The following is a 144,179-nucleotide window of genomic DNA, read 5'->3' as shown; positions in this document are numbered from 1 at the left end:
ACTAAGTCCCACTCGTGAGTGTATGGTCATTCTGGTGGACAGGAGTGCTAAAGGCAGGGCGTCAGGCCATTTAAGACCGGTGCTCGCCTGGATTTTGGCCAGCTTGAGCTTTAAGGCTCCATTGTAGCGCTCTACTAGTCCAGCCGATTGGGGGTGATTTGCAGCGTGGAACTTCTGCTTTATCCCTAGCCCTTCACATACATTCTTCATCACTTTACCCACAAACTCACTTCCGTTATCACACCACACCATTCTTGGCATCCCAAACCTGGGGAAAAACTCCTTCACAAGGGCTTTGGCTGTGGATAGGGCAGTGTTATCTTTCAGAGGATAAGCCTCTATCCATTTTGAGAAAGCACAAACAACCACCAGTACATATTTCAGGTTGTTGCATCTTTCCATGTGAATAAAGTCCAGCTGCAAAACTTCAAATGGACATGATGGGGGTGCAAAGTGACCAGCCGGAGTTGGGGTTCCCCTACCAGGGTTGTACTTCAAGCATACTATGCAATTCTTGACCACGTTCTCTGCACACTTGGGAATCCCAGCATTCTGCCATACTGGAGCCAACAACTTGCATATACCTTTCGTACTGATATGTGCCATTCCATGTGCCATAGTAACCACTGGAAGCACATATGCATCAGGCAACAACCATCGCCTATGTTCTGTCAGATCAATCCAACAACCATTCTCATCCAACTTACCCATACTTTCTCTCCACTTGCTTAACTCTTCCTCTGTGGCTTCAGCTTGAAGCGACCTCACACTCTCTATTGTGTTCTCACACATTCCCACATCATTAACCCATCTTGCGGGACCTGCAACATACATTCTAGTCTTCACATTCTGTGCTGTTTCTTTCGCGGTCTCATCAGCAAACGCATTCCCACGTCCAACATCATCTGTAACTTTCCTGTGCGCACTGCATTTCATGATCGCAACTTGCAACGGTAGGGTCAGTGACTCAAGGAGATCATTCACCAACTTGCCATTCTGAATTTTAGCTCCATGTGACGTCAGGAACCCACGCTCTTTCCACAGTCGTCCAAAATTATGAGCCACGCCAAAGGCGTACTGGCTATCTGTGTATATATTAACTCTCATTCCTTCAGACAACACGCATGCTCTCGTGAGGGCAATTAATTCTGCTGCTTGGGCCGAATTATGTGGCACTCGTGCAGTTTCCACGACCGTGTGTAAAGTCGTGATAGCATATGCAGCAGTCGTGTCACCATTAGGGAGTTTGAAACATGAACCATCTACCCATAAAGTACCATCACACTCAGTCAGGGGAGTATCTTTTAAATCTACTCTCCCTTTCGTCTCTTCTTCTGTTCTGAACAGACAATCATGTTGCTCAATCTCATCTGAGTCTGCTGGAATTGGCAATAACGTAGCTGGATTCAGCGTATTACATCTTTTTATGTGTATATGATTCGCTAACAGTGTGAGTTCATACCCTGATAATCGCGCACTAGTCAAGTGTTGTGTCTTGGTCCTATTTAATAATGTGTCTACAGCGTGTGGGACCATAACGATCAATGTGTTGTCCATTACCAGACCAGCAGATTGTCGGATAGACATTGCTGCAGCAGCTGTCGCTCTCAGACAGCTTGGCAATGCCCTCGCTACAGGGTCCAAGGTGGATGAAAAATACGCGCATGGGCGCGGTCTGTCGCCAAAAGGCTGTGTTAACACTGACAACGCACATCCATCTTTCTCGTGAACATACAATGTAAAAGGCTTGCTATAGTCAGGAGTGCCCAACACAGGTGCTGAACACAATGCATTGCGCAATTCCACAAAACTTTTCTGGCACTCTTCAGACCATGGGATAGGATTCGGTGTGTCTTTGCATGTTAATGCTAATAAAGGTTTTGCCAACAAAGAAAAACTAGGAATCCAATGCCTACAGTATGAAGTAATGCCCAAGAAAGCACGCACTTCTCTCTGTGTTTTTGGCACACTCAACTGTGCAATGGCTTGAATTCTTTCTGGGGTCAGTTTCCTTCCCTCCTTCGATAAGAGATGACCTAAGTAGGTCACTTCTTGTCGACAATATTGCAGCTTAGAGAGAGACACTTTGTGATGAAAAGCGGATAAATGGCGCAACAATGACAATGTGGCTTCTTTACAGATCTTCTCAGTATCCGCGGCGATTAGTAGATCGTCCACGTACTGAATCAGGATAGCGCCACTAGGTAAGACAAGTGCATCAAGCTGCGCTTTCAAAGCTTGACTGTATATGGATGGACTCTCGCAGTAGCCCTGGGGAGCGCGTTTGAAGCGGAAGCTTCGGCCTCCCAGACTAAAACCAAAAATGTCTCTGCTCTCTTCTGCAATTGGGATACTAAAGAAAGCATTTTTTAAATCAATCACTGAAAACCATGCAGCAGAGGCTGGAATCATCGTTAACAAGGCAGTTATATCAGGGACAACCGGAAACTGTGGCACAACAATCTTATTAACCTCTCTAAGATCAATCACAAATCTGTAAACAGGTGGCTGTGAAGGGTCCGTTCGTTTTAAGACAGGTAAAATCGGACTATTGCAAACGTTGCCTCTTGTCTCTTCAATCACACCCTTATTAATCAAGTCGCCGACAATGTCTAACAATGCTTTCTGGCCTTCAATAGAGATTTTGTACTGGGGAATACGTGGCAGTCTGACATTAGTCTTTAAAGTCACCACGTATGGCGGTATCTCCAAGAGGCCCACGTCATTGGGACCAGTAGCCCAAAGGGCATCCGGAAGGGATGACAATTCAGGTGGCATTGTGTTCTTAGACAAGTATATTGGGGAAATCACTTTCTTGCCTAATGTAAGTTGTACTCCTGAAGGAGAACAGTACAGTGTAGCATGCAATCTTTTCAACAAATCTAATCCCAGCAAATTCTCACCACAACCTGTTGTCAGAATCAGGGGTGCTTTCAGCTCGCAAGGCCCAACAGAAAGTGACATGGGACTAGAAATCGGGTTCCTAACCGGGGCGCCAGAAAAACCTACTGAAACATTTATATCGCCAGACAAAGGTGCGCCAGGGAGTTTTGAATGCATGATTGAACTCTTTGCAGCACCAGTGTCTAGCAGAAAAGGCTCCGTTACATTTGCTGTAGTCACATCAACATACGGTCCACTCTGATCCACTGGCACTGAAACAACTCCCTCTCTCTGTCTATGGCTGTCCTAGTAATCACTACTTTCTGCATCACCGTCCTCCACATAATAATCATTATTGTAATACTGGGCCGTATTACCAGTCGCGTTAGCTTGCTGATCAAAGCTATTAATGGCGCTTTGGGGCGGAAGAGGACGCGCGTTCTGGGGAACACTTCCACGCCCTCTGCCTCTAGGAGCTTGCTGACCACCCCTACCTCTAGCGCCATACACATTACCGTTCCGTTGCATTAATTTAGGGCAACTATATTTATAATGACCTTCCTCTTTGCAGTATGAACATTGGTTGGGACCCACAGGGACACGTGGTTGATAATACCCATTCATTTGCTGATTGTTCTGAAATTGTTGGGGTTGGTGATAAACACCTTGGGGTTGCCTATAATTATTCTGACCTCCACGTGGTGGATAGGCCTGCTGTAAAAGGACCTTTGTCTTTAATTCCTTTGTTTTCTTCTCTGTCCTATCTTTCTCGTCTTTATCTCTATTTTCATAATACTGTGCAGTAGCCAGTATTTGCGCTGAGGAAGAAACAGCCCAAGAACTCTCTGAATCTTTCAACTTTTTACACAGGTCAGGAAGTAAATTCTGCACAAACTTATCCACAAATAACCGTTGGCCACCCTCAGTACTCATATCCTGCCCACTGTGGTCAATAAACGTTTCCTCAAACCTAGTAAAGAAGTCTGACACTGTCTCATCCTTCTTCTGTTTACATGCAGATAACTTGTCCCAATTTACGCGCATTGCAGGCATTAGTGTCTTCATATATGTGATGATTCTACCAGGCAGTTCAGCTACTAAAGGCTCAGGTTTCGCGCCACCAGTTTGTCTAGTATCAGCAGCAATAATGTTAGCCCATGTATCCCCTAGTTCTGCATCGTGATCTGCATTACGTATTGACCCCCATAGAGGCTGTGGAACAACATTACCAAACAACATGTCTATGTCTGCCAAATTCATAACGCATGATCCTGCTGTTTGTGACAACTCTTTATAATAACCTGCTGGGTTTTTACGGGGATCGGGTAATGTCTGCTTAAGCGCTAACACCTCAGAGCGCTTCCATGGAACATGCACCCAAACACGTTGGAAATGCGCTGGCACAGCGGGGTTATTACCGACAGCTGCAACTGCTTCCTTCCATACCGGGGGAACTTCTCTCATGGGGTATTGTCGCGCTTTTGCCTTTTTCCCCACAAGGACCTCTTGTTCAAACAATGACTGTTGGCAATCGTCATTCCTAAGTGACAATACAACCGCAACTGCTTTATCTACTTCGCGGTCCACAATTATACCAGTTCCAAAATCGAACCTCACTCTACACAACTCCTGCGGGTTTGGATTTCTACCACTATCCTCCAATTCTTCACAGAGAATTTCGCACATTTTCTCAAACACATATCTCTGTTTCGGGGCATCCCATTGATGGAAAGTGTTGACAACTGATTCCACATCATACAGTGAAGGAAAAACGATCCATCTACGCGCCATGCTGTCTATTACCTTTTTCTCATCAGGGTTAGGCAATTGGCTGCGCAACTGCTTACGCTGCAAACCAGGAGTCGCACCAGATGACTCAAAGAGGGGCGACATTAATGTAGTAACCACATTAGCTAAGCGCTGTCGCGCTGAAGGAGAAGCTGAAGCGGAAACAGGGGGAAAAACAGAGGGAAGAAAAGAGGATGTAGAAACGGGTACTGGAGTGGTGCAAGGAAGAGTGTTAGGGGAGGCAGCTGCTGAATTAGGCAAAGTCGCAGGAAGTGCGGGGGCAGTTGGAAACACAACTGGCAACCCTTGAGAGGGTTGCGCTACAGGGATAAGAGCCGGCTGCAAAGCAGCTGGCGGTTGCGGCAAAGCTTGCGGCATATTGACTGGAGGAGGCATATTCACAAGCTGGGGAGGCGCCGTGGCATTTTGCGCATACGGGGGTGGCGAACTCAACAAATGCGACATCAAGGGATCTTTCTCCTTTTCTTCTAACTCATTCTGCTTAGAATGTGGTAAAGCTGGGTAACATTTGTCAATCCCTAACTTGCGCTGCCTGTGTAATTGCTCGCTCATCTGCTCCTCCTCATTGTCTTTAAATTGTACAGCTGCTTGCATTACTGTCATACCTTTTTCTCTCTTATTCTTTTTCGCTAGCTTAATTTCCTTTTGTTTGGCTTCCTTTCGCCATAAGCGGAAAGAGTCAAACATCGCCGGCCGGGCTTTCTTCTTAAACAATTTAATTTCCAAATTATCTAAAATATCGGTATCAAAACTACCATTTTGGGGCCATTTTAAAACACCGTCTTTTCTGGTGTAGTGGATCCATACTTCGTTATATGCAATGGGGCCTACGCCATGTTTTACATAGAGCTCATAAGTTGGAGTTCCAACCGGAGGAACCGGGCATGATTCTTCCAGCTGGAAATCTCTTCCACAACCCAAACAAAATATTCTACCAAATATTCTAGAACCAGGCATCTTCGCTCACTAGTCTAGATCCAAACGTCAGAGGATTATCGATTACGATATTCTCGTGAATACACGAGGCCTCTGGCTTTGGGGTTTGCAAACACCAAATCACCTATTACCAAATCAAACCAAACGATCCCGAAGGATACCAAAACAAATGGGAGACGCTCCACGTATACTTAACTGAATATTGCTAATCGATGGCGTCACCAGAAGACTCTCTCGATTGTTTCGCTCTCTCAAACTCGTCAAGGGTCCAAAACAGGTCGATTAATCAGGGCAGCAGTCCTTCGTAGCCGTCGGGACGCGGAGAACCTCGCAGAAAAGACTTTCGGACCACGTCGACATGCAGGGGTCGATGAAGTGGCGGCCTTCCTCCAGAATTTCCACACGAAGCTCCTCACGAACCTCTGGCTTGGACTGGTACCGCTGAAATCGTCCCGAGTTGGGCGCCAAACTGAAGTACTGGGTAATTTAGACCCAGCGGTGCAGGGACACACACCCTATGACTTCTGGGTTCACCCTGTTCCGGACCTACAGAAACACAGAGTCTTCTGGGTGAAGTCAAAGAATCGTTTATTGGCTGCAGACCAATTACAGGTATCCTAGAAGTACACCAGCGTGTATGTTCTCAGGAGACTGCTGAAAATCATAGGAATGGACTTCATCTTAAATACCCTTTTTCCTGCCTCAAGCATACATTCCTAGGTTTTATGATACGGCAATATGCAAGTGTACATTACAAAGAAAAGGCAGAGTCATGATGACCATCCCACATTCCAGTTCGGCCAGCCCACAATGATTTACACAACAAGGTTCAGATCCCACATTACATGTAAACAGATCCCCCCAATAAACATGAGTATCTCCTGTTTTGGGAACCAAGTCATAAAGCAGGAACAGCCAGGTGCGAAAGAGATTAGCCAGGGGCTTGTGTAGAATGAAAGGGTTTTATGACGGGTCAAGCCCTGATGCTAATCACAGGTGGAGAGAGGAAGGGGAGCTCGTGAGACCAGTTTGACCCGGGGCAGCAGAGCCAGCTGCCCAGGTCACAGAGAAGTCAGAGAAGAAGCCCATGTACTGTGAGGCCCGTATTTGCTCCATTATAGCCTATGTGAGGGCAATGACAAGATGGCCACTGCTTCCAAAATGGAACCCGCGTAGTGCAGCAGAATAACGTGTACACAGTGCATTCATAGCTAGAACGATAAGTAAAGCACTCGTACATGCCGCATTTACCATTTGCGGTTCGCTAATACCAAGATAGACAGGGGTAGGGCCCTGTTCCCTACGTGGTCCCGAATATTAAAGTACGACACCCTTCTCCTGCCGGAACTGCAGCTTCACCAGCATCCAGCCCTCCAACCCACCCACCGAAGAACCCAACTTCCTCAGATGCATCCTGCTCAACACCCGCCCTGCCCGCAAACACGCCATCGAATTCTGGGACCTACTTGACACCAACGCCCCAGACGTCGCCTTCCTGACTGAGACCTAGCTGAACCCCTCCTCGGCACCCGACATAACCATAGCCATCCCGGAAGGCTACAAGATCGCCCGCAAGGCCCGCACCAACGGTGTAGGAGGAGGAATCGCCATCGTCCCCAGGAACACTCAACCAACACCGACGACACCCTCAGCACCGCCGAACACCTGCACTTCCAGATCCACACCGACCCCTACACCACCCTCAGAGGCACCCTCATCTACAGACCCCCCGGACCCCGACCGCAGTTCAGCGACTCCATCGCGGACTTCATCAGCACACACGCCCTCGCCTCCACGGACTACATCCTCCTCGGGGACCTGAACTTCCACCTCGAGAACAACAATGACCTCAATTGGAGCTGTGGCATTTGTGGAGCAGAAAGTGGAGCTCCTTCTTAAGTTAGTATCACCTTCATTATCACATGCTGGTTGATCTCCCAGGAGGGCGTGACTTCACAGTCCTTGGGACTCAAATCTCAACCCCTCCCGCTTCCACCTGTGGTCACAGGCCATGGAAATTGTGTTGTAAGCAACTCCTTGGATACCTCTCATGCCACGAGAGATCTTAGTGTGGTTGCTCCACAGGAAGCACCAGGCCATCAGACACCACAATTTTGAGGAGGGGATGTGGCTCTTCAACGAGTAAGCACGAAACACTACAATTTTTAAATTTACTGCCAGAATCATGCCCTTATGTGTGAATAATGGGGGAGGGGGTTGCCCCTTTGCAGGATAACCAGATGGAATCATGGAGGGAAACTCCGAAATAAGGTCAATAGCTGGCTTAGCACACATAGGTATTTTAATCCCGTGGATAGTTGTGTCATACGAATGGTGCGAAGAGTGAGCTGGATCGGTCAGTCCAGGAAAGATATAGATGGGAACAGTATTGTAGTCAACTTCAGCACCTGACCAGTGTGAGGAGGTTTTTGAGTGTTTCTTCATAGGAAACTGTGAAAGACTCCAAAATTGTCAAACTACCTTTAGGATATTTCCACAAACCGATTCCGCCAACATCTCACCGGCCCTTTTAGAGAAACTTCCAGCAGTGTGGTTGGGGCGTGACATGTCAAAATGGATACGCACCATTAATGGACTGTAATGAGGTGGAATGACTGGCCCTCGAACACTGGGGACCATGTGTGCTGTCTGGATTGGGAGACGCCTCATAAACATTACTTCTTGGAATCTGACTCCACCGTAGCAGTAATAACAACTGGTTTTGTTCAAAACGTTGATGGCACTGGCATTCCCAATTAAACAAACTGTTTAGATGATGTTCTTGCTGTTCTCCTTAACCAAGTGTCTGAATGTTTTGTTCCCACTCCTGCGGTATCAACTCTGAGAGTCCAGAATTGTGGGCTAAAAATATTGAGTTGGAATATTACTAGTCTTCATACTAAATTATTATTGCCTGATTGGCAAAGGTTTGTGAAATTTTACGATATTAGATTATTGCAGGAGATATGGGAAACCAATCCGATAAATTGCGATGGTTATAGGTGTTTTAGTCTCCCTGCTAAACCATCTGTTTGAGAGAGCTTGAGGGGAGCTATCTATATGGATTACACTCTTGATTGGTGGCCATATAGAGTCTGTGAATTCTCCTGGTTCAAACTTTTAAGCTCTGGTCTATAGGGGGCCTTTAACTCTATTTTTCACAAATGTTTATAAAAATGATAATGATGAACGTGCCCAATCAAAAATGTCCTTGCCTGTTTTCATATATTTCCACCCTAGCTGACGATAGATCTCAGCAGGCACAGCAGTGGTATTTTTGTTTAGGGGGTGATTTTAATCCTAGGGTTCCACACTAGGGGCAGGGGGTGAACCAGATACCATAACATGCGAGGCAAATAATTGCTGGCATGTGTTGCCTCTGCTGACATGTATAACGCTTTGGAGGAGATTGGTAATAATGGGCAGGGTTTAGCAACCTATAGAGGAAGGAATAGCTCTTCAATAATTGATTATATTTTTATTGCTCACTATCTGTGGGATATGTTGTTGCATGGTACAATTGTTATGTCCGATTATGAGGATCATAACCCGGTTGAAATAACTTTGAAGGTACCCCATTGGGGAGTCCTTAAACAAGTGCCTGGTCTTTAAACCTTTTCAGTAAATACAGATAAATTAAGACTATGCTGGAAGTTGCCCGAGCCGTCAAATGTTCTCAACAAGATGGTAGCTGGAAATCTGCAGACAGTTATGGATCAGTTAGAAGATAATTACATAAACGGTATGGTTGTGATCTCTTTTGTTGCCCTATGCCATAGGATCGTATTCTCTCTTTCAAAACCCATTAAACCTAAATCTGGGTGCCCTCGCTGGTTTGAATATGAATGTTCATGGGCTAATTGATCTTAACGTAAGGCTTTCAGGGCATGGCCCCTTATCCCTCTCTAGTGGCTTCCCAGTGTAAGCTTTATAAACTAGCTATAAATAAGCGAAGGAATTTGGTCATCTTGCAGCAGTGGTCCCTATAACTGACACCGCTTGCACGAAAGATAGCAAGACATTTTGGACGGGTGTCTCACGAATACGGTATTTTGATCATGGTGGCCCCTCAGTTAGCTGCCATATAAACGGGGAGGAATGGGTAGCATATTCTGTCAAATATGACTTGTTCACAGTTATGGACTGGGGGTGCTCCTTTCTTTGCATCTATTACTTTACAAGCTGACATCCAGGAGAGCACTGGAGGGAAAGCGCCTGGTCTTGATGGCGTCTCAATTGACATTATTAGGTGTAATATTAATCTTCGGGCTCCGTTACTGACCAGTGTTAACAATCGCATGAGCCCTTTGCAGATCCCTTGTTCATGGGCCTCATCAGTTTTTGGCCCAGTTTTTAAAAAGGGTAATAGGGTGGAACTCAAGTGTTACCACCCTAGTTCCCTGACAGATATCCCAGCTAAAATTCTAGTTAGGGTTCTGTAGAACAGAATAATAGAATGGGTAAATTACAATAATGTGCTTAATAAGTGTCAATATGGCTTCCGAATAGGCATTGGAACGAGTGATCACAAAGCCTTAATCTAAATTTGATCATAGGGAGATACACAGTGACCAAACAGTCCACATTATATCTAGCTTTTTTGGATCCGTCAATGGCCTTTGTCTGCGTCACTTGGGCAAAGCTGTGGCATTTACTCATCAACTTGCAAATGGACCCCTCCCATGTACATCTGCTGGTTTCTTTTCACACTGATACCAAGGCTTGAGTGAGGTTTGGGAATAAAGGAGAAGTCACAGATTAATTCTCCGTCTGCAGGGGGTGTGTGCCTGGGGTGTTTTTAGCTCCTCTTCTTTTTATTTTATATATTAATGATCTTAGCACAGAACTCAGTAAGTGCACACCAGATGTGCCAATGGTGAAAGGTGCCCACCTGACAGCACTACTATATGCAGATGATGCAGTGTTAATTGCCCGAACACCCAAAGCCTTACCTCTCTTAGTGCATTCTTTCACTAATTTCATGGCTAACCTTGATGTATTAACCAATTTTAGCAAGTCTTTTATTATGTCCTGTGATTCAAAGAGTATGCGTCCTTCTTTTTTGTTTTGCTGTCGGCAACAATTTTTTATCAAGCACTAGCACCTTTTCATACTTGGGGCTTACCTTCAATTCATCTGGGTCATGGTCAGCGCATTGCGCGCAAAACAGGATTGAGTTCCCAAGCACTGTTGGCTCTCTGCTTAGTCTCCAGTCACCATTGGTGAGAAGGTTCTTACACCCCTCTTACAAATCTATTCCACTCAGTGTATACCAATACCTATGTATGGTACAGGAATATGGGTTGTGGGTGACCCAATCACGCTCCAAAGAGAAGAGAATCGCTGTTGTTATAAAATTTTGTTAGCTCCCGTCTCAAAATCCAGCTTTAATTGTCACAAAGAATTAGGCCTAGAATTTGTGAGTGATCTTTTCCGTACTTGACTGGCTCATTTGTGGCAGTCTATTTTGAGTTGTGTTGAATATAGATATAATCCTGGATTGTTTGGCCTGTGACAGGTGTCTTTGTATCCCTTTGATAGCGTAAGTTAAAAAAGCCCTGGAATCAATTGGCCTAGCAGGCATCTTTCCAAAGAGAATGCTGCGGAAGGGTGCTGGCAGAAAGCAAGTGAAAGCTCAACTGTTACAACAAGCTAAAGAAGAGAGTTTCAGGGCTGAAGATCAGAAATGAAGTGTTAGGTTTTATTACCATCTTAATCATGGGATTATTACCCCTGATTATTTGCGGAACATCAGCGAAAGTTGGGTAGGATCCTTATTGTTCAGGTTTCGGGCTGGCACCGTGAAGTATTTACTTTGCTTTCCAGCTGGACATTAGCCAATACTCGAGTATGTCCACGTGGCAAATTGCAAAAACAAACAATGTTACATTTTCTCTTCATTTGTGAAAACTATACAATATATCCCAAAAATATTCCTGCACCATTTTTAAAGATCTAGGAATTTGCGGTTTTGTTTACAAGCCTATCACTGCTTATTAGCCTTGTCAGATGATGAAACGTTGCTATGTGATCCAATTTCTTCAAGCTGCGGTCTGGTCTAGGAGATCAATGCTTTTAGACTAATGTATTAGCTGCCTGAGCATCTTGATGTATTATGACGATTTTATGTATTTTATCGGCTATCTTTTATGTGACATTATATGTATTTATTGCTATTTTTCACTTGTTTGGTATTACTTTTATGGCTGGTTGCAGATGAATACAGATGATTCTGACATAGTTTTCCTTATCTTATACTTCCTCAAAAGGTGCAAGCAATAACATCACTCATCCTCTCAAAATTAGATTACACTACTGGATGCTACCACTGCATCCTACTCTTAATAATGAGAAGGTGGTAGAGAATTCAGCAACAAGATTACTTCTAAATGTAAACATAGAAACTTGCATATCTCCTGTCCTGAGCCTCCCAATTGGCTACATAAAAGGGACTGGGGGTCTACAAGGAAGCACAGTAAGTGATGTATATGCTGATGGATGGTCTTCTTTTATCCCTGGCAATCCGAGCTGAGCATGATTTCCATCAAATTGTATCATGTAATAGAGCTAAATTGTCAAGCCCTGTAGGTCATTATTATCACGTGGTAATCTGCCACATCCATGAGGGTGACCTTTAGATCATAAGGGTCCCCTCCGTGGCGAGCTCATACGCACAGTGTCACTCTAGGTTTGAATGATGACATTCCCTGGGTTAATCTTTAATTCGTAGGCAGGTCCTATTAAGTCTTAGAACGGAGCATATAGATATAAATTAACAATGTATATCTCGGTACTACAGAGCCTACTAGTGGCATGCCTTTTATAAGATACATATGGTGACATCATTTGCGTGAAGGCACACACCATGCGTAGGATGTTCATTTCACTTCTATTGGAGTGTTGATTAATTCAATAGGATTAATAGGGATGTGTGAACTATCACCATTACCCGTTGCTTGCTACATAAAAAACCTTTTTTCTTCACATCTAGTGATACGTGTAGATGAACACGTAATGCTATTCTGCCTGTTCCCTTAGACAAGATTTGAAGTTCGATCCTTTATTTTTGGGGGGATCTCTATTGAAAGGGCATCACAATGCAGGGTATGCTTCCTCCACCACCAGAGATGTACTTTTTCCAGCCCGGTTTAACACAATAAGATTAACAGGGGCGCTTTTAACACTAATTACTGCCCTATGATCACAAAAAAATATCCTTTTCCTCTATTCCAAGTGATATTTGGGAGTGAACATAGCATTATTCCCTTTCCAAAATAATTCATGGAGATGATATTGGTCTTGAACACCTAACTTTACTTATCCGCGCCTGACTTGGGTGCTATCCGATAGACTGAACTACAGGTCAGCGACGCGTGACGTCATTCTGTAGTCTAGCGGCGCCACGTTGGTTGATACTGAGCGCGCGCCTCTAGAAACTACAGAAGAGACGCGTGTGACGTCATTATGTAGTCCGGCGTTGCTATGCCGCCGCTAGCAGGAGCGCGCGCTTTTTCAAAACCGGATGTAGACCTACCACTACAAAGTGTATTTATATCCAAGATGGTTACGACTCCGGTGCCTCCTTCCCTGAACTCGGCGGGAGTCCAGAGGTACCGACGGACAGGTTAGTGCATGCCTGAATGAGTGGAAGCAACATTATCACGTAGCGCCACGGAAATTAATCCTCCAGTTAGGGTCCCTTCATGTAGCGGTGTCGGAGCCCAAGTCAGGTGAGAACATATATTTGCTCACTGACGCCGGGCTTCTAATTGATAATTTTCTGTGTTAGAATGAAGACGTTCTTCTCCTTCCTGTCCTGAAAAAGGGAATTATTCAGACTTAGGTTTAACAAATACCATGCTGAACTTGACTGATCGAATTTTTAATTGTGCTTTTGAGAACATTGAGCCACTAAATACTAACAGGTTAGCCATGAAGATTAAGAGACATATAGGAAGCACACAGCTAGTTGAGCCTGCGACTGTGTTTTTCTTCTCACAATAGCAGTTCCTACGATCTAAACGGGTCTTTGACATCTGGCAGGTCTTTTTGTTTTAAAGAGTTTAAGGGAGTGAAGTGTGATTGATATATAATCTGGTTGGACTCTATACTTTGGATAGGGTTTTCTATGGCTGTTGAAGTTTTGGTACTGGTTGAAGAGCCCTTCCCCCTTTGTTCTCCCCTCTTCCATTACAGAGCGGGGCCTCATCTATACCCGAGGAAGGTTCCAGGGAGGTGAGGTTTGGGCCTTGACCACTCAGGGTAAGCGAATACATTAGAGCCATCTGGGACATAATATTATGCCTGCTGGTCTCTATTTTTTTATAAGCACAAAGTATGATAATTGATTTATCTTCTTGTAGGTGATGATTGCATCCTGCAAATGAAGGCTTCGCACCAAGCGAGGTTGTATGGTTCTTCTTATTATAGTGTTTAGAAGTTGCTTGGTTAATATGCAGTAGCTGCGATTTGGTCCTGAAGAAAGCCTGGATCACTTCCGTTTAGGCTGAAACATGTTGACCATATATAAGGAGTTACAGTGTCTTCTACTATGAATCAATAGCGGGAGCTTGAGTTAACTCCTTCTGGTTTTACTAGGTGTGAGGAAAGAGATATTGTCAAAACATCTTTTCACATAACCTTTTTATATTTCACTGCACTGCATTACATAGTTTTTTTCACAGTTTTTTCTATGTTTTTTTGCACACATTGTGGCATTAATTGTTTGCCTCGGTGGGGAATGGCATCCACGCAGAGCGTATGAGCTGGCCACGGAGGGGACCCTTATGATCTAAAGGTCACCCTCATGGATGTGGCAGATTACCACGTGATAATAATGACCTACAGGGCTTGACAATTTAGCTCTATTACATGATACAATTTGATGGAAATCATGCTCAGCTCGGATTGCCAGGGATAAAAGAAGACCACCCATCAGCATATACATCACTTACTGTGCTTCCTTGTAGACCCCCAGTCCCTTTTGTGTAGTTGCTTTAGTTTGGAACAGGGGATTTGGACTTGGGCAGGTCTTTAAATTATTTTCCCTCAGACCCTCCTCTCACTTGTCGTATTGTTGTTCTTGAGCAGCTGCTCAGCTGCGGGTCTGTGTTCAGAACTACACTATTTGGTAGTTATATTCCACAACAGGTTAGTGGGATTTTCTATTATTTCTCTCACCACCTTACTTTCTCTTTGGACCTTTTCCTGTTCGGGTGTTTTAGGACTTGTTTGTTTGACTGACCAAGATGGCAGAATTTAGTGGCTTAGCATACGATGACACAGTATATCAGGCGATCTTGGACAATATGCCAAGTATTTTGGATATAGCTAGTACTTCCTTGCCGGATGCTAGTAATGACTGGGGCAAAGTTTTGTTTTTGAAAAAAATCTCATTCACGGGCCTCTATACATGGCGCAATAATGGCGGAATATTTACGGGCCAATTGTGCCCCTCCAGGCTTGATAGTAAATAATGCACCAAGACTCTTTCTAGAAGATAAGACCTTTCGAAAGGACTGGTCTTTAATAGTTTGGCGATGTACCAGAGATTGGTTAATTTTAATAATTAGTACCGCCAAACGAGTTGCAGACTCTATCCTTGTAGAGATACAAGTATTGGAGGCACAAATAAAAACCACTGTGACAGCAACCCTTTTAAAAAAAAACCTGGAGGAATCTAATAAGAGCAATAAAGAGTTCAAAGACTCTACATTAATGGCCAAAATTGAAAAGTTCAAAAAAGACTTAGCGAAATTCAAACATGAGAAAGTCTATCCTTATACAAGTGAAGATTACTCACCACCAGAATTCAGGAGTAATGGCAAAAGGTATGGATCAACTTATTCTGGATCCAGTTCTGATGACTTCTCGAGTGATACTGATGAACCCACCAATCAGCGTCCTAGATTTAGAGGTAGAGGGCGGGGGATGCGACCGTTTAACCAACGAGGTCCTTACAATCCACATTTTCAACAATGGTGGCAACCACCACCTCCTTGGGGTTTTCAAACACCTATGTTCCCTACCCCCATGACACCCTATCAAGCGACATACGATGACCAGTCTTTTTTAGGCTATGGCCCTCCAAGACCAAGAGGCAAAAGAAGAAACCAACAGGCTCAGGTTCATTGGGACCCAAGTACTGGCCCACACACAGGGACCAGGAGCAACACAAGGAAGAACTCAGCTCAGACAGGCCCATAACAGAACCTAATCTAGTAGTGAATTTGAGTAGACGGACCTTAACCGAAGATGAGGAACGGGTGCTAAATAGGGGTCTGGGTTTCGTCATAACATCTGAGGGCGACCCTTTCCAAATACAGTGTGAGCTTGCAAAGTTTTTTAGAAAAATCAGGCTGCACTACTTCTTCCAGGACAAAGACATGACTACAACAGAGGATATTGAACGGAACACGGGTTTGAGAACAAAATCCACGTTCAACCCTCCAAGCCATGCGGTTCCACCACAGGTTTTAGTCTTTGAAAACACAGTCAGAAGTGAGATCAGTGATCTATGCACTCGACGCCACAACAGTTACAAGAACTTACCACGTTCGGAACAGCTGGCTCTTCAAACCTTAGCCAAACACGAAGATATTGTTATTAAGCCGGTGGATAAGGGCGGGGCTATAGTCATCCTAAATGCTGATGACTATAGAACTGAATGCCTCCGCCAATTACACAACGTGAATTCCTACAGGCTTTTGCATGATGATCCTACCAATAGATTGAAGACCACCATTCTAGAATGTAGTGAAGAGGCGCTCAATGAGGGATGGATCACAGCACAGGAAGCTCAATTTTTAAGAACTCCATTTCCTGTCACTCCCTATTTTTACATCCTCCCGAAGATACATAAAGAGCAAAGACCTCCGCCCGGAAGACCTATCATCTCGGGCCAGGGCTCCATTCTAGAGCCTCTGTCCACTTTTGTGGATTTTTTCTTGAGACCAATTGTACAACAAATGCCGACGTATCTTCAGGACACCAAAGATGTATTGAGACTATTACCGACAATTGAATTCGATGAGGAGAGGGACTACTTGGTCTCTTTTGACGTAGAGTCCCTCTATACTTCGATTCCCCAGGACGAAACTTTGGAGACCATCATGTCTATTTTAGAGGTCAGTGATCTGCACTCCATAACCCCTGTCCATTTCATTATGACACTGGCACGCCTGGCCATGAAAGAAAACTTTTTTAGATACGAAGACTCCTTATACTTGCAGACTTCCGGCACAAGTATGGGAAGTGTCTTCGCGCCTAGTTTGGCGAATCTATATGTGCATGCATTCGAACAGGAACACGTCCTAGCTCCCACCAATCCATTTTTGGCATCCATTCGCTTGTGGAAGCGATATATTGACGATGTCCTGGTCGTTTGGCGTGGAGACCTTGATTCTATCTCTGAGTTCCACCAATGGTTAAATGCACAAAACGAATTCCTCAAATTTACAGTGGAAGCGAGTAAAACCAGATTGGCATTTCTTGACTTGTCCATTTTTGTAACATCTCTTGGCCTAGAGAGCGAAATCTATAGGAAGCCTATGGCGAGGAACTCGCTCCTCAGATATGACAGCCAGCACCCCAAGGCACTCAGAGACAACTTGCCTTACGGACAATTTCTTCGAGTGAGGAGAAATTGTTCCACTACGGAGGGTTTTAAAACTCATACCCAGTTGCTGACTACCAATCTTTTGGAAAGACATTACCCTCAGAGTCTGATAAGACGCGCCCGCAAGAGAGCTGCCAACAATCACCGTGAGTCCCTTTTAGAGCCACCGATGCAGAAGCCTCCTGTAGATAGACTCACTTTTGTACATACTTTTAGTACACTTTCAAACCAGGTACAGAAGTGTATCAGACACCACTGGCGTTTACTGAATTCGAGCAAAGAAAAGATCCCTCCTCCCTTGTTTGCATTCAAAAGAGGTAGTAATATCAAGGACAAATTGGTTCATACACGCCCCAAGACACCATTACCAAGACAACTGGGGACGCTCTGGGGTTTACCGGCGGCCACAGGCCACCATCCCTGCGGCGAATGCTCTATCTGTCCACAGACTTCCCATTCAACAACTATAGATATAGGAACCAGTAAACCTTGGGTTCAATATCATTTCACTAATTGTAACAGCAGCAATCTGATTTATTTGATCACTTGCCCGTGTAGAATTAACTATGTCGGGATGACCACTCGAAAAGTTAAAGCACGTATGTTAGAGCACAAAAGTACATTTAGATGTAAGAAGCTCACTACAAAGCTCATGAGACATTTCAATGAACATCATGGACCAGAAGAATTTAAATGGACTGTTCTTGAAAAACCCAGTATACCCTTATCTGTCAGTGACATATCTAGATATCTATTTGTTAAAGAGCAAAAATGGGTGTACAGACTACACAGTGATACTCTAGGTTTGAATGATGACATTCCCTGGGTTAATCTTTAATTCGTAGGCAGGTCCTATTAAGTCTTAGAACGGAGCATATAGATATAAATTAACAATGTATATCTCGGTACTACAGAGCCTACTAGTGGCATGCCTTTTATAAGATACATATGGTGACATCATTTGCGTGAAGGCACACACCATGCGTAGGATGTTCATTTCACTTCTATTGGAGTGTTGATTAATTCAATAGGATTAATAGGGATGTGTGAACTATCACCATTACCCGTTGCTTGCTACATAAAAAACCTTTTTTCTTCACATCTAGTGATACGTGTAGATGAACACGTAATGCTATTCTGCCTGTTCCCTTAGACAAGATTTGAAGTTCGATCCTTTATTTTTGGGGAGATCTCTATTGAAAGGGCATCACAATGCAGGGTATGCTTCCTCCACCACCAGAGATGTACTTTTTCCAGCCCGGTTTAACACAATAAGATTAACAGGGGCGCTTTTAACACTAATCACTGCCCTATGATCACAAAAAAATATCCTTTTCCTCTATTCCAAGTGATATTTGGGAGTGAACATAGCATTATTCCCTTTCCAAAATAATTCATGGAGATGATATTGGTCTTGAACACCTAACTTTACTTATCCGCGCCTGACTTGGGTGCTATCCGATAGACTGAACTACAGGTCAGCGACGCGTGACGTCATTCTGTAGTCTAGCGGCGCCACGTTGGTTGATACTGAGCGCGCGCCTCTAGAAACTACAGAAGAGACGCGTGTGACGTTATTATGTAGTCCGGCGTTGCTATGCCGCCGCTAGCAGGAGCGCGCGCTTTTTCAAAACCGGATGTAGACCTACCACTACAAAGTGTATTTATATCCAAGATGGTTACGACTCCGGTGCCTCCTTCCCTGAACTCGGCGGGAGTCCAGAGGTACCGACGGACAGGTTAGTGCATGCCTGAATGAGTGGAAGCAACATTATCACGTAGCGCCACGGAAATTAATCCTCCAGTTAGGGTCCCTTCATGTAGCGGTGTCGGAGCCCAAGTCAGGTGAGAACATATATTTGCTCACTGACGCCGGGCTTCTAATTGATAATTTTCTGTGTTAGAATGAAGACGTTCTTCTCCTTCCTGTCCTGAAAAAGGGAATTATTCAGACTTAGGTTTAACAAATACCATGCTGAACTTGACTGATCGAATTTTTAATTGTGCTTTTGAGAACATTGAGCCACTAAATACTAACAGGTTAGCCATGAAGATTAAGAGACATATAGGAAGCACACAGCTAGTTGAGCCTGCGACTGTGTTTTCTTCTCACAATAGCAGTTCCTACGATCTAAACGGGTCTTTGACATCTGGCAGGTCTTTTTGTTTTAAAGAGTTTAAGGGAGTGAAGTGTGATTGATATATAATCTGGTTGGACTCTATACTTTGGATAGGGTTTTCTATGGCTGTTGAAGTTTTGGTACTGGTTGAAGAGCCCTTCCCCTTTTGTTCTCCCCTCTTCCATTACAGAGCGGGGCCTCATCTATACCCGAGGAAGGTTCCAGGGAGGTGAGGTTTGGGCCTTGACCACTCAGGGTAAGCGAATACATTAGAGCCATCTGGGACATAATATTATGCCTGCTGGTCTCTATTTTTTTATAAGCACAAAGTATGATAATTGATTTATCTTCTTGTAGGTGATGATTGCATCCTGCAAATGAAGGCTTCGCACCAAGCGAGGTTGTATGGTTCTTCTTATTATAGTGTTTAGAAGTTGCTTGGTTAATATGCAGTAGCTGCGATTTGGTCCTGAAGAAAGCCTGGATCACTTCCGTTTAGGCTGAAACATGTTGGGCCTTGACCACTCAGGGTGATGATTGCATCCTGCAAATGAAGGCTTCGCACCAAGCGAGGTTGTATGGTTCTTCTTATTATAGTGTTTAGAAGTTGCTTGGTTAATATGCAGTAGCTGCGATTTGGTCCTGAAGAAAGGCTGGATCACTTCCGTTTAGGCTGAAACATGTTGACCATATATAAGGAGTTACAGTGTCTTCTACTATGAATCAATAGCGGGAGCTTGAGTTAACTCCTTCTGGTTTTACTAGGTGTGAGGAAAGAGATATTGTCAAAACATCTTTTCACATAACCTTTTTATATTTCACTGCACTGCATTACATAGTTTTTTTCACAGTTTTTTCTATTTTTTTTGCACACATTGTGGCATTAATTGTTTGCCTCGGTGGGGAATGGCATCCACGCAGAGCGTATGAGCTGGCCACGGAGGGGACCCTTATGATCTAAAGGTCACCCTCATGGATGTGGCAGATTACCACGTGATAATAATGACCTACAGGGCTTGACAATTTAGCTCTATTACATGATACAATTTGATGGAAATCATGCTCAGCTCGGATTGCCAGGGATAAAAGAAGACCATCCATCAGCATATACATCACTTACTGTGCTTCCTTGTAGACCCCCAGTCCCTTTTATGTAGTTGCTTTAGTTTGGAACAGGGGATTTGGACTTGGGCAGGTCTTTAAATTATTTTCCCTCAGACCCTCCTCTCACTTGTCGTATTGTTGTTCTTGAGCAGCTGCTCAGCTGCGGGTCTGTGTTCAGAACTACACTATTTGGTAGTTATATTCCACAACAGGTTAGTGGGATTTTCTATTATTTCTCTCACCACCTTACTTTCTCTTTGGACCTTTTCCTGTTCGGGTGTTTTAGGACTTGTTTGTTTGACTGACCAAGATGGCAGAATTTAGTGGCTTAGCATACGATGACACAGTATATCTGGCGATCTTGGACAATATGCCAAGTATTTTGGATATAGCTAGTACTTCCTTGCCGGATGCTAGTAATGACTGGGGCAAAGTTTTGTTTTTGAAAAAATCTCATTCACGGGCCTCTCTATACATGGCGCAATAATGGCGGAATATTTACGGGCCAATTGTGCCCCTCCAGGCTTGATAGTAAATAATGCACCAAGACTCTTTCTAGAAGATAAGACCTTTCGAAAGGACTGGTCTTTAATAGCTTGGCGATGTACCAGAGATTGGTTAATTTTAATAATTAGTACCGCCAAACGAGTTGCAGACTCTATCCTTGTAGAGATTCAAGTATTGGAGGCACAAATAAAAACCACTGTGACAGCAACCCTTTTCAAAAAAAACCTGGAGGAATCTAATAAGAGCAATAAAGAGTTCAAAGACTCTACATTAATGGCCAAAATTGAAAAGTTCAAAAAAGACTTAGCGAAATTCAAACATGAGAAAGTCTATCCTTATACAAGTGAAGATTACTCACCACCAGAATTCAGGAGTAATGGCAAAAGGTATGGATCAACTTATTCTGGATCCAGTTCTGATGACTTCTCGAGTGATACTGATGAACCCACCAATCAGCGTCCTAGATTTAGAGGTAGAGGGCGGGGGATGCGACCGTTTAACCAACGAGGTCCTTACAATCCACATTTTCAACAATGGTGGCAACCACCACCTCCTTGGGGTTTTCAAACACCTATGTTCCCTACCCCCATGACACCCTATCAAGCGACATACGATGACCAGTCTTTTTTAGGCTATGGCCCTCCAAGACCAAGAGGCAAAAGAAGAAACCAACAGGCTCAGGTTCATTGGGACCCAAGTACTGGCCCACACACAGGGACCAGGAGCAACACAAGGAAGAACTCAGCTCAGACAGGCCCATAACAGAACCTAATCTAGTAGTGAATTTGAGTAGACGGACCTTAACCGAAGATGAGGAACGGGTGCTAAATAGGGGTCTGGGTTTCGTCATAACATCTGAGGGCGACCCTTTCCAAATACAGTGTGAGCTTGCAAAGTTTTTTAGAAAAATCAGGCTGCACTACTTCTTCCAGGACAAAGACATGACTACAACAGAGGATATTGAACGGAACACGGGTTTGAGAACAAAATCCACGTTCAACCCTCCAAGCCATGCGGTTCCACCACAGGTTTTAGTCTTTGAAAACACAGTCAGAAGTGAGATCAGTGATCTATGCACTCGACGCCACAACAGTTACAAGAACTTACCACGTTCGGAACAGCTGGCTCTTCAAACCTTAGCCAAACACGAAGATATTGTTATTAAGCCGGTGGATAAGGGCGGGGCTATAGTCATCCTAAATGCTGATGACTATAGAACTGAATGCCTCCGCCAATTACACAACGTGAATTCCTACAGGCTTTTGCATGATGATCCTACCAATAGATTGAAGACCACCATTCTAGAATGTAGTGAAGAGGCGCTCAATGAGGGATGGATCACAGCACAGGAAGCTCAATTTTTAAGAACTCCATTTCCTGTCACTCCCTATTTTTACATCCTCCCGAAGATACATAAAGAGCAAAGACCTCCGCCCGGAAGACCTATCATCTCGGGCCAGGGCTCCATTCTAGAGCCTCTGTCCACTTTTGTGGATTTTTTCTTGAGACCAATTGTACAACAAATGCCGACGTATCTTCAGGTCACCAAAGATGTATTGAGACTATTACCGACAATTGAATTCGATGAGGAGAGGGACTACTTGGTCTCTTTTGACGTAGAGTCCCTCTATACTTCGATTCCCCAGGACGAAACTTTGGAGACCATCATGTCTATTTTAGAGGTCAGTGATCTGCACTCCATAACCCCTGTCCATTTCATTATGACACTGGCACGCCTGGCCATGAAAGAAAACTTTTTTAGATACGAAGACTCCTTATACTTGCAGACTTCCGGCACAAGTATGGGAAGTGTCTTCGCGCCTAGTTTGGCGAATCTATATGTGCATGCATTCGAACAGGAACACGTCCTAGCTCCCACCAATCCATTTTTGGCATCCATTCGCTTGTGGAAGCGATATATTGACGATGTCCTGGTCGTTTGGCGTGGAGACCTTGATTCTATCTCTGAGTTCCACCAATGGTTAAATGCACAAAACGAATTCCTCAAATTTACAGTGGAAGCGAGTAAAACCAGATTGGCATTTCTTGACTTGTCCATTTTTGTAACATCTCTTGGCCTAGAGAGCGAAATCTATAGGAAGCCTATGGCGAGGAACTCGCTCCTCAGATATGACAGCCAGCACCCCAAGGCACTCAGAGACAACTTGCCTTACGGACAATTTCTTCGAGTGAGGAGAAATTGTTCCACTACGGAGGGTTTTAAAACTCATACCCAGTTGCTGACTACCAATCTTTTGGAAAGACATTACCCTCAGAGTCTGATAAGACGCGCCCGCAAGAGAGCTGCCAACAATCACCGTGAGTCCCTTTTAGAGCCACCGATGCAGAAGCCTCCTGTAGATAGACTCACTTTTGTACATACTTTTAGTACACTTTCAAACCAGGTACAGAAGTGTATCAGACACCACTGGCGTTTACTGAATTCGAGCAAAGAAAAGATCCCTCCTCCCTTGTTTGCATTCAAAAGAGGTAGTAATATCAAGGACAAATTGGTTCATACACGCCCCAAGACACCATTACCAAGACAACTGGGGACGCTCTGGGGTTTACCGGCGGCCACAGGCCACCATCCCTGCGGCGAATGCTCTATCTGTCCACAGACTTCCCATTCAACAACTATAGATATAGGAACCAGTAAACCTTGGGTTCAATATCATTTCACTAATTGTAACAGCAGCAATCTGATTTATTTGATCACTTGCCCGTGTAGAATTAACTATGTCGGGATGACCACTCGAAAAGTTAAAGCACGTATGTTAGAGCACAAAAGTACATTTAGATGTAAGAAGCTCACTACAAAGCTCATGAGACATTTCAATGAACATCATGGACCAGAAGAATTTAAATGGACTGTTCTTGAAAAACCCAGTATACCCTTATCTGTCAGTGACATATCTAGATATCTATTTGTTAAAGAGCAAAAATGGGTGTACAGACTACACAGTGATACTCTAGGTTTGAATGATGACATTCCCTGGGTTAATCTTTAATTCGTAGGCAGGTCCTATTAAGTCTTAGAACGGAGCATATAGATATAAATTAACAATGTATATCTCGGTACTACAGAGCCTACTAGTGGCATGCCTTTTATAAGATACATATGGTGACATCATTTGCGTGAAGGCACACACCATGCGTAGGATGTTCATTTCACTTCTATTGGAGTGTTGATTAATTCAATAGGATTAATAGGGATGTGTGAACTATCACCATTACCCGTTGCTTGCTACATAAAAAACCTTTTTTCTTCACATCTAGTGATACGTGTAGATGAACACGTAATGCTATTCTGCCTGTTCCCTTAGACAAGATTTGAAGTTCGATCCTTTATTTTTGGGGAGATCTCTATTGAAAGGGCATCACAATGCAGGGTATGCTTCCTCCACCACCAGAGATGTACTTTTTCCAGCCCGGTTTAACACAATAAGATTAACAGGGGCGCTTTTAACACTAATCACTGCCCTATGATCACAAAAAAATATCCTTTTCCTCTATTCCAAGTGATATTTGGGAGTGAACATAGCATTATTCCCTTTCCAAAATAATTCATGGAGATGATATTGGTCTTGAACACCTAACTTTACTTATCCGCGCCTGACTTGGGTGCTATCCGATAGACTGAACTACAGGTCAGCGACGCGTGACGTCATTCTGTAGTCTAGCGGCGCCACGTTGGTTGATACTGAGCGCGCGCCTCTAGAAACTACAGAAGAGACGCGTGTGACGTTATTATGTAGTCCGGCGTTGCTATGCCGCCGCTAGCAGGAGCGCGCGCTTTTTCAAAACCGGATGTAGACCTACCACTACAAAGTGTATTTATATCCAAGATGGTTACGACTCCGGTGCCTCCTTCCCTGAACTCGGCGGGAGTCCAGAGGTACCGACGGACAGGTTAGTGCATGCCTGAATGAGTGGAAGCAACATTATCACGTAGCGCCACGGAAATTAATCCTCCAGTTAGGGTCCCTTCATGTAGCGGTGTCGGAGCCCAAGTCAGGTGAGAACATATATTTGCTCACTGACGCCGGGCTTCTAATTGATAATTTTCTGTGTTAGAATGAAGACGTTCTTCTCCTTCCTGTCCTGAAAAAGGGAATTATTCAGACTTAGGTTTAACAAATACCATGCTGAACTTGACTGATCGAATTTTTAATTGTGCTTTTGAGAACATTGAGCCACTAAATACTAACAGGTTAGCCATGAAGATTAAGAGACATATAGGAAGCACACAGCTAGTTGAGCCTGCGACTGTGTTTTCTTCTCACAATAGCAGTTCCTACGATCTAAACGGGTCTTTGACATCTGGCAGGTCTTTTTGTTTTAAAGAGTTTAAGGGAGTGAAGTGTGATTGATATATAATCTGGTTGGACTCTATACTTTGGATAGGGTTTTCTATGGCTGTTGAAGTTTTGGTACTGGTTGAAGAGCCCTTCCCCTTTTGTTCTCCCCTCTTCCATTACAGAGCGGGGCCTCATCTATACCCGAGGAAGGTTCCAGGGAGGTGAGGTTTGGGCCTTGACCACTCAGGGTAAGCGAATACATTAGAGCCATCTGGGACATAATATTATGCCTGCTGGTCTCTATTTTTTTATAAGCACAAAGTATGATAATTGATTTATCTTCTTGTAGGTGATGATTGCATCCTGCAAATGAAGGCTTCGCACCAAGCGAGGTTGTATGGTTCTTCTTATTATAGTGTTTAGAAGTTGCTTGGTTAATATGCAGTAGCTGCGATTTGGTCCTGAAGAAAGCCTGGATCACTTCCGTTTAGGCTGAAACATGTTGGGCCTTGACCACTCAGGGTGATGATTGCATCCTGCAAATGAAGGCTTCGCACCAAGCGAGGTTGTATGGTTCTTCTTATTATAGTGTTTAGAAGTTGCTTGGTTAATATGCAGTAGCTGCGATTTGGTCCTGAAGAAAGGCTGGATCACTTCCGTTTAGGCTGAAACATGTTGACCATATATAAGGAGTTACAGTGTCTTCTACTATGAATCAATAGCGGGAGCTTGAGTTAACTCCTTCTGGTTTTACTAGGTGTGAGGAAAGAGATATTGTCAAAACATCTTTTCACATAACCTTTTTATATTTCACTGCACTGCATTACATAGTTTTTTTCACAGTTTTTTCTATTTTTTTTGCACACATTGTGGCATTAATTGTTTGCCTCGGTGGGGAATGGCATCCACGCAGAGCGTATGAGCTGGCCACGGAGGGGACCCTTATGATCTAAAGGTCACCCTCATGGATGTGGCAGATTACCACGTGATAATAATGACCTACAGGGCTTGACAATTTAGCTCTATTACATGATACAATTTGATGGAAATCATGCTCAGCTCGGATTGCCAGAGATAAAAGAAGACCATCCATCAGCATATACATCACTTACTGTGCTTCCTTGTAGACCCCCAGTCCCTTTTATGTAGTTGCTTTAGTTTGGAACAGGGGATTTGGACTTGGGCAGGTCTTTAAATTATTTTCCCTCAGACCCTCCTCTCACTTGTCGTATTGTTGTTCTTGAGCAGCTGCTCAGCTGCGGGTCTGTGTTCAGAACTACACTATTTGGTAGTTATATTCCACAACAGGTTAGTGGGATTTTCTATTATTTCTCTCACCACCTTACTTTCTCTTTGGACCTTTTCCTGTTCGGGTGTTTTAGGACTTGTTTGTTTGACTGACCAAGATGGCAGAATTTAGTGGCTTAGCATACGATGACACAGTATATCTGGCGATCTTGGACAATATGCCAAGTATTTTGGATATAGCTAGTACTTCCTTGCCGGATGCTAGTAATGACTGGGGCAAAGTTTTGTTTTTGAAAAAATCTCATTCACGGGCCTCTCTATACATGGCGCAATAATGGCGGAATATTTACGGGCCAATTGTGCCCCTCCAGGCTTGATAGTAAATAATGCACCAAGACTCTTTCTAGAAGATAAGACCTTTCGAAAGGACTGGTCTTTAATAGCTTGGCGATGTACCAGAGATTGGTTAATTTTAATAATTAGTACCGCCAAACGAGTTGCAGACTCTATCCTTGTAGAGATTCAAGTATTGGAGGCACAAATAAAAACCACTGTGACAGCAACCCTTTTCAAAAAAAACCTGGAGGAATCTAATAAGAGCAATAAAGAGTTCAAAGACTCTACATTAATGGCCAAAATTGAAAAGTTCAAAAAAGACTTAGCGAAATTCAAACATGAGAAAGTCTATCCTTATACAAGTGAAGATTACTCACCACCAGAATTCAGGAGTAATGGCAAAAGGTATGGATCAACTTATTCTGGATCCAGTTCTGATGACTTCTCGAGTGATACTGATGAACCCACCAATCAGCGTCCTAGATTTAGAGGTAGAGGGCGGGGGATGCGACCGTTTAACCAACGAGGTCCTTACAATCCACATTTTCAACAATGGTGGCAACCACCACCTCCTTGGGGTTTTCAAACACCTATGTTCCCTACCCCCATGACACCCTATCAAGCGACATACGATGACCAGTCTTTTTTAGGCTATGGCCCTCCAAGACCAAGAGGCAAAAGAAGAAACCAACAGGCTCAGGTTCATTGGGACCCAAGTACTGGCCCACACACAGGGACCAGGAGCAACACAAGGAAGAACTCAGCTCAGACAGGCCCATAACAGAACCTAATCTAGTAGTGAATTTGAGTAGACGGACCTTAACCGAAGATGAGGAACGGGTGCTAAATAGGGGTCTGGGTTTCGTCATAACATCTGAGGGCGACCCTTTCCAAATACAGTGTGAGCTTGCAAAGTTTTTTAGAAAAATCAGGCTGCACTACTTCTTCCAGGACAAAGACATGACTACAACAGAGGATATTGAACGGAACACGGGTTTGAGAACAAAATCCACGTTCAACCCTCCAAGCCATGCGGTTCCACCACAGGTTTTAGTCTTTGAAAACACAGTCAGAAGTGAGATCAGTGATCTATGCACTCGACGCCACAACAGTTACAAGAACTTACCACGTTCGGAACAGCTGGCTCTTCAAACCTTAGCCAAACACGAAGATATTGTTATTAAGCCGGTGGATAAGGGCGGGGCTATAGTCATCCTAAATGCTGATGACTATAGAACTGAATGCCTCCGCCAATTACACAACGTGAATTCCTACAGGCTTTTGCATGATGATCCTACCAATAGATTGAAGACCACCATTCTAGAATGTAGTGAAGAGGCGCTCAATGAGGGATGGATCACAGCACAGGAAGCTCAATTTTTAAGAACTCCATTTCCTGTCACTCCCTATTTTTACATCCTCCCGAAGATACATAAAGAGCAAAGACCTCCGCCCGGAAGACCTATCATCTCGGGCCAGGGCTCCATTCTAGAGCCTCTGTCCACTTTTGTGGATTTCTTGAGACCAATTGTACAACAAATGCCGACGTATCTTCAGGACACCAAAGATGTATTGAGACTATTACCGACAATTGAATTCGATGAGGAGAGGGACTACTTGGTCTCTTTTGACGTAGAGTCCCTCTATACTTCGATTCCCCAGGATGAAACTTTGGAGACCATCATGTCTATTTTAGAGGTCAGTGATCTGCACTCCATAACCCCTGTCCATTTCATTATGACACTGGCACGCCTGGCCATGAAAGAAAACTTTTTTAGATACGAAGACTCCTTATACTTGCAGACTTCCGGCACAAGTATGGGAAGTGTCTTCACGCCTAGTTTGGCGAATCTATATGTGCATGCATTCGAACAGGAACACGTCCTAGCTCCCACCAATCCATTTTTGGCATCCATTCGCTTGTGGAAGCGATATATTGACGATGTCCTGGTCGTTTGGCGTGGAGACCTTGATTCTATCTCTGAGTTCCACCAATGGTTAAATGCACAAAACGAATTCCTCAAATTTACAGTGGAAGCGAGTAAAACCAGATTGGCATTTCTTGACTTGTCCATTTTTGTAACATCTCTTGGCCTAGAGAGCGAAATCTATAGGAAGCCTATGGCGAGGAACTCGCTCCTCAGATATGACAGCCAGCACCCCAAGGCACTCAGAGACAACTTGCCTTACGGACAATTTCTTCGAGTAAGGAGAAATTGTTCCACTACGGAGGGTTTTAAAACTCATACCCAGTTGCTGACTACCAATCTTTTGGAAAGACATTACCCTCAGAGTCTGATAAGACGCGCCCGCAAGAGAGCTGCCAACAATCACCGTGAGTCCCTTTTAGAGCCACCGATGCAGAAGCCTCCTGTAGATAGACTCACTTTTGTACATACTTTTAGTACACTTTCAAACCAGGTACAGAAGTGTATCAGACACCACTGGCGTTTACTGAATTCGAGCAAAGAAAAGATCCCTCCTCCCTTGTTTGCATTCAAAAGAGGTAGTAATATCAAGGACAAATTGGTTCATACACGCCCCAAGACACCATTACCAAGACAACTGGGGACGCTCTGGGGTTTACCGGCGGCCACAGGCCACCATCCCTGCGGCGAATGCTCTATCTGTCCACAGACTTCCCATTCAACAACTATAGATATAGGAACCAGTAAACCTTGGGTTCAATATCATTTCACTAATTGTAACAGCAGCAATCTGATTTATTTGATCACTTGCCCGTGTAGAATTAACTATGTCGGGATGACCACTCGAAAAGTTAAAGCACGTATGTTAGAGCACAAAAGTACATTTAGATGTAAGAAGCTCACTACAAAGCTCATGAGACATTTCAATGAACATCATGGACCAGAAGAATTTAAATGGACTGTTCTTGAAAAACCCAGTATACCCTTATCTGTCAGTGACATATCTAGATATCTATTTGTTAAAGAGCAAAAATGGGTGTACAGACTACACAGTGATACTCTAGGTTTGAATGATGACATTCCCTGGGTTAATCTTTAATTCGTAGGCAGGTCCTATTAAGTCTTAGAACGGAGCATATAGATATAAATTAACAATGTATATCTCGGTACTACAGAGCCTACTAGTGGCATGCCTTTTATAAGATACATATGGTGACATCATTTGCGTGAAGGCACACACCATGCGTAGGATGTTCATTTCACTTCTATTGGAGTGTTGATTAATTCAATAGGATTAATAGGGATGTGTGAACTATCACCATTACCCGTTGCTTGCTACATAAAAAACCTTTTTTCTTCACATCTAGTGATACGTGTAGATGAACACGTAATGCTATTCTGCCTGTTCCCTTAGACAAGATTTGAAGTTCGATCCTTTATTTTTGGGGAGATCTCTATTGAAAGGGCATCACAATGCAGGGTATGCTTCCTCCACCACCAGAGATGTACTTTTTCCAGCCCGGTTTAACACAATAAGATTAACAGGGGCGCTTTTAACACTAATCACTGCCCTATGATCACAAAAAAATATCCTTTTCCTCTATTCCAAGTGATATTTGGGAGTGAACATAGCATTATTCCCTTTCCAAAATAATTCATGGAGATGATATTGGTCTTGAACACCTAACTTTACTTATCCGCGCCTGACTTGGGTGCTATCCGATAGACTGAACTACAGGTCAGCGACGCGTGACGTCATTCTGTAGTCTAGCGGCGCCACGTTGGTTGATACTGAGCGCGCGCCTCTAGAAACTACAGAAGAGACGCGTGTGACGTTATTATGTAGTCCGGCGTTGCTATGCCGCCGCTAGCAGGAGCGCGCGCTTTTTCAAAACCGGATGTAGACCTACCACTACAAAGTGTATTTATATCCAAGATGGTTACGACTCCGGTGCCTCCTTCCCTGAACTCGGTGGGAGTCCAGAGGTACCGACGGACAGGTTAGTGCATGCCTGAATGAGTGGAAGCAACATTATCACGTAGCGCCACGGAAATTAATCCTCCAGTTAGGGTCCCTTCATGTAGCGGTGTCGGAGCCCAAGTCAGGTGAGAACATATATTTGCTCACTGACGCCGGGCTTCTAATTGATAATTTTCTGTGTTAGAATGAAGACGTTCTTCTCCTTCCTGTCCTGAAAAAGGGAATTATTCAGACTTAGGTTTAACAAATACCATGCTGAACTTGACTGATCGAATTTTTAATAGTGCTTTTGAGAACATTGAGCCACTAAATACTAACAGGTTAGCCATGAAGATTAAGAGACATATAGGAAGCACACAGCTAGTTGAGCCTGCGACTGTGTTTTCTTCTCACAATAGCAGTTCCTACGATCTAAACGGGTCTTTGACATCTGGCAGGTCTTTTTGTTTTAAAGAGTTTAAGGGAGTGAAGTGTGATTGATATATAATCTGGTTGGACTCTATACTTTGGATAGGGTTTTCTATGGCTGTTGAAGTTTTGGTACTGGTTGAAGAGCCCTTCCCCTTTTGTTCTCCCCTCTTCCATTACAGAGCGGGGCCTCATCTATACCCGAGGAAGGTTCCAGGGAGGTGAGGTTTGGGCCTTGACCACTCAGGGTAAGCGAATACATTAGAGCCATCTGGGACATAATATTATGCCTGCTGGTCTCTATTTTTTTATAAGCACAAAGTATGATAATTGATTTATCTTCTTGTAGGTGATGATTGCATCCTGCAAATGAAGGCTTCGCACCAAGCGAGGTTGTATGGTTCTTCTTATTATAGTGTTTAGAAGTTGCTTGGTTAATATGCAGTAGCTGCGATTTGGTCCTGAAGAAAGCCTGGATCACTTCCGTTTAGGCTGAAACATGTTGGGCCTTGACCACTCAGGGTGATGATTGCATCCTGCAAATGAAGGCTTCGCACCAAGCGAGGTTGTATGGTTCTTCTTATTATAGTGTTTAGAAGTTGCTTGGTTATTATGCAGTAGCTGCAATTTGGTCCTGAAGAAAGCCTGGATCACTTCCGTTTAGGCTGAAACATGTTGACCATATATAAGGAGTTACAGTGTCTTCTACTATGAATCAATAGCGGGAGCTAGAGTTAACTCCTTCTGGTTTTACTAGGTGTGAGGAAAGAGATATTGTCAAAACATCTTTTCACATAACCTTTTTATATTTCACTGCACTGCATTACATAGTTTTTTTCACAGTTTTTTCTATTTTTTTTGCACACATTGTGGCATTAATTGTTTGCCTCGGTGGGGAATGGCATCCACGCAGAGCGTATGAGCTCGCCACGGAGGGGACCCTTATGATCTAAAGGTCACCCTCATGGATGTGGCAGATTACCACGTGATAATAATGACCTACAGGGCTTGACAATTTAGCTCTATTACATGATACAATTTGATGGAAATCATGCTCAGCTCGGATTGCCAGGGATAAAAGAAGACCATCCATCAGCATATACATCACTTACTGTGCTTCCTTGTAGACCCCCAGTCCCTTTTATGTAGTTGCTTTAGTTTGGAACAGGGGATTTGGACTTGGGCAGGTCTTTAAATTATTTTCCCTCAGACCCTCCTCTCACTTGTCGTATTGTTGTTCTTGAGCAGCTGCTCAGCTGCGGGTCTGTGTTCAGAACTACACTATTTGGTAGTTATATTCCACAACAGGTTAGTGGGATTTTCTATTATTTCTCTCACCACCTTACTTTCTCTTTGGACCTTTTCCTGTTCGGGTGTTTTAGGACTTGTTTGTTTGACTGACCAAGATGGCAGAATTTAGTGGCTTAGCATACGATGACACAGTATATCAGGCGATCTTGGACAATATGCCAAGTATTTTGGATATAGCTAGTACTTCCTTGCCGGATGCTAGTAATGACTGGGGCAAAGTTTTGTTTTTGAAAAAATCTCATTCACGGGCCTCTCTATACATGGCGCAATAATGGCGGAATATTTACGGGCCAATTGTGCCCCTCCAGGCTTGATAGTAAATAATGCACCAAGACTCTTTCTAGAAGATAAGACCTTTCGAAAGGACTGGTCTTTAATAGCTTGGCGATGTACCAGAGATTGGTTAATTTTAATAATTAGTACCGCCAAACGAGTTGCAGACTCTATCCTTGAAGAGATTCAAGTATTGGAGGCACAAATAAAAACCACTGTGACAGCAACCCTTTTCAAAAAAAACCTGGAGGAATCTAATAAGAGCAATAAAGAGTTCAAAGACTCTACATTAATGGCCAAAATTGAAAAGTTCAAAAAAGACTTAGCGAAATTCAAACATGAGAAAGTCTATCCTTATACAAGTGAAGATTACTCACCACCAGAATTCAGGAGTAATGGCAAAAGGTATGGATCAACTTATTCTGGATCCAGTTCTGATGACTTCTCGAGTGATACTGATGAACCCACCAATCAGCGTCCTAGATTTAGAGGTAGAGGGCGGGGGATGCGACCGTTTAACCAACGAGGTCCTTACAATCCACATTTTCAACAATGGTGGCAACCACCACCTCCTTGGGGTTTTCAAACACCTATGTTCCCTACCCCCATGACACCCTATCAAGCGACATACGATGACCAGTCTTTTTTAGGCTATGGCCCTCCAAGAACAAGAGGCAAAAGAAGAAACCAACAGGCTCAGGTTCATTGGGACCCAAGTACTGGCCCACACACAGGGACCAGGAGCAACACAAGGAAGAACTCAGCTCAGACAGGCCCATAACAGAACCTAATCTAGTAGTGAATTTGAGTAGACGGACCTTAACCGAAGATGAGGAACGGGTGCTAAATAGGGGTCTGGGTTTCGTCATAACATCTGAGGGCGACCCTTTCCAAATACAGTGTGAGCTTGCAAAGTTTTTTAGAAAAATCAGGCTGCACTACTTCTTCCAGGACAAAGACATGACTACAACAGAGGATATTGAACGGAACACGGGTTTGAGAACAAAATCCACGTTCAACCCTCCAAGCCATGCGGTTCCACCACAGGTTTTAGTCTTTGAAAACACAGTCAGAAGTGAGATCAGTGATCTATGCACTCGACGCCACAACAGTTACAAGAACTTACCACGTTCGGAACAGCTGGCTCTTCAAACCTTAGCCAAACACGAAGATATTGTTATTAAGCCGGTGGATAAGGGCGGGGCTATAGTCATCCTAAATGCTGATGACTATAGAACTGAATGCCTCCGCCAATTACACAACGTGAATTCCTACAGGCTTTTGCATGATGATCCTACCAATAGATTGAAGACCACCATTCTAGAATGTAGTGAAGAGGCGCTCAATGAGGGATGGATCACAGCACAGGAAGCTCAATTTTTAAGAACTCCATTTCCTGTCACTCCCTATTTTTACATCCTCCCGAAGATACATAAAGAGCAAAGACCTCCGCCCGGAAGACCTATCATCTCGGGCCAGGGCTCCATTCTAGAGCCTCTGTCCACTTTTGTGGATTTTTTCTTGAGACCAATTGTACAACAAATGCCGACGTATCTTCAGGACATCAAAGATGTATTGAGACTATTACCGACAATTGAATTCGATGAGGAGAGGGACTACTTGGTCTCTTTTGACGTAGAGTCCCTCTATACTTCGATTCCCCAGGATGAAACTTTGGAGACCATCATGTCTATTTTAGAGGTCAGTGATCTGCACTCCATAACCCCTGTCCATTTCATTATGACACTGGCACGCCTGGCCATGAAAGAAAACTTTTTTAGATACGAAGACTCCTTATACTTGCAGACTTCCGGCACAAGTATGGGAAGTGTCTTCGCGCCTAGTTTGGCGAATCTATATGTGCATGCATTCGAACAGGAACACGTCCTAGCTCCCACCAATCCATTTTTGGCATCCATTCGCTTGTGGAAGCGATATATTGACGATGTCCTGGTCGTTTGGCGTGGAGACCTTGATTCTATCTCTGAGTTCCACCAATGGTTAAATGCACAAAACGAATTCCTCAAATTTACAGTGGAAGCGAGTAAAACCAGATTGGCATTTCTTGACTTGTCCATTTTTGTAACATCTCTTGGCCTAGAGAGCGAAATCTATAGGAAGCCTATGGCGAGGAACTCGCTCCTCAGATATGACAGCCAGCACCCCAAGGCACTCAGAGACAACTTGCCTTACGGACAATTTCTTCGAGTGAGGAGAAATTGTTCCACTACGGAGGGTTTTAAAACTCATACCCAGTTGCTGACTACCAATCTTTTGGAAAGACATTACCCTCAGAGTCTGATAAGACGCGCCCGCAAGAGAGCTGCCAACAATCACCGTGAGTCCCTTTTAGAGCCACCGATGCAGAAGCCTCCTGTAGATAGACTCACTTTTGTACATACTTTTAGTACACTTTCAAACCAGGTACAGAAGTGTATCAGACACCACTGGCGTTTACTGAATTCGAGCAAAGTAAAGATCCCTCCTCCCTTGTTTGCATTCAAAAGAGGTAGTAATATCAAGGACAAATTGGTTCATACACGCCCCAAGACACCATTACCAAGACAACTGGGGACGCTCTGGGGTTTACCGGCGGCCACAGGCCACCATCCCTGCGGCGAATGCTCTATCTGTCCACAGACTTCCCATTCAACAACTATAGATATAGGAACCAGTAAACCTTGGGTTCAATATCATTTCACTAATTGTAACAGCAGCAATCTGATTTATTTGATCACTTGCCCGTGTAGAATTAACTATGTCGGGATGACCACTCGAAAAGTTAAAGCACGTATGTTAGAGCACAAAAGTACATTTAGATGTAAGAAGCTCACTACAAAGCTCATGAGACATTTCAATGAACATCATGGACCAGAAGAATTTAAATGGACTGTTCTTGAAAAACCCAGTATACCCTTATCTGTCAGTGACATATCTAGATATCTATTTGTTAAAGAGCAAAAATGGGTGTACAGACTACACAGTGATACTCTAGGTTTGAATGATGACATTCCCTGGGTTAATCTTTAATTCGTAGGCAGGTCCTATTAAGTCTTAGAACGGAGCATATAGATATAAATTAACAATGTATATCTCGGTACTACAGAGCCTACTAGTGGCATGCCTTTTATAAGATACATATGGTGACATCATTTGCGTGAAGGCACACACCATGCGTAGGATGTTCATTTCACTTCTATTGGAGTGTTGATTAATTCAATAGGATTAATAGGGATGTGTGAACTATCACCATTACCCGTTGCTTGCTACATAAAAAACCTTTTTTCTTCACATCTAGTGATACGTGTAGATGAACACGTAATGCTATTCTGCCTGTTCCCTTAGACAAGATTTGAAGTTCGATCCTTTATTTTTGGGGAGATCTCTATTGAAAGGGCATCACAATGCAGGGTATGCTTCCTCCACCACCAGAGATGTACTTTTTCCAGCCCGGTTTAACACAATAAGATTAACAGGGGCGCTTTTAACACTAATCACTGCCCTATGATCACAAAAAAATATCCTTTTCCTCTATTCCAAGTGATATTTGGGAGTGAACATAGCATTATTCCCTTTCCAAAATAATTCATGGAGATGATATTGGTCTTGAACACCTAACTTTACTTATCCGCGCCTGACTTGGGTGCTATCCGATAGACTGAACTACAGGTCAGCGACGCGTGACGTCATTCTGTAGTCTAGCGGCGCCACGTTGGTTGATACTGAGCGCGCGCCTCTAGAAACTACAGAAGAGACGCGTGTGACGTCATTATGTAGCCCGGCGTTGCTATGCCGCCGCTAGCAGGAGCGCGCGCTTTTTCAAAACCGGATGTAGACCTACCACTACAAAGTGTATTTATATCCAAGATGGTTACGACTCCGGTGCCTCCTTCCCTGAACTCGGCGGGAGTCCAGAGGTACCGACGGACAGGTTAGTGCATGCCTGAATGAGTGGAAGCAACATTATCACGTAGCGCCACGGAAATTAATCCTCCAGTTAGGGTCCCTTCATGTAGCGGTGTCGGAGCCCAAGTCAGGTGAGAACATATATTTGCTCACTGACGCCGGGCTTCTAATTGATAATTTTCTGTGTTAGAATGAAGACGTTCTTCTCCTTCCTGTCCTGAAAAAGGGAATTATTCAGACTTAGGTTTAACAAATACCATGCTGAACTTGACTGATCGAATTTTTAATTGTGCTTTTGAGAACATTGAGCCACTAAATACTAACAGGTTAGCCATGAAGATTAAGAGACATATAGGAAGCACACAGTAAGTTGAGCCTGCGACTGTGTTTTCTTCTCACAATAGCAGTTCCTACAATCTAAACGGGTCTTTGACATCTGGCAGGTCTTTTTGTTTTAAAGAGTTTAAGGGAGTGAAGTGTGATTGATATATAATCTGGTTGGACTCTATACTTTGGATAGGGTTTTCTATGGCTGTTGAAGTTTTGGTACTGGTTGAAGAGCCCTTCCCCTTTTGTTCTCCCCTCTTCCATTACAGAGCGGGGCCTCATCTATACCCGAGGAAGGTTCCAGGGAGGTGAGGTTTGGGCCTTGACCACTCAGGGTAAGCGAATACATTAGAGCCATCTGGGACATAATATTATGCCTGCTGGTCTCTATTTTTTTATAAGCACAAAGTATGATAATTGATTTATCTTCTTGTAGGTGATGATTGCATCCTGCAAATGAAGGCTTCGCACCAAGCGAGGTTGTATGGTTCTTCTTATTATAGTGTTTAGAAGTTGCTTGGTTAATATGCAGTAGCTGCGATTTGGTCCTGAAGAAAGCCTGGATCACTTCCGTTTAGGCTGAAACATGTTGGGCCTTGACCACTCAGGGTGATGATTGCATCCTGCAAATGAAGGCTTCGCACCAAGCGAGGTTGTATGGTTCTTCTTATTATAGTGTTTAGAAGTTGCTTGGTTAATATGCAGTAGCTGCGATTTGGTCCTGAAGAAAGGCTGGATCACTTCCGTTTAGGCTGAAACATGTTGACCATATATAAGGAGTTACAGTGTCTTCTACTATGAATCAATAGCGGGAGCTTGAGTTAACTCCTTCTGGTTTTACTAGGTGTGAGGAAAGAGATATTGTCAAAACATCTTTTCACATAACCTTTTTATATTTCACTGCACTGCATTACATAGTTTTTTTCACAGTTTTTTCTATTTTTTTTGCACACATTGTGGCATTAATTGTTTGCCTCGGTGGGGAATGGCATCCACGCAGAGCGTATGAGCTCGCCACGGAGGGGACCCTTATGATCTAAAGGTCACCCTCATGGATGTGGCAGATTACCACGTGATAATAATGACCTACAGGGCTTGACAATTTAGCTCTATTACATGATACAATTTGATGGAAATCATGCTCAGCTCGGATTGCCAGGGATAAAAGAAGACCATCCATCAGCATATACATCACTTACTGTGCTTCCTTGTAGACCCCCAGTCCCTTTTATGTAGTTGCTTTAGTTTGGAACAGGGGATTTGGACTTGGGCAGGTCTTTAAATTATTTTCCCTCAGACCCTCCTCTCACTTGTCGTATTGTTGTTCTTGAGCAGCTGCTCAGCTGCGGGTCTGTGTTCAGAACTACACTATTTGGTAGTTATATTCCACAACAGGTTAGTGGGATTTTCTATTATTTCTCTCACCACCTTACTTTCTCTTTGGACCTTTTCCTGTTCGGGTGTTTTAGGACTTGTTTGTTTGACTGACCAAGATGGCAGAATTTAGTGGCTTAGCATACGATGACACAGTATATCAGGCGATCTTGGACAATATGCCAAGTATTTTGGATATAGCTAGTACTTCCTTGCCGGATGCTAGTAATGACTGGGGCAAAGTTTTGTTTTTGAAAAAATCTCATTCACGGGCCTCTCTATACATGGCGCAATAATGGCGGAATATTTACGGGCCAATTGTGCCCCTCCAGGCTTGATAGTAAATAATGCACCAAGACTCTTTCTAGAAGATAAGACCTTTCGAAAGGACTGGTCTTTAATAGCTTGGCGATGTACCAGAGATTGGTTAATTTTAATAATTAGTACCGCCAAACGAGTTGCAGACTCTATCCTTGTAGAGATTCAAGTATTGGAGGCACAAATAAAAACCACTGTGACAGCAACCCTTTTCAAAAAAAACCTGGAGGAATCTAATAAGAGCAATAAAGAGTTCAAAGACTCTACATTAATGGCCAAAATTGAAAAGTTCAAAAAAGACTTAGCGAAATTCAAACATGAGAAAGTCTATCCTTATACAAGTGAAGATTACTCACCACCAGAATTCAGGAGTAATGGCAAAAGGTATGGATCAACTTATTCTGGATCCAGTTCTGATGACTTCTCGAGTGATACTGATGAACCCACCAATCAGCGTCCTAGATTTAGAGGTAGAGGGCGGGGGATGCGACCGTTTAACCAACGAGGTCCTTACAATCCACATTTTCAACAATGGTGGCAACCACCACCTCCTTGGGGTTTTCAAACACCTATGTTCCCTACCCCCATGACACCCTATCAAGCGACATACGATGACCAGTCTTTTTTAGGCTATGGCCCTCCAAGACCAAGAGGCAAAAGAAGAAACCAACAGGCTCAGGTTCATTGGGACCCAAGTACTGGCCCACACACAGGGACCAGGAGCAACACAAGGAAGAACTCAGCTCAGACAGGCCCATAACAGAACCTAATCTAGTAGTGAATTTGAGTAGACGGACCTTAACCGAAGATGAGGAACGGGTGCTAAATAGGGGTCTGGGTTTCGTCATAACATCTGAGGGCGACCCTTTCCAAATACAGTGTGAGCTTGCAAAGTTTTTTAGAAAAATCAGGCTGCACTACTTCTTCCAGGACAAAGACATGACTACAACAGAGGATATTGAACGGAACACGGGTTTGAGAACAAAATCCACGTTCAACCCTCCAAGCCATGCGGTTCCACCACAGGTTTTAGTCTTTGAAAACACAGTCAGAAGTGAGATCAGTGATCTATGCACTCGACGCCACAACAGTTACAAGAACTTACCACGTTCGGAACAGCTGGCTCTTCAAACCTTAGCCAAACACGAAGATATTGTTATTAAGCCGGTGGATAAGGGCGGGGCTATAGTCATCCTAAATGCTGATGACTATAGAACTGAATGCCTCCGCCAATTACACAACGTGAATTCCTACAGGCTTTTGCATGATGATCCTACCAATAGATTGAAGACCACCATTCTAGAATGTAGTGAAGAGGCGCTCAATGAGGGATGGATCACAGCACAGGAAGCTCAATTTTTAAGAACTCCATTTCCTGTCACTCCCTATTTTTACATCCTCCCGAAGATACATAAAGAGCAAAGACCTCCGCCCGGAAGACCTATCATCTCGGGCCAGGGCTCCATTCTAGAGCCTCTGTCCACTTTTGTGGATTTTTTCTTGAGACCAATTGTACAACAAATGCCGACGTATCTTCAGGACACCAAAGATGTATTGAGACTATTACCGACAATTGAATTCGATGAGGAGAGGGACTACTTGGTCTCTTTTGACGTAGAGTCCCTCTATACTTCGATTCCCCAGGATGAAACTTTGGAGACCATCATGTCTATTTTAGAGGTCAGTGATCTGCACTCCATAACCCCTGTCCATTTCATTATGACACTGGCACGCCTGGCCATGAAAGAAAACTTTTTTAGATACGAAGACTCCTTATACTTGCAGACTTCCGGCACAGGTATGGGAAGTGTCTTCGCGCCTAGTTTGGCGAATCTATATGTGCATGCATTCGAACAGGAACACGTCCTAGCTCCCACCAATCCATTTTTGGCATCCATTCGCTTGTGGAAGCGATATATTGACGATGTCCTGGTCGTTTGGCGTGGAGACCTTGATTCTATCTCTCAGTTCCACCAATGGTTAAATGCACAAAACGAATTCCTCAAATTTACAGTGGAAGTGAGTAAAACCAGATTGGCATTTCTTGACTTGTCCATTTTTGTAACATCTCTTGGCCTAGAGAGCGAAATCTATAGGAAGCCTATGGCGAGGAACTCGCTCCTCAGATATGACAGCCAGCACCCCAAGGCACTCAGAGACAACTTGCCTTACGGACAATTTCTTCGAGTAAGGAGAAATTGTTCCACTACGGAGGGTTTTAAAACTCATACCCAGTTGCTGACTACCAATCTTTTGGAAAGACATTACCCTCAGAGTCTGATAAGACGCGCCCGCAAGAGAGCTGCCAACAATCACCGTGAGTCCCTTTTAGAGCCACCGATGCAGAAGCCTCCTGTAGAATGACTCACTTTTGTACATACTTTTAGTACACTTTCAAACCAGGTACAGAAGTGTATCAGACACCACTGGCGTTTACTGAATTCGAGCAAAGAAAAGATCCCTCCTCCCTTGTTTGCATTCAAAAGAGGTAGTAATATCAAGGACAAATTGGTTCATACACGCCCCAAGACACCATTACCAAGACAACTGGGGACGCTCTGGGGTTTACCGGCGGCCACAGGCCACCATCCCTGCGGCGAATGCTCTATCTGTCCACAGACTTCCCATTCAACAACTATAGATATAGGAACCAGTAAACCTTGGGTTCAATATCATTTCACTAATTGTAACAGCAGCAATCTGATTTATTTGATCACTTGCCCGTGTAGAATTAACTATGTCGGGATGACCACTCGAAAAGTTAAAGCACGTATGTTAGAGCACAAAAGTACATTTAGATGTAAGAAGCTCACTACAAAGCTCATGAGACATTTCAATGAACATCATGGACCAGAAGAATTTAAATGGACTGTTCTTGAAAAACCCAGTATACCCTTATCTGTCAGTGACATATCTAGATATCTATTTGTTAAAGAGCAAAAATGGGTGTACAGACTACACAGTGATACTCTAGGTTTGAATGATGACATTCCCTGGGTTAATCTTTAATTCGTAGGCAGGTCCTATTAAGTCTTAGAACGGAGCATATAGATATAAATTAACAATGTATATCTCGGTACTACAGAGCCTACTAGTGGCATGCCTTTTATAAGATACATATGGTGACATCATTTGCGTGAAGGCACACACCATGCGTAGGATGTTCATTTCACTTCTATTGGAGTGTTGATTAATTCAATAGGATTAATAGGGATGTGTGAACTATCACCATTACCCGTTGCTTGCTACATAAAAAACCTTTTTTCTTCACATCTAGTGATACGTGTAGATGAACACGTAATGCTATTCTGCCTGTTCCCTTAGACAAGATTTGAAGTTCGATCCTTTATTTTTGGGGAGATCTCTATTGAAAGGGCATCACAATGCAGGGTATGCTTCCTCCACCACCAGAGATGTACTTTTTCCAGCCCGGTTTAACACAATAAGATTAACAGGGGCGCTTTTAACACTAATCACTGCCCTATGATCACAAAAAAATATCCTTTTCCTCTATTCCAAGTGATATTTGGGAGTGAACATAGCATTATTCCCTTTCCAAAATAATTCATGGAGATGATATTGGTCTTGAACACCTAACTTTACTTATCCGCGCCTGACTTGGGTGCTATCTGATAGACTGAACTACAGGTCAGCGACGCGTGACGTCATTCTGTAGTCTAGCGGCGCCACGTTGGTTGATACTGAGCGCGCGCCTCTAGAAACTACAGAAGAGACGCGTGTGACGTTATTATTTAGTCCGGCGTTGCTATGCCGCCGCTAGCAGGAGCGCGCGCTTTTTCAAAACCGGATGTAGACCTACCACTACAAAGTGTATTTATATCCAAGATGGTTACGACTCCGGTGCCTCCTTCCCTGAACTCGGCGGGAGTCCAGAGGTACCGACGGACAGGTTAGTGCATGCCTGAATGAGTGGAAGCAACATTATCACGTAGCGCCACGGAAATTAATCCTCCAGTTAGGGTCCCTTCATGTAGCGGTGTCGGAGCCCAAGTCAGGTGAGAACATATATTTGCTCACTGACGCCGGGCTTCTAATTGATAATTTTCTGTGTTAGAATGAAGACGTTCTTCTCCTTCCTGTCCTGAAAAAGGCTGTCCTGAAAAAGGGAATTATTCAGACTTAGGTTTAACAAATACCATGCTGAACTTGACTGATCGAATTTTTAATTGTGCTTTTGAGAACATTGAGCCACTAAATACTAACAGGTTAGCCATGAAGATTAAGAGACATATAGGAAGCACACAGCTAGTTGAGCCTGCGACTGTGTTTTCTTCTCACAATAGCAGTTCCTACGATCTAAACGGGTCTTTGACATCTGGCAGGTCTTTTTGTTTTAAAGAGTTTAAGGGAGTGAAGTGTGATTGATATATAATCTGGTTGGACTCTATACTTTGGATAGGGTTTTCTATGGCTGTTGAAGTTTTGGTACTGGTTGAAGAGCCCTTCCCCTTTTGTTCTCCCCTCTTCCATTACAGAGCGGGGCCTCATCTATACCCGAGGAAGGTTCCAGGGAGGTGAGGTTTGGGCCTTGACCACTCAGGGTAAGCGAATACATTAGAGCCATCTGGGACATAATATTATGCCTGCTGGTCTCTATTTTTTTATAAGCACAAAGTATGATAATTGATTTATCTTCTTGTAGGTGATGATTGCATCCTGCAAATGAAGGCTTCGCACCAAGCGAGGTTGTATGGTTCTTCTTATTATAGTGTTTAGAAGTTGCTTGGTTAATATGCAGTAGCTGCGATTTGGTTCTGAAGAAAGCCTGGATCACTTCCGTTTAGGCTGAAACATGTTGGGCCTTGACCACTCAGGGTGATGATTGCATCCTGCAAATGAAGGCTTCGCACCAAGCGAGGTTGTATGGTTCTTCTTATTATAGTGTTTAGAAGTTGCTTGGTTAATATGCAGTAGCTGCGATTTGGTCCTGAAGAAAGCCTGGATCACTTCCGTTTAGGCTGAAACATGTTGACCATATATAAGGAGTTACAGTGTCTTCTACTATGAATCAATAGCGGGAGCTTGAGTTAACTCCTTCTGGTTTTACTAGGTGTGAGGAAAGAGATATTGTCAAAACATCTTTTCACATAACCTTTTTATATTTCACTGCACTGCATTACATAGTTTTTTTCACAGTTTTTTCTATTTTTTTTGCACACATTGTGGCATTAATTGTTTGCCTCGGTGGGGAATGGCATCCACGCAGAGCGTATGAGCTCACCACGGAGGGGACCCTTATGATCTAAAGGTCACCCTCATGGATGTGGCAGATTACCACGTGATAATAATGACCTACAGGGCTTGACAATTTAGCTCTATTACATGATACAATTTGATGGAAATCATGCTCAGCTCGGATTGCCAGGGATAAAAGAAGACCATCCATCAGCATATACATCACTTACTGTGCTTCCTTGTAGACCCCCAGTCCCTTTTATGTAGTTGCTTTAGTTTGGAACAGGGGATTTGGACTTGGGCAGGTCTTTAAATTATTTTCCCTCAGACCCTCCTCTCACTTGTCGTATTGTTGTTCTTGAGCAGCTGCTCAGCTGCGGGTCTGTGTTCAGAACTACACTATTTGGTAGTTATATTCCACAACAGGTTAGTGGGATTTTCTATTATTTCTCTCACCACCTTACTTTCTCTTTGGACCTTTTCCTGTTCGGGTGTTTTAGGACTTGTTTGTTTGACTGACCAAGATGGCAGAATTTAGTGGCTTAGCATACGATGACACAGTATATCAGGCGATCTTGGACAATATGCCAAGTATTTTGGATATAGCTAGTACTTCCTTGCCGGATGCTAGTAATGACTGGGGCAAAGTTTTGTTTTTGAAAAAATCTCATTCACGGGCCTCTCTATACATGGCGCAATAATGGCGGAATATTTACGGGCCAATTGTGCCCCTCCAGGCTTGATAGTAAATAATGCACCAAGACTCTTTCTAGAAGATAAGACCTTTCGAAAGGACTGGTCTTTAATAGCTTGGCGATGTACCAGAGATTGGTTAATTTTAATAATTAGTACCGCCAAACGAGTTGCAGACTCTATCCTTGTAGAGATTCAAGTATTGGAGGCACAAATAAAAACCACTGTGACAGCAACCCTTTTCAAAAAAAACCTGGAGGAATCTAATAAGAGCAATAAAGAGTTCAAAGACTCTACATTAATGGCCAAAATTGAAAAGTTCAAAAAAGACTTAGCGAAATTCAAACATGAGAAAGTCTATCCTTATACAAGTGAAGATTACTCACCACCAGAATTCAGGAGTAATGGCAAAAGGTATGGATCAACTTATTCTGGATCCAGTTCTGATGACTTCTCGAGTGATACTGATGAACCCACCAATCAGCGTCCTAGATTTAGAGGTAGAGGGCGGGGGATGCGACCGTTTAACCAACGAGGTCCTTACAATCCACATTTTCAACAATGGTGGCAACCACCACCTCCTTGGGGTTTTCAAACACCTATGTTCCCTACCCCCATGACACCCTATCAAGCGACATACGATGACCAGTCTTTTTTAGGCTATGGCCCTCCAAGACCAAGAGGCAAAAGAAGAAACCAACAGGCTCAGGTTCATTGGGACCCAAGTACTGGCCCACACACAGGGACCAGGAGCAACACAAGGAAGAACTCAGCTCAGACAGGCCCATAACAGAACCTAATCTAGTAGTGAATTTGAGTAGACGGACCTTAACCGAAGATGAGGAACGGGTGCTAAATAGGGGTCTGGGTTTCGTCATAACATCTGAGGGCGACCCTTTCCAAATACAGTGTGAGCTTGCAAAGTTTTTTAGAAAAATCAGGCTGCACTACTTCTTCCAGGACAAAGACATGACTACAACAGAGGATATTGAACGGAACACGGGTTTGAGAACAAAATCCACGTTCAACCCTCCAAGCCATGCGGTTCCACCACAGGTTTTAGTCTTTGAAAACACAGTCAGAAGTGAGATCAGTGATCTATGCACTCGACGCCACAACAGTTACAAGAACTTACCACGTTCGGAACAGCTGGCTCTTCAAACCTTAGCCAAACACGAAGATATTGTTATTAAGCCGGTGGATAAGGGCGGGGCTATAGTCATCCTAAATGCTGATGACTATAGAACTGAATGCCTCCGCCAATTACACAACGTGAATTCCTACAGGCTTTTGCATGATGATCCTACCAATAGATTGAAGACCACCATTCTAGAATGTAGTGAAGAGGCGCTCAATGAGGGATGGATCACAGCACAGGAAGCTCAATTTTTAAGAACTCCATTTCCTGTCACTCCCTATTTTTACATCTTCCCGAAGATACATAAAGAGCAAAGACCTCCGCCCGGAAGACCTATCATCTCGGGCCAGGGCTCCATTCTAGAGCCTCTGTCCACTTTTGTGGATTTTTTCTTGAGACCAATTGTACAACAAATGCCGACGTATCTTCAGGACACCAAAGATGTATTGAGACTATTACCGACAATTGAATTCGATGAGGAGAGGGACTACTTGGTCTCTTTTGACGTAGAGTCCCTCTATACTTCGATTCCCCAGGATGAAACTTTGGAGACCATCATGTCTATTTTAGAGGTCAGTGATCTGCACTCCATAACCCCTGTCCATTTCATTATGACACTGGCACGCCTGGCCATGAAAGAAAACTTTTTTAGATACGAAGACTCCTTATACTTGCAGACTTCCGGCACAAGTATGGGAAGTGTCTTCGCGCCTAGTTTGGCGAATCTATATGTGCATGCATTCGAACAGGAACACGTCCTAGCTCCCACCAATCCATTTTTGGCATCCATTCGCTTGTGGAAGCGATATATTGATGATGTCCTGGTCGTTTGGCGTGGAGACCTTGATTCTATCTCTGAGTTCCACCAATGGTTAAATGCACAAAACGAATTCCTCAAATTTACAGTGGAAGCGAGTAAAACCAGATTGGCATTTCTTGACTTGTCCATTTTTGTAACATCTCTTGGCCTAGAGAGCGAAATCTATAGGAAGCCTATGGCGAGGAACTCGCTCCTCAGATATGACAGCCAGCACCCCAAGGCACTCAGAGACAACTTGCCTTACGGACAATTTCTTCGAGTGAGGAGAAATTGTTCCACTACGGAGGGTTTTAAAACTCATACCCAGTTGCTGACTACCAATCTTTTGGAAAGACATTACCCTCAGAGTCTGATAAGACGCGCCCGCAAGAGAGCTGCCAACAATCACCGTGAGTCCCTTTTAGAGCCACCGATGCAGAAGCCTCCTGTAGATAGACTCACTTTTGTACATACTTTTAGTACACTTTCAAACCAGGTACAGAAGTGTATCAGACACCACTGGCGTTTACTGAATTCGAGCAAAGAAAATATCCCTCCTCCCTTGTTTGCATTCAAAAGAGGTAGTAATATCAAGGACAAATTGGTTCATACACGCCCCAAGACACCATTACCAAGACAACTGGGGACGCTCTGGGGTTTACCGGCGGCCACAGGCCACCATCCCTGCGGCGAATGCTCTATCTGTCCACAGACTTCCCATTCAACAACTATAGATATAGGAACCAGTAAACCTTGGGTTCAATATCATTTCACTAATTGTAACAGCAGCAATCTGATTTATTTGATCACTTGCCCGTGTAGAATTAACTATGTCGGGATGACCACTCGAAAAGTTAAAGCACGTATGTTAGAGCACAAAAGTACATTTAGATGTAAGAAGCTCACTACAAAGCTCATGAGACATTTCAATGAACATCATGGACCAGAAGAATTTAAATGGACTGTTCTTGAAAAACCCAGTATACCCTTATCTGTCAGTGACATATCTAGATATCTATTTGTTAAAGAGCAAAAATGGGTGTACAGACTACACAGTGATACTCTAGGTTTGAATGATGACATTCCCTGGGTTAATCTTTAATTCGTAGGCAGGTCCTATTAAGTCTTAGAACGGAGCATATAGATATAAATTAACAATGTATATCTCGGTACTACAGAGCCTACTAGTGGCATGCCTTTTATAAGATACATATGGTGACATCATTTGCGTGAAGGCACACACCATGCGTAGGATGTTCATTTCACTTCTATTGGAGTGTTGATTAATTCAATAGGATTAATAGGGATTTGTGAACTATCACCATTACCCGTTGCTTGCTACATAAAAAACCTTTTTTCTTCACATCTAGTGATACGTGTAGATGAACACGTAATGCTATTCTGCCTGTTCCCTTAGACAAGATTTGAAGTTCGATCCTTTATTTTTGGGGGGATCTCTATTGAAAGGGCATCACAATGCAGGGTATGCTTCCTCCACCACCAGAGATGTACTTTTTCCAGCCCGGTTTAACACAATAAGATTAACAGGGGCGCTTTTAACACTAATTACTGCCCTATGATCACAAAAAAATATCCTTTTCCTCTATTCCAAGTGATATTTGGGAGTGAACATAGCATTATTCCCTTTCCAAAATAATTCATGGAGATGATATTGGTCTTGAACACCTAACTTTACTTATCCGCGCCTGACTTGGGTGCTATCCGATAGACTGAACTACAGGTCAGCGACGCGTGACGTCATTCTGTAGTCTAGCGGCGCCACGTTGGTTGATACTGAGCGCGCGCCTCTAGAAACTACAGAAGAGACGCGTGTGACGTCATTATGTAGTCCGGCGTTGCTATGCCGCCGCTAGCAGGAGCGCGCGCTTTTTCAAAACCGGATGTAGACCTACCACTACAAAGTGTATTTATATCCAAGATGGTTACGACTCCGGTGCCTCCTTCCCTGAACTCGGCGGGAGTCCAGAGGTACCGACGGACAGGTTAGTGCATGCCTGAATGAGTGGAAGCAACATTATCACGTAGCGCCACGGAAATTAATCCTCCAGTTAGGGTCCCTTCATGTAGCGGTGTCGGAGCCCAAGTCAGGTGAGAACATATATTTGCTCACTGACGCCGGGCTTCTAATTGATAATTTTCTGTGTTAGAATGAAGACGTTCTTCTCCTTCCTGTCCTGAAAAAGGGAATTATTCAGACTTAGGTTTAACAAATACCATGCTGAACTTGACTGATCGAATTTTTAATTGTGCTTTTGAGAACATTGAGCCACTAAATACTAACAGGTTAGCCATGAAGATTAAGAGACATATAGGAAGCACACAGCTAGTTGAGCCTGCGACTGTGTTTTCTTCTCACAATAGCAGTTCCTACGATCTAAACGGGTCTTTGACATCTGGCAGGTCTTTTTGTTTTAAAGAGTTTAAGGGAGTGAAGTGTGATTGATATATAATCTGGTTGGACTCTATACTTTGGATAGGGTTTTCTATGGCTGTTGAAGTTTTGGTACTGGTTGAAGAGCCCTTCCCCTTTTGTTCTCCCCTCTTCCATTACAGAGCGGGGCCTCATCTATACCCGAGGAAGGTTCCAGGGAGGTGAGGTTTGGGCCTTGACCACTCAGGGTAAGCGAATACATTAGAGCCATCTGGGACATAATATTATGCCTGCTGGTCTCTATTTTTTTATAAGCACAAAGTATGATAATTGATTTATCTTCTTGTAGGTGATGATTGCATCCTGCAAATGAAGGCTTCGCACCAAGCGAGGTTGTATGGTTCTTCTTATTATAGTGTTTAGAAGTTGCTTGGTTAATATGCAGTAGCTGCGATTTGGTCCTGAAGAAAGCCTGGATCACTTCCGTTTAGGCTGAAACATGTTGGGCCTTGACCACTCAGGGTGATGATTGCATCCTGCAAATGAAGGCTTCGCACCAAGCGAGGTTGTATGGTTCTTCTTATTATAGTGTTTAGAAGTTGCTTGGTTAATATGCAGTAGCTGCGATTTGGTCCTGAAGAAAGCCTGGATCACTTCCGTTTAGGCTGAAACATGTTGACCATATATAAGGAGTTACAGTGTCTTCTACTATGAATCAATAGCGGGAGCTTGAGTTAACTCCTTCTGGTTTTACTAGGTGTGAGGAAAGAGATATTGTCAAAACATCTTTTCACATAACCTTTTTATATTTCACTGCACTGCATTACATAGTTTTTTTCACAGTTTTTTCTATGTTTTTTTGCACACATTGTGGCATTAATTGTTTGCCTCGGTGGGGAATGGCATCCACGCAGAGCGTATGAGCTCGCCACGGAGGGGACCCTTATGATCTAAAGGTCACCCTCATGGATGTGGCAGATTACCACGTGATAATAATGACCTACAGGGCTTGACAATTTAGCTCTATTACATGATACAATTTGATGGAAATCATGCTCAGCTCGGATTGCCAGGGATAAAAGAAGACCATCCATCAGCATATACATCACTTACTGTGCTTCCTTGTAGACCCCCAGTCCCTTTTATGTAGTTGCTTTAGTTTGGAACAGGGGATTTGGACTTGGGCAGGTCTTTAAATTATTTTCCCTCAGACCCTCCTCTCACTTGTCGTATTGTTGTTCTTGAGCAGCTGCTCAGCTGCGGGTCTGTGTTCAGAACTACACTATTTGGTAGTTATATTCCACAACAGGTTAGTGGGATTTTCTATTATTTCTCTCACCACCTTACTTTCTCTTTGGACCTTTTCCTGTTCGGGTGTTTTAGGACTTGTTTGTTTGACTGACCAAGATGGCAGAATTTAGTGGCTTAGCATACGATGACACAGTATATCAGGCGATCTTGGACAATATGCCAAGTATTTTGGATATAGCTAGTACTTCCTTGCCGGATGCTAGTAATGACTGGGGCAAAGTTTTGTTTTTGAAAAAATCTCATTCACGGGCCTCTATACATGGCGCAATAATGGCGGAATATTTACGGGCCAATTGTGCCCCTCCAGGCTTGATAGTAAATAACGCACTAAGACTCTTTCTAGAAGATAAGACCTTTCGAAAGGACTGGTCTTTAATAGCTTGGCGATGTACCAGAGATTGGTTAATTTTAATAATTAGTACCGCCAAATGAGTTGCAGACTCTATCCTTGTAGAGATACAAGTATTGGAGGCACAAATAAAAACCACTGTGACAGCAACCCTTTTAAAAAAAAACCTGGAGGAATCTAATAAGAGCAATAAAGAGTTCAAAGACTCTACATTAATGGCCAAAATTGAAAAGTTCAAAAAAGACTTAGCGAAATTCAAACATGAGAAAGTCTATCCTTATACAAGTGAAGATTACTCACCACCAGAATTCAGGAGTAATGGCAAAAGGTATGGATCAACTTATTCTGGATCCAGTTCTGATGACTTCTCGAGTGATACTGATGAACCCACCAATCAGCGTCCTAGATTTAGAGGTAGAGGGCGGGGGATGCGACCGTTTAACCAACGAGGTCCTTACAATCCACATTTTCAACAATGGTGGCAACCACCACCTCCTTGGGGTTTTCAAACACCTATGTTCCCTACCCCCATGACACCCTATCAAGCGACATACGATGACCAGTCTTTTTTAGGCTATGGCCCTCCAAGACCAAGAGGCAAAAGAAGAAACCAACAGGCTCAGGTTCATTGGGACCCAAGTACTGGCCCACACACAGGGACCAGGAGCAACACAAGGAAGAACTCAGCTCAGACAGGCCCATAACAGAACCTAATCTAGTAGTGAATTTGAGTAGACGGACCTTAACCGAAGATGAGGAACGGGTGCTAAATAGGGGTCTGGGTTTCGTCACAACATCTGAGGGCGACCCTTTCCAAATACAGTGTGAGCTTGCAAAGTTTTTTAGAAAAATCAGGCTGCACTACTTCTTCCAGGACAAAGACATGACTACAACAGAGGATATTGAACGGAACACGGGATTGAGAACAAAATCCACGTTCAACCCTCCAAGCCATGCGGTTCCACCACAGGTTTTAGTCTTTGAAAACACAGTCAGAAGTGAGATCAGTGATCTATGCACTCGACGCCACAACAGTTACAAGAACTTACCACGTTCGGAACAGCTGGCTCTTCAAACCTTAGCCAAACACGAAGATATTGTTATTAAGCCGGTGGATAAGGGCGGGGCTATAGTCATCCTAAATGCTGATGACTATAGAACTGAATGCCTCCGCCAATTACACAACGTGAATTGCTACAGGCTTTTGCATGATGATCCTACCAATAGATTGAAGACCACCATTCTAGAATGTAGTGAAGAGGCGCTCAATGAGGGATGGATCACAGCACAGGAAGCTCAATTTTTAAGAACTCCATTTCCTGTCACTCCCTATTTTTACATCCTCCCGAAGATACATAAAGAGCAAAGACCTCCGCCCGGAAGACCTATCATCTCGGGCCAGGGTTCCATTCTAGAGCCTCTGTCCACTTTTGTGGATTTTTTCTTGAGACCAATTGTACAACAAATGCCGACGTATCTTCAGGACACCAAAGATGTATTGAGACTATTACCGACAATTGAATTCGATGAGGAGAGGGACTACTTGGTCTCTTTTGACGTAGAGTCCCTCTATACTTCGATTCCCCAGGACGAAACTTTGGAGACCATCATGTCTATTTTAGAGGTCAGTGATCTGCACTCCATAACCCCTGTCCATTTCATTATGACACTGGCACGCCTGGCCATGAAAGAAAACTTTTTTAGATACGAAGACTCCTTATACTTGCAGACTTCCGGCACAAGTATGGGAAGTGTCTTCGCGCCTAGTTTGGCGAATCTATATGTGCATGCATTCGAACAGGAACACGTCCTAGCTCCCACCAATCCATTTTTGGCATCCATTCGCTTGTGGAAGCGATATATTGACGATGTCCTGGTCGTTTGGCGTGGAGACCTTGATTCTATCTCTGAGTTCCACCAATGGTTAAATGCACAAAACGAATTCCTCAAATTTACAGTGGAAGCGAGTAAAACCAGATTGGCATTTCTTGACTTGTCCATTTTTGTAACATCTCTTGGCCTAGAGAGCGAAATCTATAGGAAGCCTATGGCGAGGAACTCGCTCCTCAGATATGACAGCCAGCACCCCAAGGCACTCAGAGACAACTTGCCTTACGGACAATTTCTTCGAGTGAGGAGAAATTGTTCCACTACGGAGGGTTTTAAAACTCATACCCAGTTGCTGACTACCAATCTTTTGGAAAGACATTACCCTCAGAGTCTGATAAGACGCGCCCGCAAGAGAGCTGCCAACAATCACCGTGAGTCCCTTTTAGAGCCACCGATGCAGAAGCCTCCTGTAGATAGACTCACTTTTGTACATACTTTTAGTACACTTTCAAACCAGGTACAGAAGTGTATCAGACACCACTGGCGTTTACTGAATTCGAGCAAAGAAAAGATCCCTCCTCCCTTGTTTGCATTCAAAAGAGGTAGTAATATCAAGGACAAATTGGTTCATACACGCCCCAAGACACCATTACCAAGACAACTGGGGACGCTCTGGGGTTTACCGGCGGCCACAGGCCACCATCCCTGCGGCGAATGCTCTATCTGTCCACAGACTTCCCATTCAACAACTATAGATATAGGAACCAGTAAACCTTGGGTTCAATATCATTTCACTAATTGTAACAGCAGCAATCTGATTTATTTGATCACTTGCCCGTGTAGAATTAACTATGTCGGGATGACCACTCGAAAAGTTAAAGCACGTATGTTAGAGCACAAAAGTACATTTAGATGTAAGAAGCTCACTACAAAGCTCATGAGACATTTCAATGAACATCATGGACCAGAAGAATTTAAATGGACTGTTCTTGAAAAACCCAGTATACCCTTATCTGTCAGTGACATATCTAGATATCTATTTGTTAAAGAGCAAAAATGGGTGTACAGACTACACAGTGATACTCTAGGTTTGAATGATGACATTCCCTGGGTTAATCTTTAATTCGTAGGCAGGTCCTATTAAGTCTTAGAACGGAGCATATAGATATAAATTAACAATGTATATCTCGGTACTACAGAGCCTACTAGTGGCATGCCTTTTATAAGATACATATGGTGACATCATTTGCGTGAAGGCACACACCATGCGTAGGATGTTCATTTCACTTCTATTGGAGTGTTGATTAATTCAATAGGATTAATAGGGATGTGTGAACTATCACCATTACCCGTTGCTTGCTACATAAAAAACCTTTTTTCTTCACATCTAGTGATACGTGTAGATGAACACTTAATGCTATTCTGCCTGTTCCCTTAGACAAGATTTGAAGTTCGATCCTTTATTTTTGGGGGGATCTCTATTGAAAGGGCAACACAATGCAGGGTATGCTTCCTCCACCACCAGAGATGTACTTTTTCCAGCCCGGTTTAACACAATAAGATTAACAGGGGCGCTTTTAACACTAATTACTGCCCTATGATCACAAAAAAATATCCTTTTCCTCTATTCCAAGTGATATTTGGGAGTGAACATAGCATTATTCCCTTTCCAAAATAATTCATGGAGATGATATTGGTCTTGAACACCTAACTTTACTTATCCGCGCCTGACTTGGGTGCTATCCGATAGACTGAACTACAGGTCAGCGACGCGTGACGTCATTCTGTAGTCTAGCGGCGCCACGTTGGTTGATACTGAGCGCGCGCCTCTAGAAACTACAGAAGAGACGCGTGTGACGTCATTATGTAGTCCGGCGTTGCTATGCCGCCGCTAGCAGGAGCGCGCGCTTTTTCAAAACCGGATGTAGACCTACCACTACAAAGTGTATTTATATCCAAGATGGTTACGACTCCGGTGCCTCCTTCCCTGAACTCGGCGGGAGTCCAGAGGTACCGACGGACAGGTTAGTGCATGCCTGAATGAGTGGAAGCAACATTATCACGTAGCGCCACGGAAATTAATCCTCCAGTTAGGGTCCCTTCATGTAGCGGTGTCGGAGCCCAAGTCAGGTGAGAACATATATTTGCTCACTGACGCCGGGCTTCTAATTGATAATTTTCTGTGTTAGAATGAAGACGTTCTTCTCCTTCCTGTCCTGAAAAAGGGAATTATTCAGACTTAGGTTTAACAAATACCATGCTGAACTTGACTGATCGAATTTTTAATTGTGCTTTTGAGAACATTGAGCCACTAAATACTAACAGGTTAGCCATGAAGATTAAGAGACATATAGGAAGCACACAGCTAGTTGAGCCTGCGACTGTGTTTTCTTCTCACAATAGCAGTTCCTACGATCTAAACGGGTCTTTGACATCTGGCAGGTCTTTTTGTTTTAAAGAGTTTAAGGGAGTGAAGTGTGATTGATATATAATCTGGTTGGACTCTATACTTTGGATAGGGTTTTCTATGGCTGTTGAAGTTTTGGTACTGGTTGAAGAGCCCTTCCCCTTTTGTTCTCCCCTCTTCCATTACAGAGCGGGGCCTCATCTATACCCGAGGAAGGTTCCAGGGAGGTGAGGTTTGGGCCTTGACCACTCAGGGTAAGCGAATACATTAGAGCCATCTGGGACATAATATTATGCCTGCTGGTCTCTATTTTTTTATAAGCACAAAGTATGATAATTGATTTATCTTCTTGTAGGTGATGATTGCATCCTGCAAATGAAGGCTTCGCACCAAGCGAGGTTGTATGGTTCTTCTTATTATAGTGTTTAGAAGTTGCTTGGTTAATATGCAGTAGCTGCGATTTGGTCCTGAAGAAAGCCTGGATCACTTCCGTTTAGGCTGAAACATGTTGGGCCTTGACCACTCAGGGTGATGATTGCATCCTGCAAATGAAGGCTTCGCACCAAGCGAGGTTGTATGGTTCTTCTTATTATAGTGTTTAGAAGTTGCTTGGTTAATATGCAGTAGCTGCGATTTGGTCCTGAAGAAAGCCTGGATCACTTCCGTTTAGGCTGAAACATGTTGACCATATATAAGGAGTTACAGTGTCTTCTACTATGAATCAATAGCGGGAGCTTGAGTTAACTCCTTCTGGTTTTACTAGGTGTGAGGAAAGAGATATTGTCAAAACATCTTTTCACATAACCTTTTTATATTTCACTGCACTGCATTACATAGTTTTTTTCACAGTTTTTTCTATGTTTTTTTGCACACATTGTGGCATTAATTGTTTGCCTCGGTGGGGAATGGCATCCACGCAGAGCGTATGAGCTCGCCACGGAGGGGACCCTTATGATCTAAAGGTCACCCTCATGGATGTGGCAGATTACCACGTGATAATAATGACCTACAGGGCTTGACAATTTAGCTCTATTACATGATACAATTTGATGGAAATCATGCTCAGCTCGGATTGCCAGGGATAAAAGAAGACCATCCATCAGCATATACATCACTTACTGTGCTTCCTTGTAGACCCCCAGTCCCTTTTATGTAGTTGCTTTAGTTTGGAACAGGGGATTTGGACTTGGGCAGGTCTTTAAATTATTTTCCCTCAGACCCTCCTCTCACTTGTCGTATTGTTGTTCTTGAGCAGCTGCTCAGCTGCGGGTCTGTGTTCAGAACTACACTATTTGGTAGTTATATTCCACAACAGGTTAGTGGGATTTTCTATTATTTCTCTCACCACCTTACTTTCTCTTTGGACCTTTTCCTGTTCGGGTGTTTTAGGACTTGTTTGTTTGACTGACCAAGATGGCAGAATTTAGTGGCTTAGCATACGATGACACAGTATATCAGGCGATCTTGGACAATATGCCAAGTATTTTGGATATAGCTAGTACTTCCTTGCCGGATGCTAGTAATGACTGGGGCAAAGTTTTGTTTTTGAAAAAATCTCATTCACGGGCCTCTATACATGGCGCAATAATGGCGGAATATTTACGGGCCAATTGTGCCCCTCCAGGCTTGATAGTAAATAATGCACTAAGACTCTTTCTAGAAGATAAGACCTTTCGAAAGGACTGGTCTTTAATAGCTTGGCGATGTACCAGAGATTGGTTAATTTTAATAATTAGTACCGCCAAATGAGTTGCAGACTCTATCCTTGTAGAGATACAAGTATTGGAGGCACAAATAAAAACCACTGTGACAGCAACCCTTTTCAAAAAAAACCTGGAGGAATCTAATAAGAGCAATAAAGAGTTCAAAGACTCTACATTAATGGCCAAAATTGAAAAGTTCAAAAAAGACTTAGCGAAATTCAAACATGAGAAAGTCTATCCTTATACAAGTGAAGATTACTCACCACCAGAATTCAGGAGTAATGGCAAAAGGTATGGATCAACTTATTCTGGATCCAGTTCTGATGACTTCTCGAGTGATACTGATGAACCCACCAATCAGCGTCCTAGATTTAGAGGTAGAGGGCGGGGGATGCGACCGTTTAACCAACGAGGTCCTTACAATCCACATTTTCAACAATGGTGGCAACCACCACCTCCTTGGGGTTTTCAAACACCTATGTTCCCTACCCCCATGACACCCTATCAAGCGACATACGATGACCAGTCTTTTTTAGGCTATGGCCCTCCAAGACCAAGAGGCAAAAGAAGAAACCAACAGGCTCAGGTTCATTGGGACCCAAGTACTGGCCCACACACAGGGACCAGGAGCAACACAAGGAAGAACTCAGCTCAGACAGGCCCATAACAGAACCTAATCTAGTAGTGAATTTGAGTAGACGGACCTTAACCGAAGATGAGGAACGGGTGCTAAATAGGGGTCTGGGTTTCGTCATAACATCTGAGGGCGACCCTTTCCAAATACAGTGTGAGCTTGCAAAGTTTTTTAGAAAAATCAGGCTGCACTACTTCTTCCAGGACAAAGACATGACTACAACAGAGGATATTGAACGGAACACGGGTTTGAGAACAAAATCCACGTTCAACCCTCCAAGCCATGCGGTTCCACCACAGGTTTTAGTCTTTGAAAACACAGTCAGAAGTGAGATCAGTGATCTATGCACTCGACGCCACAACAGTTACAAGAACTTACCACGTTCGGAACAGCTGGCTCTTCAAACCTTAGCCAAACACGAAGATATTGTTATTAAGCCGGTGGATAAGGGCGGGGCTATAGTCATCCTAAATGCTGATGACTATAGAACTGAATGCCTCCGCCAATTACACAACGTGAATTCCTACAGGCTTTTGCATGATGATCCTACCAATAGATTGAAGACCACCATTCTAGAATGTAGTGAAGAGGCGCTCAATGAGGGATGGATCACAGCACAGGAAGCTCAATTTTTAAGAACTCCATTTCCTGTCACTCCCTATTTTTACATCCTCCCGAAGATACATAAAGAGCAAAGACCTCCGCCCGGAAGACCTATCATCTCGGGCCAGGGCTCCATTCTAGAGCCTCTGTCCACTTTTGTGGATTTTTTCTTGAGACCAATTGTACAACAAATGCCGACGTATCTTCAGGACACCAAAGATGTATTGAGACTATTACCGACAATTGAATTCGATGAGGAGAGGGACTACTTGGTCTCTTTTGACGTAGAGTCCCTCTATACTTCGATTCCCCAGGACGAAACTTTGGAGACCATCATGTCTATTTTAGAGGTCAGTGATCTGCACTCCATAACCCCTGTCCATTTCATTATGACACTGGCACGCCTGGCCATGAAAGAAAACTTTTTTAGATACGAAGACTCCTTATACTTGCAGACTTCCGGCACAAGTATGGGAAGTGTCTTCGCGCCTAGTTTGGCGAATCTATATGTGCATGCATTCGAACAGGAACACGTCCTAGCTCCCACCAATCCATTTTTGGCATCCATTCGCTTGTGGAAGCGATATATTGACGATGTCCTGGTCGTTTGGCGTGGAGACCTTGATTCTATCTCTGAGTTCCACCAATGGTTAAATGCACAAAACGAATTCCTCAAATTTACAGTGGAAGCGAGTAAAACCAGATTGGCATTTCTTGACTTGTCCATTTTTGTAACATCTCTTGGCCTAGAGAGCGAAATCTATAGGAAGCCTATGGCGAGGAACTCGCTCCTCAGATATGACAGCCAGCACCCCAAGGCACTCAGAGACAACTTGCCTTACGGACAATTTCTTCGAGTGAGGAGAAATTGTTCCACTACGGAGGGTTTTAAAACTCATACCCAGTTGCTGACTACCAATCTTTTGGAAAGACATTACCCTCAGAGTCTGATAAGACGCGCCCGCAAGAGAGCTGCCAACAATCACCGTGAGTCCCTTTTAGAGCCACCGATGCAGAAGCCTCCTGTAGATAGACTCACTTTTGTACATACTTTTAGTACACTTTCAAACCAGGTACAGAAGTGTATCAGACACCACTGGCGTTTACTGAATTCGAGCAAAGAAAAGATCCCTCCTCCCTTGTTTGCATTCAAAAGAGGTAGTAATATCAAGGACAAATTGGTTCATACACGCCCCAAGACACCATTACCAAGACAACTGGGGACGCTCTGGGGTTTACCGGCGGCCACAGGCCACCATCCCTGCGGCGAATGCTCTATCTGTCCACAGACTTCCCATTCAACAACTATAGATATAGGAACCAGTAAACCTTGGGTTCAATATCATTTCACTAATTGTAACAGCAGCAATCTGATTTATTTGATCACTTGCCCGTGTAGAATTAACTATGTCGGGATGACCACTCGAAAAGTTAAAGCACGTATGTTAGAGCACAAAAGTACATTTAGATGTAAGAAGCTCACTACAAAGCTCATGAGACATTTCAATGAACATCATGGACCAGAAGAATTTAAATGGACTGTTCTTGAAAAACCCAGTATACCCTTATCTGTCAGTGACATATCTAGATATCTATTTGTTAAAGAGCAAAAATGGGTGTACAGACTACACAGTGATACTCTAGGTTTGAATGATGACATTCCCTGGGTTAATCTTTAATTCGTAGGCAGGTCCTATTAAGTCTTAGAACGGAGCATATAGATATAAATTAACAATGTATATCTCGGTACTACAGAGCCTACTAGTGGCATGCCTTTTATAAGATACATATGGTGACATCATTTGCGTGAAGGCACACACCATGCGTAGGATGTTCATTTCACTTCTATTGGAGTGTTGATTAATTCAATAGGATTAATAGGGATGTGTGAACTATCACCATTACCCGTTGCTTGCTACATAAAAAACCTTTTTTCTTCACATCTAGTGATACGTGTAGATGAACACTTAATGCTATTCTGCCTGTTCCCTTAGACAAGATTTGAAGTTCGATCCTTTATTTTTGGGGGGATCTCTATTGAAAGGGCAACACAATGCAGGGTATGCTTCCTCCACCACCAGAGATGTACTTTTTCCAGCCCGGTTTAACACAATAAGATTAACAGGGGCGCTTTTAACACTAATTACTGCCCTATGATCACAAAAAAATATCCTTTTCCTCTATTCCAAGTGATATTTGGGAGTGAACATAGCATTATTCCCTTTCCAAAATAATTCATGGAGATGATATTGGTCTTGAACACCTAACTTTACTTATCCGCGCCTGACTTGGGTGCTATCCGATAGACTGAACTACAGGTCAGCGACGCGTGACGTCATTCTGTAGTCTAGCGGCGCCACGTTGGTTGATACTGAGCGCGCGCCTCTAGAAACTACAGAAGAGACGCGTGTGACGTCATTATGTAGTCCGGCGTTGCTATGCCGCCGCTAGCAGGAGCGCGCGCTTTTTCAAAACCGGATGTAGACCTACCACTACAAAGTGTATTTATATCCAAGATGGTTACGACTCCGGTGCCTCCTTCCCTGAACTCGGCGGGAGTCCAGAGGTACCGACGGACAGGTTAGTGCATGCCTGAATGAGTGGAAGCAACATTATCACGTAGCGCCACGGAAATTAATCCTCCAGTTAGGGTCCCTTCATGTAGCGGTGTCGGAGCCCAAGTCAGGTGAGAACATATATTTGCTCACTGACGCCGGGCTTCTAATTGATAATTTTCTGTGTTAGAATGAAGACGTTCTTCTCCTTCCTGTCCTGAAAAAGGGAATTATTCAGACTTAGGTTTAACAAATACCATGCTGAACTTGACTGATCGAATTTTTAATTGTGCTTTTGAGAACATTGAGCCACTAAATACTAACAGGTTAGCCATGAAGATTAAGAGACATATAGGAAGCACACAGCTAGTTGAGCCTGCGACTGTGTTTTCTTCTCACAATAGCAGTTCCTACGATCTAAACGGGTCTTTGACATCTGGCAGGTCTTTTTGTTTTAACGAGTTTAAGGGAGTGAAGTGTGATTGATATATAATCTGGTTGGACTCTATACTTTGGATAGGGTTTTCTATGGCTGTTGAAGTTTTGGTACTGGTTGAAGAGCCCTTCCCCTTTTGTTCTCCCCTCTTCCATTACAGAGCGGGGCCTCATCTATACCCGAGGAAGGTTCCAGGGAGGTGAGGTTTGGGCCTTGACCACTCAGGGTAAGCGAATACATTAGAGCCATCTGGGACATAATATTATGCCTGCTGGTCTCTATTTTTTTATAAGCACAAAGTATGATAATTGATTTATCTTCTTGTAGGTGATGATTGCATCCTGCAAATGAAGGCTTCGCACCAAGCGAGGTTGTATGGTTCTTCTTATTATAGTGTTTAGAAGTTGCTTGGTTAATATGCAGTAGCTGCGATTTGGTCCTGAAGAAAGCCTGGATCACTTCCGTTTAGGCTGAAACATGTTGGGCCTTGACCACTCAGGGTGATGATTGCATCCTGCAAATGAAGGCTTCGCACCAAGCGAGGTTGTATGGTTCTTCTTATTATAGTGTTTAGAAGTTGCTTGGTTAATATGCAGTAGCTGCGATTTGGTCCTGAAGAAAGCCTGGATCACTTCCGTTTAGGCTGAAACATGTTGACCATATATAAGGAGTTACAGTGTCTTCTACTATGAATCAATAGCGGGAGCTTGAGTTAACTCCTTCTGGTTTTACTAGGTGTGAGGAAAGAGATATTGTCAAAACATCTTTTCATATAACCTTTTTATATTTCACTGCACTGCATTACATAGTTTTTTTCACAGTTTTTTCTATGTTTTTTTGCACACATTGTGGCATTAATTGTTTGCCTCGGTGGGGAATGGCATCCACGCAGAGCGTATGAGCTCGCCACGGAGGGGACCCTTATGATCTAAAGGTCACCCTCATGGATGTGGCAGATTACCACGTGATAATAATGACCTACAGGGCTTGACAATTTAGCTCTATTACATGATACAATTTGATGGAAATCATGCTCAGCTCGGATTGCCAGGGATAAAAGAAGACCATCCATCAGCATATACATCACTTACTGTGCTTCCTTGTAGACCCCCAGTCCCTTTTATGTAGTTGCTTTAGTTTGGAACAGGGGATTTGGACTTGGGCAGGTCTTTAAATTATTTTCCCTCAGACCCTCCTCTCACTTGTCGTATTGTTGTTCTTGAGCAGCTGCTCAGCTGCGGGTCTGTGTTCAGAACTACACTATTTGGTAGTTATATTCCACAACAGGTTAGTGGGATTTTCTATTATTTCTCTCACCACCTTACTTTCTCTTTGGACCTTTTCCTGTTCGGGTGTTTTAGGACTTGTTTGTTTGACTGACCAAGATGGCAGAATTTAGTGGCTTAGCATACGATGACACAGTATATCAGGCGATCTTGGACAATATGCCAAGTATTTTGGATATAGCTAGTACTTCCTTGCCGGATGCTAGTAATGACTGGGGCAAAGTTTTGTTTTTGAAAAAATCTCATTCACGGGCCTCTATACATGGCGCAATAATGGCGGAATATTTACGGGCCAATTGTGCCCCTCCAGGCTTGATAGTAAATAATGCACTAAGACTCTTTCTAGAAGAGAAGACCTTTCGAAAGGACTGGTCTTTAATAGCTTGGCGATGTACCAGAGATTGGTTAATTTTAATAATTAGTACCGCCAAATGAGTTGCAGACTCTATCCTTGTAGAGATACAAGTATTGGAGGCACAAATAAAAACCACTGTGACAGCAACCCTTTTCAAAAAAAACCTGGAGGAATCTAATAAGAGCAATAAAGAGTTCAAAGACTCTACATTAATGGCCAAAATTGAAAAGTTCAAAAAAGACTTAGCGAAATTCAAACATGAGAAAGTCTATCCTTATACAAGTGAAGATTACTCACCACCAGAATTCAGGAGTAATGGCAAAAGGTATGGATCAACTTATTCTGGATCCAGTTCTGATGACTTCTCGAGTGATACTGATGAACCCACCAATCAGCGTCCTAGATTTAGAGGTAGAGGGCGGGGGATGCGACCGTTTAACCAACGAGGTCCTTACAATCCACATTTTCAACAATGGTGGCAACCACCACCTCCTTGGGGTTTTCAAACACCTATGTTCCCTACCCCCATGACACCCTATCAAGCGACATACGATGACCAGTCTTTTTTAGGCTATGGCCCTCCAAGACCAAGAGGCAAAAGAAGAAACCAACAGGCTCAGGTTCATTGGGACCCAAGTACTGGCCCACACACAGGGACCAGGAGCAACACAAGGAAGAACTCAGCTCAGACAGGCCCATAACAGAACCTAATCTAGTAGTGAATTTGAGTAGACGGACCTTAACCGAAGATGAGGAACGGGTGCTAAATAGGGGTCTGGGTTTCGTCATAACATCTGAGGGCGACCCTTTCCAAATACAGTGTGAGCTTGCAAAGTTTTTTAGAAAAATCAGGCTGCACTACTTCTTCCAGGACAAAGACATGACTACAACAGAGGATATTGAACGGAACACGGGATTGAGAACAAAATCCACGTTCAACCCTCCAAGCCATGCGGTTCCACCACAGGTTTTAGTCTTTGAAAACACAGTCAGAAGTGAGATCAGTGATCTATGCACTCGACGCCACAACAGTTACAAGAACTTACCACGTTCGGAACAGCTGGCTCTTCAAACCTTAGCCAAACACGAAGATATTGTTATTAAGCCGGTGGATAAGGGCGGGGCTATAGTCATCCTAAATGCTGATGACTATAGAACTGAATGCCTCCGCCAATTACACAACGTGAATTCCTACAGGCTTTTGCATGATGATCCTACCAATAGATTGAAGACCACCATTCTAGAATGTAGTGAAGAGGCGCTCAATGAGGGATGGATCACAGCACAGGAAGCTCAATTTTTAAGAACTCCATTTCCTGTCACTCCCTATTTTTACATCCTCCCGAAGATACATAAAGAGCAAAGACCTCCGCCCGGAAGACCTATCATCTCGGGCCAGGGCTCCATTCTAGAGCCTCTGTCCACTTTTGTGGATTTTTTCTTGAGACCAATTGTACAACAAATGCCGACGTATCTTCAGGACACCAAAGATGTATTGAGACTATTACCGACAATTGAATTCGATGAGGAGAGGGACTACTTGGTCTCTTTTGACGTAGAGTCCCTCTATACTTCGATTCCCCAGGACGAAACTTTGGAGACCATCATGTCTATTTTAGAGGTCAGTGATCTGCACTCCATAACCCCTGTCCATTTCATTATGACACTGGCACGCCTGGCCATGAAAGAAAACTTTTTTAGATACGAAGACTCCTTATACTTGCAGACTTCCGGCACAAGTATGGGAAGTGTCTTCGCGCCTAGTTTGGCGAATCTATATGTGCATGCATTCGAACAGGAACACGTCCTAGCTCCCACCAATCCATTTTTGGCATCCATTCGCTTGTGGAAGCGATATATTGACGATGTCCTGGTCGTTTGGCGTGGAGACCTTGATTCTATCTCTGAGTTCCACCAATGGTTAAATGCACAAAACGAATTCCTCAAATTTACAGTGGAAGCGAGTAAAACCAGATTGGCATTTCTTGACTTGTCCATTTTTGTAACATCTCTTGGCCTAGAGAGCGAAATCTATAGGAAGCCTATGGCGAGGAACTCGCTCCTCAGATATGACAGCCAGCACCCCAAGGCACTCAGAGACAACTTGCCTTACGGACAATTTCTTCGAGTGAGGAGAAATTGTTCCACTACGGAGGGTTTTAAAACTCATACCCAGTTGCTGACTACCAATCTTTTGGAAAGACATTACCCTCAGAGTCTGATAAGACGCGCCCGCAAGAGAGCTGCCAACAATCACCGTGAGTCCCTTTTAGAGCCACCGATGCAGAAGCCTCCTGTAGATAGACTCACTTTTGTACATACTTTTAGTACACTTTCAAACCAGGTACAGAAGTGTATCAGACACCACTGGCGTTTACTGAATTCGAGCAAAGAAAAGATCCCTCCTCCCTTGTTTGCATTCAAAAGAGGTAGTAATATCAAGGACAAATTGGTTCATACACGCCCCAAGACACCATTACCAAGACAACTGGGGACGCTCTGGGGTTTACCGGCGGCCACAGGCCACCATCCCTGCGGCGAATGCTCTATCTGTCCACAGACTTCCCATTCAACAACTATAGATATAGGAACCAGTAAACCTTGGGTTCAATATCATTTCACTAATTGTAACAGCAGCAATCTGATTTATTTGATCACTTGCCCGTGTAGAATTAACTATGTCGGGATGACCACTCGAAAAGTTAAAGCACGTATGTTAGAGCACAAAAGTACATTTAGATGTAAGAAGCTCACTACAAAGCTCATGAGACATTTCAATGAACATCATGGACCAGAAGAATTTAAATGGACTGTTCTTGAAAAACCCAGTATACCCTTATCTGTCAGTGACATATCTAGATATCTATTTGTTAAAGAGCAAAAATGGGTGTACAGACTACACAGTGATACTCTAGGTTTGAATGATGACATTCCCTGGGTTAATCTTTAATTCGTAGGCAGGTCCTATTAAGTCTTAGAACGGAGCATATAGATATAAATTAACAATGTATATCTCGGTACTACAGAGCCTACTAGTGGCATGCCTTTTATAAGATACATATGGTGACATCATTTGCGTGAAGGCACACACCATGCGTAGGATGTTCATTTCACTTCTATTGGAGTGTTGATTAATTCAATAGGATTAATAGGGATGTGTGAACTATCACCATTACCCGTTGCTTGCTACATAAAAAACCTTTTTTCTTCACATCTAGTGATACGTGTAGATGAACACTTAATGCTATTCTGCCTGTTCCCTTAGACAAGATTTGAAGTTCGATCCTTTATTTTTGGGGGGATCTCTATTGAAAGGGCAACACAATGCAGGGTATGCTTCCTCCACCACCAGAGATGTACTTTTTCCAGCCCGGTTTAACACAATAAGATTAACAGGGGCGCTTTTAACACTAATTACTGCCCTATGATCACAAAAAAATATCCTTTTCCTCTATTCCAAGTGATATTTGGGAGTGAACATAGCATTATTCCCTTTCCAAAATAATTCATGGAGATGATATTGGTCTTGAACACCTAACTTTACTTATCCGCGCCTGACTTGGGTGCTATCCGATAGACTGAACTACAGGTCAGCGACGCGTGACGTCATTCTGTAGTCTAGCGGCGCCACGTTGGTTGATACTGAGCGCGCGCCTCTAGAAACTACAGAAGAGACGCGTGTGACGTCATTATGTAGTCCGGCGTTGCTATGCCGCCGCTAGCAGGAGCGCGCGCTTTTTCAAAACCGGATGTAGACCTACCACTACAAAGTGTATTTATATCCAAGATGGTTACGACTCCGGTGCCTCCTTCCCTGAACTCGGCGGGAGTCCAGAGGTACCGACGGACAGGTTAGTGCATGCCTGAATGAGTGGAAGCAACATTATCACGTAGCGCCACGGAAATTAATCCTCCAGTTAGGGTCCCTTCATGTAGCGGTGTCGGAGCCCAAGTCAGGTGAGAACATATATTTGCTCACTGACGCCGGGCTTCTAATTGATAATTTTCTGTGTTAGAATGAAGACGTTCTTCTCCTTCCTGTCCTGAAAAAGGGAATTATTCAGACTTAGGTTTAACAAATACCATGCTGAACTTGACTGATCGAATTTTTAATTGTGCTTTTGAGAACATTGAGCCACTAAATACTAACAGGTTAGCCATGAAGATTAAGAGACATATAGGAAGCACACAGCTAGTTGAGCCTGCGACTGTGTTTTCTTCTCACAATAGCAGTTCCTACGATCTAAACGGGTCTTTGACATCTGGCAGGTCTTTTTGTTTTAAAGAGTTTAAGGGAGTGAAGTGTGATTGATATATAATCTGGTTGGACTCTATACTTTGGATAGGGTTTTCTATGGCTGTTGAAGTTTTGGTACTGGTTGAAGAGCCCTTCCCCTTTTGTTCTCCCCTCTTCCATTACAGAGCGGGGCCTCATCTATACCCGAGGAAGGTTCCAGGGAGGTGAGGTTTGGGCCTTGACTACTCAGAGTAAGCGAATACATTAGAGCCATCTGGGACATAATATTATGCCTGCTGGTCTCTATTTTTTTATAAGCACAAAGTATGATAATTGATTTATCTTCTTGTAGGTGATGATTGCATCCTGCAAATGAAGGCTTCGCACCAAGCGAGGTTGTATGGTTCTTCTTATTATAGTGTTTAGAAGTTGCTTGGTTAATATGCAGTAGCTGCGATTTGGTCCTGAAGAAAGCCTGGATCACTTCCGTTTAGGCTGAAACATGTTGACCATATATAAGGAGTTACAGTGTCTTCTACTATGAATCAATAGCGGGAGCTTGAGTTAACTCCTTCTGGTTTTACTAGGTGTGAGGAAAGAGATATTGTCAAAACATCTTTTCACATAACCTTTTTATATTTCACTGCACTGCATTACATAGTTTTTTTCACAGTTTTTTCTATGTTTTTTTGCACACATTGTGGCATTAATTGTTTGCCTCGGTGGGGAATGGCATCCACGCAGAGCGTATGAGCTCGCCACGGAGGGGACCCTTATGATCTAAAGGTCACCCTCATGGATGTGGCAGATTACCACGTGATAATAATGACCTACAGGGCTTGACAATTTAGCTCTATTACATGATACAATTTGATGGAAATCATGCTCAGCTCGGATTGCCAGGGATAAAAGAAGACCATCCATCAGCATATACATCACTTACTGTGCTTCCTTGTAGACCCCCAGTCCCTTTTATGTAGTTGCTTTAGTTTGGAACAGGGGATTTGGACTTGGGCAGGTCTTTAAATTATTTTCCCTCAGACCCTCCTCTCACTTGTCGTATTGTTGTCCTCCCAATTGGCTACCAATCGCAAGAAGAACTTCTTTCAAGCTGTCATGCTTCACTCATAAAACAGTAACCAGCAAAGGACCAATATTCCTAATTCAAGCTTACAGGAAGAGAAGCATTGATGACACTACTTTCTCTGTTAAAGCCTTCAACTCATTGAATTTCCTACCGGCAAGGGTTAGAACCCCTTAGAATCATCTGTTGAATTCAGAAGAATGGTTAAGAATTGGCCATTCCAACATAATCCATCAGAGAATCTGTATCACCTTGTTCAGAAAACGATTGCCAACACATATTCTGACCTCGGTGTCGACAAACAGATGTAACTACACTGTCCTCTAATAATCAAGGGAGAACCCCATCAGTCTAATCCCTCACAAAGATCAAGGGAGTACCAGATCAGTAAGAGCTTACTGAAAGATTCTATTTAGGTTTTCTTTGGGTAGATGATTGTGAATATAACTCTACACATCTTGGTGTAGCTTGCTATATGTGTGGATAGGCACTTGCCCACCCACCATATGGGAGTAGTAAGCACTATACAAATGCTACCGTGCAATCTGCATTCTCACATGCAAATAACGTTGTTTCTTTGTGAAGCTTCACATTCTTGGATAGCATGCTATCTCATACAGCCTCCTATATATCCCTACAAACACACAGGGAAAATTGTTCTTGACTAGCAACTTTTCTCTCGTCTTCCTTTCTATTAAATTACTCTTTCCTTACCCTCCATCCTCTGTGAGCTTTATCTCTCCGAGTACAGCCGACTCTAAGTTGCATGCCTTTCTGCCTACTTTCGATTGTATTTCTGCAAATTGTCCACACCATATCTGATATATCACAGCCACCACCTATACCTTAAAAATAACTAATCGGCTCTTACAGGAACTCACGTACCTCCACTAATAATACATCTTACTCTAATTAGTTAAACTACCACAAAGAAACTGCAGTGAATGCATGGAATGTTGTAAGCACAAGAATTATCCCAATAAAAATAATCAACAAAAATCAATAACTGGTGGATCAACCGCTAACCTTGGGTTTCCAAGTAGCATGCCATCTGTCAAAAGTGCCTCCTCAGCACTACATAAATGCAATTACAATAAAATACAGTATTTTTGTGGAACTGCTTGGCTGCAGCGGATAGTTCCCATTGTAGAGCATCTCACTATCAAAAAACATCCACTCCAGCACCTTGAACATCCCCAGAAAAGCCATAAAGCACATACAGGCCAGCATGTATGGGGTAAAAGCAATAGCCGCAGAATGAGCCACTATATCAGCAGAGTCCAGGCCACATTTTAGAATTTGCTTCAAGGAATCAAAGTTGTCCTTTAACAACACACAAAATATATCCCTCATGTAATCTGGGAAGCTAATAACGAGCTTTGATGTTTCCTACATGGCGTGGACATACCATAAGATGAGGCATTGTGTTCGCAGTCCAAAGACTACAAGAAACAAAACCTTTCCACATTATGGTATTGAGTCATTTGGACGCTGTCCTGTGTTGCCTTACGGAATGCGATGCGGTTTAGCTCTGCTGAAGGCTTTTTAACCACTAAACTTGAAGACAATTGTACTGGCACCTTGGATGGAGTTGGATTCCTTGAAAGCAGTACCAAGGCCAGACCCAGTAGAGGAGCCAGATTGCATTGGCTAGGGCTGGCCAATTTTTCAAGCCCAAGGGTCTAGCCTCTCTTGGGAATCAAAAGGGATCCAGAAGGATGGTAGGCAGTCTTGAACTCAAGTTCAGAAAGGTTGGAGGTTGGAATAGGCCAAATATTTTTGGCAACCAGGATCGGTCCCAAAGTATAACCTAGTTACAAGGAATGGAGCTTTTGACTCTCCGAAGGTCTAAAAAGAAGGAGCATTTGTTTGAAGAGGACTTGTCCTGCGGAAAGTGATTCTTGTATGTTCTGTAGATTAAGCCATAGGAGGATCGTCCTGTGGGTTCATCCACATAATTATGGTGCATAAAAAGAGGGATTACACTCTCCACAGGAAAACACATACTAGTGAGACCAAATGCAGCCGAGATACCTCACACATCATGAGATCCTTAAGTGGTACCACCTATACGTTACACTGGAGTGACCAGAGACAGACACCATTGTGAACCACTTGCCCAACAACAGTCCCCCATTAATGCCTCAATACTGTTATAACAGCTGACCTCGGGAGTCTCAGCAGCTCCGATTTGGTGTGTGCCCCTAAAAGGAGACTGCTGCAGCTTGCCCGGCTGTCATGAGATGACAGAGCGAATTAAACTGTTCTCTCTATCTCAGAAATGAAACAAATTGCACTGTTGCTTGCTCTATTTCGTGGCCAATACATTTTTTTATTTAATTTTTCTTTCAAGTTGATGTATTTTCACCACAAAACATAATAAAAATAAATGGTAAGGCGAACAGGAGAGCATGCGTTTCAAAGACGCTAACCATTTTAATAGGGTGCGTGTACATAACTTTTTCCAGAGATCCAGGTAAAAAGTTCCAATTCATTTCCTTTATCCCTGTAACAGGGGCTGGTCTTATCTTGTTACTTTACTCCTTAGTGTTGTCCACACAGGATGCAGCTTATTCCTTTATTAAAGCCAGTTTCCAGACAAAGCTTTCCTCCTCAGGACAGGATGAAGGCAGAGATGGGCAGCAAAAGCCCCACTAGCAGACAACCCTGTGTTCCATGGGTTATTATAAATAATGTGCAATGTTAGCCCATCCACAGATGAGGCTCTCTTCCATAGACACAGGTGAAATCCATACAGAGCGCAAGGTGTAGTGGGTTGCGCTTGCCATGCTCACAGACGCTGGAAAGGAAGCCAGCGATAGCTTTCAGTGCTAACCACGTTCACAGATAACCTCAATGACACTCTGTTCCATCGGCACGAGGTCGAGGCAACGATGCGCCGTGCTCGCCACAATCTCATCCAGCAGGAAGTGCACAAGGTTTTCATCAGAAACAAAGCGCCAGAGGTAGAGCTGCAGGTAGTAACAATCCACCTGGATCTGCTGAAGGCCGTAGCGCCCAAAAGTCCGCAGGCGCACACACTCTAAGAAGGTCTTCAAGCTGATCTTAATGATGCCAGTGAGGACAGAGACCTGGGGTGAAGGAGGTAAGAACAGACCATGAGGAGTAATAAGACCATGAGGAGTAATAAGACCACAAGGGCATAACACAGAACCGAAACATGTCTACTGTTTAACAGCAGAGACCTCTTTAAAGAAAGGGTTTACAGACCCAAAATGCTCAATTCATTAAGCACAGCAAGATGTTCTCTTTCTCTCCAAACACACCAAAACGATCATCATTTTAAAAAGCTGTACATTCTCCATCATTGTGTCCAAATCTGAATGGCTCTTTGACACAGTTGCATCAGCGTTTCATTTTAAAAAACACACAAGTCCCATGCATTTGTCAGGAGGCTAATGCATCTTGCACCACCCATTGCCCCTGACAGCGCTGCCAATGACGAAACCAACTCAAGTAATAACCATCACACCCCACAAGTGTGACAATTCAGACTATTCCAGCCCTCCAAAGCTAGGAGAATGGCTTGTGCAGCAGGTATTAGTCATTTTAAATGTTTACTGAACTAATAAACAACTATTGTGTTCATCTCTAATTTAGACAAGCAGTGCCACCATGTGGCAAACTTTCATAAGTGCTGATGTTCAGAATTAAGTGCCTAAGCACAGAGTTGCCTCCGAAATGCACAAACGACATACACAACACTACTAACACTTGAAAACCATAGCCCCCTTGATGTGTAAAATAAAGCATGGTGAAATCAGAATACAGGACAGCTCTTCATGTACTTCAAAGTCACCAGAGATCCTACACCGAATTAAACAGAGTTTGTAACAGAGCACAGCAAGACACTTAGCTAAAAAGTATTCCCAAAGTGTTTGAAATCAAAATATTGAAACAATAATGTGTAAGAAGTGTTATACTGCAGACCATGTATAGTCCTAATTATGAGCAGGCGGAAAATGAGCAGGCTAGGGTACTTGGCAAAATCCATATCAAGTATTAATTTCTATTATGAACATTTTATTACTATTATCTGGAATATAATCGAAAACAGTATAGGCTTCACATGCAATCATCAACATTAAATATACCATTAACATACAACAGACTCCACAATAAATAGACACTTACAAGCATCCATTATAGAAGGATGAAGTACCCCCTGCCATTTATAATAAGGATGTTGCAAGTCACTGAGTAGTTGCATAACCATATAAAGGAACAAGGCTAACGGCAGATATTCTTTATAAGGTTATGGAACTCTAAGGTCACTAGCAATATCTGTATTACATACGCTAGGGGGTGATTTATCCCATATAATACATGGTCACACCATCACCTTTCCCACAAGCCACTTAAAACCTTGGTGCATAGCGCTTTCATATGAAAGATCGAGCATGCTTGCAAACACGAAGAATGTAAATAAAACCTCTAGTGCACAATTAAACACATCAATAACCTGTTCGATATTGGTTACAAACAAATATTAGAAACAGTTCAATACAAATCAGTTATAAAAAAAAAGCTGCAGTAGCTCCGTATGTGTAGAAACATGCAGAAAGATTCTAGCTTTTCTCTAACCATATAAGTAGTGCCAAAATAAACATGTCCTCTCTGCTTGTCATTGTAAGCTATAAAAATAGAGCACAAGAAAGAAAAGCAAAGTTCAGTTTTTGTGGCTAAACAGCAGCTTCAATTTTGCTCCATGACCTGGCCTGCCTTTCACCTCGACTGCTGGCTCTGGCACCAGGCACTGACGTCAGAACTCGAATGCAACAGCTTATAATAGTCGAGTTCTGATGTCTTTTCTTTATAATTGGCAACTGTGTGCGTCACAAGTCACCAATTATAAAGACATCAGAGATAGGCAAAAATATGGGGATTGCAGAATTGCATGCTGGGGATCCCATTGGAGTCCACATCTCCCCATGGCCAGTCAGTTAAACACTTCACTCAGCAATAGGCAGTGAGCATCTGAAACAAGATGGAAAGCAGATGCAACTGCTGTCAATCCATTTTGATCGATCAGGGCAGACATCCCACTGCAGTACTGTAACCAGTGGTGCACTTCACAAGAACCTGAGGAAATCGCCCCTCCGCTGTAGATGCTCACACATCGCTTCCCAATCCTGTACCACCCGGGCTTGCTTCTTCAACAGATAGCATTTCAACCTTGACCCATTACCGCATGGCTGTGAGCCAGAGCACGTTCAGAGGAAGTGTTGCACTCTTCCATATTGAGACTTTGTCATTTAACCAATAGAAGCCCCAGTAATTAATTGCCAAATTCTTCAAGTACCACCTGGCTTCAGTCCTTTGAGGCTCCACATGGCTACACAACAATGTCCGTTTTCCCTCTGATTTGGAAATCGTGCTACCTTCCCTTACGGTGAAACAGGCTCACTTAGAAATAGTGTACTATTGCTTGAGCTGACAAATGATTAAATCTTGCATTGATGGAGCATCTGATAGACCAAGGATGGAGCAGTAGACTGACTGAGCTGCACGGTTACAGAGAATGGAATAGGCTCCTTCATCGAGCTGCAGATACACTGCATACTCGTCTAACCTTTCGAGCTCCAAGGTGAAAGAGGATGACAGAGCAAATTGCTGACAAACAACGGCTAGGTCCATCAATGGAAATATGAGCCAACTAGCTACTGCGTCTTTCAATCCTTGGAGCCTCCCGCTGAGAGAGAATCCATCTCTGGATCTCCACATTGAAAAAGGAGGGAATCTTACTTCAATGTGGTACCATAGGCTCACAATGAAAGAGGGTGGTTCTTTTATCTCAGGATCTCCATGCAGTCTCTATCACTGGCCCTTCCTGCTAACAGAGGATCACTTGGTCTCCATGCTGGTAGCTTCCCAATGAAATAGGATGCTGTCTTCCATCTCTGGCATTCCAGGATCAGCAAGGACACTGGGGTCGTCCATCAATTAACTTGAATGAAAACAGCCTAAAAATTAAATAGTATTAAATATTTCACCTCTACATCTCCAAGCTGGCAGATGACACCGACTTTCATCTGCAATAGCTCTACTAATGATTTCTTCCATCTCTGGAGCTCCATGTTGTCTGAGGTAAGAGTATCCCTTCAGGTGACTAACAATGGCTGCTGAGAACACCATTACACATCAGCGGAGCGGCATGCTGACTGAGGAAACCTAAAGATGGAGTCACCCATCCTTAGTTCTTTAAAGACAGGTGATGGGAGTGTTACCTCTATGGAGCACAATGTTGACAGGGCAGCACCTAATACAAATGGAAATTTCTTGCTCGTTTTCTATTCTTCATGGTGACGAATGTCCGAAACTGATATAATTTGCAATTGTAGGAAAACAAAGGTTTTCCCAAGAAGAGCAATGTGATTCTTTTATTTGATTACTTTGAACTCCACTGAACCAGCTCACAGAAGGCTTTACAGGTGCAAACGAAAGAAGCTAGGCTAAAACAGATAGAATTGACATACTTCACTGGGGAAACATCAAGAGCCAAGTGTTAGGAGAGTCCTCCTAACCACAGAGATGAATCAACACAAGGTCCTAGCAAAATGGTGTAAATATAGAGTACATTCCACTTAGGGCCCCTGCCAGCATGCATCCACTCCATTTCTGCTCACCTTGTTAAACTCCACTGGGCTGAAAATGTCAATGCGCTCAGAAAAGAGCTTCTGGATGTTGCTCAGGAGGTTGGTGTCCATGGGGGCACTGGGTGAAATAAGAACACACAGTTCAATATCCATGCAAACCCCTGTTTATAGCCTCAGCTCTGATGTACACAGGACCTGACACATGATGGATGGCTAATGCACATTTGTTGACATTTACATAGAATGAATATGTTCCTCTTCTGCTGAAGTGATCACATCACTGCTAGAAGGCACTCTGAATGAAAAAAATGGAGACGTCTGTACTTCAATAAGAGATCTAGAGTCCTCATTTCCTTCCTTGCTCATCTAGGGACTGTCAAACATCATAACACCCAGCTATATGCTAACACCATTAAAAGAAACTATAACCATAAAAGCATGTCAACATCATGTTTCAGAAGTGTTGGGCTTCAGACCTAACTGGTTTGATTCTGTTTGCATCTATTATCACATGCCTAAGATTTAAAACCTTTCCAAGTCCACAGAAGACACAACTTTCAGGAAAATAACTCAAAGAGCTGACATGCAATTAAAATAAGAGCTGAACATATTACAGGCTGGTAGAGTCTGTGGAAATGTCAGGACATTGGAGGATTCTACTGCAACCTTGAAACATTCAGCTTGATGTTGCACTCCTTTGACCTCTGCAGAAAGTCCAGGCATCATGCTTTCAGTCACATGGTCGCCTTCCTGCACACAATATTATGCTTGGTAATGGCAGGAACAGAAGCCAACTCCGACTTTCTAAAGCAATTCATCAATGCAGTCCTTAAAGGTGATGCTTAGACAGTACCATTGTTCTGCCATAGCTGACATCAAGGGTCTCATTACAGAAGGCAGGAAATACCCGGTATAGGGAGCAACTTCTATTACAAGTAATGCAAAAATACTGCGAGCTTGAGAATTTTCAACCAATTTCACCTACACAAAGCAGGTGAAAAGTCATACTGAAAAACAGTCACTAAATCGGGAATAATGTATAGGAACTGTTGTTTAAACAGAAATTATCATATGTTAATCCCCGTTTCAGAGACACAACTCATAAAGGTCAGGTATTCTTGCAACCCCAGAAGTACCAATAGTTGCTGTATTGATACTGTCTGGGGTGGAAAGATCTATGCAGAATCTTGACCTAACAATCGGGCTCAGACAATGTTAATATGTTAATGTTATCACTTTAATAATCAGGAAGAAAAATGCTCCTTAAACTGTACACATCTGTTCATAGTGTGTAGTGCTGTAGATTCACATGTTTTGCATACTCTTGCCATCTAGATGTTGTCATCAGACATTTGCAAGTTGTTTTTGTCTGAACTCCTCTCTTAAGTCATGCAATATGGTGTGACTCCTCCACTTGGTGTACATTGACCATGGGCATGGAGTCCATGTTAGATGGTTTTCGCACAGGGGGTGTGAGAATAGGGGGAGCGAGAATTTTAGTAATGTTAGTATGGTGAAAAAAGTGTAATGTGCAGTGAAATAGCGTAAGTAAGAGATATGCAAAAGATACAGGATACCCAGGAGGAGGGCGTGTCTAAGTAAATCTACAACACTATACATTACAAACAGATGCTTACAGGGTAAGTAGCAGGTGTGGCTGTAGATACACGTGCTTAGCATGGACAGAAAAGCACGAAGCCATGACTAGCATGTCGATGATGCAGATGACTGAAACAAGGTCCTGTTGGCATGCTAAGATGTACACACAGTAGCTCTCGGATAAAGTATGTGGTGTTATCAGGTGCCTTAAAAATATCCACCAGTGTGATGTTTCCCGAAGAGGCCATGGTCACCCTTTTCTTGCAGGTGGAGGAGTGACTATGGCTGCTAAAAACCTTCTTTGATTTATGATGGCAGCCTTGAATATCTTTAACTATCCACCTTGCTATACCCGTCTTGGAGATGGGATAACATGTCTGAGTCTTTGCAAACAAGACAAACAGCTGATCCGATTTACAGAATGACTTGGTCCTGTCAATGAAATACATAGAAAGCTCTTTTGATATCCAATATGGACATACATTCCTGGGAAAGGAAAGGATGAGGTACCTACATTTTAGAACCTCAGGTGCCCAATCGCAAGCTTGAGCTGTCAGGGATCCAGTTGCCTCACTCAACCTCGTCTGTGTGAGAATGTCTGGCCAGAGTGGGTTTCTCCTGTGAGGGCTGATGGACGTCTCAAGGAGAGTGGAGTACCAGGCTTGCCTGACCCAAGTTGACCAGAACAAGAGTTAGGCTTGCCTGACCCAAGTTGACCAGAACAAGGGTTAGTCATGTTTGCTTCAGTTTGCTCACCATTTAGGGAAGCACTGGGAGAGGTGGAAAAGCATAAGCAAATATCCCTGACCAATTTATCCATAGCGCATTGCCAATTGACTGCGTTTGTGTATCTGCAGAAATGAAGTCAGGACATTTTGCATTTACTGGGGTTGCGAACAGGTGAATCTGTAGAGTGCCTACCTGTGTAGGACCTTGGAGTGGAGTTCTCACTCGTGGACTTGTTGAAGCATCCTGCTGAGCAGGTCTGCAAAGTTGTTGTCTACCCCTGGGAGATGATTCGCCATGTGGTGAAAGTTAGGGTGGAGTGTTCAATGGCAAATCTATTGGGCTAAATAAGACAGATGAGGGGAGTATGTGCTGCACTGCTTCTGTGTAGAAGTACATAGCACTTAAGTCATCTATATTGATGAGGACTACTTGGTTCTGAGTGGCTTTTAAGGTGACTTTGAGATCTAAGTCAATGGCTAGTAGCTCCAGTTGATGTGGTGACCTAGTTGTCAAGAGAAGCATATTCCCTGAACAGTCATGTTGCTGAGATGCTCACCCCACCCCATGAGAGAGCCGTTTGTGGTGACTGTCATTTGAGGTCAAGGGTCTGCAAAAGTCCAGCCCTGCAACAAGTTGTTGCTGTTCTATCATTGCAGAGAGTTCCATGCTTTGGCCTATACTAACAGTAGCTCTAACCAATAGCCCTCCGCTTTGGACCAATGAACAGCAAGACATTCTAGGAAGGAACTGAATATGAAGCCTAGCCTGTGTAACTATGGTGATGCAGGAAGCCATCATTCCTAGAGGGTGCATGACAGTCTGCACTGTGAGTGGACAATTAGGCTGGAAAAGAGGAAGCAACTGCTAAAAAGCTGTGACTCTCTGCTGGTGGGGCACGCTTTCCCTAAGAAGGGTTGGATCTGGAGAGGTTTAGGTTAGACTTGGAGGCGTTTATGGTGGATCCCAGGCTGTAGAGCAGCGACACCACCTTTTGCGTGTGTGCTAAACACTGCAGCTTACTGCTGTTCTTGATCAGTCAGTTGAGTTTGGGAAAAACGAGAATTTGGATAAGCAGCCACCACTACTACTAGAGAATCTGTGAACACCAAATAACAGCCATGGTGATCCCACAGGTAAGTACTTTGAATTGGTAGTGTTGCCCATGTACCACAAAGTGAAGGTAGTATCATATAGGCATCCTTGAGATCGAGTGCCATCATGAAATCAATCTGTTAAAGCAGAGGGATGACATTCTGCGGGGTTGTCATTTGAAAATGTTCCGATACTATGTAGCGTTTACGGGGCCTCCGGTCGAGTATGGGCCTGGTAAAGCCATCCTTCTTGAGAATGAGAAAGGAAAGAGAATAGACACTGTTCTCTTGGTCTTGTGAGAGCTCCATCTCAATGGTGCCCCTATGTATGAGTGCATGCACTTCTTTTTGAAGGAGAGAGGTGTTCTTTGCTGCAAACATGTACAGGGTCAGATGTTGGGAGAGAATTTATGTAGTTTGAGGCAACAGCAGAGTTAGACCACCACTTGGACCCACTTGTCTGGTGTGATTTTCTCCCAGCAAGAGATAAAATTGTATATCATCTCCGCGACAGATGACATGTTATTGCGGGTCAGGGGCAGGGCAAGTCAGTGTTTGGAGGTGGCAGCTCCTTTGCTGGAGCCACCTTTGACCCTACCCTTGCAATCAACCCCAGTTGGAGCCTTTATCCCAGCTTTGTGGTAGAAGGACTGCTGTTACCTCTGCTCAGGCAAGGTTGCAAGACAGTGGGTTGCTAAACGAACTGCCAACCTCTTGCCAGCTGCTTCAATCTGTTTGCTCTCCTTGTCTGGAGGAGGAGCATCACTGTTGGACTGCACAGAGACCTGCTTGTCGGTAATGTAGACCACTAAAAAAAATCAGGTGGAACCTTCCCCTTGATGTATGACGGGCCAGTAGGAGAGGGTTTGACCTTCATTTCAACCCTTGGGTATCATTCCCCCACGCCTTGACATGGACTTACATTTTTCAGGAGAAAATTTTAACATTGTTCAGTACACTCGGATATGGAAAGCATCTCCACAAGGAAGTTGCTGTCTTCCTGGATGACATACACATCTGTCTTGTGGAAGGCTAGAGCCCTTGTGGTGTCTTCAGGGGGTGAGGACCCTAGTGGATATTTGCCTAGATCCGGGTCACCAGGGGATCCTTATTATAGCCAAGCCAGGGATCATCAGTGGGGCCTTCACCAAAGGGCTGGTCATAAGGGTCAAATGGGCCATAGGGGTCGCAGGGCTGCAAATTAGAAAGAGGGGATGACCCTGGCGGAGGCAGTGGGGTGGTGTGTATGTGTGTCATGGTGGTGGTGGTGGGAGAGGCAGTGGTTGTAGTGGAGATGGAGGTGTGCTCTGTGGCATAGGAAGAGGACTGGGCTGCTCTGTCTTTGCATTTCTTCAGTGCCGGCTCAAGAACAGTCTTGAAAAAAAAGTTCACACTCAAAGACCAGCCTCCTCTTATGAAAAAGAGGCCCTGGAGACAGTGGTGAAGGTGGTTTTGCTGTGATTTTGCCTGTAACCTGATGGATAAATAGGCCCTTCTGCCTGGTGTCCAGTTCTTGTTAGAGCTTCTTGAGGATTAGAGCCTCAACATCGTCAATGACTTACACTTTGAGGGGGGGGGTTATCTCTAAGCTTTGCCACCAAGGCCGGATTCAGCATCGACAGGGTCTTGGGCACCGGAGCAAACAGAGCCTTTGGTGCTTGCTTCAGGTGAGACAGATAGTGGTCGGCACCCTTGGAGAGGCTCAGACTCAACTGCTGATGCAGTCAACGCCCTTGGGTGGAGCCTTACTCAACTCAGAAGTGTTTTTTACAGTGCGGACCTGAGCCTGGAGCAACAGGAGCCCTTGGCGTGCCTTTTCCCTGCATCCATATTTGGGGTTCGACGCCCTACTACCTCAGGAGTGGTCTTCCACCTTGGCGTGGGACTTCTTCTAGGACCCTGGTTTAGTGATATAGACGACAGGGACAGAAGGCATATTCCTCACCTTGATTGTGGTCTTAGAGCGAGGGTCGGTTTTTGGTGTCAGGTTGACATCCCTCATCTCCTTGAATTCAGACTCACTCAATCACACTGTTTCTAGGCTGGGTGTTAGATGCAAGGCCGAGAGACCAGACAGTGTTCTTCGATGCAGCAGGTATCTTCTTCCTGAAGATGTCTAAAATCTCAGAGGTGCTCCACTGGCACATCTTCTAGCATGCCTATTACTGTTGCCTTCAATACCGGAGGTTCTTTATGGACCTGAAGTAGAGGTACATCCGACAGGAAGTGTCATCATGGTCAGGGACAGGCACAAGTTACAAACCTCATGGTGATCCATGAATATTTCGACTGGCAGCAAGGGCAATTCTGTCCATTCTATCATGCGCACAACAATCCCTGGCGAATAAGGGCCAGAGGAGGTTCTCTGCCCCCAAGGTATGGAAAAGCCCTTGAATTCCAAGGGAAGTCAGCAACAGTCTTCAGTGCTGACACGACAGGGAGATAACCGTACTGGGGATTGTTTAAATTCGAGGAGCTCAAAAAATAACTGAACAGGGACAACAAAAAATATGTTCAGGACACAATAAACTCGGAGCCCACTTGGTGCACATCCAAACTCGTTGGCGGAAAAAACAAGCGAACGTGGAATTGGTGCCCGTGTGCAATGTAGGCCAAGAGAAGGTGTCACACCAAATCTTGTGACTCGACAAACTCCTTTGAACAACAATAACTTGCAAATATCTTAGCCCAACACTAGATGGCAAGATTATGCTAATCTACAGCCACATAGGCTAGGAACCTAAAGTTTAAACAAAGGAACTATTGCTCCTCTCTCAATGCTATAGATATGGTCCAATGTGATCTGCAAGTGAACAGGCTTGAGGAAGGAATGTGTGCATTATCCATGGAATGCTATTTCTCTTTCTTATTGTTTACCTAGTGGTCAGGTGAGGGGTGAGTGTGCTGTGTTTTTTTTATGGCCTTGGGCACCTCAATGACAAAAATGGTTAAAAAAAAAAAGTTTCAGCAGCATGGGAAAACAAGCCTTCATGGTCTCCAACTAAATTCGCTATGCTGTGTTCATTCAAATAATTTGCCCTGGAGCTAAAAATTATTATGTCTACAAATACTGAAATTCATTTTAGAAAATTGCTTTAGGATATTATAAAGGGCCAGTTTTTCCATCTACACTGATCAGCCTGGTCCAGAAAATAGTGAACCAAACGGCTTTGTTGCTCCTTGATGGCAAGCATTCCTCTGTCATTGAGAACGTCTATGACTTCTCTTTAAAAACGGTCAGTGAAATGTCCCATAAACCCGGCAATAAAAACAAGCGGAAAGATAGCCGGCTGGCCTCATTGGCTAAGCTAAACTTTACAACAGAAGGCTTTTTAACCCTCCACTAAGACAAGATCCACTGAGGTTCCACAGGACACTGCCCAAACTATCTGAGGTTTGGTGCACTGCAATGTAAGTGATGGAAACATTAAATGTCATTGGACCTCTTTGGTCTTGATATCTGCATCAGTAAGATAGTCTGATTTTCTATTAAGTAAACATAACTGGCATCCAGATTGAACCAGCCTGGAGCTATCTGCAACACTGCCTCTCTGCAATGAACAGCTGAGCAGATAGATAACGGACCAGAAACAATGTACCAGGGCTTGCACATATAGCCTGTATCCTTGTCCCATTGATAACATGGATACCCTGTTGCTGTAAAGTCCAGGGTTCATCCTTGTTGTTGTGCCTGGAGCTGGAGGTTTTCTTGAAAGAATGTAGCATCTTTGGCGCAGGAGGAGATGCCTCAAGAAAAGAGCCAAGCAGAGGGAACCCTGCGGTGCCGCAAAGCTGTATTTCTAAATCTTGCCAACAGGGTAACCTGGCACATATAGTTTTGTGCTGTGAAAATTTCGCTCAAAAGACAACCTGTTCTGAGGTTTCTCCAGGTACAGGATCTTGCAAGAATGTAAGTTCACAAAGCCAAGCTAGCAGTGAACAAATCTTTCCAAAAAGCCATTTCTTAAGCTCTAGCCAAAGGACTTGGCCAAGTAGCACCATCAGTCTGGAAAAGGCACAACATCCACAGCCTGTTGAATGTTTCATTGACAAGGTTTTGTAGCTACATAGTACCCATTCGCTGCCAACTCCAACTGAGACAATCTAGCCTTGTAAATGCCTTTGAGCCAATTGCAAAGACCATCTGAGCTCCTCGGTTGTTGAAACCTAAGAACCAAATGGGAAAAGACATGCTGCAATATCACAACAGCAAATATTCGCACTCAAGAGGCAATGCTTTCCAATGTAATCCACTTGAAGTTTTACTCCATATAAGGCAGAAGGTAACTTTTGTGCCAAACCTCTCTCCTTAGACTGACCAGTTAATTCATGGTCTGGCCCTGCCAGTGGCTTTGGCAATAATAAAAAGCCTCATCTTGGGATTTTCCAATCTTCCAAAAAATGTATCTTCCATCTATACTACGATATTATTAGATGTTCATACTAATTTTGATAATTAAGTGTTCAAGGGCTATTTAATGTTTTTTTTCCCATCTTCCTGTTTTCCACTCTTCTGTGTTTTTATTAATATCGCCTTTAAAGGTGGAGACTAACACACAGCGCAAGCTGTTTGGTTGCAAAAGACCCACTGTAGGCGCACTTAGAAATTACAGGAACTTACAGTCCACCCACATTGCTTACCATGATTTGGATAAGTTGGCTTTACAGTCACTTAATTGCTTGCTTCTTTTCCAATGGTTTTCCTTGTCCCTGCTTGTCTATCTTGTGCTTGTCCTTCTGCTATAGTAAGCCTCCATACCATCTCTCAGACTATCCTTCCACTGCTCACTCTAGGGCAACTGTTTTGCTTAAGCACTCTATGAGAGTGCATGCGTTTTCAGCTCTCTACCTCTTCTGCTTCTCCGCCCCCAAATACCCACCCCACGCTCCCTCTTGCTGTCTCATTTGTGTTATCAGCGCACTCTCGTGTGCTGATCCTCCCATGAACCTCCCTGCCTCCGCGAGATGTCATGTTGCTTTCAAGCTCATAAGCTTCTTCCCTGTCAATGCGTTGCTCTCCCTCACGTGCTGCTTTTCCCTTTCCTTGCCTGCTCCCTCTTGTTTCGACACTCCTGGTAATGGAGCATGTGTGCTCATACAAAATTACATGGGTGCATCATTTCGTCTTTTCTTCTTTTGCTTTCTACTTTTGGCTATGATGCATAGCATAGGCAAAAAGCACTAGCAAAGCTAACAGATCCCAAAGGCAAGACCTATTAGCTTTGCCAAAGCCAGTTATAAATACACCTGTGACACCCTCAAGTGCGGACATTAATACTTTAAAATTATTCTCACTGATTACTGCGTATACCCAACAACAACTCTGGTGAATGAAAGCCTTTGAGCTTGGCTTACACTACTGCTGGTGAGACAAAAGGCTTTTCAACAAGGTGTTCTGGTTTGCTTCCAGAAAGAGAACATTGTGGGAACTCAGCTAATGCATTTCCACTAGCAATTCTTCAACTCCTGCATTTTGAGTAGGTTTCGTGCAGATTCCAGGTTACCTGGGAGTGTAGCTTGGGGCATAGCGGGTCTGAAGACGAGAGCTGCTGTAGACAGAAAATGTCCTCTTACTGGAGTCGCTGCTGTGTGCCTTACGCACACCTTCCTCATATAGAAGCCCAACCTACAGCAGAAACGACAAACATGGGTTCTTAAAATAACATAACATTCCCATATATGTCTCCTATGTCTGATCATTTCACCACACTAAATAGGACTACTTTGAGCTTTACAAAATCCATACAGTAGAATTTAGAACCAGTTTGTTTGTACCTTAGTTGGGTCTGAACAAAAAACATGTACCTGTTACTGACACACTGTTCTTTCTTCAGTGCACTTCTTTGATGAAGAAGCCTACTGGACACTTTTCTCCTGCTCTCTAAAAAAAATTATTTCGTCTTATAACCTGGGTTAGCCTAATGTACAGAATTACAACTGAACCCTTGCTAGCACAATTTGGATGATCAATCCAATTACGGCAAGATGAGGGTGACATATTTCTCCTGGGAAAGATCTGAAAAGGATAAATGGCAAGAAACAACTCTCCAGATAATCCCTTTAAATCATCATATGCCTGAACATTCAGCCACATCACACCGATGCACCATCTATTCCCCGCTTGCTTTCAGAAAGCAAAATACTTCATTTTTTTTTTTTTTTTTTAACAGTGAAAAAGCCACAGTCTACTATTACCTCAAGTCCAATCAATGTCATCCACATAGCTGTGCTTGTGGAAGCAGTAGTGTGTGGAGAGGTGTGAACATAAGGAAAAGTACAGCCCCCAAGCCTCCTCTTCATCTTTACATACACGTTTACCTGTACATCAATGGAAGTGGTATCTTCCACCACCCGCTTCATGACTGCCCGGACGTTACGAGGTTCGATAGTGTTCACCCAGTCCCGGGTCTCCACACTCTTGCGCAGCATCTGAGAGATGATCAATCCCTGAACCTTCACATAGTGGTTGAGCAACTTCTGGGCTGCCTCCCGCGCCTCAGTACACAGGCTGGTTACTGCAGTCACAGGCGAGTGATCCTGCCAGGATAAACGTGTGTTTATATTCTGATTTGTTACAATGGACTGAAAAAAAGGGTCTCAGCAGCCCCACGTTTTTTAAATTGGGTGAGGACATAAGTCAAGAGATGTTCATTTGAGGTGAAAAAAGGAATAATGGGCTCAGTTGCAAGTTGCCCTTTTAGTTTTTTAACAACATGTAACAAAAGGAATACGTTACTTACCTTTTGCGCCTCTGTTCGTAGCTTGTAGTGCTATAGATGCACATGCTCTGCATACTCCTGTCATCTAGTGTTGGGCTCAGACATTTACAAATTGTTTTTGTTCGAAGAAGTCTTTCGAATCACAAAGTATAGTGACTGCTCCTTTGGCTGATAATGCTCATGGGCACCAGCTCCATTGTCAGATTGTTGAAGCATAGGGGGTGAGTAGGAACATGGAGCGTGCTGTATAAAGGATAGTAACGATGCAAGAGGTAAGAGAATTAGAATTGAGAAAAAGAACTTTGTGAATCTGCAACAGCCAAAGGCTTCCTAGGAGGTCGGTGGGCGCATCTGAATCAACAGCACTACATGCCACTAACAGATGTTTACAAGATAACATTCTGTTCGAGGTACGCATGGCTGTAGATACATATGCTCTGCATAGAATGTAAAGCACCTTTCCTCTAAGAGGGTGGCTAGCCGGAGAATGTTGCAGAAGACTGGAAACGACAGCTTGGCACACTTGTGCTTGTTGGCGTGCCAACACATCCACAAAGTAGTGTTTAGTGAATGTGCGCACAGTGTACCAGTTAGGTACTTTGCAAATATAAGTATGTTCCCCAAGAATGCCATTAGAGGCTCCTTTCCTGCGAGTCAAATGCGGCCTGGGAGTGTCAAGCAGATTTCTTTTTGCTACGGCATAGAAAATGTGTATGCACTTCACAAACCATCTATCTATGCGTGCCTATAAAAGAGAAGATCTTTTGAGCGGTTTGGAAAAGGGGAAAATACCTGTTGAGTTTCATGATAAGGCTTTGTTCAATCAACATACTACTAAGGGCAAACTATACAGCAAGAGTGAAAAGTGCCCTCTCTGCTACAGAGTCCAGTTGAGCGGAGAACACAGGCAGATCAATGGTCTGGTTGAGATGGAATGCAGATACCACCTTTGGAAGATATTTGGGATTGGTTCTAAGGACAACTCTGTCCTTGTGAACCTGAAAGAAAGGCCCCTCTTGAGCGAGGGCCATCAACTCACTAACATGTCTTAAGGATGTGATAGCAACAAGGAATGCCACTTTCCAAGAGAGGAACTGTAAGGGGCATGAATGTAGAGGATGAAAGGGTGGGCCCATAAGTAAGAACAATATTAGGATTCCAGACGGGGGCAACTCTGGTTGGAATAACCAGTTCGAAACCCTCCATAAAGGCCTTGACCACAGTTATCTTGAATAAGGAAGTGTGTTCTCTATTTTGCATGTCGGACGCAATAGCAGCCGGGTGTAGGCGTATGGATATCAGTTCAGTTCAGTTCAAAAGACTTTATTCGATTGCTTTTTGAGACAATCATAAAAGTACATTAAAAAACAGTTCATTCGTTAAGTACAGTAAAATTTTATATACAGTGCATATTTATATTTAAAAGATTTGATCATGCAAGCAATCGTACTAGTTTCCATCATTACTAAGTAATAGATTTCCTGTGGCTAAGCACTTATTTTTTTTTTTAAAAAACATGCCTACTCCCCAGACCCTATGTGCATCGTCCAAAAGCTGTAGCACAAGTAATGCTGGGCAGCATTGTCTCAACCCCAGCGCCTTTAATATTGGGACAAACCAGACTTTCCTTAAATTACTATAAAATCTACCAAAAAGAATAACGTGTATTGTCGATTGTTCTGAGCAATTATCACATGGGCACAGTCTTAATACTCGGGACCAAACGTTCACGACAGGAAAGCTCACAAGCCTATGGAAGATACTACATCTAAAACGAGTTAATAAAAACCTGTCATAGCCACCAGGTACGTATAATAGATAAGACTGGATACTAAAAGAAGTTAAAACCAATTGATTATGCATAACAGTGGGCTTTAGGCTTTCTGCTGATAGTCTTATGGAGTCCAGAAACAAGAGGCCCTCTCTTTTTAGCTCCTTTCTACTAATAGATTGCATGGTTTTTGGGTTACTGTAATATTCCAAATGACCGTGATTGGACATAACACTTCTAATAAACCTCAGCCATGGAATCAGTAAGGCTCCTTCAAGTTGTAGACTATCTTCTAGAATATTCTGGTTTAACTTTGTCTCAGGTTTTGTCCATATCCTGTGCCATAGGAGAATGGGCTCCATCTTTATTAGATCTGCAATATAAGGGAGCCCCAGCTCCGAGTGGCAAACATACGCAGATAGGCTGCTGGGGACAGCTAAGATGTACCTCAAGAATATATTTTCCACCGTTTGCAGTGATTGTGTGTCCGCAAATCCCCATACACCCGCTCCATACATGGCTGCGGAAATGCATTTCGCTTTATAGAACTGTATTAATCCCAATGGTGGTCTTCTCCCAAGTTTCCTAGCGAAATTAACAAGGGCCATTGTTGATCTGGCAAATGCAAGTTTTTTTGCCGTAATGGCTCGTGTCCATGAGTCATTGCGGTCGAAGAGTATGCCCAGATAAGCAAAACTATTTGTGTGCTCTATTTTCTGCCCTTCCAAAAACATATCCCTGCATTTGTGGCTCCCCAATCTTCACCGTATTATGTATGTTTTTGTAGTGTTCACTTTAAGATCCAAGTGCCCCATAAACTCGGTGAAGCTATTTAAGACCCGTTGTAAACCTACTTGGGTGCGGGACATTAGGACCGCATCGTCTGCATAGAGAACTACAGGAATGGGACGTGCAGCTATTTGTGGGAAGTCCTGGTTATCCTTGAGCAGTGCCTCATATAAGCCATTGATGTAAAGGTTAAAAAGAAAAGTGGCCAGGACGCATCTTTGCCTGACCCCTCTTCTGATAGGAAAAGGGACAGTGCGATCACCGGCCAGGCCAAAGCGCACTCGCGCCTTAGCTGCGCAATATAGGCGTCTAAGAAAGTTAATTATTTGCGTGTCCACCCCTATCTGCTCAAGGATAGCCCACAGCTCCTCGTGTCTCACTGAATCAAAGGCAGCAGTGAGATCTACAAAAGCTAAAAACAATCTACCTCTCTTCACCGTGTGCACTTCCCGACTAAGATAGCTACATTTAAACTTTGCTCCACGGTCCCCTGTCCCTCGCGGAAGCCATATTGAATATCGGACAGGACATTGTTTTCTTCTGCCCAATCTTGTAGACGTTCCAATATGATACGTCCAGCTATTTTAGTAATTGCATCTAGCAAAGAAATGGGCCTGTAACACTTGGATCCTGACGGTCCCCCTTTTTAAAGATCGGGACGATGGTAGACTCAACCCATGTTGTTGGAAAGGAGGCAAGGCAGCTAGCCATTAAAACCTGGGTGACAATTGGCCCCCAAAGTTCGCTGTTAGATTTAAGAAGGTCAATGGGGATTCCGTCCGGTCCTGGAGCCTTCCCCCCCACACTCACAGAAAGTGCACGTATCACCTCCTCCAGTGTAAACCACAGATCGAAATACTGGGTCGCAGGGTTGCTAGTTATTTCCCTATGAGCGCTCTCGCTGTGGGTAGCGGGGTTAAGAGCTGTGTTGCACACCCCCGAGAAGTAGTCAATCCACTGCCTCTCGGATATGGCAACCTCTACTGAGGGCCCTTCGGCGGAGTTCAAAAAAGGTGCTTTTACCACCCTCCAAAACACTAGGCTATCACCCCTTTTCGAGGCTTAATGAAGAGATTCCCAGGCTTCATTTCTTACTATGGCTTTTCTTTCCCTAATGGCAACCCTATATTCCGCCCATGCCTTTCTTACATTTACAGCGTTTTTAGGACTCCTCCGTTGGAATAGGCCCGTGTACACTTCGAACTAAACCAACCATCATGTTTTCTTTTACTCTTCACTGTGAAAAACAGTGACTCTCTAATGGCCTCTGCTAATGACTGAAAGGAGGAGAGGATACTAGCTGGGGTAACCGCCTCACTCAAAGAAGTCTCAAAGGCTGGGCTGCACTTGTCTATCAATTTTTTGGTGATCGCTACTGGGTCCACCATCAACCAACGGAGGCTATAGCCATTTATCTTGTTGATAGCAATATCAGATAGCGCCTGATCTATTGCATCTTGACTACATGGCTTACTACTTGGTATTTGAACTGAGAGACACAATGGGAAGTGGTTACTCAGTGAGATCTCGTCCACATAAAAAGAATGTAATCTATGGGCATGGCTGTTCGATATAAGAATCGACAGTAGAATGACAGCCCCTGCCATTGAAAGTATAGGGCATAGATACAGGTTTGTTAGTCAATTTATTAGCAAAGCCCAAGTTCATACTAAAAATCATTATACAGATCCCCCAGTACAGAGTGACGAAAGTGGGTATTACTAGTACCTTCTTTAATTAAAACGCCACAGGTTTTGCCACCCTCGCTTGGGCACAAGACACAATTGAAATCCCCTACCATAATCAACATCGTATCTCTGGGGGGCGCTAGAGGGTGCAAAGAAAAATGGCCGCTCTTTAGAGCTGCTCTGCCGGCCGAAATAAAAATCCGCCAGTTATCCTTGCCATCCCGCCTCGCATCCCGCTGAAAATGCCAGATATGATACCAGCGTGACCTGCCGACTAACCTGGTTGGGCGCTGTGGATCAGATCGTCGCTGCAGCACAAATTATAGGCTGAGAGGATCCGGACCGGCCTCTGGCAACGTGGCAGCCCCGGACGTGCACGGACCAGCTGAGTGAGGTAGGACGGGGCCGGGCCTAGCGGCGGGTTGTGAGTGTTGGGGGTGTGTGCCTGGCTCGTTGGACCGAGTGCTCGGTAGGCGCTACGCCACACCTGGGGGAGTTAACGGCTGCTCTCCAATTGCTCGGCAGGGTGATTGGGGAGGCCGCGCTGCCTCCAGGTAGTCGTTTGTGTGCCTGCGGACACTGGGTCCATGTAGGGGGCCGGGCAGCGTCCTTTGGCGTTGTAGCTGGCTGCTGGGCCGATACGGGCCTGTCTCCTTGTCACTGGGGTCGTGCTATGTCGCTGGGTGCTGCCGCGTGCGCTGATCTCCGGTAGCCCGCCTGAGCGGCTGTGCCCTGGCTGCAGCGTGCACCCTTGCAACCGGAGGGCCCTGGCAGACGACCGTCGAGCGCAATTGTTTGTGCTGTGGTCCCGACTGTCTGCGTCCCCCTGCCCTCCTGTTACTGTTTAAAGGCCATTGTTCCTGCACCCGGTGTCTTGTGCCGAGGGGAGGCCAGAACGCTCACCTGTGTTCCCACTGTGGGGGAGGGGGGGGGGCCACGAGGACATCGGCCCGCTCCTGCCATCGTGTGTTCGAGGGGTCACTCGCGGCGCCCTCCACAACTGTACTGGCGCTACATTGGGGCCTAATCTTCACCCCTGCCCTGGTTTATGAACAGTGATAGCCTCGCCGGTGCCTTGCTGCTAAAGTCTCTAGGTGCAGATGTTCCTCCCCTCGCTGGACGCAGCAATGTCCTCACCCCGCAGCGCTGCAAGACTCGAACTGCATCTTCTGGGCCTTCTGCATCATCTATTATAAGTGCTGCTGCAGGGAATAACCTCTGTGCTGCGTTACAGTTATTACACTTTGGGCTGTGCATGGACGGGTTAGTCTGGCTGACAACGAGGAACCCCCCATCGCTGACCTACCCCCAATCTCTGCTGTGAGACGGGCTGTTTTCCACCTTCGGCACTGTGTGGCTACCCCTGCAAGTGAAATCATCCGGATCCGTGCAAAAACATGGGAAGAGTGAGCACAGCCAGATGCGTCTCACCTTCGAGCCCCGGAAAACTGGCAGAGCCCCTCAGCATACAGCATTGGACTCTGAGGCTGACTTGCCAAGTGACCATCTTACCAATATTGATAAAACTCTCCTTGCTGTGCAGGCCAGCTTGCAAACCATCGATGGTAAGATTGATCATCTTAATCTTCGTATGGACCACATGCCGTCAAAATTAGACAAGCATGCTCAGGGGTTGGGAAGGCATCAAGCGCTGAGGATGGTTTACAGCAGGTTATGAGTAAGGCGGTCTCCATGGAGAAGGTTCTGGCCATTACACAGGCCCGTAATGAAGATTTAGAAGCCAGATCGCGAAGAAACAACGTGCGCATTACGGGCCTTCTGGAGTCTACCAACACAGGGCCGCCTGGAGACCTTTGTCGAGAAACTTCTGCGAGACATCTTTGGAGAGGAACAATTGTCTCAGGTCCTTATTGTAGAGCAGGCATATCGCTCCCTGGCAGCACGTCCGTCTCCGGGCGCTCCACCTCGCCCCATAATTGCCCGCCTTTTGAACTATAGAGACTGTGATACGGTGCTCCGTCTCGTGAGGAAGAAGGGTACTATTGTTCATGAAGGAAACACACTTGCTTTTTATCCTGACTTCACCATGGCGGTGCAAGAAGCGCGCAGGGAATATCAGCCTGCCAAGAAATTGCTGCTGGCCGAGCATATACCATATGCCATGCTCTACCCGGCGAGGCTGCATGTGGAGGTCAATGGAAAGTATACATTTTTCACATGCCCAAAATCAGCATTGGACTTCGCCAAATCTGTCTACTGCCAAAACCGCTCCCCCAGACATGCAGATAATGATGATGATACTGCACATGGTGAATCGGCAGGTGGCCTGGATTGACTCCATAATAGATCCGCCTAGGTTGGAAGAATGTCCGTGGGGTCATGAGTATTATCATTGCTCGCCGGCTCTCTGACTCTTTGGTTTCCTGATTTCCTACAATGTTTTATTTTGCTAATTGTTGGGGGGATTCCCTGTTTGTGGTCCTCTGATATGTGGTTGCGGGGTCCGGGAGGGACTCTGTAAGATGGTTCAGCCACCTCCTAACTACACCGGGAGGGAGTTTGTGCTCTGGCGTCCCCCTATATGGGTGTTCCCGCAAATGGTTCTTTCCCTGGTGCAGCACTTGGGATCTGTAGTAGGGGTTGTGGGATGGCTCTGGCGTGTTGGGGTTGTTAAAGTGGGTGGGGGATGAGGGGGGTAGGGAACTGTTTGGGGGTTTGTTTCTGTGGCTACCTACTATTGCTATCTGGCTGGGTGTTACTTATGCACCCTTGTTCATATATTGGACTTAGGCAGATTCCTCTTTTCACATGAGTTACTCTCAGATCACTGTCCTGTTCGCCTTACTATTAACATACCTCAGCAGGTTCCTCGGGCCTTCACATGGCGCCTCCGCACTGAGGCACTGCTGGACCCCTTTACTATTTGCGAAGCCATTGTCCGATATTTTGATCAGAATAAGGGATCTGTTGATAGCGTTGGAGTTCTGTGGGAGGGGTTTAAAGCTACCATTCAAGGTGACTGTATCAGTACATCCGCTAGTATTTTAAAGGACTTGAGGGGAAAAATTACCAAAGTGGAAAGCACACTGTCCAGCCTTGAACGTGATTATGAGCGCGCACCATGCGATGCAACCTGAGCATCCATTAAAGAAGCTATTCTTGAACATGCTAAATTAGTAGATGCAGAGATCCGATAAATATCGAGACGCACTGTGGCACGTTCGTACAGAGAAGGTGGGAGACCGGGGCATCACCTGGCCACAAAGATCAAACACTGTATGCATCACAACGTCATTACCAAAATCACAGATGGGGCTGGGCAGGAGCACTTCAGCGTCACGGATATATTGGAACAGTTCCAACGTACATACATGAACTTATACGCTTCGCGGTGTGTTGCAGCTGCTGGGGAACCAGAGGACTACTTGTCACAAGTAGCCATTGCTTGGCTGTCGGACGGGCAGAGAGAATATCTCAGTCAGCCTATCACAGTGGAAGATATTTGTATGGCGATAGCCTCTCTTCCTAATAAAACAGCACCAGGCCTGGACGGATTCCCACCTGAATTTTACAAGGCATATGCTGAAGAGCTCACCCCCTTCCTGATAAAAATGTACGCAGAGGCCCACGATTCAGGTGTGCTCCCCCTTCCCTCCGAGAGGCGCTCATAATTACCCTATTAAAAAAATACAAATCACCCGACGCTTGCGATTCATATCGCCCTTTGTCGCTCATAAATACAGATGTCAAAATATTGGCCAAGATAACAGCTACCCATCTTCAGCCACTCATGCAAAATCTGGTTTTACCAGATCAGCCTGGGTTTATACCTACGTGCTCCACCTCCCACAATCTTCGTGCTCTGTTTGCCCTTTTTCACACTCTTTCTCCTGATCTCCCGGCGGCAGCTGTCATGCTTGACGCTGCCAAAGCATTTGATTCCATTGAATGGGATTATCTATTCTTCATTCTCCAGCGGATGGGTTTTCCCCCCATTTTTGTCAACTGGGTACGACTCCAGAATGCACGTCCCTCAGCGCGAGTCCGGGTGGGTGGGCACACATCAGATCCCTTTCTCATCACCAGTGGCACCAGGCCTTGTCGCCCCTCCTGTTTGCATTAACACTAGAACCGTTAGCATGTCTCATAAGGCAACATCACAAACACGCGGCTCTTAATCTGCACCACCGTCCCCTCATCATCTCACTGTATGCTGATGATGTGTTGCTTTTTATTTGTGAGCCTCATATACATCTGTCGTCAGTGCTGCGGGATTACATACGCTTTGCCAGATTTTTCGGGTTACACATCAACTGGTCTAAGTCGGTGATACTACCACTGACCGAAGCCACACATCTGCATGAGCTGGAATTCCCTCTTGAATGGGCACAAATATTTGGGGATCTGGGTTTATCGCGATCCCGAAAGAGTCATTCGTGAGAATTACGGCACTGCTATCGCAATGTTAGAGCACCAGATTAACAGATGGGTTCGATTACCGCTTTCGCTCGCCGACCGAATTGCATTAATAAAAATGGAGGTATTGCCTAAATTCCTATATCTTTTCAATAACATACCGATCCCTCTTTCACAGCCCTTTTTTAAAACGCTGCGATCGTTACTGCTTCGCCTGATTTGGGGTGGAAAGCAAGCCCGTGTAAACTGGCGCACACTAACCTTAGATTATAAGCATGGGGGATTTGGGGTTATATCTCAGGGTTCGGGGGGGTGGTAAAAATACCCCAGAGGCAGAATATTTATACTCTGGGGGAAATAAACTGGTTCCCTACCATGTTGTGGGAGATGTAAATTTAATTTTTTATCACCAGGAACTCCCTGGAAGTCACTAAGTGTATGTTGGGGTATAACTGTTCTAGTCCCAGCTATTGGTGCGGTGCCTCCTGCTACTGTGTGTGCGACCTTCGGGGGTTTAAAGCTCTTATTATTCCCGGAATATGGGCCAACAAGTTGGAATGATTGCCTCGGCTGGTCTAATGGGCTGGGCAGAGCTCTTTGCGTAGGGGAATTAATCTGCGCTTGTACTGCAACTGTATTAGCGTGCAGACTAGATGATGTGTCTGCCTGATTGTTAACTGCTAAGCTATTTCCCCTATTGCCCCTATTAAGCATGGCATTCCCCCCTCCAACAGTATTATAGTCGCCTGGTGTGATATTTGTGACGGACCCCTCCAGTTTGATCAGCCCATCCTCACTGAGGCTACTTTTTAGACCAATGGGTCTAAAAAGAAAGTTACCATTGCCTCCAGCCTCTTCCTCTTCCAGAATGCATCCTCCTGTACAGGGGGTGGAGAACTGTCTGATGCTGCCGGCAACTGTGTTAGGTGGGACCCATTACTGACATCTCTGTCATTATTTCTTATTTTCGGTCTTGTGGCCTTTGGGGTATTCGCTTTTTGACTTTGTCTTTGAGTGCCCCTACCCTTCCTCTTCTTAGTCGGTGGTTCTTGACTGTTGTTGCGGCTTATGGCAGCTTTCTGGCCCCTGGTTATTACAGGAGTGTTGTTTCTTATGCTTATTGGTTCGGGGGAGGGAGTGGGACCTGTCAATGTCCGACGTGATATTTACAAGAGGAGGAGTTTTTTCGTTGTTAGGTTGCAGGGGGAAAGAAGAGGCCTGTCATGAGTTGATTTATTTGGGGGTGGCTGGGGTTGTAACGAGAGCTTACGCAGCTCAATCTCATGTATCAGAGCTGATTCTGCTCTCAGAAGAAAAGCGTCTAAAGTTCCCACCACACCCTGCCTTGTGACAAACTTGCGTTTACTCATCTCCCAAGACTGTGCTGTTTAAAAGGTATGGAACGTAAAGCTTAACTACCAAAACCTTTAAGTAATTATTAAATACCTTGCATCCCGGATGTTAATAATATGGCCCAGCCCAGCCTCTGCTAGTCTCTGACGGGCTCGGATGGGCCTGCCCTTGGCCCGGGCTTTGCCCGGGTATGCCCGCGCGCGTCCCCCGCTGTGGGATGCTGCGCCCGCTTTTGAAGCGCCTCCTGACGCTTCCTTATGATGCTGATGGCAGTGCGCCACCCAGGGAAAGCTGGGAGTTGTAGTCCCCTTGTGCCGTAATGCTTGTTAGGACTGGCGGGCCCAGGAAGAAAACAAGCGTTGCGGTCTGCTCGGACCGATCAGGAAACTAGATTGCAGCAGTGAGTGTTAGGCAGCATATGGCAGAAATGGAAATGCGGAACCCGAGGAGCGGGATGCCGCACCTGCTTTTGAAGCGCCTCCCGACGCTTCCGTATGACGCTGATGGTAGTGTGCCTCCCAGGGGAAGCTGGGAGTTGTAGTCCCCTTGTGCCGTAATGCTGGTTAGGACTGGTGGGCTCAGGAAGAAAACGAGCGTTGCAGTCTCCTCGGACCGATCAGTAAACTAGATTGCAGCAGTGAGTGTTAGGCAGCGTATGGCAGAAATGGTAATGCGTATGGATATATATATGCAAGACCTTATTTTTGCAAGTGAAGTTAACAAATTACTTCTTGTGCTGGAGGGTTAAGTGGTGTATTTTTTTAGGAATGCAATTGTGGACAAATCTGTTCCACTTGACAGCACGGCAGGCCTGGGTAGTGGGCGTGCGTACTTCTTGGAGGATGGACATGCCCTCTTGAGAGAGGCTGAAGTAACCAAACTCTAGGACTTTAGCAACCAGATCACTAGATCGAGCTGCCTGGGACTGGGGTGTCTGATCTTGCTAGGGTCTTGCGTGAAAGGTCAGGATGTTTGGGAGCTTCTTGTGGGGAACAACTGACATTTCCAGGAGGGTGGAGAACCACAGTTGCCTGGCCCAAGTAGGGTCGATCAGAATGAGAGAGAGAGATGTTCGCCACAGCCTTCAAACCACAGACGGAAGCACTGGGAGAGAAAAAAACTGTGTAGGCGAATATTGCTGACCAGCTCTTCCACAGTGAGTTGCCCATGTACTGTGGGTGTGGGAATCTGGAGGTGAAGCTTTGGTATTTGGCATTTTGGGAGGTGGCAACAGGTCGATAACTAGTACATTCCCCCTCCTACCAAATCAGTGGGAATAGGTGCTGAAGATGCGCTCCATACCCCAAAAGAGATGTGTTCGTGCTGAAGGTCACTTGTCAAATCGGGTGTATGAAAGGCTTTCCCTGCAACAGGATGTTACTGTTCCACTACTGCAGAAAGTGATAAGTGCTGGCCCATATCAACAATAGATCTTCCCAACGATACTCCACTTGTGTCCACTGCATTGCAAGGGAATTCTGGAGTGGACACATGTGTAAGCGGGTATGGGGAAAAATGGCTGCGAGTGAGGCCATCGTGCCCAAAAGGCAATGGTCAGGACAGTTAGTTGATGATCTGGCTGAAAAATAGGCAGTAGCTGCTGGAAGGCCTGCACCCTTGCTTGACTGGGGAAAGCTTTGCCGGTAACTGTGTTTAGTACGACTCCGAGGAAGGGATGAATTTGCAGAGGTTGCATGTGGGACTTGAAGGTTTATATTGAGAAGTCCATTTTGTGAAGGAGGGAAATTATTGTTTGAGTATGTGCGAGGCAATGTTGCTTGCTTGCACTCTTGATCAGCCAATCGTCTGAGTATGAGAATACCTCAATGTCATTCTTTTGGAGGTGGGCGGCTACCACCGTGAGCCACTTTGTAAACACTCCGGGGCAGAAGAGACCCCAAATTGTAGCACTTTGAATTGGTAATGCTGGTCACTTACCATGAATTGTAGGTAACTGTGATGAGTGGGATGAATAGGTATATGGACGCAGGCATCCTTTAGGTCGAGAGCTGCCAAATTCACCTTGCTGTAGAAGAGAAACTACATCCTGTAGGGTGACAGTATGGAAGTGATCTGAGAGGATTTACTGGTTGAGGGGCCTGAGATCGAGGACTGGTCTTTGAGAACCTCCCTTCTTGGGGAGGAGAAAATAGAGAGAGTTAATACCCCTGCCTTGGTATGGCACGGATTCTTTTGCACACTTGAGGATGAATGCTTGTACTTCTTGCAGAAGACTCTGGTGATCTGCAAGGAGGATGTGTGTGCATGGTGAGATGTTTGGTGGGTAGCAGTGAGCTCCAGGAGGTACCTGTGTTGTGTTGTATGATGGAAAGTAACCACTGGTCGGAAGTAATTTCTTCCTAAAAGTAGAAACCCCTATCGCCTTCCTCCGACAGGTGTAGTGTGATCAGGGGAAAGGGAGTCACTGCTTTGTGGAGGTGGCCCCTTTGGCAACAACCTCCTTTGGTTCTGCTACTGGTGTTGCTGCCCCTGTAACCACCCCTTGACTAAACCCTTGTACACTGTGGAATATACTGCTGCTGCCTTAGGTAGGATGTGAAAGATTCGAGGCATGTGGTTCTGTTACATTCCCTGTATTGGGACCAACGAAAGGAGCCCCATGATACGAGTTACTATAGAGCCCCATCGCCTTAGCTGCATTAGTGTCTTTGATCCACCTGTGGCACAAACAAAAGTTCACCTTCAAAAGGCAGGTTCAGCAGATGTTGCTGGACCTCTGGCTGTAATCCAGTGAACCAGAGCCAGTCATGAAGGTGTACAAGGATGCTGATGTGAACACACCTGGAGGCAGTGTCAGCTGCATCAAGTGCAAAGCTGATTGCGGTTCTCGAAAATGTTTGCCTTCAGCCTCAAGTTCCTGACCACATTGATTATATTGATTGGGGAGGTGTTCCTCCTTTCCGTTCCAGTGTGCCCTCTCATACCTGCCAAGTGGGCCCACAGAGTTAGCAATTCGTCAGCATAAGGTTGATTTCACTGCCCCTCTTTTGCCCGCCGTGTCAATTTTTTTGCACTCCTTGACCGACGGTGGAGAGTCCCCGTGCCTCGGGCAGTAGTGCTCTTGCATGCTGCGACGACTACTCAGGAGTCAGGTGGATCATGCCAGAAGATATAAGGCAGGTCATTAAGCAAGGCTTTATATATTTTTTTATCTACTCTAGACGTGGCAATCCAGGCCTTGACTGGTTCCTGGAATGTCTCAGGTACAGCCTTTAGCATTCCCTTGAGAATGGGAAGAAACTGGAGGGTACGCTGTGTCTTTGAGAAAGTTTTGACCAGGAGTCACCGTCTTCCTTGACGACATGGATATCTACCTTATGGCAATTGTTCGCTCTATGGAGGCCTCTGTGATAGGAGGCATTATCATCTGTCAGAGACGGTTTTGCTGGACAGAGGTCAGGGTCTTTCTCAGCCAGGGCGTTCACGTTGTGGTCATCCCAAGGGTCGTCCCTTGGTTTCTGGTCACAGGGAGCATCATAGCCACATCTAGGTCTTTGGCACAAGGGCTTACCCATCAGAAGAGTGTAGTAACCTTTGCTGTGAGGCTAGCGGAGGGGGCACGTGTGGTGGTGTTGGCAGCGAGACGGACGAGGTGGAGGACAAAAGCGAGAAGAAATGAAGCTGGTGCCCCTGTCCCTGTGTTTCTTATGCATTGAAGAAGGTGTAGGCTCCAGGGCAATCTGCTCCTCGAAAGACAGCCTCTGCTTCTTTGGTAAAATGTTCTGAGGTGTTGGTGGGGGCTTGATGGCAGTTCCCCGTTTGTGGGTGTATGAAAAGCTTTTTCTAGGGACACTGGAGAATGGGTTGTTCCGATTCCTCGGAACTAGTTATCGATGACGTTGGGTGGATTTTCGGCACTGAGTGAGGTTTCGGCTTTGATGCTGGTTCCCGTGCTGTGGTTGGTTTGGGCACCTGTGTCAACTGTTCCAGTGCTGTGGTTGGTTTGGGCACCTGAGTCGATTATTCCTATGCTGTGGTTGGCTTGGTCACCTGTGTCAAATGCTCCAGTGCAGTGATTGGATTGGGAGCCAGTATTGCCTTTGGTGATGGTTGGCGTTTCAGGGCCAGATTCAAAGGGCTCAAGGTCTCTGAGGAGGGCAGCGTTTTATGCAGGCCTTTGTGGCAGGACAAGGGAGTGCTGTCGGTCCGAGAATTTTCTCCGAGGCCTTCTGTCAGTGCCGACCATGACCTGAAGGCAGTGGCAGATCTGTTTGGTAGTGTTCAATCACTGGGCTCCATGCCTGACCTAAGAGTGGCAGTACTATGCAGGAGAATGGGTTGTTTGTGCAGTCGACAGCCATGACTCTGCTATACTCACAGTTGGAGTCTTTGGATCTGCAATTACCTCACCGTCAGAATCGTCTGATGAACTGGCCTCCTGTTTGAAGTATAGTGGTTTTGCCCCAGAGGGTCTGGATTCCTCCTGCTCCTCATTGTAGATGTCAGAGATGTTGTCTTCCTATTTCTCTGTATTCTCTGCTCGTATTAATACCAAACGGCTTTCTGTGATGGGAAGGTGAGGCGGGACTGGCACATGGTGTCGTCATGTTCGTGGGCTTGGCAAAGATTACAGACTAGAATGTCGTCAGTCTAGGTGAACTTGGAATGACACTGGCTGCAGTACTGGAAGGGCATTATTGCCATCAATGAACCATAAATGTCAAGCAGAATAGAGCAGATTCGGGGGCAGGAAGGCTCAAGCAGGGGCTGAAGCCCTGGTTGAAGGTTTCAAAGCTGGTGGGGTTGTCAGTTGATCTTCGGCAGCAATGAAGCATGAAGATTGTTTGAAAGCTACTTATTTGAACAGAATGCTATGTTGTCCTATAGGCCAAGAAATTGAGAGCTCCTTGCTTTTATATCCCAACTGTGAGAATCTGTGCTGTACAATAGACTTATGGCTGCATGAGAGCTAGTGGTGTAATGCCGTGGTGAGGTTTTTGGAATGTATGATCTTTCTCATAAAAGCAATCACTAACGTATCAACCAGGAATTGGAGGTTTAGCACTGGAAGACACAAGAACTCAACTAATAATGTGGAGCTTCAACCACATAAGCCTGCACCTTAACTGGGATGACAATGGGTGATGGTTGAGTCAGGAAAAATATTCAAAGAAGGAATGTAAGCAATCACCGACGATGCTGTTCCCTTAAAGCAATGCACGTGTGATCACTGATGCACATGCACACAGTGTAGGAACTGGGCAGGGTGACACAATCTGTAGTGTCAATTGCACATTACTATTTTAACTCATGCTGGAGAACAACTCTTAAAAACGTTTGCCTTCACTCTAATGGACCCTGATTTAGACTGCTTGCAGTTGCTAGGGTGATTTGCAGACAATAGAGTAGGTATTATGGGGAATATCAGTCTATTGATTTCCGCGCTCAAAAACATTTTTTAAATATAAAAACATTTTCAACAAACAAACTCAAACGTATACATAAGCATTATTCAATGAAAATAGTTTTTTGTAGCTCAATATGTGCTCAATAAGCAGGGCTGTGTTATCCCACAAACAGGTACACAGGCTCATTACCTGAACCAAGAACTGCTCGTCTGTCAGAGTCAGGATGTAGCTGATGGTGGACGTCTCGTAGTCCAGGCAGAGGCGGGAGAGGAGCAGAAGCAGAGTTGGCGGGGTGAAGCCGCCCTTGTCGCCAGTAGTCTCGCAGAACTGACGTGCTGTCAGGCAAATGTATTTGATAAAGCCAACAATGAGGCCCTCACGCACACCCTGGCTGCAGAACTCACCCTTAGAAAGCAGAATCAGAGGGGTAAAATTAAGGCCGCAGATTAAACAAAATAAAACAGTAACAATTTTGAGAGCACTCGCTGGACAGTTCAAATTTGCTGTGAAATATAATTTTTACAAGAATGTAGATGTTTCATCTCCATTGTTGCTACAGGCATACACCTTTTCTGACTGCCCAATGCCAGGAAGCATTTATGTTTTTCTTTTTCAAAATTCAAAACTCAGAGTTTAGCTCAGCCAATTAGATTAATCCTAAATGAGAGCAAGATGGCAAGATTTTCCAAAAAAGATTGACAATGGATTGCAACACGAGGGCTCCTGTAAATGTTGTGAATGGAAGAAGAACAGTGACTTCAGTAATCTACTACAAGTTTGGAAAAGTGGGCATTGAGATGGTCATGATAGCTTGGGGTACCCCTGTCAATGCCAGCTCAGACCTCTGCTGCGATTCTTCTGCCGCTCCGACGGGATTGGATATGATGGTGAAACACTTATTAATACTTCTTCCATAGCCAAATTCAACAACCAGGGCTTTCAGTTTAAGACCTAAACTCACCTAACCGCTGCACTGAGCTCCATTATTAAGTAGTCTTTTTCTGCATTGCTGTCCCTCCGTCCTCCTAGCTGTCCAGTGTAAGCACCTCTGCTATACCACAATAAAAAATGTTTACTCCACTTTTCTCCTGCAATCTATTATTGAATATCCTGATTTCTTTAAATGAGAGAGCCTAACCCTTCCCTCACAGAAAATATACGTTTTAGGTTTTTCAGTGTCATAATTGTAGCTAACTTCTTTACTCTTTTCTTTCCAGTAACGGTCGCAGCAGTTCATACTAGACTGTACCAACAACAGCCCTCAATGAGTTTTTTTCTTAATTGAACAAATGTATTTCAGTTCTCCTGGTGATCAGGTATAGACATCATGAGATGCTCTTTGTTAGAGATTCAACGCATTTTGCTGTCTGGATTGAAATGTTGATATACGTATCTGGAATATTACAGTCACAAATATGTTGGGATCTGATGTGCTATCCTATTGCTGTTGCAGTGGTGAGTCATGCATGTTTGGGAGGGTTCTCTGTGCATGCATCTGCAGACATACTGTAGAGAGAGTTTGCCTGCTCCTGTTTGTCATGTATTGACTATCTAGTTTTCCAACATGGAATTCAGATTGTTTGTCCTGAACAGGAACACTATGAACAAAGGGCATCACTTCGCCCCATTAGGAATTGTCCAGTTCACATTTTCACTAATTCTAGACTTAATTATTGCATTTGTCTTTTTATTGCTTTGTAGGTAAAAGAAATTCATCACCTCTAGATTGTCCTGAATACAGCAAACAGGATATTAAGAGACAAGAAAGTTCAATTGAGGTCTATATTTGTATGTATGCGAGTATTGGTTTTATTTATTGCATTACAAGTATCAGAATGCACTGGATGAGATAAAGAACAAGTGGGAAAAAGGAGGGGGCACTGAAGAAAAAAATGAGAGGTGCTTCAGGGAGGCACATATTTCCTACATCCAGAGATGTTTAATTTTTTGGCAGAGATGTGCTGTTAAAACAGTAGGATCTATCATCGCCTTCCTGAAAGTAGGATGATTTTTAATGGTTTTGTTGCCAGACGTAGGTTATTCAAGAAACCAGGATCAAGCACATCAACGTACCTTCCAGTTTAGTATTTATAAGCATGGGGTTGGAGAAGACATTATCATGACTGCATCTAAGGATACTTTCTAATTAGCACTTTTGACATCATGATGTAGGTTTATTAATTTATAAGGCATTCATTCCAGATTGCCTTGTTGGTGGTGCATAAAGCATTACATTGGATGCTTGCAGATATTGGAAGCCAAAGAAGGCTTTCCAGTCTGGCACTTGATGTTTGACAGTGGAGACAAACACAGATTTAAGATAGAAAGTATGGTTAGATAAAAGGCTGCCCCCCCCCCAAACCAGGCAATCTACTAACCATTTTTTTCTTGTTTATATCAAAGTGCATCTCTGAAAGTAGCAAAGGATGAACACTCCATTAGTAGTGAAATCTTAACTTTCACATACTGGGGGAATGGTCTGTCTTGGAATGTTGTGAACAAGGGCGGACTTGTGTACAAATATGCAGTCTGTGTTAATTTGCAACCAATCAGTCAAGTTACCTCAACAGTGTTTGGTATTTACAAATGGACATTGCAGAGAAAATCTCTATTTGTTCATACAATAAATTGCTGCTTTTTCTAAACTCTGCAGCTTAAGGTCTGTGATTTGACAGCAAGCAATTTTATTTAATGGAGAGCTGTATACATTTGAGATGACAGTGTCATGCCTTGGATTAGCACAAATGTAAATTAATGACGATTTACTCTCTTAAGACTGGAGCTCTGCCATAAAAATACCTTGAAGTAGGGCTTGTTGGAGAAGGTGATATCCTTGGCGGTAAACAGGTGGACATAGGCCAGGACTGACTTGATCTGGTTCAAGATGGAGGCTGAGATGTTGCCGAGAAGCTCTGCCAGGTTGGAGTGGTCCTTGCCCATCAAGCGTGGGGCAGCCAATGACTGCCGCACGTCTGTCAGGCAATCCAGAAAAAAACTCTGTAGTGCCAAAAGGTACTGCCGGATGCGCTCCTTGGCAGCCCTCACGACAATCTCTGTTCCTTCTGTAGCAACACTGGAGGCAGGTAGGAGCTTTGCCACGGCCTGGAGCCGGCGGTGAAATCGGTCTAAGGCACGGACAAGGAGAGAGTTGTCGCCAATGCCTTTCTCCAGCTGGATCCGGCAGTCCACAACAACAAAATAACGACCCATGAGCTGGTTCACGAAGGACACCAGCTTCACCAGGGCCATAGCAGAAATGCTCTTGTTAGCCTCTCCACCCTGGGACAGTCGGTTGATAAAAAGTTCTTGATAAGAAGCAATCACCAGACACATGTTGCTCACAAAACTGTTACATCCTTGGTCAACAAACTCCAAGATGTCACCAAGCTGGACTGCTGCAGTGGTGGCAGAGGCTCCAGAGGGTAAACTAGGCAGTCCCAGATCAGCCTGCAGGCTTTTCAGATCATCAGCCAGTCGGGACTCTGCATGAGACAGAAACTCATCACACAGTTCCTCCGCTGGCTCATCCAGCTGCAGCAGTAGCTCAACACACTCTGCCAAGTCCTGTGCACTGGTGCCACCATCCCTGCAAAGAAATACAGTGGAGACTCATGAACGCAGAAGAATAGAAATGTGGGTAAGAAATAAAAGTCAGGAATGTAGGTGACATTTCAAGTTAATAATTCTATGAAGAACAAGCGTCACAACCAGATGTAAATTAGTGTTTAAGGTAAGTGGTGACACCAAACGACAAAGAAAAAAAGTAAAGTGGGTATTAGGGGTTCAGAGGGAGGGGGCAGAAGTAGCAGGAAAGGTTGGCTATGTAGGGCTGATTCAGACTTTGGTAGATGGGATATTCCGTCACAATAGTGACGGGTATCTCGTGTACTATAATCCAATGCATTATATCTTATGGCACTTGTAAGATGGTGGACGGGATATCCGTCACATTTGTGAGGAATTCTGGGAAAGAAGCACCTCAGATGACCTTCTATAAAGGGATGGGAGCTTATAATGGAGGATTTAATCTAAAGATCTAGGAAGACTAATATAAAGCAGGCACCTGAACTTCTCTCGTAGCTTTTGTGCCAACTCGCCCATTATCTTCTGGCAGTCATTCTGGATACCCTGAAAGGAGGGCATGTGTTGATACTGGTGCAAAATCGAACGCGCTTTGCCATGGTAGCGCACTGCCTGAGCATATGCCTCCATCTCAATGCATTTGTTCAGGCGGGCAGGCAGCTCGAAGAGGAACTGTAACTTCCGCAGCAGAGTGTGGACACCTGGTTGTGTGAAGGGAAAATGAAAGAGTAAGTCATAGGTCAGATTAGAATTGTGCTTTGTAGTTAAATGCACTTCACATTTTACATCCTTTGCCGCATCAAATTTGTATTCCTTTCAAATAGTGGCTGCATGGCTATTGCCCATGTTGGTGACATGCAACATATTTTTACGATAAACAAACCACTACCATTACTAAACACAATTTGAAAGAAGTCGCCAAGGAGGATCTCAATACTTTGTTCAAGAATAAATTAAATGAATCCCTTCATGACAGAATGAATAACAATCCTTCTCTGTTATTAAAACAACTGAACAACACTCTTGTTGAGTAGCTGAAATTACTTGCAGCATTATAAACAAAGAAAGGATTAAACACAAATTCTTGATGAAATTGTGGCTCTAAGACAACCTTAAGAATGCAAATACACTCTTGAAAAAACTTGAAAGAGAATAGTGGAAAAGGAAAATATTACTTACCCTCTAAGCATCGGTTTGTGGTATGAAGTGCAGTAGATTCATTTGCTGCGGAGTCTCCTGCCATCTTGTGCTGGGCTGGGAAGTTTGCAAGTAGTTTTTCTTCACTTAAAGGCTTTCAAATCAAAGGATGCACTGTGACTCCTCCCTATGTAAGTAATGTGCATGAGCGCCGACGCAATGTTAGATTGTTTTCCAGATAGCGAGTGAGAGTAAGTATGGAGTGGCGAACACAGTATGGTAAACAGGGGATTATGAAAGGAATTTAATTAATAAGGAAGAGATCTGATAGAGCCAGTTCACTAGATTCAATTGCCTGGGTGTTTAATTTGACCTTTGCCGTGTGTGACGAGTTTGGCCCTGCTAGGGAGCTTTTCATGGGGGGCGGACTGATATCTTGAAAACTGTTGAATACCAAGGCGGTGTGGCCCACATGGGGGTTTCCATGATCAGGGTTTGGGATGTCTGCTGCATTTTGCCACACCATGTAGGGAAGGAGTATGGAGTGCCATATCGATGGAAATACAGAAGAAGGACTTGTGGGTGGAGTTCCTACTTGTGGACGCCTTGATGCGTCCTGCTGAGTAGGTCTGCCAAGCTGCTGTCTACGCCTGGAAGGTACTCTGCTGGAAGGTGTATGCTGTGGCAGATTGCCGAATGCCAAGGTCTGCTGTGCTAGTGCTGACAGCGGGAAAGTGAGAGTGACGCCTTGTTTTTGGAAATAATGCATGGCAGTCATGTTACTAGTTCTGATGAGGACTACGTTGCCTCAATGAGTGGAAGGCAGGCTTTGAGAGCAAAGCGTATAGCAAATAGCTCTAGGTAGTTAATGTACCGCCCCTGATGATTAGTGGCCCAGAACTACTATAAGGTCATATGGTTGAGGAGTGCCCGTCTTGCTGGTGATTTGCTGGATGGGGTCTAGGAAAGTCTTGCCCTGCAACAGATTGTTGCTGTTCTACCACTACAGTGACCGATGGGTGCTAGCCTTTACCAACACTAGATCATCCTATCAACCCTACTCTTGTTACCATAGAGCAGAATGACATTCTTGCAGTACATGCATGCGATGCCAGGCGCGGAGTACAGCAATGCAGGAGGCCATCATACCTAGGAGGAGCACAAGTGTTCTAACTGTGAGCGGATGACTGGGCTGAAAAAGAGGTAAAAGAATCTGAACCTCACCACGCTGGTGTACAACATGGTTAAAACATACCGTCAAAGCCAATAGCTCTGGCACAGGCGGGGCCATTTGGCTTTGCCAATGCTTGTTTTGTTTTGCTTGAAGACATCCATGGGGGTGCACATCTTTTTGAGCTGTCTCCCTCATGTGCTTCCACCTGAACCCCCCTCCAACTCCAGCCATTCTTTTTGCCTCATATCCCTTTGCTTTTCTGCCCCACCATCCCCCACCGCAAATCATTTTCATTCACATTCATCGTAAATACCTACATCTTGCCTTCAGGGAACTTCACATAAATAATACAGATTACTAACTGCTCTGTGGCAAGCGCTTGACAGGAGTACTGCAGTTCTACAAGAGCTCTCATCGGACCATACAGGTAGCAGAGACTGCACCATCTTCCCTACATCAGAAATTCATCTTCCTAATGCGGTCTCTTAACAACGCTTTTCAATTCTTATCTCATGGGTAAAGCTGTCCTTTTCAAGATTTTCTCTGACTGCTGCAGTTAAACGCATACCCAGGCAACTCACTAGTTCCCAGAGGAAGCATCTTACAATTAATTTTCTAGCCCCCTGTACTTTTTTGCTCTGGCTTTACAGGAGAGGACAGGAAAGGCGACACAGTCTCCCTATTACTTTATTGCTTTCACACTCTTGTTTTTCAACCTTCTTCATTAACTTCAAAGACCTCAGCGCCACAGAAGGAAGCCCCTGATAGGTTATGTTGTGTTTTTTACAACACACTTCTCTGAGCTGGGCCTTCCAGGGGCATTCCTGCACTCCCTGGCCATGCATTTGTAACCAGGTTCTGGTTTATTAATATTCACCACTTGGAAGCATTTTTTATTAAGCACCGTACTAGAACGTAGCCTTTTAATTGTGCATTATAGAATAACATGTGTATGGACGTTAAGTGATTCACAACAACTAGAATGTACAACAACTAATGGGTAAAGAAGCCATTCCCCCTGACAATTATTGAAAGTTGCAGAGCTGCCATATGGAAACCAGTCAATACTGTTGCCAGGCACTAAGTCTGGATTCTGACCAGAGAGCAGATAAATAATGAAGACATTTCACAAATAAAATCAAGTGGGTAAAGTCTCTCTGTGAACCCCGAGATTGCGTCACACTTTTCGCTTTCTTGAAAGCATTGATCCAACATACAGGTAGTGTTCTGAATTAAATGATGACGTAGAACTAGGATTACAAGCAGGAAATGTTTATTTACTTGGGCAGTATGAGTTTGCCGTATACAAATCCAGTTGAGCAACTTTTTATTTGCTTTGCTATACTGTCCTGCAAGGTTTCTGTAGGAAACTGGAATTGTGTTGCAGTTGCCCCCCCCCCCCCCCCACCTTTTGCCCCCATTAGAACTATGAGGTGCTGGTGTTCGAGAGATGGGTGTTAACATATCCCCCAACAGGATGCCTAGTGGTTAAGCATATCAGAGCCAGGGGCATCAAAGCCTCTGCTGCCTTTGATATGCAACCCTGGCTTTCCCCAGAGAGATGCCACTCCCTTTGCTTAGGCCCATTTTGCACCAGGAGAGACGGGAAATTAGCTATGTAAGAAGGCGTGTTGCACCACCAGACTAGTCATACCCTTAAGATGGGCTACCTGATGTGCTCTACGAAAGAAGGGTTACACCATCTTGTTTTTGGTGGAATTAGAAATTCCGGGACAGAGCTACGCCCAGTCTCCACAAGAAGTGGTCATATATGAGGTGTAGTGACCCTAAGGGTAATCCCACCATGAGAGCAGCATTCCAGAAAGAGGTCTTTCTTACTCCAAGAGGTCAGATCGGTCTCCCTACCAAATTTGGAGATGGCAGGACTTCCAGGAGCCGCCCAGAACCAACACCCTGTGTATCTGAGCATTTGCAGCAACCAATGCATGTTGCCTGTCCAGTCCGGACACCACCGACCTACTGACGAGAGTTTTCATCAAGAGAGGCCCTGCTGCCCTGTTTTCTTCCTCTCTCCAGGTCACCCAAGAACCAAGCGAGCCTCCAACTCCGGTGACCCACCAAAAAAACACTTCTGCACCTGAGCTCCCCAGTCCAGGCTCACGTAAACCAACGGTGCAACCCCCCCCCCCCCCCCCCACCCCTCCTGGGTTCTGCCGGACTGTTCCCCAGTCCTCCCTTGCAGCTTTTTCTTACAGGTATTTTTCCCCATTGACATTAGCATGTAGCATTCAAGACTACCACGGCTGAAAGCATATCTGCACAGAGACCCCCATAGGCAGGTAAACTTGAACTCTTGGTGCTGTCTTGGAGCTTGGCCCCTACTTACCTCAAGTTCAGAAGAACATTCCTGCAAGTAGTCTGTAAGTGTACCCTTGCAGTGAATGTTTCTCCCATAAGATAACATTAAAGATTTCGATGCTCATAATTCAGATAATCTTGGTGTAAAAAATTTACATAAAAAAGACATTATTTTTCTAAATTGGACTTGAGTTTCTCCTGGAGTGTGTGTCTCATTTATTGACTCTGTGAGTTTAACAAATGTGTAACACTGCCCTCTAATATGTCTAAACTGCTCGACCACACTACCACAAGGAGAACATTTGGAATTATTAATTTAAGCCCTGTCAGGCAATTAGGGGCATTTGGACTTTCTACATAGAGTGCCTCATTTTGGTACAGTACATTAAAAAGGCCAACTTCCTACAGTTCCTTAATACACAAGTGATATGTGCTACTAAAACAAGTAGTTGGGGGTAGGGAGTCGTGGCTAATAGGGTGATTAGGTAAGGCATTCTCCATAAAACTCCTATCCTTTTCAAGGAACGTGATCAGTGGTACTACTGACAACTACACTGCCTATAAGTGCCAGAGGTGTGTTGAGATCAGGGAACATCTGTGGAACACTGCCCACACTCTGGGCGGGAGTCGTGAAAATACTTTATTTGATTAAAAAAATATAATCATAAAAGCAGAACATACACACCACACATATACAAAAAAAGGTAGTTAAAATGGCCATTAATTATATAAAAGTTCAAATTTTAAAAATATGTAGCGGCAGAATGTTCATGATGTGGCAAAGAAATGAGTGTTACTGCCAGAGTCTAAGATGGGGGCCCAGAATTATAAGGAAACCCAGAGAATGTAAACATTTCATTAAAACAGTCGTCAAATAGCAGTGTCAATAAAAATCATCGGAGTCACATACCCTGATATTGCAGGCATTGAGAGCACAGGAGAGACCAGAATGAAGTCTTATAGGTCTACAGTTTTGTTTTAAACACCTGTGACTCTCTTTAGAATTGTTACCAGGCCTGCAATTTGCTGGTTAAACACTGCCCACACTCTGGGCGGGAGTCATCCCTTGGACAAATCCTAAAATGTGCCAAAACAAAATGGCGCTGGTGTGTGGGTGACCAGTCCAGCCACAAAACGTAGAGCCCTAGTATAGCAGCGAGAAGCGGTCAATGCATTGGGTACTGGGAGGGAAGACACAGTATCAATGTTTGGAATGGAGAAAGAAGGACTGGAGGCACTGATAACATTCAAACAAGCCACATTATAGACATCTGACCCAAGCAGAAGAAAGGTTTGTGCATGAGAGCTAAAATAGCTACATCAGCTAAGAAAACTTGAAGGAAACAGCAAATGCATGGCTCAGGTAACAGAAGTGGGTATGCACAAACAATGAGAGTGCCTTGAAATTAACTGTGACAATGAAATCACCCTGGTGATACAGAGATGGCACCAACAAGGGTAATCTCTGAATCAATAACGCGTGATAGTTATGGCAAACGCACGTTGATGATGGAAAAGCACAACAACCAGCACAAAGCAATATGCCCCACTGACAGCAAAGGTTCAGTATATTACTGCTCCCATTCAGGTAAAGAAAATGGAAACCTCTCAGTCATAGAAGCACGAGAGAGAACAATGAAAATGAAAACAAACAAACAGCCACCAGCCAGACCAGGTAAAGAGATATGGAGGCAGAAAGGACAACAAATACAAAAATACAATTAAAAAATGGAACTCCAAATGGCAAAGAGTTGAAAAATGGAAAGTAGCAGCCAGCCACCAGGGAAGGGAAGACTAACATGAAAGTTTAACAATCAAGAGCCCAAATGCCCATCACCAAAAGCAGAGAGTCAACCAAAATTGCAAACTACGGTGAAAATGAGAAGATGTACAGAGCCATGCATTAGAGGAGGCTGGGCTCAAGCCAAAACCCCTACCTAAAGAACACCTTGGTTCTTACCCAGTCGAATTATGAGAAAGTTGAGAAGCCCAAGACAACTCTTATTCCCTTGGTAGGGGTGACACTGGAAAAAGTTGCCACTAAGGCTGGTTTTAGCCAAATAGAAGGAGTTAATCCTACCTCCAGATTCTAACTCAGCTAGAACACACAGCATATGTGGATCTCAACAAAGAGAAAGTATGATTTCAGAAGCATTTTGAATAGAGTGAAAACTTCTCAAAGACTGTAGGGAGGGCTTTCACTGGTGGGCTGAAAAGGCTGAGGGAATGAAAGCAAGATGGAGCACAGGTAATGGTCGGGACATTCTGGAGGTGCTCGCTGAACAATGAACTAAAGCAATGAACATTGACTCAGAGTCGCAGGACGTGAAATATTAGCAAAACATGGAGTAGGTGGCCATGAATGACCTTAAAAATAAGATGAGGGGTTTCAGTAGGGCTCTGTAGCTAGCTTATAGCTCTTCTGCCACATGCAGTTATAAATAAGTGGAATTGTGATGCAAACGACTGCAAGTTTGTGTTGCAAAGCTAATAACATTGTTGGGGGACGAGCTGTGTTGTGGATGGCCAGCTTACAGACTTATACAACAATCATGACAAGTGCGTTAATGATGCATTTTGCATTGTGAAACAGGAGGCAGAGACTGATCTCTAACATCGAGTAACTGGATACTGGCAACTGTGACTGAGGCGCATATGAAGTATAGTAGTCACATTCTCAATTTAATGAGCACACTGAAATACCTAGTGATATAGAATGGGGTCAAAACATATGGAGGAAAAGAAATGCAGCTGGTCTGGCAGTGTGAAATTAATAGAGTATTTAAGTTGATAAGTGTTCCTATTTTTGAAAGACAAGGGAACTGCTGAGCTATGTAATAATTATATGTCTGTGCTGTGAAATAGGGAAGGCATGGTTGGAACACAGCCAATAATTAAGCGACCTCCCAACATGATAACAGAATGCCATTCAGATACAGAGGGAAGTATTATGAACTTTCAATATCTTTGCAGAGTGAAAGCCCATACTGCAGCTGCCTTGAACAGTAAGACTGCTCATGGCAAGTACTGATGCAGAATGAAAGCAATAACCTAAATGACAACAAGGGTGCTTATTAGAGGCTTGTATACCCAGGAATCTTCACCATACATATCCTTACCAGATAACTTGGTGATCTGCTCATGTTGGTCCTGCAGGGTGCTGCTGATACGTCCACTGAACTCTGTGATAGATGCCATATTATTGGCCAAGCAGTCCATTTCATCCTCCATCTTCTTAAAGTCATTCTTCATTTTGCGGATGGTGTCTGTGAAACAGCAAGGCGGTGACAAATTAGGAGAAAGATCACCCCTTTAGAATCATAGGTTTTAGGCACATCACTTTACTCTATAACTCAAAATGAAGCTGGTTAGGGATCGTATTCACTGATGCAGCCCCGACAGTCCTATTCCTTCTTCACAGTGGTTGGGTGACAGTTCTATCCTTCTTTCACAAGGGTTGTTTAGACACCCCTTCTCACTTTTCAGAGAAAATGCAACTGATATGATTGTAAAGAAGTACAGTATTGTATCACAGAATATCCTTGTGATTTTCTGACTAGAAGACTAGTGGACATCCAGAAAAGCCTTCCCTGTTTTAATGAAAGCAAGATTCTCTCCTGGCTGTCATATCTTAAATGAAAAGTCCCTGATAACCTCTGCCCAGTCTCTGCCCTGAAGGCTACCGCACACACAGTAGTAAAATCCAACTATAGCCCCATATGGGTATTGGGGAAACATAACTGGCACAGACTCTTGAACCACCGAGAAACATGGGATATTCTAGACGTCCATCAAATTACTATAACTCCAGGGATGGAAAAGGAAACCACTTTGGTAATTGTTTTGGAAAATCTCAGCATAGACCTTGACAGTGGGCACCCTGCTGGCCTTATAGCTTTAGATCTCTCCACACTTTCGATACTGTCAACCATTCTATCCCAATCTACCAGTTGGTGGTGGTTACACAGTAAAGAGTAAAACTCTACTGGTTCCCCTCCTTCCTACCTGTACAGAGCCAGCCTTTTAATATATCCTTCGTTTCAGTCAAAGCAAATGCCTGTTATGTGTGGAGTTTCACTGGGGTCCTCCCTGTGCTAAATTCTTTTCAACATTTATTTGCACCGCTGGATGTTTTTTTAAAGTTCTTCAGACATGGAGCCAGCACTGTATGCTTGTGATACCTGGCTGATCTTACGGTTTGACCGCCTCTACCTAGATTTGAGCATACTCTCCAGTCCTATTTATCAGTCATCCAAGCTTGAAGGAGCAGTACCTTTCTCAAGCTCAGAACCAACAAGACGATGGAACTGCTTCGTGACCAGGCCAGTCTAGAATTTCACATTCTGGTCTGATGACATAAAGCTAAAACTTGCATCTTCCATATCAATAAGCAGTTGCTTTTGGAAGAACGGGTTAACTCTGAGGAGTTCATGTTTTCATCAGATAAGGTTTATGAGAAGGGTTCCTCACCATTTGCAAGCCCCAGTAGTGAGAGCGAGGATTCTGATAACTTCTCCTACCTGGAGCTCCTCTACAGGATGAATCAGAGGTTGTAGTTAGTTCAGAGAATATAGCAGTCATATAAGTACGATTTGTTCAAATTGTACCTTATTTCCGACACTTGTAATACCCTCCACTCTGTGGCACAGCACATTAAGTTCAAGGAATACAGTTTCGCCTGCTGGGTTTCATGGGTATGATCTGAATTGCATCTGGCAATGTCCATTCACGCCCACTTTGTTCTGGTGCCTTACTCCATTTTTCTGTCACACAATTTAACTGTGCTCATCCTGGTAGCAAGGTTTCCTCACATTTAATCCTGCAGCTTTGTAATTACCTCACCATTATTCTCTGACAGATTGTCGATTATGGAACTTTCTACATGGCTCGCAAATCACATTTATTCAGTTAGTGGCTATTCTTTTAAATTAGTCATCCCCTTTCCTTTTAGTCGTATAAATTGGTCATCATCTTTCCTTTTAGTTTTAACACCAAGATGTCTTCAGGCAATTCTTGTGCAGATAAGTACTTCACTCACTAATGCCTTATAGACCGTGGGAATGGACAGCAAACAGAGATACTTGAGACCCATCTTCATCCACTCTCATCTGGACAATTGAAATGAGAAACGCCAATTTTTCAACAAAGTACTGCAACACTTTCAGACTAGGGGAGCAAAAGCTGGGTATCTACATCAATTTGCACATATCAGTGCTCAATCTACTGCAAACAATTCAATACATGGAAACAATAATAGACATCAAACGCGAGTAAGTGTATTAAAGTTGGAGTAAAGTTGGTTCTCAATTCGGAGGAAATGCGGACCTCAACCACAGCTTTTCACTTACAATTCTGCAGCAGTATGTAGCAAACAGGTTAGTGTAGTCAAGTTAAACTATCAGTAGTGGCTATGCAGTCATTTTCATGATGGACAAAGAACACAATGATGGGATGTACATTATAACAAAATCTCCTGTATCAGTAAATAGTAACAGATTTGTTCATGTTGTGGTCCGGTACTCACTTCAGCTGACTTCAAATACATGGAATTTGGTTCCAAAATGAACATTTGTGGATAAGAAACGCTGGATCTGAGAGTAAAACGTCACACTCAAACACTTTTAATGAGCACTGAATGAGAGGTCAATGTTGCTTAAAACATTCAACACAACACCAATGTATTATCTGAGAAACCATGGAGGAATGAGATCAAGTGCCTTCTCAATTGAGGCTCAAACTAACTGGAATTCACTATTTGATTAAGGCGTCTCAATAATGATGGTTCATTTACCAACAGTGCCAAATATACAAGCCAATGCCATAGTCGTAAATAATATCAGAAAGTCACATATGGTTCTTATCACAGATAGAGCTTTTTGCAAGGATCAAAAATACGGGGAGTTCTTATCCAGAAATATGGTTACCGATTTGAAAAGAAATGCATTTTTGATTAACTATTCAGTATGCTTTCCCGCCTCTACTCTGATCCCAAGGGTGCTCATCAACCTATAACAGGTGAGAATAATTATTATCCAGCGAATACACTCACCAATGGAGGTTCACAGATCCGTCTCATATGTCATAACGGCTATAGTAAAAGTTAAAATGCAGACCATATTTCATGGTTAGAGCACAAGGCAGACTCTGCACTACAATCTACTGTCACTGAGCTTGGGGGCAAAGTTACTGAATTTCTCGAATACCTATCTTTCCCATCCTAAAGTTCTAGTAGATGGCTAAATATATCTAACTGCTTACATCCCCCTTTTTTTCTATATTTACCTTTTCTATCAGAAAAAGCTCTTCACATCCACAATGTGAAGAGGAATCCATGACATGATGTAGAGAAAACAGTAGAACTTAGACAAGTTTTCCAAACTGTTTGTCAATTAGGATCCTATTCAAACCAGATTGCAACATCAAATAGTCTATAATCCAGTGGATCCAATCATTTTCAGAAAATCTAAGGCCTCATTCTACATGGAAAATGGCAGATATGATAGTCCTTTTAGAAATTTCCTCATTACTGATGAATGTGGATTTGCTATCTAGAGACATTCACAAGGTGTTACCTAGTATAATCAGAACAGAACAGAAAAAAACGCCCAAGTAGGCTAAGCCTCTAATACATAAATACAAACAAAACTCTTTCCCTATCCTGGCTTTCTTTTTGGTCTCGCCTAGGCAGCGCTTGCGCGATCTTTTCGAGACATGCTGTAATCAGGTATGGACTTTAAGCTTCGCCCATCTTTTAATTGGCTCTTGTTACTGTCCTTTGTAAATGGTGGCTTTTGAATAGTGAATAGGCTTAGTAGTCCCTCCCTGTCTTCCGTTGTGACCTCCCATGAGGACAGGCTATTTTACAATGTGTTGTAACTCAGTTTGTTTTATTTGCAGCTTGTCAGCACTACTTTTTAAATGACTTTCTCCTAGGTGCTGTTGCAGGCGGTGCCTGTTTTACCAGCACCGCGCTTTATCTTTGCTACTTTTTCAATGACTTTCTCCTAGGTGCTGTTGCAGGCGGTGCCAGTTTTACGAGCCCCAGGCTTTATCTTTGCTACTTTTTCACTGACTTTCTCCTAGTTACTCCTGCAGGAGGATCCCGTTTTACGAGTGCTCCGCTTTATCTTTGAGCTGCAGCTTCTGCATCTTCCCATGGGGGGTACACTCCCACCTACCAGCAACAAAAAAAAGCTCCCATTTCATATCACTGTTAAAAATCAACCAGTACCATGACAAAAATAACCGTACTCACACTCTACGATGTCCGCCCACATTGCTCTTCGTAAAAATAAAACCACAAATGATAATGAAAGTAAATGGCTGCCCCTTGCAGGCACGGTACTTCTAGAAGTGGTAATTACTTTTATTCTGCATGTTTGCTTCAAAGACTATCAATATGGGTGTATTTGCTTCAGTGAAATAACGTGAACATCCCATTCTAAAATGACCAGAATACTCCTGCCCCATCTCTGTAGGGTAATTTAAGTTCCTGCTAGTGAAAGTCTGTGGTCTCTGCATTTATGTTGTTTAATCCTCCCAATGTAAAATGGCCCCCACTATTACTTTGCTTGCCCGAACCAGGCGTTACGGAAGTACGTACTATATGTGAGGTCGAGGCTTGACTCGCATGCACTCACACAGTGCAGGGTTAATTAAGACTGTGAGTGGAGTCATTTGTTTTGCCGCAAAAAAGATGGGAGTCTTAAGTGTCGAGAGCTTGAGGGAAAAACTGAAGCGGGAGCTTGAGAGCTCCCTTTGCTTGTTTGTGCAACTTTGCGATGGCATCCACTTCTGTTTTGTTGGTTTCCCCCACTAAAGCTCTCTAGAGCATTTTAATTTTTTGGCTAGATGGTTGCTTTAGTGAAGCTTGTGTTTGTTGGATGACGAAGAATTGGCTTGCATTGACAATTCATTGAGCTTAAGGAATACGTTTTCATAGAATACTGAATTTCATATTGCTTAGTGGCATGAACCATAGCTTTTTAAAATGTTTAAATATGTATCCGCGACAATGCAAACCTTACTAGACTGCGTGGGCGATATCATATTTTATTGCTTCCTGGCGTGATGGGCGCAATGCGTAGAAGGGGCAGCATGTTATTTCAGTACAGTGTATGCGGTCTGTGGAGATTATTATTAATTCTCCTTTTGTATGAGCATTTTGCAGTGTTTTTTTACTTTGATTCTTTTAAACGTATCTACAAAGATTGACGTCTTCCCTGGGACTGGATATAAACAAATCTAAAAAAATTATAAACACTCCGACCCAGTCCGCTTTTCCTGTTTACCATTGGTTACATGCCTTTACATTTTCTTTTTTACACTCTATGGTTGGCTAGACACTCTTTCCCTTGAGCACGCCATCACTACAAGTTGCTCATGCATGAAAAATTTTAAAGATTCGCGGTAAGAAGGTTTACACGGTCACACCGTATTTTTCTCAAAGTTTACGGCAGCAGGGCACCGAAATCAAGAGAGCTTGTCACATTAGTCTACTCGTCATTATAAACGGGAATACGACTGTTTTACTTTGCAATGATTAAGATCCAGATTCCTACGTGGACACTTGGAGCTTGATAAGTTCACACATTTTACTAGCTGCTGCATGTATTGCTTTCTCTTCAACGTTGCACTCGTGCTTACTACACAATATTTTCACGTAATTTACTTCAGTTTACCAGTCACAATGCTCCTGCGCACTAGGGAAAAAGACACTGACTTGCTTTTTTACATAAAATGACAACTTTTATGAAGTGATCGATGCATGTCTCATTTGTTTGCTTTTCTTTCATTTGTTCACCCTCCCCTTTTTACTCACCCTTTTGGAATCCATGAAACTTCACCAGGTTGCACCACTAGGAATACATTTTTAAATCATCGGAACACCCAGTTCACTTTAATCACGTATACTTACCCTGTGTTGCTGGTTGTGTTTATTCCAACATTCATTTATTACTTTCTAGGAGAGTATATACCCTCCCAGACTAGGGGGCACAATTGATTAATTTTATTAAACACATACATTGTTCTATGTTGCAAATAACTCTTTTAAATATTTGTAAATGTAATGTCTTGCTTCATCGCGCTCTCTCATATGTGCAGAAGCCGATTTTGTTTTTCTTTTTAGCTTCGCCCTCTTCCAACCAGGGAATCTCCAATACTTCTCGGTGGTCATAGGAATGTACATATTTAAGTTTCTCTGAAATGGTAACACAGTCCCACTGTCCATTCTCCTCTCTCTTTTCCTGCACGTTTTAGTGTTGTATTGGAGGATGCACATGAAGCGCTTAATAATCAAGAGTACAAGAAGCTTCTGTTTGGTGCTACCTGCCATATCTCACATAGGAAATTTTATTAAGCCGATTACTACCCTTCTTTAATGGTGCAACATTGCTGAAAGCTAAATTCACCCAACCCAACCCCCCCTATTCTACAGCATGGCTAAACACTTATAAGGGTTAATGTGGAGGAGGGTCCTAGGGAATGTTTAGAGACCAAGACACAGACTATTTCCCCTATACAACACTCATTCAGAAAACAAATAAGTCTGGTGGTCTACACATGGGAGATGAGACTGAATCACCAAGTCACACAAAAAGTACTACAAAGACCCTAGACGTGAAAAGCAAAAAGACCTTCGCGAAAAGTTGGATTTCTATCAATTACCAGTGTGGTCAGTGTCATCATTTGGATATCCTTCCTACCCACCTCTACCCCTCTTGATCACAGAGGAGAGTCATGTGGATCGGGTTTCGACCAGGTCACAAAGATCCCAAAATGAGGAAGTAAAGAAAAGACCACTTTCTCACATAGTAATAGACATCAATAATGTATGATGGATTTTTTGAGTGATGGGATATTTGTGCAGTGCATGTGAGTGAAATTAAAAAGAGTTAGAAGAGAAAAACGCTTTTATTCCAAATATCTCTACAAATAGTGCAGAAGCAGCTTTGAACACATAGGCTGCCTCACAATACGGTCAACATGTTTCAGCCTTATTGACTATTGGTCGTAGGCTTTCTTCGGGACCGACACATAAAAGAATCAAGAAGAATCAAATAGAGAGTTTAAAGATTCAATACTTGTATCAAAAACAGAGAAATTTAAGAAAGATCTGGCTAAATTTAAACATGAGGTGGTTTATCCTTACACCAGCGATAGCTACACCCCTCCCTAGTTTAACAGGAAGGGACGGAGATATGGTTCGACTTATTCAGGCAGTACCTCCGAAGACAGTATAAGTGATTCTGAACTTCCTGAAACCAATAGACAACAGTTCAGAGGCCAAGGGAGAAGATCTAACTGGAGAGGACAGTCTGTACCTCATTTTCAACAATGGTGGCCTCCTACACCATGGGGATATCCATCCCAACAATTCCAACCGCCACCTGGTCAGTTTCAAATGTATCAACAAGACTTCAATAACCAGTCTTTTTTAGGTGCTGGCCCAGGCAGGTCCCGAGGCAGAAGAAGAAATCGACAACCGCAAGTACATTGGAACCAACCACCATCATTGCCTCAGCACATAGGCACGCGCAGCCAATCCAAGAAGAATTTGCCGCAACCGGGAATGAGTGCGGAAGCAGTTTAATAGTAAACTTGAGCAAGAAAACCTTAGCCAACGATGAGGAGTGTGTCCTCAATAGAGGCCTTGGCTTTGTGGCTACATCTGACGGAGATGCTTTCCGGGTCCCGTATGAACTTGCACAGTTTTTCCACAAGATACGACTACACTATTTCTTCAAGAATAGAGACTTGACACAGCCTTCTATGGAAATGACCAATACCGGTTTAAAGAAACAATCGACCTTCAATCCTCCTCAACCAAGCATACCACCACAAGTACTGACTTTCGAGAGAGCGGTGCAAGAAGAAATCACTGTTCTATATACTAACAATAAAGGTCACTACAGTAATCTACCTAAGAAAGAGCAAATAGCTCTACGAGCCCTCACTCAAGATCGTGAAATTACCATTAAGCCCGCAGACAAAGGGGGAGCAATTGTCATTTTAGACACTGAGGCATATCGAGCTGAATGCTTAAGACAACTGGGAGACAGAAAGTCTTATCGTCCACTCAAAGAAGATCCAACAGAGAATCAGGAAAGCCATCACTGAAATAGTAGAAGAAGCCAGCAATGAGGGATGGATCACACCGCATGAGCCTGCGTTTCTGCAATCCACTCACCCAGTGATGCCATACTTTTATACTTTACCAAAAGTACATAAGACGCAACGACCACCACCAGGGAGACCCATAATATCTGGGTTAGGTTCTATTCTTGAGCCGTTAGCTACCTTTGTAGATCATTTCCTGAGGCCCATAGTTAAGAAGATGCCCACGTATCTTCAAGATTCAAAGGATGTTCTGCGTCTCTTACCTACTGTGGAATTCGACATGGAGAGAGACTTCTTAGTCTCCTTCGATGTCGAATCACTGTAAACGTCCATCCCCCAAGATGAGACGTTGGATACCATTGCTTCAATCCTGAATGATACCAATCTTGACTCCATCACCCGGTCCACTTTATTATGAGCCTTGCTCATTTGGCCATGAAAGAGAATGTCTTTGAATTCGAAGAGATAATTTACCTTCAAGTCTCTGGCACGAGCATTGGAAGTGTTTTTGCGCCCAGTTTGGCGAATGTATACGTCCATACATTTGAGAAAGAGCATGTGTTGACAACCGATAATCCCTTCCATGAGTTGATCCATCAGTGGAAGCGATATATCGATGATATACTTGTGGTGTGGCGTGGAGACTTGGATTCAATTGTACAGTTCCAACAATGGCTCAATACACGGAAAAACATTTTGAAATTTACAGTAGAGGCACATAAGAACAGAATAGCCTTTCTTGATTTATGTATTTTTTCTACACCAACAGGGTTGGGGAGTGAACTGTACCGTAAATAGATGGCCCGTAATTCCCTTTTAAGGGATGATAGCCAGCATCCAAAGGCCCTGCGTGATAATTTGCCGTATGGACAATTTTTACAGGTGAGAAAAAATTGTTCTACTCCTAAGCAGTACAAAAAAAGCTGACAGAGAAGAAATACCCTCAGAGATTAATCAAACATGCATTAATAATAACATGGAGGCGCTTCTAGAGCCACCGATTGAAAAACCACCCCTGGGACGTTTAACTTTCGTCAACACTTTTAACACGTTAACTAATGGTATCCAGAAGTGTATTCGGAAACATTGGCGACTTTTGAATAGTTGCAAAGACAAAATTCCATTTCCCTTGTTCTCATTCAAGAGAGGGACCAACTTACGTAACAAATTGGTACACATGCGACCAAAAGAGCAAGGGCCAAGAAAAGTTGGAACACTCTGGGACCTACCGGCGGTCCAGGGGCATTTTCCCTGTGGAGCATGTGCCATTTGCCCACAGACAAGACATTCAAAAACCATTGACATCGGGACCAATAGACCATGGGCACAAAGAGCCTTTTCCAACTGCAACATTGATAACCTGATATATTTGATACAGTGCCCCTGCAAATGTCAGTATGTGGGCATGATGACCCGAAAAGTTAAGCTGAGAATGTTAAAACATAAAAGCACTTTCAGATTCAGAAAAACTAACACGATACTAATGAGACACTTCGTATGGACTGTCTTAGAGAAACCCTACATACCACCTCATGTGAGTGATATAGCCAGGTTTCTCTTTATAAAAGAACAGAAGTGGGTGTTCAAACTTCATAGTGATACATCAGGCCTCAATGATGCTATACCATGGACAGCCCTATGAACCCCCGTTCACAAACAATCTTAGCTTACATACACGTTTGTTAGAACCAACATTGCAAGTGGAATCATGGAGCAAGTTTTTTGGTAAAAACCCTCTTGCATGAATTGAACCTATCTGTATTAGGAGTCTGTAAAGTGAAATGAACATCGAAAATGGAAAGTGAATCAGTCAGTAGGCATATCAGTGTAGTAATACACAGACTTTCCTTTTGGCTATTTAGCTACTCCATTTGCCGGAATGATGAGGATGCACAGATTAATATAATTTTGTAGGCAGACATTTTCGCCCTCTGACGGTAACAGAATGATTCAAACTACAGCTTCCGGCTTTAGTGATGTCATCTTGTAGTTTGGAGGCAATATCAGAAAATAAGATATTAACAATTCCGCTTTATACAGAAATCATTGAGACACTTCAGTTTTTAATAAGGTACCGTCTAGCAACTATCAAGACTTTTGGTCCCCATACTAATACTAATAGCGATTAGAGGGAGATTAGAACCCCCCCATCTCCGCGAGAGGCACAAAAAACTACTATTTCCGGGAGCAGAGACGTCATTCAGCAGTCCAAAGTGACGTCATCTGTATACGCCGGAGCGTTCCTGAATTGTTTGCTGGCGGGAAGAGTTTGGCATAAAAGAAGGTTTGTGATTAGCCCGGGCACCTCCCATACAGCTCAGTCAGAGCCTGAGGTACCGACGGAGAGGTGAGCCTCCGGGAATTCACGCTTTTATCTTATCTGTTGACAGGGTTGAACGGTTAATAATGACAGTCATACTATTTTTTAGAATTAGAGTCTCCTTATTGCTACCGTGAACCGACATGCGCGTTATTAAAAAAAAGGGGGGGGGGGGCGCACACGCAAAAATGCAGGGTCACCATGCATTTCAAACAACTATAGGTAATGCTAGCGGCACTAAAATGGGCAACTCCATGAGACTCCTGCTGTTACTATCTCACTATTTATAGACCCTATATGTAGACGTCTTCATGTGATGACGAGGGTGAATGAGCCACGAAACCAGTGCTTTTATAATAAGAGTTTCCTTGCTTCCCTCCGTGAACCGATATGAGCATGTAAAGGGGAAGGGCACGTAAGAAAGATCGGTTACCAGGTCTAGCTTTATAGCCCTTTATAACAAGTGAAGGCAATTTAAACTGCATTATGCGGAGTATTCTCAAGTAACTTTAACAGACAATATCGTCCCTCGTTATAGTCAAAGTCTCATTTGAGTGTTTTAGATGTGGGCGCAGCGGTTGTTTTGCAATTAACATAACACATGGGAGGGAAGGTTTTCTATTCCCGAGATATTGTCATTTGGAAGAGGATTTCCATCTCAAACTAACGTGTCTTCAGCCGTTTGTCATACTGAGAGAGACCGCTATGTTCCTATGCATATTACCACAAATGAGCAGTGAGAAGAGAGGCTCGGATTGGCTTTTTCTTGTTATTGTTATTTGTGTTGAGGAAAGCACATAAAATACAATATTGAATGTAGTCCAACATTTGACTTATTTTTAGTTGTACTTACAATGCTAGATAGAATAAGTGGGCCAAGTGAATGACTATAGATAGATCCATAACCAAGGGTCTTATAACAGATAGCTTTTTTACTAATTCTAGTTGTTTTTACCAATTCTAGTCGTTTTAAGTGTCGTGTCTAGTCTAAGCTTTGTAATACAACTTGAGGAACAGAATCGAAGGGTACTTTTCTGTTTTCCTCCACCTAAAAAGTGATCTTTCTCTCCTTGCAGGGGGGGCCTCCTATACCCGAGTTGTGACCGGGTGAGGTGAGGTTTTACCCTCGTACAAGACAGGTGAGCACATTAGTTGAATAAAACATGGTGCTGTTGAAACATATAGAACCTATGGATATATGGGACCAAGTGGAATCCTATAGGTTTCACTGCAAAGATGAGTAATTAATTGGGAGGTTTTGTAATTGATTTACCATTTAATCTTAAGTACAACATGTTTCTCTGTTATAGGTGTCAAAGGCATTCCGCTTGTACAGAGGAACGATTACTTAAAAGGTTGTATTCATTCCAACTTTATAAAAAGCAATACAGTCTTTCTGTGTAGGTCCTGAAGAAAGCCTACGACCAATAGTCAATAAGGCTGAAACATGTTGACCGTATTGTGAGGCAGCCTATGTGTTCAAAGCTGCTTCTGCACTATTTTTAAATCAGGATTGGTAGAGATATTTGGAATAAAAGCGTTTTTCTCTTCTAACTCCTTTTTAATTTCATTCACATGCACTGCACAAATATTCCATCACTCAAAAAAATCCATCATACATTATTGATGTCTATTACTATGTGAGAAAGTGGTCTTTTCTTTACTTCCTTGTTTTGGGATCTTTGTAACATGGTCGAAACCCGATCCACATGATTCTCCCTGTGATCAAGAGGGGTAGTGGTGGGTAGGAAGGCTATCCAAATGATGACACTGACCACACTGGTAATTGATGGAAATCCAACTTTTTGCGAAGGTCTTTTTGCTTTTCGCGTCTAGGGTCTTTGTAGTACTTTTTGTGTGACTTGGTGATTCAGTCTCATCTCCCATGTGTAGACCACCAGACTTATTTGTTTTGTAAACACTTATAAGGTCACCTTTTCAGAATAAGCTGCCTTTTAACTGCTAAAACAGTTACCTAGAAGATTGAGGGTCAGCCTAGCTGGCCTAAAGAGTGAGTGCAGATTTTCATTCTGTCAAGATGTGCTGGTTATCTGCTCCCTTTTTCATGCTTCCCTTTAGAAATCGAGCATTAGCAAAGGCAGTAGGTCTGGCTTTCATTTGGAGTACTAACTAAAAACCTATTGCAAGAAAAAAAAAAGAGATTAGTTTTTTAACACAGCGCTTCTGTGAAATAAAAAATGTAATGTGTCACAATATAGTGTACCTTTGAGATATAAAATAATTCCCTTTTATTACAAAGGAAGCACTCCAGAGGAGATGGAATGATACCAAACCAACAGCATGAGGCAAGAAAGGATACAGGGCGAAGCCCAAACTCCCTCTATATATATTTTAAAGTATTGGTAACAATATGTCGTGCAAACACTTGCACTGCCAATCTAGACTTAAAAAGGGATAGTAAGAGCTTCGGGGGTTTTAAAGGTGTATTTAGATATTTAAATAAAAATGAATAAAAGTGCCTCTAGATTGCCACGTATTTATATATGGGATAAAGTGTAATATCAAAATGTCCATTTGTGTATGTAAAAATGTGTGTTGTAAAAAACAACTGCTATTTAGTGGAGTTCAAATTACTAATTTGTTTCCTTGCATCTCCTTACTATCACATTTTGATTTGTGTAACCTGGTTTCAAATGAACTCTACTCATTAATAGTGTCCTAGGTGCATTGAATTTCTTCAGCTGCAAAACAAATTTAATTAGCAGGCAACACACTGATGCTCCTGGGAGCTTGGTTTGTGCTAAATTAATAACATAATTAAATAAAATATCAATGAGCTCTGCTTAGGCCCAACTACATCGATCGACTACCCAGTAAGAATCAAGACCTGGAAAACCAAACACTGTAATGTTACCTGTGGCTGAGATGAACTTGTTGTAGTTTTCATATACAAGCGTCTGCATATCGCTGTCTAAGGCTCGAATCTGCTTCACCATATCAGTTTCACAATCCATCAACTGAGACAGCGAGAGCTCCTTACGCAGCTGCAAAATGGGAAGAATGAGGAATGAGTGTGCATGGTTTTACAGACACTACCACCCCACAAGTTAGTCACTTTTCCACCTCTATGGGCACATTTCAATCTACCATATCCAACCACTGTGTTTTCTAATTTCTTCATCTACAATCTGCAGAGAAGCAGCTTCCTTGCTCTGAGGGGTATATGCTGCAACTCTGTTCTCACAGCCCCCAACATAACAGGGTCAGCATGCATTTTCACCCTCCACTTACACCTAAGGCCCATTTGACAAATCAGCGCATTTAGTTGTGAGTTCAAACACCCATTTAAAGGGAATGTGTATGTTATCAGGCAAAATGCCACCATCAGCACAAAGCCAATGACTTTAATGGGCATACCCACAGCCCAATGCTTAATGCTGTCAGAAGGAGTACCAGAATTGGAACGACACCTGAGCAGATCAAAGTGGGCTAACACAATAGCCCTTCATAGGTTAGAGGTTTTAAAAAAAATATATATTTTTATTAACATTTTTGCATCAAAATCACAGCACATCTCGTTACACTTATTTGATCGACAGTAGTAGTGCTGTCCAGTCGTAGGATGTACATCCTGTACTCAGAGGGGGTATCTGTCGTTACAGTCTACATATCTTCCCTATACGGTGATGCCGGGGGGAACTGGGGAGAATAAAACTAGGGATGCATTGTGGGGGGGAGCCAGGGTGTGTGCATTGGGTAGGGCGTCCGGGTCAGTTCAGCTGTAGTGTGTAGATGTCAGGGCACTGTTTTTTAGGCAAACATTTGGACAACGGAGCCAGTGGCAGTATGCCGTGCAGAGCGCTGTGGGATGTGTGTGCCTCACGCATTGGTCGAGGAGGTGGGGGCGGTGGGGGCGATGTTATGTGTACTCTCGTTCGGGGTACATGCTTCCAAGTCTGTAGTGGTATGTTGAGATGTGCTTGTGTCGGTATTCGTTTGTAAGCGCCAGAACTGTCGTAGGATGGGGCAGCTCCAGAACATGTGGTGAAAGTGCGCATCTGGGGAGTGGCATCTGGGGCAGAGAAATCGAGTGTCCGGGTAGAACCGCTGTAGGCGTGTTGGTGTTTGATACGCTCTATGTAGGACATAAAACTGTACGTTTTTAAAACGTGCGTTCCTTGATACTTTTTGGGGAAACTCTAGGGCCCTCTACCACTCCCTGTCGTGCAGCTGACGTTCAAGTTCGACTTCCCATGTGCCTCGGAAAACAAGCAGTGCTTTATTTGTAAGCTCTCTTATGGATTTATATAACCATGTAACTAGGTGCCGACCTGTACCCATATGTAGGATGGTGTGAATGACCGGGTGCGTCTTTGGCTCGCCTGTAGAAAGGTCAGAGTGTGGCCGAAAATGTTCTAGGAGCTGTCAGTGGGTTAAAAACTGTCCCGAGGGTAGATCGTAATCCTCCATGAGCTTGTCGTAAGGTCTGAGCTGCCATTCTGCGAACAGCGCTTCCGCCTCTGTTATATCGCCGTCCGTCGACATACGGAGCATGGCTGTCGTAAAGTATGTCTTCTGCTTGGGCCAGCCGACCAGTGGTAGCTGAGGGGAGTAATGTGGGGTCTCCGCCGACATGCAGTGGATTCTTTGCATACATCGACAGGCCACCAACACCTGTAACGGATATGTCCGTCGAGGTCTGGTACCTGGAAGCAGTGGGCGACGGAGTTCCGGGGTAGGGACCAGGCCCTGGGACGTACGAGTTTCTCCTGTATTCCTACCTGCTGTCCAGTATGAGAGTCATTGTAACTGCGCCGCCAGAAAGTATGATTCGAAGGAGGGGGCGCTTAGGCCCCCTTGTGTGGTGGGCAATTGCAGTTTAGTGAGGGCTATCCGGTGTCTGTGTGCTCCCCAGATGAGTGAGCGGAGGAGCGAGTCTAGGTCTCGAAACAATGCCCTTGGTGGGTGTAACAGCGCAAGAGGAAGCACGGGGACCCCCCCCCCCCCCAGCCTGAGACAATGATCGACACTTTCTCCCCTCTTTTCTCCCACCAGCACCCAGAGTGGACTTCCGAGGGGCCGCTGTACCCAGTACCTAGCGAAGAAAAGGGACACCGCTCCTTTAATTGGGAAGGCGTTTCTCTTGACCCGGCCCCTAGCTGTGACGAAGACGAGGGATGGGCTGAAATACCTGGGGCTGCTCTCTCACAGGTGTGCGTTGACACCGGAGGACGAGACGGCGAGAGGAGATCGGAGGAAGGAGTTGCGGAGCGGAACGGAGGTCGGAAGAGAGAAGATCGCACGAGAGATCGCGGAGGAGGAGGCGAGGACGGGACAACGAAGCCAGGAGGCCAACGACCCCGTGAGCCGCCCAGCCACGTTCCTGGAGGAGCGTGGCTCTCCCAGGTACGCGAACGCTTCACGGGCTGGGTGGGGGCTAAGGGGCGCAGATTGTAGCAAGCTTGGGGAAATCCTCAGGGGCGTGACATCCTTGGGACATCCCGGTAATCCCCAACCTGAGCACCTACCCTCACCAAGAGTTCTTGTAAATACTGCACTAACGGATCCCTCACTCCCCTTCCCGCAAATCGTTATACCGTAGACTGGTCACTGACCCTAGAATCTTTTGTTTCTCTTCCCGGGGGAGCCTCAAGGCCACGCTTCCTCACAAGGTCCGAGGCAGCCCACACTGGAGGGACAGCGCCCCGTCTGGCGGAGGAGGAAGACCGGAGGTCGGGTTGAACCACGCGGCGCCGAGACAGAGACTCCCCTGCCGTATTATCGACCAACAGCTGTTAAAAGACGTGTACGGACTCCAATAAGACCCTGTGAAACCCCAAAACCGTCTACCGTGATACCTACCCGCTCACAGTGGGATTACCGGTAGGTTCGTGACGTGGTACAGCAGACGGGGGACAATGATCATCTTAGCTATGGCCACACAGCCTATTGGGGCCAGCGGCAGGTTCTTCCAAAATCCCACTGCGATCTAATGCCGGCCAGCACTTTGCGATGGTTGCCCTCATATAGGTCAGTGGGGGAGTGGTATAGGCGAACGCCGAGATATCGGGGGGCGTGTGTGCTCCAAGGTAGGCTCTGCGTACCAATTCGTACCTCCTGCGGCACGAGGTTTGGGTGCAACAGTTATAGTGCAGATTTGTCCCAGTTTACTTTAAGACCGGACGCCTCCGCGAACCCAGTTAGGGTTGTCCAGATGGGTGTGAGGTCCGTGGTGATATCTCGGATATATAGTAGGAGGTCGTCCACGTACATGGAGACGCTATGGACGGTGTCCGCTATGGGGTTGCCCCATTCGGTTCCCTCCTGGCGTAATCGGATTGCCAGCGGTTCTACCGCTAGGGCAAAGATCAGGGGCGATAGTGGGCACCCTTGTCTTGTCCCACTCTCCACCTTGAATGAAGATGATATGTATCGGCCCAGACGAATACGGGATGTTGGGCCTATCCCTGCTCGTTGCAAGACAGCGAAAAGGTATGGCCAAGTGAGAGTGTCAAAGGCCTTTTCGAGGTCTAAGATTAAGCAGGCCGCGTTAGGGTGTGTATTTTCCACTTGATCCTGAATATGGAACAAGCGACGTATGTTTTGAGACGTATTTCTGCCGGGTACAAACCCGCACTGATCCGGATGGAGTAGGGGTCGCAGAATTTGTTCGTACCTATCCGCCACATTTTTCCCCAGTATTTTGCAGTCGGCCGAGAGGAGCGTGATAGGACGAGAAGAAGACAACTGTTGTGGGTCTCGGTGTGGTTTAAGGAACATTACTATGACCGACTCGCGGAGGGAGCTGGGCAGTGCTCCCCTCTCCAGTACGACGCAAACATCTCTACAAGGCGAGGGACTAGCAGGGGGAAGAAGGTGCTGTAATATTCAAGAGGTAGACCGTCCAGGCCCGGTGCCTTATTTCGTGCCAGCCCACGGATCGCATGGGTGACGTCAGTCGGTGTTATTTTGGCGTCTAGGGTGTTTTTCTCTGATTCGGTGATGTGTGGGATAGATAGGGGGTCTAGAAAGTGGCTGATCGCCTCCTGTCTGAGCTGTGACAGGGTGCGGTAAATTATAGTTTAATAATGCTGGAATGCAGTTAGGTTATCCATTTGGGATCGCACTAGGTTACCTGAAGGGTCTATTATCTCAGTGATGGGTTTTGTGTCTGTGTCCTGTTTTGTTAGCCAAGCTAGGAGTGTGCCCGTTTACCTCTTTCTTTATGCATTCGTGAGGCGTAGGCTCTAAAGTTGTATTGGCGTAGGTCTGCCATGGCAGCAGCGTACTGAGTTTTGGCTGCCGCTACTTGTGCTGCTGTTGCAGCATTTGCATCTTCATGTCTTGTGAGGGTGGCCAACTTTAGTTCTGTGGTGGTGAGTGTGTGTTCTAGTGTGCGCTTCACCCCTACTATTTGTTTAATGCATGCTCCCCGAGCCACTATCTTAAATGCGTCCCATTCAACCAGTTTGGAGGAGGCTGTCCCCGAGTTGTTGGGAAAGTAGTCCTGTATGTCTTGTTCATGGTCGTGTTTGAACACTTGGTCCGTCAGACAGTCGCGTGGGAGGCGCCAAGTGGGCACTGGAGGGTGAGGGGGCCTCCAATGAATGCGCAAGATGTGTGCATCGTGATCCGAAATCACTCGGCCTAAGTAATCCGTGTGCTGTACTTTAGGAATCGGTGATGGGGAACATAACAATCTATCTAATCGGATAACACAATAGCCCTTCATGTACGTATTTGGATACATGTGTATATATGTTTGTATTTTCATGACCTTTTTCACTGCAGGTTCCTGTATAAAACTAAACCACAAATACACAAAGAGCAATGGAGGAATGCTTGCAATAAGTCTAACCAATTGAAAAAACTCCGGGTAGCATTCCAACACATCGTTCTGTTGCCGACCATGCCTCCTCAGTTTGGCCATAGCAATATGTAAATCAGGAATGACCCTGCTCCAATAGGAACAGTGCAGTCTGAACTGCCAGGCCAGTTCCTACCTGAACCAGAACAAAAGCAACTCAAGACCGGTTTCACCGGGGGAGGAGCCAAGATGGCGACCGGGACGGCAGCGTAGACTCCCGGCTCCGTGAACCTCCGCATCCCGCACGGATATCCTGCGCGAGATCCTCAACCTGTGCTACGCGGTCGTGTTTCTGAAGGAGAGTGGCACCCGACTGTGTGACTCCGAGGTTTCTGGCTGCGGTATCGCCGGAGAAACGAGCATTTGAACTTTGCGGCCTGTGCGGCCCTGGAGCCGGGACCTCAAGTGGACGCCGTGGCCGGGTGGCAGTTCAACAACAGCGGCCTGTTGTGACTGGGCGGAGGCGGTCCACCGGAGCGGTGCCAAACTCGGCCTACATTTCGTCGTGGTCGTTTCTACTGTCAAGTGTAGCGGTCCGAGTGCATGCCCGTGGGTGCAATTCTCAGATCCTCCGGTGGCTGCCCCTGCCTTTGATGGTGAGCTGCCCGGCTGCCGCCCGTATCCTGCCCTGATCATTGCGGGCCGCCCCCGGCTTTTCACGGGAGCGGGTCCGTAGTGGGGACGACTGTTGCCCGTGACCACGCAACGGATAACTTTTCGCCTGCCCCCGGAACCCGGTCACCAGCGACGTGGCCATCGAGACGCTTGTCCCAGGGTCCCGGCCCCGGTGAGGGTCGGGCATACTTGGCGGCCATCTTGTTGCGATGAAGCCTACCATCCTGTCCGCTGGGTCGCAGCGGGCTTGTGAGAGTGCGACTTTTGGGAGTGTGGCGGCGCGATCGCAGAGAGCTGTGCTGGGGTACGGCGACCTCCTCGAGGCCCTTGGTGCTCTTCACTCCTCCTTGATTCATGGTGTCGGGGTCTTGGGGAGTAAGCTCGACGGTGTGGCGTCGGCGTTGGGGCAATGGCGGCCCGCCTGTCCGCACGTACATAGGGACTACCCACACTGCGCACAGGAGAACACTTTGGCGGCCACCCCTGAGGTTAGTGCACAGCTGGACACTCAGGCCAGTATGCTACAGTGTGTTCGTCCAGCTGAGGGCCCGATCTGTCCCGGAGGCATTGGACCTGAGTGGGGTGTGGTAGCCTCGTCCCGTACGTGCCCTCCTGCGACCCAGGGACAACTCCAGCAACTATTGTCTGCTTTGGCTGCTTCTGCCTTCCTGGACCTTGAGTGCAGTGCATATCCTGGGGCAGCACTGGGAAGCCTGTTTCTCCACGCTGCGGACTGTGTTGATGCTCAGAGACTTCCACCCCACCTGTGTGCGTCGCTTCTCGGACGTTTTTGGACAATCCTCTACCTTGGAACGTCGGATATGGTGCTGGGTCGAGGGGTAGGCATGGGCAGAATTCCAAAGAGTGGTCAGGGATAAGGCGGATCCTTCAGGGGTGGTCATCTAGTGGACGGGCGGGCTCAGGGGTTGCGTGCTCTCCTGGCATAGCTAACAGCATAATAGGTGCATAGTGCTCCCCATCTTTCTTGAGAAGATCGCTTTTGTGCTGTTTATTGTTCACTTTGGGGGAAACTTACCGTGCGGGAGGGAGAAGCCGGGGGTATGTTTTGAAGGCCCTCCTCCAGTTTATTAATACTTTCTCCACCCCCCCGTCTGGTGGGGTTCTTTTCCTACTTCTTTTTCCCTCTTCTCCTATATTTCGGGTCTGGTTCCAGGGCGACAGGCACACTGCTGGGGGGGGGGGGCCGTACTCATCTGCAGAGGTGCAGGGTGGGGGGTTGGGGGAGGGGGTTCTTTCGTCTTTTATCTCTTTTTCCATGGCCTCCTTTTTCTTCTCTGATTCTTTTGTTTTTCTTTTTCTGGGATCAGTGTGATACACCTCCTTTGCTATGACTCGTTGCCGCTCCATGTGTACCACAATTTCCGGGGTGCTCTCCGGGAGTTCTGGCGGGGGACTGCAGCGCTACTGCTTATGATACTCTTCCTCATCCTGATGTTCTTGTGTTTGCGCCATTGACCTAATAGATTGCTGTAAATCGTTTACGTCTATTACTCTGCATACCTGTAATTGCTGTTTGAAAATAGTCTGGCACCTGATCCTTCTGCCTTGTTTCATTATAAAACGAAAACCTTTTTCTCCTGGTGCCCTACCTACGCTGTTCACAGTATTAGCATCACGATTCTGCTCCCCGATGTGCTGCCTGTGTTTATACTTGCCTGTTTTTGCTCTGATTGCTTAGCGGCCGGCCCCGGGGGGTTGTAGGCCCATACTTGTTCTCTATTGAACTGTCAATAAAGGTTTTCAAAAAAAAAAAAAAAAAAAAGACCGGTTTCACCCTGATTGCGGCTCGTCAGTCAGGTGTAGCTTGGATCCAGTGGCACAGTGAACAAGGGTCCCACGCCTGGGCATTCTCTTGCCACTTATGGCAGTACATCAAAACACACAAAAGTGACAGGAAGAATTATTGCATTAAGTCAAACCACTAGCAATAGCTTGGGGTAGCAATCCACTTATTTTTCTTTTCCCATCAGGCCAGCTGAGTGGGCTCCGCACACTAAGAAATGGTTACATGAGATACAAAAATGGAACATGACAAAGCCTATGGATGCAAAGGCAATGCAGCAAGGGTACGGCCAGCAATAACAGGGATACCATTATACTGGCGCAATCGAACAAGTCAGATGAACGGTGACCATGAGGACACAACACAAAAATGTCCAGCTAATTTTATATATGTTTGATAAAAAAAGGTTTTCTTGCCTTAGGTTTTTAGCCGACATTACAAACTGGGAATATGGTGGGGTAAATTAATCCACTGTAAGAAAACACAAGCCAATGCAAGCCGATTAGTGGACTTAGAAAAGGTGTGTTCAATGTTTGGCCATCCTTATCAAATTATTTAAATGGATGTACTTGAAATGTTATCATTGGGCACACAGGTCAGCTTGGACATTGTTTCAGTTTGTAAGTTATACAGTTGGGTGAAGTAAAAAAAAAAATAGAGAATGGGAAATGCTTGTATACTGCTGACTGCGAACACTAATAGCCTTTGCTATAAAAATGGGATGATATTTGAAAAATCTAATAAAGAACAAATTTTAATAATGCCTATTGGCTTTAAAATGTTTGTACCAATAATGTGTGTCAAGCAGTGCTTAATTTGTAAAATATTAAGTGCCAGGGCACTGACCAGGAGGCCACTGCAGCTTGCACCACCCATCGCTGCCAAAACAACTACTAACCATCTCTATCGCATGTGAATGCGACAGTTCAGATTATTCCAGGTCTCCAAAGCTAAAGGAATGGCTGGGGAGGAACGTATTAGCACTATTTAAATGTATATTGTATTCCTAAACAGCCGTTGTTCTGCTAATCTCTAAATTAGATGAACAGCGCCACCATGTGGTAGACTGTTCTAAGTATGGTGTTGACAATTAGGTGCCGGTGCAGAGCACCGGAAACCAATTAAGTGCTGGTGCTGACCACCGGAAAGCACCGGCTCAAATGAAGCACTGGTGTCAAGGATGTCTTTGTCCTAACTTTTCATAATAAGCAGTTCAGACCGAAGGCATCTGACATAACCAATGCAGTAATCAGGTCTACAGCTTTAATTATGGACTTCTCACTATAACTCAAAAGCCTACTGTATTGCGGTCATAAAGTTACAAATATGTACGAAATTAGAGTTGGTAAAACAATATACAATCTCACCTAAGAGGGCTTAATAAGGAATGTTAAAGTGCATTTCTCCTACAAACAGGTTTAGTCAGAATGTCCAATACCAAAACTCTCGTCTAGGTCAGCAATCTGTGAGATTCCATCTAATACAATGCCTGTCTACTGGTCTCAACATAGTCTAATAACACCCACCCCCCTTAAAAGCCTACTGGCTTAAATATGTGTTTTTCACAATAAATAAGTTGGGCCCCCTGTCTTTTGTTATAACTTTTCATAATAAACATATGTTTATAGGCTTGATTACTGGCATTTTACTATTAAAAAAAGCAATCCTATTGTATTCTGCATAAGTTTTCCACAAGACAAACATTGCAAAATGACCACACATTTTCAGTCGAAGGTTAGATGTGGATAAAGACAAAATTCCTCTCTAAGTTGTATTTCTTAAAGCTATTTTTCTATTGATCACATAAGGTACGCAACAGTTGATCTGTCAAGCTAGACATAAAAAGCATTCATATCATGCATATCTTAAATACAAATGTACACAAATGATGATGTATGCGTTGTTTTATGTATTGTGAAAGCTTGTTTGATGCATCTTTGTACTAAAGTTGAGCTCGTAGTAAAGCAGTAATTGCCGGCATAATCCATTGTACATATTTTACCCATGATCAGAGTAGAATTTAGGATAATCTAGCCTTGAGATGTTAGAAGTGCACTAAATCTCTTAAAGAATTGCCTTTAAACCACATGCAAACTAGGTTCCACATGCAGGCTAAAAAGTGAGATAAATTCTGCTATGAATGACACGCACACTCTAAGACGCGTACGTTACCCAGCCAGAGGGGGGAACCTTCGACATCAACATTATAGAACACACGAGGACACACATTTGGACCAACTAGTACATAGAGCAGAAGAAGACTAGAACAGAGGCAATGTTAGAACTGTGAGCCATCTTTGAGATGGCCCGACCTACAGTTCTGCACGGAACCCGCAAGCAAGGCGTTCACATCTCCAGCTCCACCACCACACACAGGTAGAGAGGTACTCTCTCTGATGCCAGGCACTGGGTTACACCAATCTGCCAGCTGAGGGGGTCAGAGGCCCCCACCAACTGGGTAGCAAATCCCTAAATTAGGGCCGGGAGGTTGCCAGATCAACAAACCAGACAATTCCGGTCTCACCACGTTTCGGTGCTAGAATCCCGGGAAGCTCAACCCCCCCTTTCACTCTGCCAAGTTTAGCCCACAAAACATAGACTCCACGAGCAGCCGGGAACCTCATAGCGGGTATAAACAATAACACGACTAGGGAGAGCAAGGAAGAGTATACCAGTTCCTTAGGATCCGACAGCGAGGGTAAGAATGCAGGAATAGTCTTGTCAGAAACCAACAGGACACCCAAAGACACACACACACACACTTCTATTCGCCCCAGGCTGCCCAAGGAGAACCCCGTGGTCATGATGTTGATAAACAGGACACCATACCAGTATCTACTGGAAACAGGGGTGACAAGGTCGTGCCTGCAGGAGGGGACAGTCCCCCTATCAAAGAGCACTGCAACCATACAAGGGGTCGCGGGTTCACAGAACCCCTCGAGCTGGAAATAGGGGGGAAAAGAGTGAGGGAACAGTTTCTGTACATTTCCTCCTCCCTGACAAATATTTTGGGTCTGGACCTAATGACCAAATTGAAAATGTCAACACAGTTTTCTGAGGACGGGACTATACCCTGCTCCTCCCCTGGAGTTCCCCCTCAGGGCATCAACCAGCAATTCACCCCCAGTCGGACCCCCTTCATGGGGCAGTCTTAGAGTATACAGGGAATCTCCTTGCGCTATGCGAATTAGCTCGGCAGTGGGCATGCCATGCACACCACTTCTTAGCAGAGACTGCCAAAAAGACAAAACTGTTGTTAGCCAGTAAAGTATACAAGGAGCAAGAGATCCAGGACCTCAACTTGTGCATGCCTACCGAGTCTCCCAAACCTGGGTGGGGCCGGCCCAAGGTGCATAGGGTCAATGGCGGTGACAAACAGTCCGCAAGTACCCCCGGGATTACCAAGCTCAGCCTCTGTCGCCACTCTGGCACCTTCCTGAGTGAGGACGTGGCACAGACAAGGTTACCTGGCACTATGCAATGTTTTCCCCGTGTCCGAAGCCCCTTACATGCTGCCGAATGCGGTGCCAACACAAGTGACCAATGGAGGGAACTCAGCACACCCAGCAAATGATACACCACCCCAAGGAAGTGCCCTCACTGGCCACATGAGGACAGTACAAACACAAGGAGATGATGGACGGAGTGCTGAAACTTTTCAATGATCTGGGTTGAATCCATCATCATTCTTTAGCTCACTTTGCCACCCCAGTTCAGGCACAGCTATATGTAAATCAGTCTTGACCCTGTGCCTTATGGGAACAGTCCAGCCCGAACTGCCAAGCCATATCTTCCCTGGACCGGAAACAAACATCCTGGGACCGATTTTGGGCTAACAGCCCTCATGGGCCAGGCTAGCTTGAATCCAGTGGCAAAGTGAGCAAGGGACTCACGTCTGGGCATACCCTGCCAACTTAGAGCGAACACAGCAAACCCATGGGGACAGTCAAAGAGCTGGAGGGGGGCTGGCCACCACGTGCACCCCCTGTACTATGGCCTACTTGAAAGGGCCAAAATCAGTCTTGAATGGGACTCCACCACAGCACCCCAGAGGGTTCTGGCCAAGTTATGGTGGCAGGTCAAGAAGGCTGGCAGCAGCCAGACCCTAGAGAATGTTTCTCCTGCTTCAGGATGGGCCACTTGGCCGACCACTTCCGCCTGAAGGAGCACCATGAGCACGTTAGGCCTGGGGCAGTCCCCGCAATATCCCGAACAACAAAACCAAGCCCAGATCAACCCGAGAGCACAGCTCATTCAGCCACAAGGAAATCAGTCAGCAAATACACTACAGCAACAAGGACCAGGTGGTGTACCAAACACATGGCAACAGCAGCAGGCAGGGAACCTATCCCAGCAAGCACCAGGGCCACAGCCAAGGCAGGCAGGGGTGACCATCTGGGGAGGCAATGCTTTTACGCAATCCCCCAATCCAAATACGCAATAAATCCAAACCCCCAGTATGAAACTAACTTTAGAAAACTCACCACAACAATAAAGATTAGTGACACAGCATTAGGAGAAAACCCAAGCCTTCACTTGCGTTCAGGAGAAACTCAGGGCTGCCGTGTGTTCAGTCGATCGGGAATCAGTGCTGAAATCCACCATTTGGGGGCCCGCATAGGCCTGGGCCCCACACTGCTGCTAGTCCCCCTGGGTGGGGTTGGCTGGCCACGCCCCAGGGGGAGGACAGTCTGATGAAGGCACAGGGCGGCCCCTGAACAGGGCATAAAAGCTGACACACAAGTCCCTTCATCCAAATCCAACTGGGACGGGTTCCTATTACGAGATCGAAAGGACCCCATTTAGGCCTTCAGCCAAGGAAGCCCCCATTCAGTTCCAAAACGAGGCGATGCTCCAATGCCAGAAGCCAGGTTTTCCATGCACTTGGGATAATGGTGTCCCCCATAGAACTCAGTAGTCCACGCAGTAATAAGCAAGATTTTGGCACTGAGTTGGTAGGGAAATTCACCAGGGCAATCACCATCTCAGTTTGTTAATCGCAGTACAAGTGCCAGATGCGCGTAAGCAACACATTTTGCCTCCTCCTCTCCCCTAATGCGTCCAAACATCCAAAGTCTGCTCATCGGATCATGTGCCTCCAAAACCGCTGGAGTAGTGTTTCACAGGGTAAGGTCGGCCCTGACTTCCACTGAGGGCGGCACACCCAAAGCATTCTGGATCCAAGGGAGTGTGGGGCGCCGAGATGGAAAGAGGTTCTGTAGAGGACCATCGCAGTCCCCAAACAAGATGCACAGATACACTCACCACCGCACCCAGCTTGTCGAACCAAATAACACAGGACCTCACAAATAGCATCCAAGGGAGCAAGCAATAGGCCTGATCCCAGTCATTGCAGCATCCGAATCACACGGGGCCACAGATCAGCTTCTCAACCTCCATGGTAAGCCACAATGAAACCAACACTCCATAAGACCGTAGGAAGGTGGTCAATGACCATCAGGAGGCAGCCCAAAAATGAAGCTTCAAGAAAAAGGGTATAGTCCAAAAACCCAACTTCATTAGAGACAACCTCAGTACACGCCACGTGTAGGGACCAGAAGGGCATACATATGTCCTCGGGACATGCTGCAATTACCTACAAACCCCAAATTGCGCCATGCCCCCTTCCTTTCATGGCACATTCCGTGTGTGTAGGTAAAGAGGTACCATACGCATCGATACAACTACACACGCTAAGAAAATTAGAGGATTAGAGGGTCGGATTAGAGGGTCGGCAATGCCCAAAAAACAATAGTCGGGAAAAAAGAGTCATCCACACACCCGCGACGATCACTCCACTAAAACAGTTGCCTCTGGTTACAGCAAGGGAGAGGTCCAAAGGACTCACAAAATAAAACTCAGGCGACAAGTGACCAAAAACTCTCAGATTCCTAAAATGACGCCCAAACTGGTGCCCTCCATCCAGTACTTTGCCGAAGATTGTGCAAAATGGATGCACAGAAAGAACAGGCACCGGAATTTCTGAGACCGAATAATGATGTATGTTGTTATAAAAGCTAACCTGCAGCCCACAGTTCTTATCCAACAGGTCTGCAATTTACTGGGGCCCGCCACCTCTTCAGTAGCAACCTTTGACTCCTTACATTGTGCCAAGCAAAGACACCCCCGGATGCCAGAAAGCTGCAGATGACCCCTCCAGACACCATCTCAAGATCTGCAAAGTCTCAAAACGGATGAATTATTGCACCTTTGTACACCATCTACTTAGCATGGATGTGGCCGCATCCGAAGAGATAAATATGCCTAGTCACATCGAGCCTACCTTGACATTTCTACAGTGCTTACGTAGGGACCTCTCCCACCTCACTGACGCTTACACTGAACCGAATACTAGTAATCCACACGCAACACACAGCGCACTCTTAAACAACACATGGTAACAGCATATGACTACCTTGGGCGCCCAGACATCAGCTTGTTCGTGCTATGTCTGCTCACTGCTACCCCATACCGAGGGCGCAGACAGACTTTACTTAACTCAACAAATAGCCCTCAAAAAAGAAAAATGTCTCATTCAACTGTACCTATGCAAGATTAGGGCCAAGCTACAACCTAGTAGGGTAGAACCTCAGAGTAGTAGTACACTTCACCCGGTATGAGACCAACCCCACCACACTGTACCAAGTGATATTCAAACTGAGCTAGACAGGAAGCACGGGGGCCCCATAGGAGAGGACACTGTTTGGCCCAGAGATTTTCCAGAAGAGGTTCCTGGAGGTAGCAAAACCACCGCACCAGTGCACAAATATGTCCGTCTGTGGTCCCAAGGTGGCCCTTAGAGCATCTGGGGCAGTCTTATTTAATAACAAATGGACCCCTGGCATGGAGTCCCAGTGCAGCGCCATCCACCTTGATGATACAAGGGGAAATGAGTCTCCAACGGAAGGTTGAATGCTAACATGGATACCCAATGTCAGGAAATGTGGGACACTGAGATAGATAGGTACATGTGGCTCAAAGTGAAGGGGCAACCCCTATTTGTATGGAAACTTACACTGTATTCCTTGTGTTTCAGAGGCAAATGAACTATACCGACATTCAGGAAGAATTTAGACTGTTTTCCGACACTCAAATAAACGTAGGAGGGTCCATACTCTTTATCAATTTGCAAACAAAGGCGAACGCCCACTGGTTTCAACTAACCAGGTGAGAATTGTTAAAAATGTCAACAATACTGAGCTCAGCCTAACTGCTATCAAGGAAAAACTAAGAGCCATCCGCCTCATGGTGATGCAACATCGGTATGTGTTGGGCTTCATGACGGCAATGGAGGGTGGGGTGTGTGCCAAGATCAGTGCTTCCTGCTGTACTTTTATCCCTAGAAATTACATGAACAACAGAATGCTAACTCTTGCCATCCGAACATTGTATCGTCTACAAGCTGACAAGGAGAAAGGTTCCCCTGAGCAGGACTGGTTTATGGATTTGTTTTCCTGGCTCCCCCGGTGGGTGACCAGACTGTGCAAGTCATTGCTCCCAATTGTCATTTTTTGTGCTGTTTTGTGTGGTTTCCTACAAGTGGGGTTTTCCTGCTGTAAAAACGCAGTCCTCGAATTAGGTAGAATGCAACTAACTAGGGAGGTAGTAACAGACACATCAGAAACACATTGAACCTCAAATAATATGACTGTCATGAACTGTGGGGCAACTGATGTAGTTGAATATTCAACTGGAGGGGGGACTGTTAATATTGATAAACACGATGTTGATGTATGCCATGATATATGCACGTAAAACAACGAACTTGCATCGCTGTTGTCGGATCCACCGGATATGACCTCCCCATCAACCCCGAGTCAGAAATACGTGGTCAGGTAGGCCACGTGACATAGGCCTGAAGCAAGCGATGGACAGATCACAGGTGTGAGGACACGTAACTCTTAGACAAATGCACGAACAGGAAACACCAGATCGATCCCACAGATAGGCAGCAACATTACAATGGTCTTAGGAGATTGGCCCCAATAAAACACATTAGGCCAGAGGAGTGCGCATTCCCAAAACACCATAAGGTCAGATGCCACACCAAGTAAGGAACAGTCAGCCAATCAGAACACAGCATGCACACTACACACAGTGATCATGCTCTCCCCATGGCGGACATCTGGACACGTACCCATTGGCCCCACATTGTGTCCATGTAAGGTCGAGACCCACCTGCACTTCTTATCAAATGACCAGATTTATGGCCCGCGACTAGGCCCAGATTTCTGTCTCCGAAGGAATGTACAAATTGCTTTATGACACTTCATGTAATGTATAATAAGGCGTTTGAAACCAACATGCTTTTAAACAGTCTTCAGACCCCACTCTGTGACCTGTTCTCCCAGCCACTGAGTTTAATTAAACCAACTGTTCCTGTTTTGCCAAACGCCTCTTGTCTTTTTGCAAGGCAAGTTCATATTTGAGCAGCACATCGACACATGTTGCTACATTTTTTTAGTACTCTTTGGTCCACTTGAGCTAGAAACAATGTTTTGTTAAAATCTTCAAATTATGCAGCAAATGGTGGGTTATGGGGTAAATTCATAATTATGAGGAAACAATGCATAACTTCAGTGGTTCTGACTATAGCGGTCCTTATACACTCACCCCAGATTCGGATTACCTCGTCCACCTCCCAAATTTCTTTCACAACCCTGCCCCCATCTTTCTCACCTTCCTACCAGCATTCAAATAGTAGGGAGAAGTGCAGTAGTTGGAAACTGCAATCTGCTTTTCCTGCATAACCAAAGTATATGACCCTGAGCAAATCACCATCTACCTAAACCACAATGTCCTTAATTGCCAAACATGGAGAGAGCCTAGGCAAAGTTGCAGTTGTGTGTTATTGTAAGGCAATTAATTCACACATCTTTCTCTGCACCCTTGCCTTGCCATTAACTCATCAACTTCAGTGCACAATATTTTTTACGCTGCCCCCGCCCCATCTCATCCATGTCCCTTTTTTTCAAGCTTCTCTAAAGAAATCCTGTCTCTGTCCTAGCACGAGCTTTCCGCTACCTTTCTCGTCACCCCTTACTCTCCTGGCAACCAGCTTATTGACCACCAGTCTTTCTACAACCCATTCTCTTTTTCTACACTCTCCCTCCTTTCAGAGGCTTTCTAGGCCGGACTCGCCGTACCGGGCATCCGGGGGTTCCCCGGGAGGCTGAATGGGTCGGGGGCTGCTTTTGTTAGGGATCGGTTTCATAGCAGTGCAGAAGTTTTAAAAGCACTGCAGTGTTCCTTACATATTCTACAGTTTTTAAAGAACAATAAAAGTGCCAAGATAAAACTGGTGATTAATGTAGCTCTTGGAGAGAGATCGGAGTTCTGTCTAGTGGCAGTGTTTAATTCAACTTAAACTGTTGCGCAGGATCCGATTATGAAAAAGGAGACAAGCAGTTTTGACTTTTCTACAGTAACATAGCAGGTTAATATGCCTGCTGCAAACAGCATGTACTATGCAGATCACAGAACAGTATTTAAAGTGCATAGCTAAGTGGGTTACTGCTTTTGTCACGGAGACCCTTTTGTTACTGTGCAGTTCAGAAGTTACAATTGTAACCTAGGTTGTTAAGTTATGTTTTTTTCCCCCAGGCTTTCTTTATCCTAATTTTGCTAAGAAAGGTTTGCTTGGTGAGAAATACATTCTTATTAGTAAAGTCAACCCTAACCACTGTGTTACATTCTGAATCCTGAGTTTGTTCTTCCCTAGACCAAAATGTCCACCAGTATGAATGCAAGATGAGTCCTACACCCTTGTAGTCCCCTTTGTCTTATGCAATATTTTCTATATACTGATTTACAAAAGTTGACATTGTCTCGGTATGTGTGAGTGATGTAAAATGTTCTGTCACCCTAAACTGGTATGAGAGGTGCTATAAAACAAATGAAATTCTGTGAAAGAGGGGCTATAAAGAGATGAGAGGCACTGATGGTGGTCAATAGTGAGGGAATCATTGACGAACCCCAATAAAGATCGCTGTATCCCTGTGCACTGAAAAGTCATCATTTACTATGCTTTTAAAACGAATGCAATTGAATATATAATAAAACGTGTTGTAGCATGCACCATTTTTTCTCAAATTTCCTTAGGGCGTGTGGGGGGGGGGTGGGGGGGGTTGGAGCGACACTTCCATTACCCCCACCATCTGTAGTGGTCAGGCTCGCAGGCTGGACTGACAAAATGTGCCAGTGCTGCTTTGGTTTCCTAGTCTAGACAGGGAGGCTTTCATGATATCTTTGTAATACTGACTTTAACACTGTACATCCCATTTTTACACTACTTTTACATTCCACTCTGTCAGCCCCAATATTTTACCACACCTTCCCCAAGAAGCTCTCAGGGCTGAAGTGCGCCCCGTCGATGTCAGTGGGGTCTAAAGGGTCCCTGCCACTCCCATCCTCTGGAAGCCCGTAGTACAGCTTCAGCATCCCGTGAGCTTTACGTCGGCGAACCGTTTCTGGGTCCATTTCGGGTCCTGAAGGGCTTTCGGGTGATGCCATCCTTGCTGTACACTCGTACACCTGGAGAGAGCAAGGGGGCGGTTACTTCCGGGATCTGCGCCGCGGTGCCAGGAGCTGCTCAAGAAACAAGCACAAATCTCTGTCAAAAACAATTTGAAACAACTCCTGCCCACAAAGGTTGGCGAACTGTTACAATACAGAATATTTTCCTTCATAAGTTGGGGGGTGTAGGAGTACTGCTCACAGCAGACAGAGCTGGAAATGGAAACAAGCATTGACAACGGCAATGTCACTGTGTGTTCTCTATTGTTGTGTCCCTGCGCGGACACCTTAGCACCCTCGCTAATGGGGAGAGGATGTGGTCCGTAGGCTTAAACTGCCGACTTTGGTGCACGAAACTAGGGATCGAGCCTCGAGGTCGCGTCCACATCCTGTGATTCTGGGCAAATCACTTAATCTCCCCGTGCCTGAATATGTAATGTAAATGTAAATGTCAAGGTACTTATAGAGCGCACTATCACCAGACGGCCACCTTGCGGTGTCGCCTTTGCAGTTTCCTGGCGCTGATACTCATACCGCTGTGGAACCTCTCCTGGCTTTCCCTGTGAAGTGTCCACTCCTGGGCACCCCCAGGGTGAAGCCAGGCATCCTTAGCGCTGTTGGAGCCGGTGTGGAGGCTACGCAAGCTATTGCCCAGAGTTGCAGCGTGGGGCCCGTGATTAGAATAGGCACCGAGGCGAGAATAGACAGGTCCGAGGAAATTGAGCCCGAGCCCCGCCGAGGCGGGAATCGAACCCTGGTCCATGGCCAGAACTCTGCTTCAGGGTCTGCCGCTCTAACCATTGAGCCACACTCCTCCAATACCGTGCTCATGTACAGCGCTCCAATACCTTCGGGTCGAGTTCGCGCTATATAAAATAATGCAAAAAAACAAAACAAAAAAAAATGTTCTGTTCCAGCTGGGGTTCGTACCAGCTGTGAGGTCATCTGTCCGTTGAGAGTTGACAGCTGATCACGTTGCCGCCTAGACGTCGTTTCTGCTCCGGTTAACTCGGAGCCTGTGTTGGCGCATACTTGAATAAAGTACTCTGAACTTCAACTACACGCGTGTGCGAGTACTTAAAAAAGTGGCGACGAGCGCCAACACAAGACCCCACGAAGGAAGCACAAAGGAAAAATTTATTATTCTAGAAAATATTCATGAAGTAAAAAATTAGTGGAGAAGACGTGAGAATAAAATAAAAGGAAGAAAAAGACTTATTGGACGCTGATAATTAATAACTTTGAGAAGTAAGAGGTCTGTCTATGAACTCGTGGAAATAAGTATACTGTCCTCACAATTGATCTTTAATCATCTACTGTGTCGTAAAATTGAGGACTGCATGTGTTAGATGAAGAAAGTAAATGCGAAAAAACCAAAGGTGTGGACTTAGCTTGTTTTCTGGGGATCTACCTGAGCATTTCACTACAAATGCAATTTGTCAATCGTCTATGTTGGTGGAAACTCGCGTCCAATAAGTGACCTGCGCAAGTGAAGTCAGAGTGTGTTTAATGAACAGCCTGCAGCGTCTTGAGTAAATTTGCGTCCATTCTACATTGTTAAAACAACGTGAGGTAAAGAAACTGACTAACGGAATCTTAACCGCTTCAACAATCAGCTGCTGTGCACGTCAGCAATACATGTGAGCTGACGTAGGCAACGTAGACGCCGTGAGCAAATGTCGAGCGGCCATCTTGAAAGTATAAAGGGAGTTGTTCTAGTCTACGTGCATTGACGTCGGCGCCATTTCATATACTAAATAAACACTGCAGTGAGTTAACGAGAGACTGAGCCGATAAGTGCTTCTTCACGAGGAAGAGTTGATTAACTATCGCTTTAAGACTCAAGGTAAAGAAAAAAGTATATATAAATACATTGCGCGCATATATAAATTTAAAGAGAGAAATACAAGAACTGATAGAAGTCTTGAACATATAAAAAAAAATTATAAACAGCTTGACCTGGAATC

At 44.5% G+C, this 144,179-nt stretch overlaps 1 protein-coding gene across 1 annotated transcript; it reads right to left on the bottom strand.

Annotated features, from left to right (window-relative positions):
* Positions 1-69,998: 69,998 nt before the first annotated feature.
* On the bottom strand, positions 69,999-142,286 carry VPS51 (VPS51 subunit of GARP complex). Its single transcript, XM_085625459.1, has 10 exons — positions 142,030-142,286; positions 124,326-124,455; positions 111,129-111,275; positions 103,861-104,080; positions 102,597-103,383; positions 99,987-100,202; positions 84,050-84,268; positions 83,236-83,357; positions 74,343-74,430; positions 69,999-70,787 (listed from the first exon to the last, which is right to left on the bottom strand). Exons 1-10 carry the CDS (start codon positions 142,207-142,209, stop codon positions 70,527-70,529), a joined length of 2,370 nt encoding a protein of 789 aa, XP_085481585.1. The 5' UTR covers positions 142,210-142,286; the 3' UTR covers positions 69,999-70,526.
* Positions 142,287-144,179: the final 1,893 nt, after the last annotated feature.

This window comes from Triturus cristatus, chromosome 9 (assembly GCF_964204655.1).
Source record: "Triturus cristatus chromosome 9, aTriCri1.1, whole genome shotgun sequence".
Classification (NCBI taxonomy): Eukaryota; Metazoa; Chordata; class Amphibia; order Caudata; family Salamandridae; genus Triturus; species Triturus cristatus.
This window is presented reverse-complemented; position numbering and strand designations above follow the sequence as displayed.

Coding starts and splice junctions, on each gene's coding strand:
- VPS51 (XM_085625459.1), bottom strand. CDS start 142,209: ATGGCATCACCCGAAAGCCCTTCAGGACCCGAAATGGACCCAGAAACG. Junction 104,081..111,128: donor GCAGATCACCAAGTTATCTG/GTAAGGATATGT, acceptor TCACACAACCAG/GTGTCCACACTCTGCTGCGG. Junction 103,384..103,860: donor AAGCTACGAGAGAAGTTCAG/GTGCCTGCTTTA, acceptor ATTTCTTTGCAG/GGATGGTGGCACCAGTGCAC.